The sequence below is a fragment of the Pollicipes pollicipes genome, unplaced genomic scaffold, assembly GCF_011947565.3.
Source record: "Pollicipes pollicipes isolate AB1234 unplaced genomic scaffold, Ppol_2.1 Scaffold_7253;HRSCAF=8739_pilon_pilon_pilon, whole genome shotgun sequence".
In the NCBI taxonomy this organism is placed as follows: Eukaryota; Metazoa; Arthropoda; class Thecostraca; order Pollicipedomorpha; family Pollicipedidae; genus Pollicipes; species Pollicipes pollicipes.
Genome location: NW_023597048.1, coordinates 140,509 through 267,946, shown reverse-complemented (window position 1 = coordinate 267,946; position 127,438 = coordinate 140,509). Strand labels below are relative to the sequence as shown.

General features: G+C 51.0%; 1 protein-coding gene and 23 non-coding genes across 24 annotated transcripts; 15 read left to right on the top strand and 9 right to left on the bottom strand.

Moving 5' to 3' along the window:
• Nucleotides 1-938: 938 nt before the first annotated feature.
• On the bottom strand, nt 939-1,025 carry TRNAY-GUA (transfer RNA tyrosine (anticodon GUA)). Its single transcript is given in 2 exon segments — nt 939-974; nt 989-1,025. It is a non-coding gene; the product is annotated as a tRNA-Tyr (tRNA).
• A 1,835-nt stretch (nt 1,026-2,860) lies between these two features.
• On the bottom strand, nt 2,861-2,948 carry TRNAY-GUA (transfer RNA tyrosine (anticodon GUA)). Its single transcript is given in 2 exon segments — nt 2,861-2,896; nt 2,912-2,948. It is a non-coding gene; the product is annotated as a tRNA-Tyr (tRNA).
• A 2,828-nt stretch (nt 2,949-5,776) lies between these two features.
• On the bottom strand, nt 5,777-5,864 carry TRNAY-GUA (transfer RNA tyrosine (anticodon GUA)). Its single transcript is given in 2 exon segments — nt 5,777-5,812; nt 5,828-5,864. It is a non-coding gene; the product is annotated as a tRNA-Tyr (tRNA).
• A 6,960-nt stretch (nt 5,865-12,824) lies between these two features.
• TRNAY-GUA (transfer RNA tyrosine (anticodon GUA)) lies at nt 12,825-12,910 on the bottom strand. Its single transcript is given in 2 exon segments — nt 12,825-12,860; nt 12,874-12,910. It is a non-coding gene; the product is annotated as a tRNA-Tyr (tRNA).
• Nucleotides 12,911-15,256: 2,346 nt separating this feature from the next.
• On the top strand, nt 15,257-15,344 carry TRNAY-GUA (transfer RNA tyrosine (anticodon GUA)). Its single transcript is given in 2 exon segments — nt 15,257-15,293; nt 15,309-15,344. It is a non-coding gene; the product is annotated as a tRNA-Tyr (tRNA).
• A 3,789-nt stretch (nt 15,345-19,133) lies between these two features.
• Nucleotides 19,134-19,219, bottom strand: TRNAY-GUA (transfer RNA tyrosine (anticodon GUA)). The gene is given in 2 exon segments: nt 19,134-19,169; nt 19,183-19,219. It is a non-coding gene; the product is annotated as a tRNA-Tyr (tRNA).
• A 1,055-nt stretch (nt 19,220-20,274) lies between these two features.
• Nucleotides 20,275-20,360, bottom strand: TRNAS-AGA (transfer RNA serine (anticodon AGA)). Its single transcript is given in 2 exon segments — nt 20,275-20,310; nt 20,324-20,360. It is a non-coding gene; the product is annotated as a tRNA-Ser (tRNA).
• Nucleotides 20,361-36,085: 15,725 nt separating this feature from the next.
• Nucleotides 36,086-36,173, bottom strand: TRNAY-GUA (transfer RNA tyrosine (anticodon GUA)). The gene is given in 2 exon segments: nt 36,086-36,121; nt 36,137-36,173. It is a non-coding gene; the product is annotated as a tRNA-Tyr (tRNA).
• A 5,074-nt stretch (nt 36,174-41,247) lies between these two features.
• Nucleotides 41,248-41,335, top strand: TRNAY-GUA (transfer RNA tyrosine (anticodon GUA)). Its single transcript is given in 2 exon segments — nt 41,248-41,284; nt 41,300-41,335. It is a non-coding gene; the product is annotated as a tRNA-Tyr (tRNA).
• A 4,001-nt stretch (nt 41,336-45,336) lies between these two features.
• On the top strand, nt 45,337-45,424 carry TRNAY-GUA (transfer RNA tyrosine (anticodon GUA)). Its single transcript is given in 2 exon segments — nt 45,337-45,373; nt 45,389-45,424. It is a non-coding gene; the product is annotated as a tRNA-Tyr (tRNA).
• Nucleotides 45,425-51,351: 5,927 nt separating this feature from the next.
• Nucleotides 51,352-51,438, bottom strand: TRNAY-GUA (transfer RNA tyrosine (anticodon GUA)). Its single transcript is given in 2 exon segments — nt 51,352-51,387; nt 51,402-51,438. It is a non-coding gene; the product is annotated as a tRNA-Tyr (tRNA).
• Nucleotides 51,439-51,783: 345 nt separating this feature from the next.
• On the top strand, nt 51,784-51,871 carry TRNAY-GUA (transfer RNA tyrosine (anticodon GUA)). Its single transcript is given in 2 exon segments — nt 51,784-51,820; nt 51,836-51,871. It is a non-coding gene; the product is annotated as a tRNA-Tyr (tRNA).
• Nucleotides 51,872-53,865: 1,994 nt separating this feature from the next.
• On the top strand, nt 53,866-53,953 carry TRNAY-GUA (transfer RNA tyrosine (anticodon GUA)). Its single transcript is given in 2 exon segments — nt 53,866-53,902; nt 53,918-53,953. It is a non-coding gene; the product is annotated as a tRNA-Tyr (tRNA).
• Nucleotides 53,954-56,682: 2,729 nt separating this feature from the next.
• TRNAY-GUA (transfer RNA tyrosine (anticodon GUA)) lies at nt 56,683-56,770 on the top strand. The gene is given in 2 exon segments: nt 56,683-56,719; nt 56,735-56,770. It is a non-coding gene; the product is annotated as a tRNA-Tyr (tRNA).
• Nucleotides 56,771-58,280: 1,510 nt separating this feature from the next.
• On the top strand, nt 58,281-58,368 carry TRNAY-GUA (transfer RNA tyrosine (anticodon GUA)). The gene is given in 2 exon segments: nt 58,281-58,317; nt 58,333-58,368. It is a non-coding gene; the product is annotated as a tRNA-Tyr (tRNA).
• A 1,092-nt stretch (nt 58,369-59,460) lies between these two features.
• TRNAY-GUA (transfer RNA tyrosine (anticodon GUA)) lies at nt 59,461-59,548 on the top strand. The gene is given in 2 exon segments: nt 59,461-59,497; nt 59,513-59,548. It is a non-coding gene; the product is annotated as a tRNA-Tyr (tRNA).
• Nucleotides 59,549-60,987: 1,439 nt separating this feature from the next.
• On the top strand, nt 60,988-61,075 carry TRNAY-GUA (transfer RNA tyrosine (anticodon GUA)). The gene is given in 2 exon segments: nt 60,988-61,024; nt 61,040-61,075. It is a non-coding gene; the product is annotated as a tRNA-Tyr (tRNA).
• A 2,867-nt stretch (nt 61,076-63,942) lies between these two features.
• TRNAY-GUA (transfer RNA tyrosine (anticodon GUA)) lies at nt 63,943-64,030 on the top strand. Its single transcript is given in 2 exon segments — nt 63,943-63,979; nt 63,995-64,030. It is a non-coding gene; the product is annotated as a tRNA-Tyr (tRNA).
• A 1,951-nt stretch (nt 64,031-65,981) lies between these two features.
• TRNAY-GUA (transfer RNA tyrosine (anticodon GUA)) lies at nt 65,982-66,069 on the top strand. The gene is given in 2 exon segments: nt 65,982-66,018; nt 66,034-66,069. It is a non-coding gene; the product is annotated as a tRNA-Tyr (tRNA).
• Nucleotides 66,070-67,148: 1,079 nt separating this feature from the next.
• Nucleotides 67,149-67,236, top strand: TRNAY-GUA (transfer RNA tyrosine (anticodon GUA)). Its single transcript is given in 2 exon segments — nt 67,149-67,185; nt 67,201-67,236. It is a non-coding gene; the product is annotated as a tRNA-Tyr (tRNA).
• Nucleotides 67,237-70,618: 3,382 nt separating this feature from the next.
• Nucleotides 70,619-70,706, top strand: TRNAY-GUA (transfer RNA tyrosine (anticodon GUA)). Its single transcript is given in 2 exon segments — nt 70,619-70,655; nt 70,671-70,706. It is a non-coding gene; the product is annotated as a tRNA-Tyr (tRNA).
• Nucleotides 70,707-71,525: 819 nt separating this feature from the next.
• On the top strand, nt 71,526-71,613 carry TRNAY-GUA (transfer RNA tyrosine (anticodon GUA)). Its single transcript is given in 2 exon segments — nt 71,526-71,562; nt 71,578-71,613. It is a non-coding gene; the product is annotated as a tRNA-Tyr (tRNA).
• A 1,088-nt stretch (nt 71,614-72,701) lies between these two features.
• Nucleotides 72,702-72,789, top strand: TRNAY-GUA (transfer RNA tyrosine (anticodon GUA)). Its single transcript is given in 2 exon segments — nt 72,702-72,738; nt 72,754-72,789. It is a non-coding gene; the product is annotated as a tRNA-Tyr (tRNA).
• Nucleotides 72,790-77,768: 4,979 nt separating this feature from the next.
• Nucleotides 77,769-85,122, bottom strand: LOC119110916 (cleft lip and palate transmembrane protein 1 homolog). Its single transcript, XM_037234791.1, has 7 exons — nt 85,013-85,122; nt 81,860-82,095; nt 81,435-81,522; nt 79,929-80,087; nt 79,333-79,460; nt 78,179-78,602; nt 77,769-77,801 (listed from the first exon to the last, which is right to left on the bottom strand). The coding sequence occupies exons 2-7, from the start codon at nt 82,030-82,032 to the stop codon at nt 77,769-77,771; spliced, it is 1,005 nt and encodes a 334-aa protein (XP_037090686.1). The 5' UTR covers nt 82,033-82,095; nt 85,013-85,122.
• Between the last annotated feature and the right edge of the window lie 42,316 nt (nt 85,123-127,438).

Genomic DNA, 127,438 nt, shown 5'->3' with positions numbered 1-127,438 from the left:
CTGTCGCCCCCCGGCCGCTGTGTCGCCTCTGTGGGCTACATCCTGCGCCGGGCCGACCGGACAAATGCCCGCTGCCGCCCCCGTCGGCTCATCCTGCGCCAGGGTGACCCCGGCACCCCCCGGCCCTGGCCGGCTGGCCTCGGTCACGTGATGCCGGCCGCAGTAGGCTGGTGTAATTGGCCGACAGAGCCGGACGACGTGGCGAGACTGCGAGTTGACAGGAAGCTTCAGTCGGCGGGACCGAGCGGGGACGTGGTGCTGAGCCGGTGCGACGGGAAACTTAGCCGTGGTGGGCGCGCAGGTGCCCCAGCTATCACCAGCCCTTTACGTGCGCACCAGCGGGCCAGCAACAAGACAACAGCATCAGGAGACAGCATGGCACAGGTACGAAATGGCAGGGCATCGAAGAGGCACCACGGAGAAGCATAAGCCAGGAGATGCGGCCTGACCACCTGCCCTGCGTCTCCAAACGCACTTCGCAGAAGGCTCAGTCCACCGCAATTTACTGTCTTGGAAGCTCATCTGGATCAGTGGTACAGTGTAGAGGTATCGCACAGGCATCGATAGGCTGCAGGTTCAAATCCCGTCTGTGTGACGTTTTGAGACGATGTACATGCATCTACACGATGGGCCCTAGTGCCTTTTTTGAAAAGCGGTGGCGAAGGCTATGCAGGGGCACAAGCAAAACACTCGGCCAAATTCAGCTAAATGAATCATGCAGCCAAATAAATCATGCGAGCAGTTCTTTCTGGAGTAGAATTAGTGAAATGTCCTCCGGGCCGGATTTGAACCAGCGACCTATGGATACTTGTGCTTTCCTCTACAGTCCGCCGCTCTACCAACTGAGTATAATGTCCTCCGGGCCGGATTTGAACCACCGAACTATGGATACCTGTGCTTTCCTCTACAGTCCACCGTTCTACCAACTGAGTAAAATGTCCTCCGGGCCGGATTTGAACCAGCGACCTATGGATACCTGTGCTTTCCTCTACAGTCCACCGCTCTACCAACTGAGCTACCAGAGGCTGGCAGTACCTGCACGCTGCCTGAATCCAGGGTGACCGATTTGTCCCGCCCTCCATCTAGCGGGTTCCTTACATGGGCACGGGCCATTTACATCTCGGCGGCGGGCACTCCCCCATGTGACAACCACGTGTGTCAATTACTCGCTAAAGGTCGGCAATACAGCCAATCACCCGCTCGGGGTCTACTGAGGCAGTCAATCACACATCATCGGTCGGCTGGGGGCAGTCGATCACCCGTCAGACTAAGGATGGGGACACCCCACGCTAACCTCCCGTCGACGCACGACCGGGAGACGGAGGTATTATTGTCCAGTCAGGGACCGCTCAGCCACATCACCGGTCAGCCGGCGGACAAAAGCGCTCCACCAAATGATACCGACTTGGACCGACAGCACGAGACGGTCGTTGGCACAAAATTCGTGGCAATCCAGGTTGTCAGGTGACCTGCACCCCTGAGGTGGAACGCTTTCTGAACTAGTCACTTGCCCTCCAAGCGGTTTCCATTAAATGTGATAGGAAAATCGAGGTCACGATGCCGGCGCTACGATCACGATACATCTCGTGTCAGCCCATAGACGCTATCGCGATCTCAACGCACAAACGGACCACGCAGCCATCGTTGCATGAGAACGACATGTACTCAAACGTCCTCCGGGCCCGGATGTTGAACCAGCGACCCTATGGATGCCTGTGCTTTCCTCTACAGTCCACCGCTCTACCAACTGAGCTACCAGAGGCTGGCAATGTGCGCAGGCCGCCTCAACGCGGCCAGGGCAGCCGGCTGGCCCCGCCCTTCATCCGGCGGTTCCCTTTCACGCCGCCATTCGGCGGAGGTCACCCGTCCGGTGAGGGCCACGCCCGGGAAGCCAATCATCCATACGGGGTCGGCGGAGGAAAACTAGTCAACCGTCGGAGGGCGGCTGGGGACAGTCAGATGTCCCTCACGGGAGCGGGGACATCACCACCCAGCGAGGAGCACCACCGCCGTCGCTGGACGGTCAGCCGTCGTCGCCGTTCATCGGCGAATCAGACAGCCCAGAACCCGCTTCACCACGCATCATTACTGTGGTGTAGCTGTCCCACCCTGGGGTGCGAGAGAGCATGCAACTATGGCCAGGTGGGCTCGAGTGAAGGAGAGCGGGTCCAAACCCTGCATGCAAAAGGGCGCGTGGATTCGCACTGCAACATACGTCCGTGCTTTCATCTGCGGTCCACCGCTCTGCGAGAGACTAGGAGTACACGTTCAACGCCCCAATGCTGCCTGAGCTGTATCCCGTTTTGAGATGCAAGGGGTTCGCATCTGATGGCCTTAAAATTGCATTAACTGCACATGCCAGTGCGCTCAACAAAATTGCTTCCACGCGTGGCTGTGTGCTATGTAATGGACGCATCATGCAACTGCACGCTTTACATTCGCTAAAAAGAATGGCACCAAGCCCAGCCATAAGACGCCGGCTACAGAAAGGCTGAATGCATGACCCCCTGCTGGTTGGCACGGCAAGCCAGCGGCCAGGCGCAGGGATTGCGACCTCCGGCGGCTCAACACGGACAGCAGGTAACTGAGCAGGTGCAGGCATCCGTGGGCCGCTGCTTCAAATTCAACTTCGAGGGCATTTGGAGCGTTGACGAAATACTTGACAATGTGGCCAAACGACAGAAAGTCTCACGTGTTCGAGGTTTAACATCGGGATGCGAACACTTAAGTTGTCTCTCAGCACGAGGAACAGCTTCAAACTCTAGAGCTTAGAACAACAATGGCGTCGGTAATTCACGGCACAATCCGTCCACAGATGACTCAGTTTCTTTGAGGTGGCAGAGAAACGCGGATTAAAACGTCCTCCGGGCCGGATTTGAACCAGCGACCTATGGATGCCTGTGCTTTCCCTCTACAGTCCACCGCTCTACCAACTGAGCTACCAGAGGCTGGCATTGTACGCAAGTTGCCTGAAAACGGCCGGCGCGCCCGGGAGGCCCCGCCCTCCAGTCGGTGATACACTTTCACTTCTCACGCAGCGGCCACTCTCAGTTTGTGGCAGCGAGTGCGCCGGCCGGGGACCCCGTCCCCGTCACCGTCCCTCGCCAGTCAGCAGCTGAACACTGGACGCATATCCGGCTAGCCGGACGCTCTCGCCGCACCATCTCCTGACGAGCATTTGTGCTGGAGGGACGACAGTGGGCACGCAGACACAGTGCGAGGGGTGTTGGGGCAGTCCACCGCTCTACCAGCTGAGCTACCAGACGCTGGCAGCAGCTCAATGCAGGCAGCCGGTCAATGGCCCACCGGTCCCACACAGTGTGTCTGCGTGTGTGTGTGGGAGGGGGGGGGGGGAGGCCATACCGCTGTATACCACTACATTGCCCGCGGCCGACGCTCGACACGGAATGGCAAAACACCGAGCCAAAGTTCCCGCCCACAACCCTTGACTAATGCAGGATCTCAGTATTTCCACAGGAAAGAAGTACATCGCTCAAATGCACGTTGTTACGCAAAAATAAACTACAGGAGACCATCGACCGCAGCGTGCCAGGCACAGCTGCAGGGTTGCTTTCCTGTACTGTCGTACACGCTCCAGCTCCGAGACGGACGCCAGGACTTGAATGGGGTCAAATGAGAAGTGGTGAGATGCTGGCATTTCTGCTGAGTGGAGTTTCTACAGATAAATGACTACATGCGGCCAGCCTTTGTGCAGATCAACGTCGATTTCCATCGAAGCACACACAGCCACCGGTCGAGATGGCCAGCGACCATCAACGACATCATCGATCTTCACACACATGCGCTCTCCGCCTACAGTCCACCGTTCGATCAGCTGGGCCACCAAACGGCCAACGGCAGGCAAGAACACAAGACCGCTCACCCTGAGCTTTCAGACATAGACATTCAATGGGTGGGATCGAGTGATAGCTTTCCGAATGCTTTTCTTGCTTGTACCCCGTACCACCAGGATCCAGACGCTCGAGGTAGCGCACTCCTAACGTCTCCGAAGCTGGCACCACGTGTGTGCACCGATGCAGTGTCGAATCCATGAGCGCCGCAGCGCGGCGACTGCATTTTGGCACAGCGCAGCATCGGCCGGATCGACTGCGGCTTACCCCTCAGCCCAACCTCGTCGTGGTGGTGATTTGGTTTTTAAGGGCGCGTCGGCATCGGGGCCATTTTGCGCCCACTCGATGACGGTTATCTACCTTTGCGACGACGCGACAAGTATGTTGTCGACTAATAACAGGTAGTATCACTGGCGTACTTACACTGAGGGGTGAGTGAAAATAACGTCAGAGTCAATGTGCGCTAAAAATGCGAGTATATCTCCAAGTTCACCACATGGGTCTCGACCGCTTAACCGATGAAGGGGCACTGATGGAAAAAATCGTCGTCTCTCCGTCTCAAGGCGCCGGCATGAGACGAGGACATGTTCAAGAGACAACATCCCTACTAGTCAAGTAAAAAGAGTGTGTTGCATATGTATGACCCAACCGAAGCCTACATAGGGCGACTTCCTGGAAGCGGCTTCGGCGATGGGAGGCTTCCCAATCACCCAGTTGGGGCCTGATTTCCCTGAAAGCGTGGAGATGTTGGTCGAACATGTGCTGCCACGTATTACGGACGTATTTGGAAATGACTGACTTCAGATCTCGAGCGGGTACATAAACTGGTATTGGGTTTCTCTCACACGCTGCAGCTTTCGCTGCGGCGTCGGCTTTTTCATTTCCCATCATTCCTATGTGGTTGGGGATCCACATAAATGTGATACGGCAGGAAGTGTTGTCCAGCCATTCCAGTTCCTCCCAAATTGAGCGCGTCAAAAATGAGTGGTCATGCGACATCGCCGTCGGGTCTAATGATAAAAGTGCACTACGTGAGTCAGTCAAAATGACTACATCCCTTTCAGGACGACAAGCAACATACTGAAGCGCTGCTAAAATAGCAAACGGGTCTGAGGAAAAAACTGACATGTGCTGCGAGAGGCATAGACCTACGGTATGGTCACCGCACCGCATATGCGCAACCCGTTCCTGTTGAACCCTTGGACCCATCGGTAAATATTTGTAATGAGTTCGCGTATTGAGATCGGTTCCAACGAATCGGTACCTCGTCTTGAAGCGTGTGGATGCAGTTGCATGCTGTTCGCAGTTGCTCCCGCACGGGATCAGCCGGCCACCAGAGTCGGTTCGGCCTCCATCAATCAATGACCGCTGCGCAACGAGCCAATCAGCCAGAGACAAATGCCATCCCGACAAGGAAGCAACGGCCCGACATACAGGCTCACATCGCACTGCACCGGGATGCACAATGTCACGCCAGTTTATATTGATGGGTCAAACGGGTGAACATGGCAGCCTCAGCTCCGCCCAGTTTGAAATACGGCGCATTCGCTACGGTCATTTCAATCGGACTGCCTGGACTTGCTGCTGCCCTATCCACAAACCGATCCTAGAACCCTGACAGGTGACCAAAGGGTGGACCCCTAGAGCAATGCCTGCTACCAAATGGAAGTGTCTTGGCGAATAAAAGTGAACTGCCCACTGCTAGGTAGACCTCTCGGGTCACGTTCTGGCATTGGATACTTTAATCCAGCCTCTGGTAGCTTAGTTGGCAGAGCGGTGGGCTGTAGAAAGAACAGGCATCCATAGGGCGCTAGTTCCGATTCGGCCCGGAGGACGTTTTGGACTGATGCAGAGTGCGACCTCCAAAAAACTCCACGCGCGACTTGCGGCTCGCGTCCAGGGTATTAACAGACAAATGTAAAACGTCCTCCGGGCCGGATTTGAACCAGCGACCTATGGATGCCTGTGCTTTCCCCCTACAGTCCACCGCTCTACCAACTGAGCTACCAGAGGATGGCATGGACCACCCGATGTCAACACGCGGCCCGAGAAACAACCTCACTAGACGGAGGGTTTTACTTTGAGAATATGAGAACCCCCCCCCCCCCCCGTCCACATCTGAGCCCTCCGCGCGACGGCAGTTGTGACACGGTGGCCACCTCTGCACTTAACTTCGCTACCAAGGTGCTCTCACCACGGCCACTTGCTTCCGGCTACCCGGGTTTTGGCTACGCATAGACTTCGATTCACCGTCGAGCCGAGTCCAGTCGTCAGTCAGGATAGCCAGCAAGGCACAATGCCACCACCGATCTTCAGATGCCTTTGCTCTCTGTCTACAGCATCCTGCTCTATGACCTGGGCTACCAAACGGCGGGCAAGTAAAATGAAATGGACATTCATCTCAATTTTCAACATTCGGATAACCACAGACTACGCCGAATGATCACCTTGTCGATGCTGTAGCTGCCAATAATTGATACCGTCAGTATGTGGCGGCTTGTGTACGAACGCGCCGCGTGTTTCCGCAACCGGTGCCAAGAATGTTCACCAGTACAGTATAACACACACCGAGAACTTCACTGGGGAGACTGCATCTCGGCACAGCAGAGCAACCACCTTTAAACGGCGGCTCATACTACTGCCCGCATCTGCCTTTCAGTCATGTGTACGCTCGCGGGCTGTTGGCAATGCTTGGTGTGGTCTGACATGGGACCGAAGGCGTCAGATATAGGTACATATGTTTTAAAACAGTAAGTTCCCTCGTCACTTTCATCGTCAAGGCAGTTCGATAGGCTTTCATCTGTCGTCGCTACCACGGTGTAAACATTATGACCATTTACTTCGGGCCGACCCCCGACTGGTGCCTATCAAATGGACCCGACGAGGCGTTGCCTGACGACAATGATTTACGATTTTAGGGACCTTGGACATCAAAGGTCGTATTCCACCCCAAAAAGCGGGCGATACAGGGAAACACCCCGAGGAGGCAGCCTGAACAGACGGAATGCTTGAAGGCCCTTTTGGAGTACCACCTTGGTGAGTGGGTGAGACGATACGCGCCCAATGTCGTTCCTCTCCATGTGGTTGGCTTCAAAACAGACTTCGGAGTACCTTGGATAAAAACGCTATGCAGGAGTGCATGCTGACTGCCCCTGGCAGAAACTCCGATGTACGGTATGTCGCTTGCGTCCAGGGCACGAAGAATACGAATGCAAAACGTCCTCCGGGCCGGATTTGAACCAGCGACCTATGGATGCCTGTGCTTTCCCTCTACAGTCCACCGCTCTACCAACTGAGCTACCAGAGGCTGATACGGACAACCCGGTGCCAAAACGCGGCCCGAGCGGCAGCCTCACCACACGCAGGGTTTTACTTTCACACGCCGAGGCCACTCCCACTCGATGGCAGACCGCCTCAGGGGCCTCAGCCGCCGGTCCCTAGTGGAGTCCTTTGACGTCAATGTCCGGATGGCCCGAGCAAATGACTGAATTAAAGGGACTGTTCCATACGCATACGAGGTTTTAAACTGAAATAGCCAACCCGAATACTGAATTAAAGGGATTGTTCCATATGCATACGAGGTTTTAAACTGAAATAGCTAACCCGAATACATCTCGGTGCTGTTCACAATCCTGTCCTTCTAAAGACGTGTCACTCTAATTTTTTAGCTCAGCTATTTGTTAGCAAAACGTATATCGAGGGGAGTATTTCAAGTCAACATGGCATTCATGTCATAACAACGTCTTTCAAATCCACCCATTCTATAAGCGATGAGGCGATCAAGGCCACGAAAAAAACAGTTGTCGAGGCGTTCATATCTGGCGTTCGTGGGCGTGATTTCCAGACGCACACAGATAGGGTGATCCATGTCAGTCCGTCAATTAGCTCTCAATGTTGCGCAATGTATGATGACGTGGTTAAGCCACGACGCATCTAGGGCATTGAGGACTACATTTACTAAACCGAGAACTATTCCGTCTACAGCAGTTCTTTCGCTTAAAAAGTATGCTAATAGTTATCAGTGAGCATATTTCATCATATCTGATGCTCGCTTTAATATCAAATGTGAAACGTTTCCTTTCAAGGTGCAACGCCATAGTAAAACAAAACGGAACTGTGTCGCTGGCGTCACTTCCAACGTCAAGCGAAAGGCCGCATAGGGCAGAGAAGCGGCCCCCCCCCCCCCCCCTGTCGCATCTCAGCCTAACACGCGACTCTCAGCTGTGGCAGGTGGCCACTTGTAAACCAAGCCTCATTGCCAAGGCCACTTGCTTCGGGCTACCTTGGCTTCCAGCTAGCCCCAAGAACCTCCGACTCCTCACTGATGATCAATGGTTGGACCCCATGAGGCAGTGTCTACTACCGAATAGGGGTGATGTCTACTACCGAACAAGGAACAGGGAAATTGAGTATCTAGGCCTCTGGTAGCTCAGTTGGCAGAGCGGTGGACTGTAGAGGGAAAGCACAGGCATCCATAGGTCGCTGGTTCAAATCCGGCCCGGAGGACGTTTTGAACTGACGCGGCGTTTGATGTTGCTGACAGTGTGTTCCATTTTATGTTATCCTTGCGCCATGAATCTTGGCCACAGCTGTAACGTCCAATAACATATGCTGGGATGACTCAACCCCACCTCTCACGGACTCCCCGCGCTTCGGAAGTAGGCGGCGCGACAAACTGAATAGTAGAGGGGTTGCATCGGGAAGTACAGATGAGATCCTCATAATCTCCATCTTGAAAAACTGCGCCAATGAGTGAAGGAGACGTCGCGTCGATACATTGTTGTTCGCACCCGATGGAGGATGACAGCGTCCGTTGCAGATGGCCGCCCGGCCCCACCCAGTCGGTTGACCCCCAACCTATACCACTTTACTGCCTGCAGTCAGCGGCCGAAGCTCGACACGACGTGAACAAGTGCAGATGAAATAGCTTGACCAACAACCTTGGCCATCGTAATGACTCAACATGTCCAAAAGACAGGATTATGCATCCGAAATGCACATTTTCAGGCATTGACGAGGCAGAGAGAATAGCGCCAATATCGGCTGTTGTCATATCCGGCGCCAAGTGACCCCACTGCGTCTTCCATATGTAACAGCCAGGACATGGCTACCAGCACCCATACGACGTGCGTCTATTGTGTGGGGGTCGGAAGAAACATGACTCGATACGCAGCTTCCTTCGAGTAGGGAAAGACTCGAAGACTAGACTAAAGACTAAAGACTAAAGAAAGTACTTATCGTTGAACCACGTCCCGTCATCAGCCGGGATGGCCAGCAAACATTAGGTACATCACGGGTCTGAAAATGTAAGTGCTCTCCGATAGCTTATCAAAAACGTTCTATGTCTCCGCAACTGGTACCACGGATGTTCACCGGCGCAGTAGTACGCATCCCGCACTTCCAAGCGAAGACTGCATCTCGGCACAGCAGAGGAACAGCACGTGGACTGCGGCTTATTCTCTCGCCCATATCAGTCTTTCAGCCATGTGTTCACAAGTGAGCGGGTCACCATGTTAAGGTTGGTCTGGCATACGATCAGGAGGGGCTGGACGTCTGATATACATGCGTTCAAACGGGGCAAGTTGTCTCATTAATGTTCTAATAAGAACAGGTCGATATCCTACGCCGTTGCAGTGAGTTACCCATCGTACAAGAGCTGCCTGGTAAATTTAGCAGCTAGAAATAAACTACTACCGACCAAACGACAGGGAACTGCTAACTTTCTTCCATTTTAAGAAGGGCATCAGCAGTAGACCTTCATAGCACGACGAAACAGGCCAGTACTTCTTGTCGTAACGATGACGTGGCTTAACCAAGTTAGTCTCAAGTTTGGCAAGCCGCATTTCTGACACAAACGATCCACTTAACTCATCCCATTCGGTCAATAAGAGTGACCCACAGTGGTCTTGGCCAATTCTCTATAGAGCCAAAGACGACAGCGATGAAAGGGGCCAGTGACTTCGCAGCACATCGCAGGTGTGTGCTGCGTGTGTTTCAGCAGCGTCATCCCGTCTTGCAGATACGGTGAGCCCCGGCAAAGGCCGAGGTTCGTGGTCCGGTAATTTGGGCTACGGTTGCTCACAGCGTGTCGAACATCTGCCGCTGTCTGCGGGCAGCGAGGTGGTATGGGGTTGGGGCCACCCCCAGTGGGTCGCGCCGGGCGAATGTCTGCAATAGACGCTGTCACCCTCTGTAGCTCAGATGGTAGAGCGGTGGACTGTAGAGGAAAAGTGCAGGCATCCATAGGTCGCTGGTTCAAATCCGGCCCGGAGGACATTTTAAGACATTTAACTTGTCGCACCCGTTATCATAGATACCAGCACAAGCGTGTTAGCATGTGCAGCACCACGGGACACTGTACTGTCTGAGGTAAACCACATCTTGGCTTACAATAATCGGGTGTGAAGAACAACGGAACAGCGTAAGATGTTCCTCAACTTACCGGCGCAGTATTTCAAGAAAGATCTTACGAGCATATGGTCTCTTAAATTGGCCGCTTTAACCCATGCTCGCCTGTACTACTGCATTTGTGGCCCGCCGTCGTCTTCCGAACCACGCGGCGTTCGCGAGAGGTCGGCTCTGGCCGCCCCAACCTAGGCTATTGGTCAGGTGACAGCTTCGGTCAGGATTCAAGGCGCACGAATAACATCGAAATGGACATATCTGTCCAAAACTACCTACACCGGGTCAGTTCAAAACGTCCTCCGGGCCGGATTTGAACCAGCGACCTATGGATGCCCGTGCTTTCCCTCTACAGTCCACCGCTCTACCAACTGAGCTACCAGAGGCCGACGGCGTTCGACAGGCAGCCCGCCTGTGCCCGCCTGGTCCCACCCACCGGGTGTGATACACTTCACATTACTCTTCCCCACAAGAAGCGGCCGACGCTAAACAAGGGATTCGGGGATTCGACACGTGCAGCCGAGGTCTCCCGACCAAAGAACCTGGCCACCGCACTCTTTGACTGCGGATCGACGATGTGGATTTACCATCGTTGTGCGTCCCGTCCTCAGCCGATATAGCTCATGGGCATTTCCGGCATCTTCGATCTCAGGGGCCATTGCTTTCAGTTCCCGGTATCCTGCTCTATCAACTAAGCTTCAAGACTGCCGACGACAGTGAAAGGCACGACATAGCCGCGCACACACAATTGTCAAAATGCAACAGTTGTGAGCTTTGCCGCCGTATTATTCCTAATAAAACCTGTTACCAGCACGGAATGTCCCATGAAAGAACCAGTCGCATGTCGCCGCAGCTGGTCCGACCGAGATACTGATCGGTAGAAAATCACACCTTCGGAGACTGCATCTCGGCACAGCAGACTATCCGCACCATTATTTCCGGCTCATTACATCCGGTAACATTCGATTGGCAATCCCATTTGTGCGCACGTGGGCTCTTCATAGTAGCAAGAGTGGTCTGACATGGGATCGAATTGAGATGGACATAGAAAAGGTGGTGGGAAGAGATCGAATGTGCCGTCACGAGCTTGTCTGCCCATTTCAGCCACTCGCGGGTCGATCATCAGTGTAACACCGTCGCCTCTTCTCCAGCTACATATACTTTCATGTGAATTTATTTCATTTCAACCAACACGCCTCACGCTACCCGGACTGGCTGCTTGGGCTAGCTTCTCGGACTGAGGAAACACGCCAGATCGATATGTTGTTCAGCAAATGTGGCTATTTGAAGAAAAATCATTATTCGGCGTCCCCTGTACAGCAGCATCCTGGCACGGCATGCGCAAAATACACCTAGCATTGGTAGTGTGATACGCCTACCGTCAAGGAGATCCAAGGGCTAAATATCCTCCGGGCCGGATTTGAACCAGCGACCTATGGATGCCTGTACTCTTCCTCTACAGTCCACCGCTCTACCAGCTGAGCTACCAGAGGCTGACAGTACCCGCATAGACAGGTCTGCTGCTGCTGCTGCTGCTACCGGCCCACCGGTTCCACCAACTGGGTGCTGCCCCCACCTTACGCCACCACTCCACTGCCCGTAGCCGCCAGCAGTCGCTAAGTGATATTACGACGCGAAAGCGAAATTCCCTTAGCCAGTGCAATGACTCAGCGTGTCCACAGGAACGGAAGGCCATGCTAAAATGCACAATTTCACGTGAAGACCACGTGGCGGAGCGCAAGCTAATACGTTGCTTTCCACGGGCCACATCGAATTTACTCCGCAGGTATTCCACTGCGAGTATCGCACAAGCCCCCACCACAGCACGGAAACATGCACACGAGAGGCGCGCGTCTCTGATATTTCCCACGGGATGTTACCAGCAAAACGGCCACCCTTTCACGACCCCACCAGCCACCGACGTCTGACTGATCAACGGCGGATGGACCCACGCGGTGGTGCCTCCAGCCAGGTGGGAGTAGCCTCAGCGTGTATCAGTGGACTACCCGCTGCTAATGAGGCCGCTCAGGTCATATTCTAACGCTAAGTGGTCCGCGTCAGCGTCTGGTAGCTCATTTGGTAGGTCGGTGGACAGTGCAGGGAAGCCACAGACATCCATAACTCGCTGGCTCAAATCCGACCCGGAGGGTGTTTTGGATTGATGGGGGTGTCACCATTTCGAATGGCGACCTTTATTCGATACTGTTTGTCTGCCGCTAATACTGACAACGCCGTCCAATCACATCTCTCGGAGTGGCCCAAGCCGAACCATCTGCGAACGCTCCATCCTCGGAAGCCAGCCGGGCGCATAGGAATGGCTGGGAGAGGGAAGCAGCCAGACAATGGCCGACAAACATGCATAATGTCTTGCAGGGTCCTTGCTGAAACACTTCAATGGTGAGTGCCGCTGAGATATTGCACCACAAAGCTGTTCTAAAATCATACCCATCGTTTCCAAAACAGAATTCAGTATATCTTGGTCAGCAACGCCACGTCGCCACGAATACTATCCACACCTGACACATCAGACGAGGGAAGTGGTCAGCAACCAGGAGATACCAGGTTAAAACGTCCTCCGGGCCGGATTTGAACCAGCGACCTATGGATGCCCGTGTTTCCTCTACAGTCCACCGCTCTACCAACTGAGCTACCAGAGGGTGAAAGCACACATTGCAGACAGCCGCTGGCCCACCCACTGGGGGTGGACCTCCACTCCACACCACTTCACTACCCAGTCAGCGGTCGACGCACGAGGTGATCTGAAAAAGCGCAGCCAGAACTAACCCATCAAGACTTTGACCATTCGAAGGGCTCCATAACGTCTCCGAAAGAAAGGATGACGTCACGAAAATGCATACTTTCAGGCAGAGACGAAGCCAATGAAAGACATCATTATCCCTACTAATGACGCCAGGACCCCATTTACTCCATCGCACGTCTTGCACGTGTAACAACCGAGACATGCAAACAAGCACGAATATGGCGTACGTCCATTGTATTCAGGTCGGAAGGAAAATGACTCTACATACGACCGAAATGCACGTGACTGGAGGTAGTGAGGTGGTGTGGAGTTGCCCCCTCCCCCTCCCCAGTGGGTGGGGCCGAGTGAATGTCTGCAATAGACGTTGTCACCCTCTGGTAGCTCAGCTGGTAGAGCGGTGGACTGTAGAGGAAAAGTGCAGGCATCCATAGGTCGCTGGTTCAAATCCGGCCCGGAGGACAGTTTCAGGCATTTAAACTTGTTGAGCCCGTTACCCTGGACGATAGCACAAGTGAGTTATCGCGTGCAGCGCTACGGAACGCCATACTATCCGCAGTCAGCGTCGACGCTCAAGATGCTGTGCAGCCAAGGTTGGTCCGGGCCGAGGGAAACCATCCATTCTGGCTCAAGATAATCGGGTGTGAGAAACAACGGACGGAGTGGCATATCTTTCACTCACCGGCGCAGTATTTCAAAAAAGATATTACAAGCATTTCGTCTCTTAAGATGGGCGGCTTTATCCTATGCTCGCCTGTACCACTGCTTTCTTGCCCGCCGCCATCTTCCGCACCACGCGGCGTCCACGAGAGGCCGGCTCTGGCCACCCCAAGCACAGGCTATTGGTCGGATGACAGTTTCGGTCAGGATTCAAGGGCACACGAATGACATGCAAGTGGGCACATCTGTCCAACACGGCCTACGCCGCTCAGTTCAAAACGTCCTCCGGGCCGGATTTGAACCAGCGACCTATGGATACCTGTGTTTTTCCTCTACAGTCCACCGCTCTACCAACTGAGCTACCAGAGGATGACGTAAAGCACTCAATGTCATAACGCGGCCTAAATGGCCTGACAAACAGCGGGCGGTTCACACAGAAAGGCCGAGGCCGCTCCCACGTGGTTGAAGACACCGCCTCATCGGGCCCACCAGTTCGCCATCACTCAAGTGTGTGTGTGTGGGGGGGGGGGGGGGGGGGGGCTAGTGGAAACAGCAAAAGTCCGGCATGCCCACAGCAAGTGGCTTGTGATGAACACACCCTTGCCAGTGAGGCTAGGTGTAGAGGTGAAGGCTGCGTCACGTCTGAACGTCACGTTGAGGATTCCAATATACAATGAAGCTCTCTTCGACATACCCAGTCGATCGCTTCCCACCGGGTGACCCGAGCCACCAATACAGCAGTGATTGGAAGTGGGTACTGCAAGGTAGTCCACTATCAACTGTCTTTTCCCACAGTGGCTCGCGCTTCTTTGTCTGGCAGCTATTGCCTGCTAAACTCCTCTGGTAGATAACCATTTGGTGCAGACTGTACTGGCGAGGCGATGCACTGAGCTGCGGGGAGGCCGACGGCGCTAGACACGGAGACACGCGGCCAGGCTGTGGGTCCGCCCGGTCCCACCCACTGGGCAAGGAGGGGGGGGTCATTAGCACCACTCTATCGTTCGCAGTCAACGGGCCGACGCGACCGCATATAACCACACACTCAAACGAAATTCCATTCCCATCCCGATCAAAGATCTTAACCTCAAGCCATCCCAAGGACTCAGCGTGGTCATAGCGCGAAAAATGTCGCTGAAATGCGCGACTTCCGTTGAGCACCGACAGGAAAAAAGACACAGGGAAGACATCATTGTCCGCTGGCTGCCAAGTGCGAGCCTCGTGGCAATTTTACCTGAAGTCTGCACATGCCGCACCCACACATGGACACGCGAACTCGACAGCAGGGGTCCTCTCACACGGGTTTGGAATAGACAATGGCTTGACATGCATCCAGCGTTTGACCCGCGGCTACACAAAGTAGATCTATCGCCCGAAGCGTGTCCCGTCATCCGCCGAAATAGCTAGCGTGGATCGATTAAATCATCCATTTTCAGAAGCCTGTGTCCTCAGTCTGGCAACCAGGGGTGAACACCACGAGAAAGTGCCTTACACTACGTGGAAGTGACCTCAGTGTAGATAAAAGGACCGCCCGCTGCTAGTAAGACCACTCGGACCTCGTTTCTGGCATTGAGGTGGTCTGCATCAGCCTCTGGTAGCTCAGTTGGTAGAGCGGTGGACTGTAGAGGAAAGGCACGGGCATCCATAGGTCGCTGGTTCAAATCCGGCCCGGAGGACGTTTTGGACATATGCAGGTGTGAGTCGTTTGTGACAATAATCTTGATTTGACGTTTGTCCAGGTTGAATCCTGACCATGGCTGTCCTATGCAGAATTTCTTCGGTATACCCTTCAAGGCCGGCACTACATCACAGGACACGTCGACCACCCTAGGTTACAAGCTCAGGGCGAGGCCTGTGGCACGTTATGGGGTACGGAGGAAAACAAGCTAAAACGTTCTCCGGGCCGGAATTGAACGAGCGACCTAAAGATACCTGTAGCCTTTCCTCCCCACAGTACACCGCTCCACCACCTGAGCCACCAGAGGCTAGCGGTGTTCGATACAACAGACAATCGGTCAGCGGCCGCCCGATTACATCCAGAACGTTTGGTAAAAAGTCAACGTTAGCATGTCGTCTTTATATTTCAGTGAGGTTGCAATAGTTCTCACCGAAGTATTCCCGTCAAAGGGGGCTCTCACTGGCGCTGTGATCAAAGGATGCGATTAAAACGTTGGATAAACCACAGTTTAACCCACGCAGGGTCGGTCGGAAAAGCATCCGCCGCAGTGCCAAACGAACTACTATAGGCGGGACACAGAGAGTTCATCTGGAGACCGGCCTTGTTTCTATCACTTGAGGGTGGCCCGGCCCCACTTAACATCACTCCACAGCCCACCCGCAGGCAGCCGGCGATGTCACACACCACATGTCAACACGCGCAACATGAAGTATGCCGAGCCAAGACCTTGAGCAGTACTGGGACTTAACGTGTTCAAAACGACATGTATGCAGCAGCGCGTTCACGATTCAACGTCAACAAACACTGAAAATGCACGGTTTTCGGAAGCGTGCAATACCCAAGAGACCTGCATCTCGGCACAGCAGAGCATCCTCCCCATAACTGTGGTTCATTCTCTGTCCCGCGCCTGCCTTTTAATCACATGCGCACGCGTGAACAGCCCACTTTGTTTGATGCGGTCTCACACGGGATCGGATTATATGCATGATATACAGGCATTTACGCATGGTAACTTCTCTCGGTATTTTCCTGGAAGCCGGCCGATGTCCCTGGTTTTTCTAGTGAGTTCATAGTTGAGTCGTTAACTAAAAGTACCGCCTTTTGATCTCAACCGAATTTCATTCCTGTCTTACTTCAATCCACCACGAACGATATACGAACGCAAATCTTCAGCATTACGCGGGAGTAGAGGCTGCGGTATTCTGTTTGCTTTCTGGCAGTGATGTTCACTTTTTTGTAATTCGTGCGCCTGGCCACAGCTGTCACGCATCCAATAACTTGTGCTTAGACGGACCGAGTCGAACTCCCGAGGGCGTTACGTGCATAGGGCGACTACTGACGCACTGTTCTTCACGAATGGTCATTTACCTTCGCCAGTACAACCATGGCACCACCCCTGCTAACCATACCTGACCCTGCAGGTGTAGCCTGAAGGTCGCGTCCAACCCAATGTTTAATGTGCTCCGGGCCAGATTTGAACCAGCGACCTATGGATGCCTGTGCTTTCCCTCTACAGTCCACCGCTCTACCAACTGAGCTACCAGAGGCTGGGCGGCGTTAGACAGGCAGCCGGCCTGCACCCGCCTGGTCCCACTCACCGGGGGTGATGCACTTCACATTACTCTTCCTCTAACAAAAAGTGGCCGACGCTAAACAAGGGATTCAGGGGGTTCGACACGTGCCGCCGAGGTCTCCCGACCAAAAAACCTGGCCACCGCAGGGACACAGCGTAGTCGCGGGACAGAATTATGCCGCTGCAATGTACGCTTTTCGGCTAATATATGGAACATAAGGCCGCGCATACTCGCCACTTGGGTACGCCCGGCCCCGCAGCCGATCCGCTGCAAGTATTGCAATGTCACCATCCGGAACAGAGGGCCAGCACTCGAGCGAGGTTCTTCCGATGCGTGCCGTTACAGCACAGACATAACTCGACCTTCAGTCATCCTTTGACTGCGGATCGACGATGTGGATTTACCATCGTTGAGCGTCCCGTCCCCAGTCAAGACACCGCATGCACATTTCCGGCATCTTCGATCTTCAGAGGCCATCGCTTTCAGTTCCCAGTATCCTGCTCTATCAACTAAGCTTCAAGACTGCCGATGACAGTGAAAAGCGCGGCAGAGCCGCGCACACACAATCGTCAAAATGCCACATTTGTGAACTTTGCCGGCGTCTTATTCCTAACAAAACCTGTCGCCGGCACAGAATGTCCCATGAAAGAACCAGTCGCATGTCTCCGCAGCTAGTCCGACCGATACTGACCGGTACAAAAATCACACCCGTCGGAGACTGCATCTCGGCACAGCAGACTATCCGCACCATTATTTCCGGCTCATTACATCCGGCACATTCGATTGTCAATCCCATTTGTGCGCACGCGGGCTCTTCATAGTAGCAAGAGTGGTCTGACATGGGATCGAATTGAGATGGAACATATAAAAGGTGGTGGGAAGAGATCGAATGTGCCGTCACGAGCTTGTCTGCCCATTTCAGCCACTCGCGGGTCGATCATCAGTGTAACACCGTCGCCTCTTCTCCATCTACATATTCTTTCAATGTGCATTTATTTCATTTCAACCACACGCCTCACGCTACCCGGACTGGCTGCTGAACTAGCTACTCGTACTGAGGAAACACGCCAGATCGATATGTTGTTCAGCGAATGTGGCTATTTGAAGAAAAATCATTATTCGGGCGCGCCCTGTAGAGCAGCATCCTGGCACGGCACGTGCTTAATACACCTGACACTGATAGTGTGATACGCCAACCGTCAAGGAGGTCTAAGGGCTAAGATCCTCCGGGCCGGATTTGAACCAGCGACCTATGGATGCCTGTACTCTTCCTCTACAGTCCATCGCTCTACCACCTGAGCTACCAGAGGCCGACAGTATCCACATAGACAGACGGTCTGCTTACCGGCCCACCGGTTCCACCAAATGGGCCGGTAAGTTGAATTACGGCCCAGTTGGTGGAAAAATAACAACTGCCCCCACCCTTACGCCACCACTCCACCGCCCGTAGCCGCCGGCAGTCGCTAAGCGATGTCAAAACGCGAAAGCGAAATTTCCTTGGCCAGTGCAATAACTCAGTATGTTCAAAGGAACGGAGTGCGATAAAAAATGCACCTTTTTCACGTTAAGACCACGCGGCGGAGGGCAAGTTTATACGTTGCTTTCCACGGACCACATCGTACTTCCTTCGCGGCTATTCCACTGCAAGTATGGCACAAGCCCGCACCACGGCACAGAAACACGCACACGAAAGGTGCACGTCTCCGATATTTCCGAGGGATGTTACTAGAAAGACGGCCAGCCTTTCACGACCCCACCAGCCATCGACGTCTGACTGATCAACAACGGGTGGATCCACGCGGTGATGCCTCCCGCCAAGTGGGAGTAGTCTCAGCGTATGAAAGTGGACTGCCCGCTGCTAATGAGGGCCGCCCAGGCCATATTCTACCGTTCAGTGTGTGACCCAAGCCGATCTGACGCGAAACCTGGGAAGCCGGCCGGGCGCCTAGGAATGGCTGGAAGAGGGAAGCAACCGGGCAATGGCCGACAAAATGTGCATAACGCCTTGCAGAGTCCTTGCTGAAACACTTCAATGGTGAGTGCCGCTGAGATATTGCACCACAAAAGCTGTTCTAAAATCATGCCCTCGTTTCCAAAACAGAATTCAGTATATCTTGGTCAGCAACGCCACGTCGCCACGAATACTATCCACACCTGACACGTCAGACGAGGGAAGTAGCCAGCAACCAGAAGGAGATACACAGGTTAAAACGTCCTCCGGGCCGGATTTGAACCAGCGACCTATGGATGCCCGTGTTTCCTCTACAGTCCACCGCTCTACCAACTGAGCTACCAGAGGGTGAAAGCACCCGTTGCAGACAGCCGCTGGCCCCACCCACTGAGGGTGGACCTCCACTCCACGCCACTTCACTGTCCGCAGTCAGCGGTCGACGCACGAGGTGATCTGAAAAAGCGCAGCCAGAACTAACCCAAGAACTTTGACCATTCGAAGGGCTCCATAACGTCTCCGAAAGAAAGGATGACGCCACCGATATGCATACTTTCAGGCAAGACGAAGCAAAGGAAGACATCATTATCCCTACTAATCATGCCGGGGTCCCATTTACTCCATCGCGCGTCTTGCACATGTAACAACCAAGACATGGAAACCCGTACGAATGCGGCGTACGTCTCTTGTATGCAGGTCGGAAGGAAAATGACTCGACATACGACCGAAATGCACGTGACTGGAGGTAGCGAAGTGGTGTGGAGATGCCCCCCCCCCCCCCCTCCCCCCAGTGGACGGGGCCGAGTGAATGTCTGCAATAGACGCTGTCACCCTCTGGTAGCTCAGTTGGTAGAGCGGTGGACTGTAGAGGAGAGGCGCAGGCATCCATACGTCGCTGGTTCAGATCCGGCCCGGAGGACATTTTAAGCCCTTAATTTGTTTAACCCGTTACCCTGGACGATAGCAGAAGTGAGTAAGCATGTGCAGCGCTACGGAACGCCATACTATCCGCAGTCAGTGGCCGACGCTCGAGATGCTGTGCAAAACCGCAGCCAGCCAGGGCTGGTACTGTCCGAAGGAAGCCATACACTCTGGCTCAAAATAATCGGGTGTAAGGAACAACAGAAAGGAGTCGTTCACTCACCAGCGCAGTATTTAAAAAAAACAACATATTATCAGCATTTCGCGCCTTAAGTTGCCGGCTTTAACCTATGCCCGCCTGCACTACTGCTTTCTTGGCCCGTCGCCATCCTCCGAGGCACGTGGCATTTGCGAGAGGTCGGCCCCAGCAGCACTACCATAGGCTTTTAGTCGGGTGACAGCTTCGGTCAGGATTCAAGGCACACGAATGACAAGCAAATGGGCATATCTGTCCAACACGGCCTACGCTGCGTCAGTTCAAAACGTCCTCCGGGCCGGATTTGAACCAGCGACCTATGGATACCTGTGCTTTTCCTCTAGTCCACCGCTCTACCAACTGAGCTACCAGAGGATGGCGTAAAGCACTCAACGTCAAAACGCGGCCCGAACGGCTTGACTAACAGCGGGCGGTTCACATCTTAAGGCCGAGGCCGCTCCCACGTGGTGGAAGACACCGCCTCATCAGGCCCGCCAGTTCGCCATCAGTCAAGAGCATGTGTGTGTGTGTGGCTCTACCGCTCTACCGCCATATGGGGCCCACCAGTTTGCCATCAGTCAAGAGTATGTGTGTGTGTGTGGCTCTACCGCCCACCGCTCTACCAACTGAGCTACCAGATGCCGACAGTATCCACATAGACAGACGGTCTGTTCACCGGCTCGCCGGTCCCACCAACCTGGGGCCGCTCTCACTTCACCCCACCACTCAACAGCCTGCAGCAACCGACAGTCGTTCAGCGATGTCAACACGCGAAGGCGAAATTCCCTTGGCCAATGCAAGGACTGCGTGTCCACAGGAACGGAGTGCGATGTTTAAATGTAAAATTTCACGTGAAGACCACGTGGCGGAGGGCAAGTTAATCGTTGCTTTCCACGGGCCGCAGCGAAGTTACTCCGCAGCTATTCCGCTGCAAGTCTCGCACAAGCCCCCACCACGCCACGGAAACATGCCCTCGAAGGGACTGGCCTCTTTATGATATTGCCGCGGGGAAATTAGAACTTTCACGACCAGCCTTTCACACAACTCTATCAGCCGCCAGCTCCTGACTGATCAACAACGGGTGGAGCCACGCGGTGGTGCGTTCTGGCGAGTGCGAAACGCCGCAGCGTATAGAAGTAGGACTGCCCGCTGCTAATGAGGCTGCTCAGACCAAATGCTAACAAAGGGTGGTTCATGTCAGCCTCTGGTAGTTCAGATGGAAGAGCGGTGGACTGTAGAGGGAAAGCACAGGCATCCATAGGTCGCTGGTTCAAATATGGCCCGGAGGATGTTCTGGACCCACGCGGTGTAAAATATCCCATGTGCACCATGTGTGAATGTTGACCTTAATTCCGTGTCCTGTCCTGTCGTTAATACTGACAGCAATAATGACATTTGTCGAAATGATCCAAGCCGATATGCTGCGAACGTTCCATCCTTCGGAAGCCACCGGCGCGGCTAGAAAGGGCTGGGAGACGGAAACAGCCAGCCAGGGCCGGCAAAATAGACATGATGCCTGCAAGACCTGTACTGAAACACTTTATTGGTAAGTGCTGATAAGCTGTTGCGGGCCACTGCTTTTCTCAAATCATAAGTTCCTACACATAATTCAGTATATCTTTGTCAGCAACGCCACGTCACCGCGGATACTATCCACACCTAACACTCCAGAGGAGGAGAGTGGCAAGTACCCAGGGAAAGGGTATCAACAAGTTAAAACCTCCTCCGGGCCGGGTTTGAACCAGCGACCTATGGATACCTGTGTTTCCTCTACAGTCCACCGCTCTACCAACTGAACTACCAGAGGGTGAAACAGTATTCTGCAGACAGCCGCCGGGCCCCACCCACTGGAGGTGGACCCCCACTTCATACCACTTCACTGACCGCAGTCAGCGGCCGACGCTTGAGATGATGTGAAAAACCGCAGTCAAAACTATCCGACCGAGAACTTTGACCATTCGAAGGGCTCGATAACGTCTCCGAACGAAAGGATGACGTCACCGAAATGAGCGTTTTCGGGCCAAGACGAAGCACAGAATGATATCATTATCCCTGCTAATCACGCCCGGCCCCAAGTTAATTCATCGCACATCTTGCACATTTAACAGACAAGACATGGAAACCAGCACCCGTACGGCACTCGCCTCTTGAGTGTGTATCGGAAAAAATGACTCGACATACAGCCAGCTTTTGATTACGAATAGGCAAGGTGGATTTACTGCCCAACCACGTCCAGTCGTCAGTCGGGATGACCAACACGTCCGAATGCCGTTTCCGATCTTCAGATGCCTTTGCTCCTTGTCTACAACATCCTGCACTATCAACTGTGTTACCAAACGTCGGACAAGGAAAATCCCATGGGCAATCCCCCTTATTTTTCAACACTGCGCCTTCATGAATCAGGGTGAATAATCGCCTTCCTGATGCCATGACTGCCAATACCCGATAACACCAGTATGTGGCAGGACGTGAAGAACGCGCCACGTGTCTCCGTAACTGGTACCACGAACAGTGACAGATGCAGTACAGCACCCACAACAACTTCACTGGGCAAACTGCATCTCGGCACAGCAGAGCAACCACCCTTAAAGGGAATGCCCCACACCTGAGGATATTTAAGCAAGCAACATGCCTGATGAAAAACACTCCCTTATGACATTTGGTATACTCTTCAGTGGAAAAGACTGCTCGAGATATGACAAGTTCTATGTTAGTTAATACGCTCCTGATTGCGTCAATGTTTGATTGCGTCATCGTACCCTGCATCACACTCATTACGAGGCAAGTGGCGGCCAATATATTTGGAAATCGTGCTCACGAGCGCCAGAGCCAGAGATAAACGACTCGAAGAGTGTAGTCCCATTGGCCTTGGTCGCTGCATGGAGATACGAAATGACACATTTTAAATGATGTTACTATGACATTATGGATGTCTGGATGGCCTTGAAATAGTCGGCACAAAATAGCTAAAATAATTTCTGGGACGTGTAGCTCAGAGACTAAACGGGTTGAAGTTTAAGAACGTCAGGGTTGTAAACTACACCGAACGATTTTCCAGATGTTTATTTCATTTCAAAACCCCATACAAATGTGGAGCACACCCATTGAACGGTGGCTCCCCCCCCCCCCCCCCGTCCACATCTGTATTTGAGCCATGTGTACGCCGGCGGGCTGTTCGAAATGTTTGCTACGGTGCGACATCGGACCGGATATGTATTACATAGGTACATCTGTTTACCAACGGTAAGCTTCCTCGCGAATGTCCTGTCCAGGCCGGTCGAAATGCGTCCAGCGTCCAATAACTGACACCACCAGCATGTGGAAGCTCGTGGTAGAACGCGCCACATGTATCCACAACTGGTAACACATGCGCTCACCGAATCAGCATGGTGCAACTGAAAACATCACTCAGGAGACTGCATCTTGGCACGGCAATGCAACCGCCCTTTAACGGCGGCTAATACTCCCGCTCAAATAGTCCTTTCAGTCATGTGAACGCTCGCGGGCTGTTCGCAATGTTTGGTGTGGTCTGACGTGGGATGGTGCATGGTATAGATATATAAATGCATATATATATATATATATATATATATATATATATATATATATATATATATATGCGTGTGTCTATAGCTCCCTCCCCACTTTCTTGCCAAGACCAGTCGATAAGCGTTCAACCATTGCCGCCACCAACATGCATTTATCACGATCACTTAACCTCAGCCCGTCTGACAAAAGGTTTGATGGGCAGCATGTAGCCCACGCTCAGGGCAAAGGCAAGAATGCAAAACGTCCTCCGGGACGGACTTGAACCAGCGACCTATGGATACCTGTGCTTCTCCTCTACAGTCCACCGCTCTACCAACTGAGCTACCAGAGGCTGACGTAGGCCACCCGATGTCAGAACGCGGCCCGAGCGGTGGCCTCACTAGCATCGCTGTTTCACTTTCACACGCCGAGGCCATTCCCAGTCGATGGCAGTCCACTTCATGGGTCCGACTCGTGCAAATGACTGAGATAAGTATACCATAATAGTCACACTGAGGTTAACGATGTCGGTGGTGTCACTTCTGAAAGCCAAGCGAAATACTGAAAATGCGTAGGAAAGTTCCCTCCGCCCATATCTCAGATTTCCACGCGACGTCCAACTTTGACAAGATAACCAACTCTGCACCTAGCTCCACTACCTAGGTGCATTTATTACGGTCCCTTGCTTCGGACTAGCCGAACTTCTGGCTTCTCGCACCAAACCACTACTCCTCACTGGTGCCCAAAGGGTACAACTCGTGAGGCGTACCTGCAACCGAGTGAGGGACCTCGGCGCGTACAAGTGAACCGGAAACTGCTAAGCTGATCGCTCGGGCCTCGTTTTCACATTGAGTGGTTCACGTCAGCCTCCGGTAGCTCACTTGGTGGAACGGTAGACTGTAGAGTGAAGAAGAGTGCTATTGGCCTACGATCTTGGCCATAGAACAAATGGCCTATGGTCTATTGAGGTCAAGGTCATATATGGTCAAGGGCGAAATTTTAGGTGAAATGATAAAATGTATGTTGCAATTAATTATTTCTAGCGGGCTGATGGCGGATTAGCATTGTAGCAGAGCGGGCTTTTGCGGGCTGGATCACAAGCTAAGCAGCACAAGCTAGGCTGCGGCCTAATTTTTTGGAGCAAGTTGCGTCTCGAGTACAGTTGTTTACCAGCGGCGAGCTTCCTCGTCAATTTCCTTGTGAAAACCGGTCGACATGCTATTGTCGGTACTAATAAGCATTCATCACGTTCACTGGCCTCCGGCTACGCCAACATGACGCTTCGCTCACGAGCTTCGACTGCCGATTGGTGCCCAATGGATGGTCCCCAAGAGGCGTTGCCAGCAACCGAATCGGGGTAGCCTGGGCATGTAAGAGTAACGCGGAAATGCCTTATCAAACCGCTTGGGCCTCGTTCTGGCATTGATTGCCACATGTCAGCCTCTGGTAGCTCAGTTGGTACAGCGGTGGATTGTAGAGGGAATGCACAGGCATCCATAGGTCGCTGGTTCAAATCCGGCCCGGAGGACGTTTTTAAATGACGTGGCGTTTGCCCCTACTGACACAAGTGCTCATTTTCATGGGCACCTGTGCCAGTGCAACGTCATGAGTCAAATCAGTCATGAGCACCAGACGCGCAATGGTTAACGCGACGGAGTTAATCATTGCGCGTCAGGGAAACCAGAGGTAGGGGGTTCGATTCCCCGCGGTGCCCACTCTTCCTGCCAGGGTGAGAGGCCGGCGACGCCATATAGGTTCAGCAGCCGAGTGCGTCGTAAAGCCCCAATGACACACACGTGTCATTCGGGCGTCGTAAATCCCGAATCCTGAAACCTGTGCTGGGGCGTCCCGAGACGGCCTTTCGCAAACTTTCCGTGTCATGGACGACGGCAGCGCGCCAAGAGGTGGGTGGTAGACGGAAGCGGCCCTAAGCAGACAGCCTGAGCAGACAAGATGCTTGCAAAACCCTTTTTGAGGCACCGCTTTGGTGAAAAGGTGAGATGCTATGCACCCAATGTCCTGCCTCATGCGTATGGTTGGTTTCAAAATAGAACTTGGCGCACCTTGGAAAGCAGCACTTTTCAGGATTACATGTTGGCCCACCTGGCAGAAAATCCGATGCGCGGTGTGTGACTGAAGTCCAGAGTGAGGAGATCCACAAGTTAAAAACGTCCTCCGGGCCGGATTTGAACCAGCGACCTATGGATGCCTGTGTGTTTCCTCTACAGTCCACCGCTCTACCAACTGAGCTACCAGAGGATGGAGCCCGTTGCAGAAAACAGTCCGGCCCCGCCCAGTGGGGAGGAGGGGGGGAGGGGAGGGGTGGGGGCGGGAACGGACCTCTTTCACAACCACTGCACTGTCCGCAGTCACCGGCCGACGCAACCGCCAACAACAACCGTGGCTGAAATTGCAGAACGAGTTTGATTTACCGTCGAGCCGCGTTCCGTCGTCAGTCGAGCTATCCAGAAAGCATAAATGCCACTACCGATCTTCAAATGCCTATGCTCCCTGTCTACAGCATTCTGCTCTAGAAACTGGTTACAAAACGGCTGACGAAGAACATCACATCGACACTAACCTGAAACTTCAACACTAAGGCACGCATGGACTAGGATGAATCATCGCCTTTCCAATGCTACGACTGCCACTAACTGATGCCACCAGCATGTGGTAGGTCGTGGAAGGACACGCCACATGTTCCGCAACCAGTAACAGACATGTTCAACGACTCAGTATAATACAACCGAAAGCTTCACTGGGGAGACTGCATCTCAGCACAGCAGAGCAACCGCCCTTAAACGGCGGCTCATATTCCCGCTCACATATGCCTTTCGGCGATGCGTGCGCTGGCGGGCTGTTCCCAATGCTTGGTTTGGTCTCACATGGGATGGGAGATGCATGATTTAGGTACATATGTTTATAGCTCCTTCGTTAATTTCCTTGTCAAGACCGGTCGATATTCGTTCAGCTATTCTTGCTACCAAAGCGCATTAATCACGGGCATTTACTTCGGGCTACCTGACAAAAGCTTTGATGGGCAGCATGTAGCTCACGTCCAGGGTAAGGAAAAGATGCAAAACGTCCTCCGGGCCGGATTTGAACCAGCGACCTATGGATGCCTGTGCTTTCCCTCTACAGTCCACCGCTCTACCAACTGAGCTAACCAGAGGTTGATGCCCGCCCACAAGTGTCAGAACGCGGCCCAAGCCGTGGCCTCACTAGCATCGCTGTTTCACTTTCACACACCGAGGCCACTCCCACTCAATGGCAGTCCGCCTCATGGGTCTGACCCGTGCAAATGACTGAAATACGTATACCAAAAAGTCAAACTAGCATCAACGATGTCGGTGGTGTCACTTCTAAAAACCAAGTGAAATAGTAAAATGTGTAGGAAAGCTCCCTCTCCCCATCTCTCAGATTTCCACGTGACGTCCAATTGTGACACGGTAGCTACCTCTACACCTGGCTTCGCTACCTAGGTGCATTCACTACGGCCCCTTGCTTCGGGCTACTCGGACTTGCGGCTACCCCCACCAGCCCCCGACTCCTCAGTCGTGACCAGTGGGCGCGGCGCGTAAAAGTGAACCAGAAACTGCTAGTCTGGTCGCTCGGCCCTCGTTTTCACATTGATTGAGCAGCTTCAGCCTCTAGTAGCTTACGTGGTGGAACGGTTGACCGTAGAGGGAAGGCCCAGGCATCCATAGGTCGCTGGTTCAAATCCGGCCGGGACGATGTTTTGACTGATACAGTGTGTGCCATTTAGAATGATCCCTTTTTCGATATTGTTTGTCTGTCCTTAATCTTAACGACGGCTGTTTTATGGCATTTGTCGAGGTGACCCGACCCCACCTGCCGCGAACGTTCCATCCTTCGCAAGCCGGCGGCGCGCTTGCGAGGGGGGTGGTAGTGGGAAAAAAAACAACATGGAGCTGACGGAACAGAAATGATAAGCGCAAAATCCCCGCTAAAAACACTTCATTGGTGAGCGCTGCCGAGCTGTTGCCGCCTCATGCTGTTCCCAAATCACACGCCTGTCTCCAAAACATAATTCAATGCATCTTGGTAAACAACAACACGTCACCGGGAATACTAACCACACCCGACACTCCAGGTGAGGGGATTGGATGACATCCAGGAGAAGAGATACACAAGATAAAACGTCCTCCGGGCCGGATTTGAACCAGCGACCTATGGATGCCCACGCTCTTCCTCTACAGTCCACCGCTCTAACCAACTGAGCTACCAGAGGATAAAAACGTCCGTTGCAGACAGCTGAACGGCCCCGTCCAATCGGGGCGCCCCCACCCCCTCCCCTCCACACTACTTCCTTGCCCGCAGTCAGCGGGCAAGGAAGTAGCTTGCTTGCCCTCCACACTACTTCCTTGCCCGCACGGCCCAGACTTGGTGGGCTTTTGCGGGTCAAAAATGTTCGCAGGCAAATAAATGTATTTGTTGCTATTCCTTTGGTTTTAAAATCCCCCAAAACCAGCGTGCGCTGCCAGACACAGAAAAATCATGAAACAATTCTTTCCTTTTGGCAGCAAGAGTACCAAAGACAGAAAACCATGGCAGATCTAACACACCAGTAAAAGAGGTTACACATATTGAACAGCTTTAGGAAAACATTTCACTACAACAAAACAAGACTAACACCCAAATTTTGAAAGCTATGACCTGATTCCATCGAGCAGCAGTAAGGGGGCTCGTTAAATTAAATACAGCTATACATTGCTCTTGGCTGTTGTGAGGGTGTGGTACACTCAGCCTCTTTTGAGTTACACAAATACCATACCTCACAAATCACAATCAGCATCCATAATTAGCGAAATGCGTGGGGAAACTGCCAGCCTTTCATTGTCCTAGCCTCACTCACTTGCCAATACAGGCAGGCACTTACTGGCGTATCAAACGCGCAACAATCATGGAAACTAAAGAAGTGGTAGCATAGCTTGTTCCTCTTTGTCTGCGGAACGTGCAATTCGCGACCTCGACTACAGAGGACTTTCACAGTACGGTTTTTTCCTTACGACGATTGTTACTTCTCAACATTCTTTTTTTAACAACGGCTTTCGTTCCGTCTCATTTGCCCATTTTTCCAATATTGTGTCTGCATGCAGTTCCGCGGGGAAAAAGTCACCTCAACATATGACGTCCATAAGGCATTCCATGACTATCGAAAGTTATTGTCTGCAGGCTTTCTGTACTGTAAAAAGCGTTGATTGTCTTCACAGAAGTTTGTCTGCCCCATACATCCATATGTTACGGTTTTATGGCATAGCTAAATGTGCATGCTGCCACTGGAGGGCCAAATATTCGCCGATAAAAACGTTCTTGTCATCTCTTTTCCACGTGCCTATCAGGCAGCGTAAGACACACTACACGGCGATGGTTCTGGGCAGAAACATGGATGGTAGGAAGAGAGAAAGTGGATCATTTCAAAGCTACCATGCGGTTTTTATGTGGTATGGTTGTACGATGCATGCAGGTAAGGACAGTAAACGCCATATAAGAGACTGACTCTGCATCTCCAATAAGATATTTCACATTCGTGGCAATTGTGACGCAGTAGATAATAACTGAGCTTATGTGGCATGTATATTGTGACGAAATACAACTTCCCATGCCTTGAAAAATATAGTAATTTTAGTGCATAACTATCAGTAGATGCATGCTTTTTTGGAAGAAATGGCCTATGATCTATTGAGATGAGGTAAAAGGGTCAAATCTTAGGTGAAATGACAAAATGCATGTTGCAATTAATTACCTCTGGCGGGCTGATGTCAGATTAGCATCGTAGCAAAGCGGGCTTTTGCGGCCTCGATCACAAGCTAGGCAGCACAAGCTAGGCTGCGGCCTAATTTTTTGGAGCAAGTTGCGTCTCGAGTACAGTTGTTTACCAGCGGCGAGCTTCCTCGTCAATTTCCTTGTGAAAACCGGTCGACATGCTATTGTCGGTACCAGTAAGCATTCATCACGTTCATTTGCTTCGGTCCATGCCAACATGACGCTTCGCTCACGAGCTTTGACTGCTGATTGGTGCCCAATGGGTGGTCCGCATGATGCGTTGCCAGCAACCGAATCGGGGTAGCCTGAGCGTCTAAGAGTAAGGTGGAAATCCCTTATCGAACCGCTTGGGCCTCGTTCTGGCATTAATTGCCGCATGACAGCCTCTGGTAGCTCAGTTGGTAGAGCGGTGGACTGTAGAGGGAGAGCACAGGCATCCATAGTCGCTGGTTCAAATCCGGCCCGGAGGACGTTTTCAAATGACGCGGCGTTTGCCGCTACTGACACAAGTGCTCATTTTCATGAGTACCTGTGCCAGTGCAACATCATGAGTCAATCTGTCAATGGGCACCAGACGCGCAATGGTTTACGCGTCTGCGTTAACCATTGCGCGTCTGGGAAACCAGAGGTACAGGGTTCGATTCCCCGCGGTGCCCGCCCTTTCTACCATGGTGAGAGGCAGGCGACGCCACACGGCCTCAGCAGCTGAGTGCGTCGTGAAGCCCCAATGACACACACATATCATTCGGGCGTCCTAAATCCCGAATCCTGAAACCTGTGCTGGGGCGTCCCAAGACGGCCTTCCGCAAACTTTCCGCGTCATGGAAGACGGCAGCGCGCCAAGAAGTGGGTGGTAGACGGAAGCGGCCCGAAGGAGGCAGCCTGAGCAGACAAGATGCTTGCAAAACCCTTTTGAGGCACCACTTGGTGAAAAGGTGAGATGCTGTGCACCCATAGTCCTTCCTCATGCATGTGGTTGGTTCAAAATAGAACTCGGCGAACCTCGGAAAGCCAGCACCATTCAGGACTGCATGTTGGCCTCACCTGCAGAAACTCCGACTGCGCGGTATGTGACTGGAGTCCAGAGTGAGGAGATCCACAGTTGAAAACGTCCTCCGGGCCGGATTTGAACCACGCGACATATGGATGCCTGTTGTTTCCTCTACAGTCCACCGCTCTACCAACTGAGCTACCAGAGGATGGAGTCCGTTCGCAGATAACCGTCCGGCCCCGCCCAGTGAGGGGGAGGGGGGGGGGGGAGGGACGGACCTCTTTCACACCACTGCACTGTCCCGCAGCTCACCGGCCGACGCAACCGCCAACAACAACCGCGGCTGAAATTACCGGATCCAAAATTTGACCATCACAAAGGTCTACAATTTTCATAAAGTAGGATTACGTTGCCGAAATGCACATATTCAGGCCTACATCAAGCCCACGATGACACCATTATCCACATCGTCACACCAAGCGAGCAATTAACCCCGGGTACGTCTTGCACATGCAATAGCCTAGACATGAAAACCGGCACATATACTGTGATCGTCTCTTGCGTGCGGGTAGGAAGAAAAATGACTCGATACACGGCCAACCTTTGACTACCAATAGACGAGGTCGATTTACGGTCGAGACGCGTCCCGTCGTCAGTCGGGCTAGCCAGGAAGCATTAATGCCACTACGGATCTTCAGATGCCTATGCCCCCTGTCCACAGAATCCTGCTCTAGAAACTGGGCTACAGAACGGCTGACGAGGAACATCACATCTACACTAACCTGAATTTTCAACACTAGGGCATACATGGACTAGGCTGAATCATCGCCTTGCCAATGCTACGACTGCCACTTAACTGATGCCGCCAGCATGTGATAGCTCGTGGAAGGACACGCTACATGTCTCCTCAACTAGTAACAAACATATTCAACGACTCAGTACAGTACAACCGAAAACTTCACTGGGGGAGACTGCATCTCAGCACAGCAGAGCAACCGCCCTTAAACGGCGGCTCATAATCCTGCTCACATATGCCTTTCGGCGATGTGTGCGCTCGCGGGCTGTTCCCAACGCTTGGTTTGGTCTCACATGGGATGGGAGATGCATGATTTAGGTACATATGTTTATAGCTCCTTCGTTAATTTTTCTTGTCAAGACCGGTCAATGTTCGTTTAGCTATTCTTGCCACCAAAGCACATTAATCATGGGCATTTACTTCGGGCTACCTGACAAAAGCTTTGATGGGCAGCATGTAGCTCACGTCCAGGGTAAGGAAAAGATTGCAAAACGTCCTCCGGGCCGGATTTGAACCAGCGACCTATGGATGCCTGTGCTTTCCCTCTACAGTCCACCGCTCTACCAACTGAGCTACCAGAGGTTGATACCGACCACAAGTGTCAGAACGCGGCCCGAGCCGTGGCCTCACTAGCATCGCTGTTTCACTTTCACACACCGAGGTCCACTCCAACTCAATGGCAGTCCGCCTCATGGGTCTGACCCGTGCCAATGACTGAAAATATATATACCAAAAAAGTCAAACTAACATTAACGATGTCGGTGGTGTCACTTCTGAAAGCCAAGCGAAATAGTAAAAATGTGTAGGAACGCTCCCTCTCCCCATTCTCTCAGATTCCCACGTGACGTCCAATTGTGACACGGTAGCTACGCCCTCGTTTTCACATTGATTGAACAGCTTCAGCCTCTAGTAGCTTTGTTGGTGGAGCGGTTGTCTGTAGAGGGAAGGCCCAGGCATCCATAGGTCGCTGGTTCAAATCCGGCAAGGACGATGTTTTGACTGATGCAGTGTGTACCATTTAGAATGATCCCCTTTTTCGATATTGTTTGTCTGTCCTCAATCTTAACTACGGCTATTTTATGGCATTTGTCGAGGTGACCCGACCCCACCTGCCGCGAACGTTCCATCCTTCGCAAGCCGACGGCGCGCTTGCAAGGGGGTGGCAGAGAGAAAGAAACAACATGGAGCTGATGGAACAGAAATGATACGCGCAAAATCCCCGCTAAAACACTTCATTGGTGAGCGCTGCTGAGCTGTTGCCGTCTCAGGCTGTTCCCAAATCACACGCTTGTCTCCAAAACATAATTCAGTGCATCTTGGTAAGCAACAACACGTCACCGAGAATACTAACCACACCCGACACTCCAGGTGAGGGGATTGGCTGGCATCCAGGAGAAGAGATACATAAGATAAAACGTCCTCCGGGCCGGATTTGAACCAGCGACCTATGGATGCCTATGCTTTCCCTCTACAGTCCACCGCTCTACCAACTGAGCTACCAGAGGATAAAAGCTCACGTTGCAGACAGCTGAACGGCACGCCCAATCGGGGCGCCCCACCCCTCCCCTCCACACTATTTCCTTGTCCGCAGTCAGCAGTCGTCGATCGAAGAGTCAATAACTGCAGACGAAATTGTCCGACCAAGAACCGTGATCATTCGAAAGCTCCACAACGTCTCAACAAGGAAGTATTATGCCGCTGACATGCATATTTGCAGACTTACACGAAGCAGAGCATAACACCAGTATCGGCTGTTGTCACTATCAGGCGCCCCAGTTCCGCTACTGCACGTCTTGCAGATGTAACAGCTAGGCCACGGAAACCAGCACCCATACGATGTTCGTCTCTTGTGTGGAGGCCGGATGAAACATCACTCGATATGAGGCCACCCTTTGATTCGAATAGAAATGGCCGAGATATGGTCGAACGACGTCCCATCGCCAGTCGATATGGCCAGTAATCATGAACCATACAATGGATCTCTCAATGTATGTTCTCCTCCGAACTGGACTACGAAACGGCAGACAAGAAGTGCCACCTGGACACTAACCCTGAATTTTCAGTACGAGACATCCGTTAAACTAGGCTGCATCACCATCTTGCCAATGCAATGACTGCCAATAACTGACACAACCAGCATGTGACAGCTCGTGAAAGAATGCGGACACATATCTCCGAAACTGACCCCCAGAATGTTCACCGGTGCAGTATAGCAAACCACGAGAACTTCACTGGGGAGACTGCATCTCGGCACAGCAGAGCAACCTACCCTTAAACGGCGGCCCATACCACTGCTCACATAAGCCTTTCACCCATGTGTTCGCTCGCGGGACGTTTGTAATGTTTCGTATGGTCTCACATGGCATCGGAGATGTATGATATAGGTGCATATTAGAAACCCAACCTTTCAGCCCTCTAGCCCGCAAATTTCTGGCCCGCAAGAACCCAGGGTTTTTTGGCTGGGTCATGGGCGAGACTTGGCGGGCTTTTGCGGGGCAAAAATGTTTCTAGGCAAAGGAATGTATTTGTTGCTATTCCTTCCGTTTTAAAATCACCCAAAACCAGCGTGCGCTGCCAAACACAGAAAAATCATGAAACAATTATTTTTTTGTTTTGCAGCAAGAGTACCAGTGACAGAAAACCCAAGGCAGATATAACACACCCGTACAAGAGGTTGCACATATGGAACAGCTTTAAGGAAATATTTCACTACGAAAAAAAGAATAGCATCCAAATTTTCAAAACTGTGGCCTGATTTCTTCGAGCAGCAGTAAGGTGGCTCCTTAAATTAAATACAGCTATACACTGCTCTCGGCTGTTGTGAGGGTGTGGTATACTCAGCCTCTCTTGGGTTACATAAACACCATACCTCACAAATCACTATCAGCATCCATAATTAGCGAAATGCGTGGGGAAATGTGAGCCTTTCATTGCCGTAGCATCACTGACTTGTCCATACAGCCAGCAGTTACTGGCGTATCAAACGCGCAACAATGGTCGAAACTAAAAAGTGGTAGCATAGCATGTCCTCTATGTCTGCGGAAAATGCGCTTCACGACCCCCGACTACAGAGGACTTCCACAGTACGGCTCTCCCTTACTGTGATTGTGACTTTTTCTCAACATCTTTTTTCACAACGGCTTTCGTTCCGTTCAATTTGCCCGTTTTTCCAAATTGAATCTGCATGCAGTTCTGCAGGGAAAAATCATCTCGACATATGACGTCCATGAGGCATTCCATGACTATCAAAAGTTATGTTTGCAGGCTTCCTATTACTGTAAAAAGCGTTCTTGGAAATTATCTTTACAAGTTTTGATTGTCTTCACAGAAGTTTGTCTGCCCCATACATCCATATGTTACGGTTTTATGGCATAGCTAAATGTGCATGATACCACTGGAGGGCGAAATATTCGCCGATAAAAACGTTCTTGTCATCCTTTTCTTCCACGTGCCTATCAGGCAGCGTAAGACACGCTACACGGCGATGGTTCTGGGCGGAAACATGGATGGTAGTAAGAGAGAAAGTGGATCATTTCAAAGCTACCATGCGGTGTTTATGTGGTATGGTTGTACGATGCATGCAGGTAAGGACAGTAAACACCATATAAGAGGCTGACTCTGCTTCTTCAATAAGATATTTCACATTCGTGGCAATTGTGACGCAGTAGATAATAACTGAGCTTATGTGGCATGTATATGTGACGAAATACAACTTCCCATGCCTTGAAAAATCCAGTATTTTTAGTGCACAGCTATCAGCTGATGCATGCTTTTTTGGAAGAAATAGCCTATGATCTATGGAGATGAGGTAGAAGGGTAAAATCTTAAAATGAAATGATAAAATGCATGCTGCCAATTAAATACTACTAGCGGGCTGATGGCGGATTAGCATTGTAGCAGAGCGGGCTTTTGCGGGCTGGATCACAAGCTAGGCAGCACAAGCTAGATTGCGGCCTAATTTTTTGGAGCAAGTTGCGTCTCGAGTACAGTTGTTTACTAGCGGTGAGCTTCCTCGTCAATTTCCTTGTGAAGACCGGTCGACATGCTATTGTCGGTATCACTAAGCATTCATCACGCTCATTTGCTTCGGGCCACGCCAACATGACGCTTCGCTCACGAGCTTCGACTGCCGATTGGTGCCCAATGAGTGGTCTCCATGAGGCCTTGCCAGCAACCGAATCGGGACAGCCTGGGTATGTGGGAGTAAAAGCGGAAATCCCTTATCGAACCGCTTGGGCCTCGTTCTGGCATTAATTGCCGCATGACAGCCTCGGTAGCTCAGTTGGTAGAGCGGTGGACTGTAGAGGGAAAGCACAGGCATCCATATGTCGCTGGTTCAAATCCGGCCCGGAGGACGATTTTAAATCAGGCGGGGTTTGTCGCTACTGACACAAGTGCTCATTTTCATAAGGACCTTTGCGAGTGCAACGTTATGAGTCAAATCAGTCATGAGCATCAGATGCGCAATGATTAACGCGTCTGCGTTAACCATTGCTCGTTTGGGAAACCAGAGAACGGGGTTCGATTCCCCGCGGAGCCCGCCCTTCCTCCCAGGGTGAGAGGCAGGCGACGCCACACAGCCTCAGCAGCTGAGTGCGTCGTGAAGCCCCAATGACAAACACATGTCATTCGGGCGTCCTAAATCCCGAATCCTGAAACCTGTGCTGGGGCGTCCGGAGACGGTCTTCCACAAACTTTCCGTGTCATGGAAGACGGCAGCGCGCCAAGAAGCAGGTGGTAGACGGAAGCGGCCCGAAGCAGGCAGCCTGAGCAGACAAGATGCTTGAAAATCCCTTCTTGAGGCACCGCTTTGGTGAAAAGGTGAGATGCTGTGCACCCAATGTCCTTCGTCATGCGTGTGGCTGGTATCAAAATAGAAGCTGGGCGCACCTTGGAAAGCAGCACCATTCAGGACTGCCTGTTGGCCCACCTGGCAGAAAACTCCGACGCGCGGTATGTGACTGAAGTCCAGAGTGAGGAGATCCACAAGTTAAAACGTCCTCCGGGCCGGATTCGAACCAGCGACCTATGGATGCCTGTTCGCTTCCTCTACAGTCCACCGCTCTACCAACTGAGCTACCAGAGGATGGAGTCCGTTGCAGATAACCGTCCGGCCCCGCCCAGTGAGGGGGGGGGGGGACGGACCTCTTTCACACCACTGCACTGTCTGCAGTCACCGGCCGACGCAACCGCCAACAACAACCGCGGCCGAAATTACCGGATACAAAACTTTGACAATCACAAAGGTCTACAATTTTCCACAAAGCACGATTAAGTTGCCGAAATGCACATATTCAGGCCTACATCGAGCCCACGATGACACCATTATCCACCATCGTCACACCTGGAGCGCAATTAACCCCCGGTACGTCTTGCACATGCAGTAGCCTGGACATGGAAACCAGCATACATAATGTGTTCGTCTCTTGCGTGCGGGTAGGAAGAAAAATGACTCGACACGCGGCCAACCTTTGACTACCAATAGACGAGTTCGATTTACCGTCGAGCCGCGTCCCGTCGTCAATCGGGCTAGCCAGGAAGCATTAATTCCACTAACGATCTTCAGATGCCTATAACTCTCTGTCTACAGCGTCCTGCTCTAGCAAACTGGGCTACAAAACGGCTGACAAAGAACATCACTTCGACACTAACCTGAATTTTCAACACTAAGGCACGCATGGAGTAGGCTGAATCATCGCCTTGTCAATGCCACGACTGCAACTAACTGATGCCACCAGCATGTGGAAGCTCGTGGAAGGAGGCGCCACATGTCTCCGCAACTGGTAACAGACATGTTCAACGACTCAGTATAGTACGACCGAGAACTTCACAGGGGGAGACTGCATCTCGGCACAGCAGAGCAACCGCCCTTAAACGGCGGCTCATAATCCTGCTCACAGTACGCCTTTGTCATGTGTGTGCTCGCGGGCTGTTCGCAATGCTTGGTGAGGTCTCACATGGGATCGGAGGTGCCTAATTTAGGTACATGTGCTAATAGCTCCTTCGTGAATTTCCTTGTCAAGACCGGTCGATATCCGTTCAGCTATTCTTGCTACCGAAGCGCATAAAATCACGGACATTTACTTCGGGCTACCTGATAAAACTTGATGGGCAGCATGTAGCTCACGTCAAGGGTAAGGACAAGATTGGAAAACGTCCTCCGGGCCGGATTTGAACCAGCGACCTATGGATGCCTGTGCTTTCCCTCTACAGTCCACCGCTCTACCAACTGAGCTACCAGAGGCTGATGTGGCCCAACCGGTGTCAGAACGCGGCCCGAGCCGTGGCCTCACTAGCATCGCTGTTTCTCTTTCACACACCGAGGCCACTCCCACTCAATGGCAGTCAGCCTCATGGTCTGACCCGTGCAAGATGACTGAAATACGTATACCAAAAAAGTCAAACTAACATTAACGATGTCGGTGGTGTCACTTCTGAAAGCCAAGCGAGATAGTAAAAATGTGTAAGAAGGCTCCCTCTCCCTCATCTCTCAGATTTCCACGTGACGTCCAATTGTGAAACGGTAGCTACCTCTACACATAGTTTCACTACTTAGGTGCGTTCACTACGGCCCCCTGCTTCGGACAACTCGGACTTGCGGCTACCCCCACCAGCCCCCCCCCGACTCCTCACTGGTGACCAATGGGCGGACCCCATGACGCGGTGTCTGCTACCGAGTGAGGGTGGCCTCGGCGCGTACAAGTGAACCAGAAACTGATAGTCTGGTCATTGGGCCCCCGTTTTCACATTGATTGAGCAGCTTCAGTCTCTAGTAGCTTAGGTGGTGGAGCGGTTGACCGTAAAGGGAAGATCCAGGCATCCACAGGTACGCTGGTTCAAATCCGGCCAGGACGATGTTTTGTACTGATGCAGTGTGTACCATTTAGAATGATCCCCTTTATTCGACATTGTTCGTCTGCCCTTAATCTTAACTACGGCTGTTTTATGGCATTTGTCGAGGTGACCCTACCCCCCTACCCTAGCCCCGCGAACGTTCCATCCTTCGCAAGCCGGCGGCACCCTTGCAAGGGGGTGGCAGAGGGAAAGAAACGACATGGAGCTGATGGAACAGAAATGATACGTGCAAAATCCTCGCTGAAACACTTCATTGGTGAGCGCTGCTGAGCTGTTGCCGCCTCATGCTGTTCCCAACTCACACGCTTGTCTCCAAAACATAATTCAGTGCCTCTTGGTAAGCAACGACACGTCACCGGGAATACTAACCGCACCCGACGCTCCAGGTGAGGGGGTTGGTTGGCATCCAGGAAAAGAGATACACAAGATAAAACGTCCTCCGGGCCGGATTTGAACCAGCGACCTATGGATGCCTATGCTTTCCCTCTACAGTCCACCGCTCTACCAACTGAGCTACCAGAGGATAAAAGCGTCCGTTGCAGATAGCTGAACGGCCCCGCCCAATCGGGGCGCCCCCACCCCCTCCCCTCCACACTTCTTCCTTGTCCGCAGTCAGCGGCCGTCGCTCGAAGTGTCAACAATTGCAGACGAAATTGTCCGACCAAGAACTGTGATCATTCGAAAGCTCCACAACGTCTCAACAAGAAAGTATTATGCCGCCGAAATACACATTTGCAGACTGACACGTAGCAGAGCACAACACCATTATCGGCTGCTGTCACATCCAGCGCCCCAGTTACACTACTGCATGTGTTGCACATGTAATGGCTAATCCACGGAAACCAGCACCCATACGATGTTCTGTCTCTTGTGTGGAGGCCGGACGAAAATTCAATCGGTTTGCGGCTACCCTTTGATTCGAATAGACAAGACCGATATATGGTCAAACGACGTCCCATCGTCAGTCGAGATGGCCAGCAAGCATGAACCATACAATGGATCTCTTAATGTATGTTCTCTCCCAACCGAACTACGAAACGGCAGACACGAAGTGTCACTTGGACACTCACCCTGAATTTTCATTACGAGACATTCGTTAAACTAGGCAGCATATCGTCTTGCCAATGCTATGACCGCCAATAACTGACATAACCAGCATGCAACAGTTCGTGAAAGAATGCGCCACATGTCTCCGCGGCCGGTCCCCAGAATGTTCCCCGGTACAGTATAGCACACCCGAGAACTTCACTGGGGAGACTGCATCTCGCCACAGCACAGCAACCACCATTAAGCGGCGGCTAATACTACCGCTCACATATGCCTTCCACCCGTGTGTTCGCTCGCGGGCCGTTTGCAATGTTTTGTGTGGTCTCACATGGCATCGGAGATGTATGATATACGTGCATATTAGAGACCCAATCTTTCAGTCCTCTAGCCCGCAAATTTCTGGCCCGCAAGAGCCCGCGGGTTTTTGGCTGGGTCATGGGCCAGACTTGGCGGGCTTTTGCGGGTCAAAAGTGTTTGCAGGCAAAGGAATGTATTTGTTGTCATTCCTTCAGTTTTAAAAGCATCCAAAACCAGCGTGCGCTGCCAAACACAGAAAGATCATGAAACAATTCTTTATTTTTTTGCAGCAAGAGTACCAGTGACAGAAACCCATGGCAGATATAACACACCAGTAAAAGAGGCTGCATATATTGTACAGTTTAAGGAAACATTTCACTACAACAAATCAAGAACACTCAAATTTTCAAAACTATGGCCTGACTTCATCGAGCAGCAGCAAGGTGGCTCCTTAAATTAAATACAGCTATGCATTGCTCTTGGCTGTTGTTGTGAGGGTGTGGTACACTCAGCCTCCATTGAGTTACACCAACACCATACCTCACATATCACAATCAGCATCCATAATTTTCGAAATGCGGGGGTAACTGTGAGTCTTTCATTGTCCTAGCTTCACTTACTTGTCCATACAGTCAGCACCTACTGGCGTATCAAACGCGCAACAATCGTCGAAACTAAAAAAAAATGGTAGCATAACTTGTTCCTCTACGTCTGTGGAAGGTGCACTCCGTGACCTCGACTACCGAGGACTTCCGCAGTGCGGTTTTCCGTTACTGCGATCATTACTATTTCTCAACATTTTTTTTTCACAACGGGTTTCGTTCAGTCTGATTTGTCCATGTTTTCCAACATTGTATCTGCATGCAGTTTTGCGGGTAAAAAATCACCTCAACATGTGACGTTCAAGAGGCATTCCATAAGTATCGAAAGTTATTGTCTGCAGGCTTTCTATACCGTAAAAAGCATTCCTGGAAATTATCTTTAAAAATTGTGATTGTCTTCATAGAAGTTTGTCTGCCCATTACATCCATATAATACGGTTTTATGCCAGAGCTAAATGTGCATGATGCCACTGGAGGGGCAAATATTCGCCGACAAAATGTTCTTGCCATCCTTTCTTCCACGTGCCTGTCAGGCAGCGTAAGACAAACTACACGGCGATGGTTCTGGGCAAAAACATGGATGGTAGTAAGAGAGAAAAGTGGATCATTTCAAAGCTACCATGCGGCTTTTATGTGGTATGGTTGCACGATGAATCCAGTTAAGGCCAGTAAACAACACTTAAGAGGCTGACTCGTTTCTCCAATGAGAGATTTCACATTCGTGGCAACTGTGACGCAGTCGAACAATAACTGAGCTCATGTGGCATGTGGCATGTATATTATGATGAAATGACACTTTCCATGCCTTGAAGCATCTAGTATTTTTTACTCTTTTTAGTGCACAGCTATCAGTTGACTCATGCGTTTTTGGAAGAAATAGCCTATGGTCTATTGAGATGAAGTAGAAGGCTGAAATCTTAAGGTGAAATGATAAAATCCATGTTGCGATTAATTACTTCTAGCGGGCTGATGGCGAATTAGCATTGTAGCAGAGTGGGCTTTTGCGGGCTGGATCACAAGCTAGGCAGCACAAGCTAGATTGCGGCCTGATATTTTGGAGCAAGACGCGTCTTGAGTACAGTTGTTTGCTAGCGGTGAGCTTCCTCGTCAACTTCCTTGTGAAAACCGGTCGATATGCTATTGTCGGTATCACTAAGCATTCATCAGGTTCATTTGCTTCGGGCCATGCCAGCATGACGCTTCGCCCACGAGCTTCGACTGCCAATTGGTGCCCAATGGGCGGTCCGCGTGATGCGCTGCCAGCAACCGAATCGGGGCAGCCTGGGCGTCTAAAAGTCAGGCGGAAATCCCTTATCGAACCGCTTGGGCCTCGTTCTGGCATTAATTGTCACATGCCAGCCTCTGGTAGCTCAGTTGGTAGAGCGGTGGACTGTAGTGGAAAAGCACAGGCATCCATAGGTCGCTGGTTCAAATCCGGCCCGGAGGACGTTTTCAAATGACGCGGCGTTTGCCGCTACTGACACAAGTGCTCAATTTCATGAGCACCTGTGCGAGTGCAACGTCATGAGTCAAATCAGTCATGAGCACCAGACGCACAAGGGTTAACGCGTCTGCGTTAACCATTGCGCGTCCGGGAAACCAGAGGTACAGGGTTCGATTCCCCGCGGTGCCCACTCTTCCTGCCAGGGTGAGAGGCACGCGACGCCATATAGCCTCAGCAGCTGAGTGCGTCGTAAAGCCACAATGACACACACATGCCATTCGGGCGTCCTAAATCCCGAATCCTGAAACATGTGCTGGCGCGTCCAGAGACGGCCTTCCGCAAACTTTCCATGTCATGGAAGACGGCAGCGCGCCAGGAAGCGGATGGTAGAGGGAAGCGCTCCGAAGAAGGCAGCCTAAGCAGACAAGATGCTTGCAAAACCCTTTTTGACGCACCGCTTTGGTGAAAAGGTGAGATGTTGTGCACCCAATGTCCTTCCTCACGCGTGTGGTTGGTATCAAAATAGAACTTGGCGCACCTTGGAAAGCACCACCATTCAGGATTGCATGTTGGCCCACCTGGCAGAAACTCCGATGCGCGGTATGTGACGGGAGTCCAGAGTGAGGAGATCCACAAGTTAAAACGTCCTCCGGTCCGGATTTGAACCAGCGACCTATGGATGCCTGTGCGCTTCCTCTACAGTCCACCACTCTACCAACTGAGCTACCAGAGGATGGAGTCCGTTGCAGATAACCGTCCGGCCCCGCCCAGTGAGGGGGGGGGGGACGGACCTCTTTCACACCATTGCACTGTCCGCAGTCACCGCCCGACGCAACCGCCAACAACAACCGCGGCCGAAATTACCGGATACAAAACTTTGACGATCACAAAGGTCTACAATTTTCCATAAAGCAGGATGAAGTTGCTGAAATGCACATATTCAGGCCTACATCAAGCCCACGATGACAGCATTATCCACCGTCATCACACCAAGCGAGCAATTAACCCCCGGTACGTCTTGCACATGCAATAGCCTAGACATGGAAACAGGAACACATACTGTGATCGTCTCTTGCGTGCGGGTCGGAAGAAAAATGACTCGATACGCGGCCCACCTTTGACTACCAATAGACGAGTTCGATTTACCGTCGAGCCGCGTCCCGTTGTCAGTCGGGCTAGCCAAGAAGCATTAATGCCACTACCGATCTTCAGATGCCTATGCCCCCTGTCTACAGCATCCTGCTCTAGAAACTGGCCTACAGAACGGCTGACGAGGAATATCACATCGACCCTAACCCGAATTTTCAACACTAAGGCATACATGGACTACGCTGAATCATCGCCTTCCCAATGCCACGACTGCCAATAACTGATGCCACCAGCATGTGGTAGCTCGTGGAAGGAGGCGCCACATGTCTCTGCAACTGGTAACAGACATGTTCAACGACTCAGTATAGTACAACCGAGAACTTCACAGGGGGAGACTGCATCTCGGCATAGCAGAGCAACCGCCCCTAAACGGCGGCTAATACTCCTGCTCACATATGCCTTTCGGCGATGTGTGCGCTCGCGGACTGTTCGCAATGCTTGGTGAGGTCTCAGATGGGATCGGAGATGCATGATTCAGGTACATATGTTTGTAGCTCCTGTGTTGATTTCCTTGTCAAGACCAGTCGATATTCGTTCAGCTATTCTTGCTACCAAAGCACATTAATCACGGACATTTACTTCGGGCTACCTGACAAAAGGTTTGATGGCTAGCATGTAGCTCACGTCCAGGGTATGGACAAGATTGCAAAACGTCCTCCGGGCCGGATTTGAACCAGCGACCTATGGATGCCTGTGCTTTCCCTCTACAGTCCACCGCTCTACCAACTGAGCTACCAGAGGCTGATACCGCCCACAAGTGTCAGAACGCGGCCCAAGCCGTGGCCTCACTAGCATCGCTGTTTCACTTTCACACGCCGAGGCCACTCCCACTCAATCGCAGTCCGCCTCATGGGTCTGACCCGTGAAAATCACTGAATAAGTATACCATAAAAGTCAAACCAACATTAAAAATGTCGGTGGTGTCACTTCTGAAAGCCAAGCGAAATAGTAAAAATGTGTAGCAAAGCCCCCTCTCCCCATCTCTCGGATTTCCACGTGACGTCTAATTGTGACACGGTAGCTACGCCCTCGTTTTCACATTGATTGAACAGCTTCAGCCTCTAGTAGCTTAGGTGGCGGAGCGGTTGACCGTAGAGGGAAGGCACAGGCATCCATCACTGCCTGTGCCTTCGCTGGTTCAAATCCAGCCAGGACGATGTTTTGGCTGATGCAGTGTTTACCATTTAGAATGATCCCCTTTTTCGACATTGTTTGTCTGTCCTTAATCTTACTACGGCTATTTTATGGCGTTCGTCGAGGTGCCCCGACCCCACCTGCCGCGAACGTTCCATCCTTCGCAAGCCGGCGGCGCGCTTGCAAGGGGGTGGCAGAGAGAAAGAAACAACATGGAGCTGACGGTACAGAAATGATACGTGCAAAATCCTCGCTGACACACTTCATTGGTACGCGCTGCTGAGCTGTTCCCGTCTCATGCTGTTCCCAAATCACACGCTTGTCTCCAAAACATAAGTCAGTGCATCTTGGTAAGCAACAACACGTCACCGGGAATACTAACCACACCCGACACTCCAGGTGAGCGGACTGCCTGGCATCAAGGAAAAGAGAAACACAAGATAACATGTCCTCCGGGCCGGATTTGAACCAGCGACCTATGGATGCCTATGCTTTCCCTCTACAGTCCACCGCTCTACCAACTGAGCTACCAGAGGATAAAAGCTCACGTTGCAGACAGCTGGACGGCCCCGCCCAATCGGGGCGCCCCCACCCCTCCCCTCCACACTTCTTCCTTGCCCGCAGTCAGCGGCCGTCCATCGAAGAGTCAACAACTGCTGGCGAAATTGTTCGACCAAGAACCGTGATCATTCGAAAGCTCCACAACGTCTCAACAAGACAGTATTATGCCGCTGACATGCATATTTGCAGACTACACGAAGCAGAGCATAACACCATTGTCGGCTGTTGTCAAATGCAGCGCCCTCTTTAGCTACTGCACGTCTGGCACATGTAACACCTGAGCCACGGAAACCAGCACCCATACGATGTTCGTCTCTTGTGTGGAGGCCGGACGAAAAATCACTCGATGTGCGGCCACCCTTTGATTTGAATAGACAAGACCGATATATGGTCGAACGACGTCTCATCGTCAGTCGAGATGGCTAGTAAGCAGGAACCATACAATGGATCTCTCAATGTGTGTTCTCTCCGAACCGGACACACGGCAGACAAGTGTCACTTGGACACTAACGCTGAATTTTCAGTGCGAGACATTCGTTAAACTAGGCTGCATCATCGTCTTGCCAACACTATGACTGCCAATAACTGACATAACCAGCATGCAACAGTTCGTGAAAGAATGCGCCACATGTCTCCGCAACTGGCCCGCAGAATGTTCGCCGGTGCAGTATCGCACCACCGAGGACTTCACTGGGGAGACTGGATCTCCGCACAGCACAGCAACCACCCTTAAACCGCGGCTAATACTACTGCTCACATATACCTTTCGCCCATGCATTCGCTCGCGCGCTGTTTGCAACGTTTAGTGTGGTCTCACATGGCATCGGAGATGTATGATATACGTGCATATTAGGGACCCAACCTTTCAGCCCTCTAGCCCGCAAATTCCTGGCCCGCAAGAACCCGCGGGTTTTTGGCTGGGCCATGGGCCAGACTTGGCGGGCTTTTGCGGGTCAAAAATGTTTGCAGGCAAGGGAATGTCTTTGTTGCTATTCCTTTGGTTTTAAAATCACCCAAACCCGGCGTGCGCTGCCAAACACAGACAAATCGAAACAATTCATTTCTTGCAGCAAGAGTACCTGTGACAGAAGACCTATGGCAGATGTAACACACCAGTAAAAGAGGTTGGCCTCGTTCTGGCATTCTTTGCCGCATGTCAGCCTCTGGTAGCTCAGTTGGTAGAGCGGTGGACTGTAGAGGGAAAGCACAGGCATCCATAGGTCGCTGGTTCAAATCCGGCCCGGAGGACGTTTTCCAATCTTATCCTTGCCCTGGACGCGAGCTACAAGCTGCCCATCAAAGCTTTTATCAGGCAGCCCGAAGTAAATGTCCGTGATTAATGCGTTTTGGTAGCAAGAATAACTGAACGAACATCGACTGGTCTTGACAAGGAAATTAACGGAGGAGCTACAAACATATGTACTTAAATCATGCACCTATCATCCCATGCGAGACCACACCAAACATTGCCACACCCAGACCACAGAGACCACACCCGCGAGCGCACCCGTCGCCGAAAGGCATACGTGAGCAGGAATATTAGCCGCCGTTTAAGGGCGGATACTCTGATGTGCCGAGTTGCAGTCTCCCCCAGTGAAGTTTTCGCTTGTACTTTACAGAGTTGCTGAACATGTCTGTTACCGGTTGCGGGACATGTGGCGTGTCCTTCCACGAGCTACCACATGCTGGTGGCATCAGTTAGTGGCAGTCGCAGCATTGGCAAGGCGGTGATTCAGCCTAGTCTATGCGTGCCTTAGTGTTGAAGATTCAGGTTAGTGTCGATGTGATGTTCTTCGTCAGCCGTTTTGTAGCCCAGTTTCTAGAGCAGGATGCTGTAGACAGGGAGCATAAGCATCTGAAGATCGGTAGTGGCATTACTGCTTCCTGGCTAGCCCGACTGACAACGGGACGCGGCGGCAAATCGAACTTGTCTGTTGGTAATCAAAGGTAGGCCGCGTATCGAGTCATTTTTCTTTCTACCCGCATGCAGCATGTGTCATGTCCAGGCTATTGCATGTGCAGGACGTACCGGAGGTTAATTACGCGCCTGATGTGACAATGGTGGATAAAGGCGTCATGCTGGGCTTTATCTAGGCTTGAAAATGTGAATTTCGGCAGCATAATCCTGTTTTATTGAAAACTGCGGACCTTTGCGATAGTCTTGTGAAAACTTTTTTATCAGGTAATTTTAGCCGCGGTTGTTGTTGACGGTTGCGTCGGCCGGTAGCTGTGGGCAGTGAAGTGGTGTGAAGGAGGTCCGTCCCCCCCCCCCCCCCACCGCCCCACTGGGCGGGGCCGGGCGGTTAACTGCAACGGACCCCACCCTCTGGTAGCTCAGTTGGTAGAGCGGTGGACTGTAGAGGAAACAGGCATCCATAGGCCGGTGGTTCAAATCCGGCCCGGAGGACGTTTTGAACAGACTAAGCGTCCACTGTTTGGACACAGATACTCATTTCAATGTCATTCGTGCGCTGTGAGCCCTGAACAAAGTTGTCATCAGACCAATAACCAGCGTTGGGGCAGACCAAGCCCGCCTCTCGCGAACTTCCCGTGTTTCGGAAGCCGAGGGGGCGCCCAAGAAGTGGGCGATACAGCAAATGAGCCCGGAGGAGCTAGCCTGAACAGAAACGATAATTGCAAAGCCCCTTTTGAAGCACCACATTGGTGAGCGCTGATAAGACGATGCGCACTCAATGCTGCTCCTCATCCCTGAGGTGGTTTCAAAACTGACTTCGGTACGCCTTGAAAGGCAGCATTAAGCAGGAGCACATGTTGACCGCCCCTGGCAGAAACCTCGATGTGCGGCACGTGACTCACATCCAGGGCAAGAACAAAAATGTGAAACGTCCTCCAGGCCGGATTTGAACCAGCGACCTATGGATGCCTGTGCTTTCCCTCTACAGTCCACCGCTCTACCATCTGAGCTACCTGAGGCTGACATGGGCAACCCGATGTCAGAACGAGGTCCGAACAGTGGCCTCACTAGATGCAGGGTTTCACTTCCAGACGTCGAGCCCACTCCCACTTGATGGCAGACACTGTTCCATGAGTGCCACCCGTTGGTCACCAGTCGGGAGCCGGAGATCGTTGAAGTTAGTGTCCGGATGGCCCGAAACAAATGGCTGAAATGGGTAACCCATAATAGTAAACCCCAGCGGAACGGAACCGGTAGTGCCAGTTATAAACGTCAAGCGAGAGGCTGAAAGGTACTGATAAGCGTCCCCCACATCGATTTCCTTCGGGCTACCCGGACTTGTGCTACCCCCTTGAGCCCCTGGCTTCCCACTACTGACCAATGGGTAGAACCCGTGCGGTGGTGTCTGTCATCGAGTGGGGGTGGCCTCGGCGCGTACAAGGGCACCGGAAACTGCTACTGAGCGTGTCCGGGCCTCGTTCTGACAATGAGTGGCCCACGTCAGCCTCCGGTAGCTCAGTAAGTGGAGTGTGGACTGTAGAGGAAAGACACAAGCATCCATAGGTCTCTGGTTCAAATTCGGGAAAGAGGATGTTTTGTACTGATGCGGTGTGTTTCGTTTCGAATGATCTCCTTTATTCGATATTGTTTGTCTTTACTCTTAGCTAAGGCTATTTTACGGCGCTTGCACAGGCGACCCGAGCCGACCTGCTGCCAACGTCCCATCCTTCGTAAGCCGGCGGCGCGTCTATAAGGGGATGCTTAAGGGAAAGAACCAACATGGGGGTGACGGAACAGACATAGTACGTGCAAAATCCTTGCTGAACCACGTGATTGGTAAGTGATGCTGAGACGCTGCAGCCCCACGCTATTCCCAAATCGTATGAAAACATAATTCAGTGCATCTTGGTAAGCAACACCACGTCGCCGCGAATACTAACTACATCTGATCCCCACGTGCGGAGATTGGCTAGCATCCAGGGGAAGGAGACATACAAGGGAAACCCTCGCCTGGAGAGTCAGGCGTGGTAGGCATGTGCGATGCCACAGTAGTCCTGACTCTCCTAGGTACGTCGAATCTTTGTGTTAGAAAGGATGGTGTGTGGAGAGCAACGCACCGACGCGACGTCTCCTTCTCCCACTATTGCAGTACTTCAAGAAAGAGATTATGAGGATCTCGTCTTTATTTTTTTTCCTTTGCAACCCCTGCACTATTCCTCTCTTGGCGCGCCGCCGACTTCCGAATCGCAGGGAGTCCGTGAGAGGTTCCGTTGGGCCATCCTAGCATAGGTTATTGGGCTGTTACCGCTGTGGCTCAGATTTACGGCGCAAGGATGACAAAATGGAACACTTTGTCGGCAATATCAAACGCCGCGTCAGTTCAAAACGTCCTCCGGGCCGGATTTGAACCAGCGACCTATGGATACCCGTGTGTTTCCTCTACAGTCCACCGCTCTACCAACTGAGCTACCAGAGGATAAAAGCGTCCGTTACAGACAGCTGGCCGGCCCCACCTAATCCGGGCGTCTTCCCCCCGCCCCCCACCCCATCCCCTCCACACTACTTCCTTGTCCGCAGTCAGCGCCCGTCACCCGACCAGTCAACAAGTGCAGACGACATTCCAGGCTAAGAATCGTGATCATTCAAAGGCTCCACCACGCCTCCAAAAAAGGAATATGCCGCCGAAATGCACATTTTCAGACACAAACGAAGCACAGAATAACACTTATCGGTTGTTGTCACACCCGGTGCGTAGTCAAGCCACTGCACGTGTTGTACATGCAACAGGCAGGACATGGAAACTAGCGCCCATACGACGTTCGTCTCTTGCGTGGGCGTCGGAAGGAAAATGGCTCGATATACGGCCAACCTTTGAATACGAACAGACAAAGTGGATTTACTGTCCTGCTGCGTCCAGTCGTCAGTCGAGATGGCCAGTAAGCATGAACCATACAATTGGTCTTCAAATGCATGCTCTCTCCGAACTGGACTACGACACGGCCAACAAGGAGTCACCTGGCCACTAACCCTAAACTTTCAGCACAAGGCATTCGCTTAACTAGGCTAAATGACCGCCTTGTCGATGCTATGACTGGCAATAATTGACACCACCAGCATGTGGTAGCCAGTGGAAGAACGCGCCACATGTCTCCGCAGCTGGTGCCATGACTGTTCACCAGTGGAGTAACGCACCACCGAAAACTTCATTGGGGAGACTGCATCTCAGCACAGCAGAGCAACCGCCCTTAAACAGCGGCTCATACTGCTGCTCACATATGCCTTTCAGCCATGTGTACGCCAGTTGGTACAGCGGTGGACTGTAGAGGAAAAGCATAGGCATCCATAGGCCGCTGGTTCAAATCCGGCCCGGAGGGCGTTTAGAACTGACGCGGCGTTTGCCGTTTCTGACTCAAGTGCTCACTCTAACGTCATTCGTGGACCGTTAATTCTGACCGCAGCCGTCACCCGCCAATGACCTGTGTTTGGGCGTCCTGAGACGGCCTCTCGCAACCTTTCCGTGTAACGGAAGACAGCGCCGCGCCAAGACGTGGTTGGTGGAGGGAGGCGGCCTGAACAAGGCGGCCTGAACAGACATGGTGCTGGAAAAAAACTTTTTGAAGCACCGCTTTGGTAAGTGGCTGAGACGTTGCGCACCCGACGTCGTTCCTCATCCGTGTGGTTAGTTTCAAAACAGATTTCAATGCACCATGGGAAGCAGCATTGTGCAGGATTGCATGTTGACCGCCCATGGCAAAAACTCTGATGCGCGGTATGTGACCCGAGTCTAGAGTAAGGAGACCAACCGGGTAAAACGTCCTCCGAGCCGGATTTGAACCAGCGACCTATGGATGCCTGTGTGTTTCCTCTACATTCCACCGCTCTACCAGCTGAGCTACCAGAGGGCGGAATTGTCCGTTGCCGACAGTCGCGCGGCCCCGCCCATGGGGAGCCCTTCACACCACTTCACTGTCAGCAGTCAGCGGCCGACGCAACCGCCAACAAACGCAGCCAAAATCACCGCACAAAAAAATTGATTATCAAGGGCTTAACCTCTCCATCCCGGGATTATACCGCCGAAATGCACATTTTCAGGCAACGACAAAGCACAGGATGACACCATTAGCCACTGCTGTCAGCCGGCGCGCAATTAACCCACTGCACGTTGTGTACATGTAGCAGCCACGACATGGAAACCAGCAATCATACTGTTTGTTTGTCTCACGTGTGTGGGTCGGAAGAATAATGACTGGATACGCGGCCCACCACTGACTACCAATAGACGAGTTCGATGCATCGTCAACCGCGTCCCGTCGTCAGTCACGATAGGCAGCCAGTATTAATGCCAGTTCCGATTTTCAGATGCCTATGCTCTCTGTCTACAGTATCCTGCTCTAGCAACTGGGCTACCAAATAGATGGCAATCACATCGACAATAACCCGAGCTTTAAACACCTACAAATCGATGGGCCAGGCTGCATGACCGCCTTGTCGATGCTATGGCTGGCAACAATTGACACCGCCAGCATGTGGCAGCTCGTGAAAGAAAGCGCCACACGTCTCCGCAGTTGGTACCACGAATGTTCACCGGTGCAGCCGAGCACACCACGAAAACTTCACTGCGGAGACTGCATCTCGGCACAGCAAGCCAACCGCCCTTAAACGGCGGCTAACACTCCTTATATATATGCCTTTCAGGCATGTGCATCCTCGCGGGCTGTTCGCAGTGTCTGGTGTGGCCTCACATGGGATGGGAGATGTAAGGTACAGGTGCATATGTTCAACACCCCCTCGTTAATTTCCAAGTCGAAACCCGTCGATATATGCGTCCAGCTATTGCCGCTAGCAAAGTGTATCTATTCCTACCATTTACATCGAGCTACCCGGATACGGCAATAGAGACGAGAACGACAGCAAAAAAATATGCTCGCCGTAGTGCTAACATCTTGTCTGAATTACTCACTAAAACTCTTGACATCCCTTGATCTCATACAGTTTTGAAATACGCAATATATCTATAAGTTATATACGGAAGTGCTTTTGGCTGCGCACAACGCCGTTACACCCTAGATACAGCTTAGGCTTCGACCACGTGATTCGGAGCTGAGGGTCGTTTGGTTTTCACTTCGCGTTTACACAACACGAATTCCCTGACTTCGGTTCAGACTTCGCCCGTACATGTTTCGAAGCCCCGTCTTGGGATTCGGGTTCGTGTCTTCGCCAGAGCGACACCATACATTTACGTCAACATCAAGCAGAAAAGTCCTCCGGGCCGGATTTGAACCAGCGACCTATGGATGCCTGCGCTTTCCTCTACAGTCCACCGCTCTACCAACTGAGCTACCAGAGGCTGACATGGACCACCCGATGTCAAAACGCGGCCCGAACGGCGGCCTCACCACACGCAGGGTTTTACTTTCACACGCCGAGGCCACTCCCACTCGATGGCAGACACTGTGAGGCCGGCCAATATGTTAATGTCGCGACCAATGCGCATTCATCACGAACATCTGTTTCAGATACACCAACATGAGGCTTCTCCCACGAGTTCCGAGCGCCAACTGGTGTCTAATGGGTGAGCACCATGAGGCGTCGCCATCAACCGAGTGGGACTAGCCTCAGCGGGTAGAAATAAACCAAAAATCGTTCATCAGACCGCTCGGGCCTCAATCTGACATTGAGTGGCCCACATTATCCTCTGGTAGCTCAGTTGGTAGAGCGGTGGACTGTAGAGGAAGAGCGCAGACATCCATAGGTCGCTGGTTCAAATCCGGCCCGGAGGACGTTTTGGGCAGATGCAGAGCGCATCGTTGCGGGAAATAATGTTCCTTTGAGGTACTTACCAACCTTGAATCATAGCCATGACAGTTGACTGTGCCCTTGTTTCCCGTCGGGGAGGGACAAACCAACCTCTCGCAGATTATCCGTCCTCCCGCTGTTCGAAAGCCGGGGGCGTACCTAGAATGGGTCCCACAGAGGGATAACCGGCGTGGTGCGAACAGAACAATGTGTTTCAAAAACGTTCATTTCACATAAACGCTTTTCTTCAAACGTGACTGTCACAGAAAGAAAAATAATACGACGCGCCTCGGAGAGTAGCGTCATTCCACCACCACGCGCTCAAGCCACACCTGTACTGCAGGTCCATATGCCATGGCGCAAAGCACGTCAACCTTGCCTGGGAACGGTCTCAAGGCGCGGGTTGTGGCTCATGTCCAACGTAAGGAGATCAATAATCTAAAACGTCCTCCAGGCCGGATTTGAATAAGCGAACTATGGATGCCTGTACCTTTCCTCTTCAGTCCACCGCTGTGACAACTGAGCTACCGGAAGCTAACAGCGTTCGATAAAGACAGCCGGCCGGCGGCCGACCGATCTCAAACCACGTGCTCAAATCTTACAATACTGGACGAAGTAAACGTCAGCCCGCTGCCTTCAGCTGGCATCTAACTACCTTGCAGCATCCACTCCACTCCCAGCTGTGCTGGTGCTTCAGGCACCAGGTCAGGTCAATCCTACCGAGTGGGAGTGGCCTTGCGATGTAAAATAAACTTCTAGTGAGGGCGTTCGGGCCGCGTTTTGACACTGAATGGCCTGTATCAGCCTATGGTAGCTCAGTTGGTAGAGCGGAGGACTGTAGAGGAAAAGCACAGGCATCCATAGGTCGCTGGTTCAAATCCGGCCCGGAGGACGTTTTGATTTGAGGAAGCGGGCATCGTTTTACTCTGATGTTAACCCCATGTCGCTGCCATTGAATCACACACACGGCTCCGGTACATCCAGTGGCATTTGCCAAGGCGGCCAAGCCTAGGTCGCGCAGACCCCTCATTCTCGCACTGCTGGGAAACCAGGGACACGCTTAGGAGGTGGTACCAAGAGACACCATTCAACGGGTTAACATCACATTAAATATGCTTGCACAGCCTTTTGAAACCACTCTGGCGAGTGCTGGGGACACGTTACGCAAATGCCATTCAGGAATGTCTATTTTTCACACCCAAATCATTCGGCGTGCCGTGGATAACAGACCCGCGGCGCCGCACACGCTTGCCACACCGACACTCAGTGCGCGGCGTGCTGTTATCGTCTAAGACATGGAGGTCATGAACTAAAACCTCCTCCGGGCCGGATTTGAACCAGCGACCTATGGATGCCTGTGCTTTCCCTCTACAGTCCACCGCTCTACCAACTGAGCTACCAGAGGCTGATGTGGACAACCCGATGCCAAAACACGGCCCGAACGGCGGCCTCACCACACGCAAGGTTTTACTTTCACACGCCGAAGCCACTCCCAGTCGATGGCAGACCGCCTCATGGGTCCCACCCATTGGTCACTAGTCGGGAATCGGAGACCGTTGATGCTAGTTGCAAGTCCGAACGGCCCCAAACAAATGGCTAAAACACGTACCCCATAATGGTCAAAACTAAGCGGACCGGGATCGGTGGTGTTACCTGCAAACATCAAGCGAAAGGCTGAAATGGTTGGGAAACCCACCCGCCACATCTTATCCTTCCACGCAAAGATCAATTGTGACACGGTCGCCACGTTCATACCTAGCTCCATAACCAACGTGCATTCATTAGGTCACTCCCATCGGGCTACTCGGGCTTGCGGATTCTCCCACGGGATCCTGACCCCTCATTGTTCACCAATGAGTGAACCTGATGAAGCGGTGCCTGCCACAGAGCGGGGGAGGGTCTCTGCGTGTAAAAATAGACCGGAAACTGCCAGTGGGACCGTTCGGGCCGCGTTTCGGCACCGGGTGGTCCATGTCAGCCTCTGGTAGCTCAGTTGGTAGAGCGGTGGACTGTAGAGGGAGAGCACAGGCATCCATAGGTCGCTGGTTCAAATCCGGCCCGGAGGACGTTTTGGATAAGCAGCGTGAATCGTTTGCGTGCGACGATTGTGCTCATTGGGTGCAATATGGCCACCCTTAATCTTAGCTGCGGCAGGTAAACATCACTGAATTCAATGCATTGGAGACAGCGGCGGCTTTACGAAGGGTAAGCCACAGCCGTTTTTTCCATCTCTGGTGTCAATATGCATTTACCTTTAGCTTGTTGATCGCCCAGTATTGGACGTGAGCCACGGCACATCTGCAGCTTGCGGCCAGGCATGGTAAACATCCGCCGCGCCATGGAGGAGTAATATCGGGTCATTATGCGTGTGTCATCTGGATTGTCAGGTATGGTTTGAATGTGCAACGCGACGATGCTGCTCTCCAGGGCGCGGCGAGCGTATGTATGTGTGTGTGTATATGTATGTGTGTGCGTGCGTGCGTGCGTGCGTGCGTGCGTGCGTGCGTGCGTGCGTGCGTGCGTGTATGTGTGTATGTATGTGTGTGTGTATGTATATATATATATATATATATATATATATATATATATGTATGTATGTATGTGTGTATGTGTGTGTGTATTGTGTGCGTATGTATGTATGTATGTGTGCGTATGTATGCATGTATGTGTATGTACGTAGGTATGTATGTATAAATGCACGTATGTATGTATGCAAATAAAAAAATGACTTCATGAACGAACGAACGAACGAACGAGAGAACCACGCTGGTAAGCCCTCTGTGCGACCACTTCTTAGTTAGGTTCCCGGCTTCCTGACAGCGCGATCTCGGAAAGCCTGTCAGAGGCCGATTTCGGCCGCCCTGCCAGTCAACTAGATGCCAAATTGCCGTGGCTAGAGCTTAGACAGACACACAACGTCAAATGAACGTACAATATTGTCAGCAACGATGCACAATGCATCTGTCCCAAACGTACTCCGGGCCGGACTTGAACCAGCGAGCTATGGACGCCTGTGCTCTCCCTCTACAGTCCACCGCTCCACCAACTGAGATACCAGATGCTCATGTACACCTCTCAATGTAAACACCGAACACAAAGCCGCCCGAACACCCTCACTAGATGTTACCGGTATCCCGTCACCCCCATTACACCATACCAGTTGTTTATGCCATGGCAACCTTGGCTGGGAACGGTCTCAAGGCGCGGGTTGTAGCTCATGTCCAACGTAAGGAGATCAACAATCTAAAACGTCCTCCAGGCCGGATTTGAATAAGCGACCTATGGATGCCTGTACCTTTCCTCTTCAGTCCACCGCTGTGACAACTGAGCTACCGGAAGCAAACAGCGTACGATAAACACAGCCGGCCGGCGGCCGACCGATCTCAAACCACGTGCTCAAATCTTACAATACTGGACGAAGTAAACGTCAGCCCGCTGCCTTCAGCTGGCATCTAACTACCTTGCAGCATCCACTCCACTCCCAGCTGTGCTGGTGCTTCAGGCACCAGGTCAGGTCAATCCTACCGAGTGGGAGTGGCCTTGCGATGTAAAATAAACTTCTAGTGAGGGCGTTCGGGCCGCGTTTTGACACTGAATGGCCTGTATCAGCCTATGGTAGCTCAGTTGGTAGAGCGGTGGACTGTAGAGGGAAAGCACAGGCATCCAAAGGTCGCTGGTTCAAATCCGGCCCGGAGGACGTTTTGATTTGAAGAAGCGCGCATCGTTTTACTCCGATGTTAACCCCATGTCGCTGCCATTGAATCACACACACGGCTCCGGTACATCCAGTGGCATTTGCCGAGGCGGCCAAGCCTAGGTCGCGCAGACCCCTCATTCTCGCACTGCTGGGAAACCAGGGACACGCTTAGGAGGTGGTACCAAGAGACACCATTCAACGGGTTAACATCACATTAAATATGCTTGCACAGCCTTTTGAAACCACTCTGGCGAGTGCTGGGGACACGTTACGCAAATGTCATTCAGGAATGTCCATTTTTCACACCCAAATCATTCGGCGTGCCGTGGATAACAGACCTGCGGCGCCGCACACGCTTACCACACTTTACGCTCCGTGCGCGGCGTGCTGTTATCGTCTAAGACATGGAGGTCATGAACTAAAACCTCCTCCGGGCCGGATTTGAACCAGCGACCTATGGATGCCTGTGCTTTCCCTCTACAGTCCACCGCTCTACCAACTGAGCTACCAGAGGCTGATATGGACCGCCCGATGCCAAAACACGGCCCGAACGGCGGCCTCACCACACGCAAGGTTTTACTTTCACACGCCGAAGCCACTCCCAGTCGATGGCAGACCGCCTCATGGGTCCCACCCGTTGGTCACTAGTCGGGAAGCGGAGACCGTTGATGTTAGCTGCAAGCCCAAATGGTCCCAAACAAATGGCTAAAACACGTACCCTATAATAGCCAAAACTACGCGGACCGAGGTTGGTGGTGTTACCTGCAAACATCAACGAAAGGCTGGAATGCGTTAGGAACCACCTCCCCCCCCCCCCCGCCACATCTCATCCTTCCACGCAACGTTTAATTGTGACATGGTCGCCACGTTTATACGTAGCTCCAAAACCAACGTGCATTCATTAGGTTACTCCCATCGGGCTACCCGGGCTTGCGGATTCTCCCACGGGATCCTGACCCCTCATTGTTCACCAATGAGTGAACCTGATGAAGCGGTGCCTGCCACAGAGCGGGGGAGGGTCTCTGCGTGTAAAAATAGACCGGAAACTGCCAGTGGGACCGTTCGGGCCGCGTTTTGGCACCGGGTGGTCCATGTCAGCCTCTGGTAGCTCAGTTGGTAGAGCGGTGGACTGTAGAGGGAGAGCACAGGCATCCATAGGTCGCTGGTTCAAATCCGGCCCGGAGGACGTTTTGGATAAGCAGCGTGAATCGTTTGCGTGCGACGATTGTGCTCATTGGGTGCAATATGGCCACCCTTAATCTTAGCTGCGGCAGGTAAACATCGCTGAATTCAATGCATTGGAGACAGCGGCGGCTTTACGAAGGGTAGGCCACAGCCGTTTTTTCCATCTCTGGTGTCAATATGCATTTACCTTTAGCTTGCTGATCGCCCAGTATTGGACGTGAGCCACGGCACATCTGCAGCTTGCGGCCAGGCATGGTAAACATCCGCCGCGCCATGGAGGAGTAATATCGGGTCATTATGCGTGTGTCATCTGGATTGTCAGGTATGGTTTGAATGTGCAACGCGACGATGCTGCTCTCCAGGGCGCGGCGAGCGTATGTATGTGTGTGTGTATATGTATGTGTGTGCGTGCGTGCGTGCGTGCGTGCGTGCGTGCGTGTATGTATGTGTGTATGTATGTATGTGTGCATGTATGTGTGTGTATGTATATATGTATGTATGCATGTATGTATGTATGTATGTATGTGTGTGTATGTGTGCGTGTGTATTGTGTGCGTATGTATGGATGTATGTGTATGTACGTACGTATGTATGTATAAATGCACGTATGTACGTATGCAAATACAAAAAATGACTTCATGAACGAACGAACGAACGAACGAGAGAACCACGCTGGTAAGCCCTCTGTGTTACCACTTCTTAGTTAGGTTCCCGGCTTCCTAACAGCGCGATCTCGGAAAGCCTGTCAGAGGCCGATTTGGGCCGCCCTGCCAGCCAACTAGATGCTAAATTGTCGTGGCTAGAGCTTAGACAGACACACAACGTCAAATGAACGTTATTGTCAGCAACGATGCACAATGCATCTGTCCAAAACGTACTCCGGGCCGGACTTGAACCAGCGAGCTATGGACGCCTGTGCTCTCCCTCTACAGCCCACCGCTCCACCAACTGAGATACCAGATGCTCATGTACACCTTTCAATGTAAACACCGAACACAAAGCCGCCCGAACACCCTCACTAGATGTTACCGGTGTCCCGTCACCCCCATTACACCATACCAGTTGTTTATGCCATGGCAACCTTGCCTGGGAACGGTCTCAAGGCGCGGGTTGTAGCTCATGTCCAACGTAAGGAGATCAACAACCTAAAACGTTCTCCAGGCCGGATTTGAATAAGCAACCTATGGATGCCCGCACCTTTCCTCTTCAGCCCACTGCTGTAACAACTGAGCTACCGGAAGCTAACAGCGTACGATAAAGACAGCCGGCCGGCGGCCGACCGATCTCAAACCACGTGCTCAAATCTTACAATACTGGACGAAGTAAACGTCAGCCCGCTGCCTTCAGCTGGCATCTAAATACCTTGCAGCATCCACTCCACTCCCAGCTGTGCTGGTGCTTCAGGCACCAGGTCAGGTCAATCCTACCGAGTGGGAGTGGCCTTGCCGTGTAAAATGAACTTCTAGTGAAGGCGTTCGGACCGCGTTTTGACACTGAATGGCCTGTATCAGCCTCTGGTAGCTCAGTTGGTAGAGCGGTGGACTGTAGAGGAAAGGCACAGGCATCCATAGGTCGCTGGTTCAAATCCGGCCCGGAGGACGTTTTGATTTGTAGCGATCGAAACGGGGATCGTTTTACTCTGAAGTTAATCCCATATTGGTACCATTGAATCACAGACACGGCTCCGGTATATCCAGTGGCATTTGCCAAGGCGGCCAAGCCTAGGTCGCGCAGACCCCTCATTCTCGCACTGCTGGGAAACCAGGGACACGCTTAGGAGGTGGTACCGAGAGAAACTAATCAACGTGTTAACATCATATTAAATATGCTTGCCCAACCTTTTGAAACCACTCTGGCGAGTGCTGGGGACACCTTACGCAAATGGCATTCACGAATGTCTATTTTTCACAACCAAATCATTCGGCGTACCTTGGACAGCAGACCCGCGGCGTCGCACACGCTTGCCACACCGACACTCCGTGCGCGGCGTGCTGTTATCGTCTAAGACAAGGAGGTCATAAACTAAAACGTCCTCCGGGCCGGATTTGAACCAGCGACCTATGGATGCCTGCGCCCTTCCTCTACAGTCCACCGCTCTACCAACTGAGCTACCAGAGGCTGATATGGACAACCCGATGTCAAAACGCGGCCCGAGCGGCGGCCTCCCTAGAAGCCGGGTTTTACTTTCACACGCCGAAGCCACTCCCAGTCGATGGCAGACCGCCTCATGGGTCCCACCCATTGGTCACTAGTCGGGAATCGGAGACCGTTGATGCTAGTTGCAAGTCCGAACGGCCCCAAACAAATGGCTAAAACACGTACCCCATAATGGTCAAAACTAAGCGGACCGGGATCGGTGGTGTTACCTGCAAACATCAAGCGAAAGGCTGAAATGGTTGGGAAACCCACCCGCCACATCTTATCCTTCCACGCAAAGATCAATTGTGACACGGTCGCCACGTTCATACCTAGCTCCATAACCAACGTGCATTCATTAGGTCACTCCCATCGGGCTACTCGGGCTTGCGGATTCTCCCACGGGATCCTGACCCCTCATTGTTCACCAATGAGTGAACCTGATGAAGCGGTGCCTGCCACAGAGCGGGGGAGGGTCTCTGCGTGTAAAAATAGACCGGAAACTGCCAGTGGGACCGTTCGGGCCGCGTTTTGGCACCGGGTGGTCCATGTCAGCCTCTGGTAGCTCAGTTGGTAGAGCGGTGGACTGTAGAGGAAGGGCGCAGGCATCCATAGGTCGCTGGTTCAAATCCGGCCCGGAGGACGTTTTGAATAGGCAGCGTGCATCGTTTGAGACGATTATGCTCATTGGATGCATATGTCTACCATAAATCTTAGCTGCGGCAGGCAAGCATCTAGTTGCCTGTAGGGTAGGCCCAAATCGACATCTGGAAGACGCTGTCAGTCATCAGGGAGCGTACCTAAGGAGACGCCGCGTAGAGGGATGTATACCAGTGTGGAGCTGGGCAATGTGTGTGAAAAAAATCAAAACAGGACTGTTCTTCAGGCGTGATTGTCACGAAAAACATGGAGTAATATCGGGTCATTATGCGTGCGTCATCTGGATTGTCAGGCATGGTTTGAATGTGCAACGCGACGATGCTGCTCTCCAGGGGGCGGCAAGCGTATGTATGTGTGTGTGTGTGTATATGTTTGTGTGTGTGTGTGTGTGTGTGTGTGTGTGTGTGTGGTGTGTGTGTGTGTGTGTGTGTGTGTGTGTGTGTGTGTGTGCGCGTGCGTGCGTGCGTGCGTGCGTGCGTGCGTGCGTGCGTGCGTGCGTGCGTGCGTGCGTGCGTGCGTGCGTGCGTGTATATATGTATGTGTGTATGTATGTATTATGTGTGTGTATTGTGTGCGTATGTATGTATGTATGTGTGCGCGCGTACGTGCGTGTATATATGTAGGTGTGTATGTATGTATTATGTGTGTGTATTGTGTGCGTATGTATGTATGTATGCGTATGTATGCATGTATGTGTGTGTGTGTACGTATGTATGTATGCATATATAAATGCACGTATGTATGTATGTAAATATAAAAAATGACTTAATGAACGAACGAACGAACGAACGAACGAACGAACGAACGAACGAACGAACGAACGAACGAACGAACGAACGAACGAACCACGCTGGTAAGCCCTCTGTGCGACCACTTCTTAGTTAGGTTCCCGGCTTCCTAACAGCGCGATCTCGGAAAGCCTGTCAGAGGCCGATTTGGGCCGCCCTGCCAGCCAACTAGATGCTAAATTGTCGTGGCTAGAGCTTAGACAGACACACAACGTCAAATGAACGTTATTGTCAGCAACGATGCACAATGCATCTGTCCAAAACGTACTCCGGGCCGGACTTGAACCAGCGAGCTATGGAGCGTGTTACCTGCAAACATCAAGCGAAAGGCTGAAATGGTTGGGAAACCCACCCGCCACATCTTATCCTTCCACGCAAAGATCAATTGTGACACGGTCGCCACGTTCATACCTAGCTCCATAACCAACGTGCATTCATTAGGTCACTCCCATCGGGCTACTCGGGCTTGCGGATTCTCCCACGGGATCCTGACCCCTCATTGTTCACCAATGAGTGAACCTGATGAAGCGGTGCCTGCCACAGAGCGGGGGAGGGTCTCTGCGTGTAAAAATAGACCGGAAACTGCCAGTGGGACCGTTCGGGCCGCGTTTTGGCACCGGGTGGTCCATGTCAGCCTCTGGTAGCTCAGTTGGTAGAGCGGTGGACTGTAGAGGGAAAGCACAGGCATCCATAGGTCGCTGGTTCAAATCCGGCCCGGAGGACGTTTTGAATAGGCAGCGTGCATCGTTTGAGACGATTATGCTCATTGGATGCATATGTCTACCATAAATCTTAGCTGCGGCAGGCAAGCATCTAGTTGCCTGTAGGGTAGGCCCAAATCGACATCTGGAAGACGCTGTCAGTCATCAGGGAGCGTACCTAAGGAGACGCCGCGTAGAGGGATGTATACCAGTGTGGAGCTGGGCAATGTGTGTGAAAAAAATCAAAACAGGACTGTTCTTCAGGCGTGATTGTCACGAAAAACATGGAGTAATATCGGGTCATTATGCGTGCGTCATCTGGATTGTCAGGCATGGTTTGAATGTGCAACGCGACGATGCTGCTCTCCAGGGGGCGGCAAGCGTATGTATGTGTGTGTGTGTGTATATGTTTGTGTGTGTGTGTGTGTGTGTGTGTGTGTGTGTGTGTGTGTGTGTGTGTGTGTGTGTGTGTGTGTGTGTGTGTGTGTGTGTGTGCGCGTGCGTGCGTGCGTGCGTGCGTGCGTGCGTGCGTGCGTGCGTGCGTGCGTGCGTGCGTGCGTGCGTGCGTGTATATATGTATGTGTGTATGTATGTATTATGTGTGTGTATTGTGTGCGTATGTATGTATGTATGTGTGCGCGCGTACGTGCGTGTATATATGTAGGTGTGTATGTATGTATTATGTGTGTGTATTGTGTGCGTATGTATGTATGTATGCGTATGTATGCATGTATGTGTGTGTGTGTACGTATGTATGTATGCATATATAAATGCACGTATGTATGTATGTAAATATAAAAAATGACTTAATGAACGAACGAACGAACGAACGAACGAACGAACGAACGAACGAACGAACGAACGAACGAACGAACGAACGAACCACGCTGGTAAGCCCTCTGTGCGACCACTTCTTAGTTAGGTTCCCGGCTTCCTAACAGCGCGATCTCGGAAAGCCTGTCAGAGGCCGATTTGGGCCGCCCTGCCAGCCAACTAGATGCTAAATTGTCGTGGCTAGAGCTTAGACAGACACACAACGTCAAATGAACGTTATTGTCAGCAACGATGCACAATGCATCTGTCCAAAACGTACTCCGGGCCGGACTTGAACCAGCGAGCTATGGACGCCTGTGCTCTCCCTCTACAGTCCACCGCTCCACCAACTGAGATACCAGATGCCCATGTACACCTTTCAATGTAAATACTGAACACAAAGCCGCCCGAACACCCTCACTAGATGTTACCGGTATCCCGTCACCCCCATTACACCATACCAGTTGTTTATGCCATGGCAACCTTGCCTCGGAACAGTCTCAAGGCGCGGGTTGTAGCTCATGTCCAACGAAAGGAGATCAACAACCTAAAACGTTCTCCAGGCCAGATTTGAATAAACGACCTATGGATGCCTGTACCTTTCCTCTTCAGTCCACCGCTGTGACAACTGAGCTACCGGAAGCTAACAGCGTTCGATAAAGACAGCCGGCCGGCGGCCGACCGATCTGAAACCACGTGCTCAAATCTTACAATGTTGGACGAAGTAAACGTCAGCCCCGCTGCCTTCAGCTGGCATCTAACTACCTTGCAGCACCTACTCCACTCCCAGCTGTGCTGGTGCTTCAGGCACCAGGCCACGTCAATCCTACCGAGTGGGAGTGGCCTTGCCGTGTAAAATGAACTTCTAGTGGGGGCGTTCGGGCCGCGTTTTGACACTGAATGGCCTGTACCAGCCTCTGGTAGCTCGGTTGGTAGAGCGGTGGACTGTAGAGGAAAAGCACAGGCATCCATGGTCGCTGGTTCAGATCCGGCCCGGAGGACGTTTTGATTTGAGGAAGTGGGCATCGTTTCACTCTGATGTTAATCCTATGTTTGTGTCATTGAATCACAGTCCTGGCTCTGGTACATTCAGTGGCATTCGCCAAGGTGGCCAAGCCGACCTCGCGCAGACCCCACATTCTCGCACTGCTGGGAAACCAGGGACACGCTTAGGAGGTGGTACCGAGAGAAACCACCAACGGGTTAACATCATATTAAATATGACTGCACAGCCTTTTGAAACCACTCTGGCGAGTGCTGGGGACACGTTACGCAAATGCCATTCAGGAATGTCTGTTTTTCACAACCAAATCATTCGGCGTACCTTGGACAGCAGACTCGCGGCGCCGCACACGCTTACCACACTTTACGCTCCGTCCGCGGCGTGCTGTTATCGTCTAAGACATGGAGGTCATAAACTAAAACGTCCTCCGGGCCGGATTTGAACCAGCGACCTATGGATGCCTGCGCCCTTCCTCTACAGTCCACCGCTCTACCAACTGAGCTACCAGAGGCTAATATAAACCACCCGATGCCAAAATGCGGCTCGAGCAGCGGCCTCACCACACGCAAGGTTTTACTTTCACACGCCGAAGCCACTCCCAGTCGATGGCAGAGCGCCTCATGGGTCCCACCCGTTGGCCACTAGTCAGGAATCGGAGACCGTTGATGCTAGTTGCAAGTCCGAATGGCTAAACTATGTACCCCGTAACAGTCAAAACTAAGCAGGCCGGGGTCGGTGGTGTTATCTGCAAACATCAAGCGAAAGGCTGAAATGTGCTACGAAAACCCACCCGCCACATCTCATCCTTCCACGCAACGTTCAATTGTGACGTAGTCGCCACGTTTATACCTAGCTCCATAACCAACGTGCATTCATTAGGTCACTCCCATCGGGCTACTCGGGCTTGCGGATTCTCCCACGGGATCCTGACCCCTCATTGTTCACCAATGAGTGAACCTGATGAAGCGGTGCCTGCCACAGAGCGGGGGAGGGTCTCTGCGTGTAAAAATAGACCGGAAACTGCCAGTGGGACCGTTCGGGCCGCGTTTTGGCACCGGGTGGTCCATGTCAGCCTCTGGTAGCTCAGTTGGTAGAGCGGTGGACTGTAGAGGGAGGGCGCAGGCATCCATAGGTCGCTGGTTCAAATCCGGCCCGGAGGACGTTTTGAATAGGCAGCGTGCATCGTTTGAGACGATTATGCTCATTGGATGCATATGTCTACCATAAATCTTAGCTGCGGCAGGCAAGCATCTAGTTGCCTGTAGGGTAGGCCCAAATCGACATCTGGAAGACGCTGTCAGTCATCAGGGAGCGTACCTAAGGAGACGCCGCATAGAGGGATGTATACCAGTGTGGTGCTGAGCAATGTGTTTGAAAACAATGAAAACAGGACTGTTCTTCAGGTGTGACTGTCACGAAAAGCAAAAAAGTAATTCGACGCCCTTGCAGAGCAGTGTCATTCCGCCATCTCACCCACTACCCACACCCCTCAGTTCAGGCCAGTACACCATGGCACGGCGCTTGCTAACCTTGCATGGGAACGAGCGTAAGGCGAAGATTGTGACCCACGCCCAACGTAAGGAGATCAATGCCGGCAGACGACGCCGATTTTGAGAAGTCGAGCCGCAACTGCTGTGACAAATCACCATGCAAAAGCGGAGCCAATTGAAGTTTCCATGGAGATGAAGCCTGAGCCATAGCTCGAGGAAAATACAAGAATAATAAGAGTCGAAGCTGAATTCAATGTATTGGAGACAGCGGCGGCTTTACGAAGGGTAAGCCACAGCCCTTTGTTTCCATCTCTGGTGTCAATATGCATTTACCTATAGCTTGTTGATTGCCTAGTACTGGACGTGAGCCACGGCACATCTGGAGATTGCTGCCAGGCATGGCAAGCATCCGCCGCGCCACGGTGGAGCAATATCGGGTCATCATGCGTGTGTCATCTGGATTGTCCGGTGTGGTTTGGATGTGCAACGCGACGATGCTGCTCTCCAGGGCGCGGCACGCGTATGTATGTGTGTGTGTATATGTATGTATGTATGTATGTATGTATGTATGTATGTATGTATGTATGTATGTATGTATTATGTATGTATGTATGTATGTATGTATGCATGTATGTATGTATGTATGTAAATATAAAAAATGACTTAATGAACGAACAAACGAACGAACGAACGAACAAACGAACGAACGAACGAACGAACGAACGAACGAACGAACGAACGAACGAACGAACGAACGAACGGACGAACGAGAGAACCACGCTGGTAAACCCTCTGTGCGACCACTTCTTAGTTAGGTTCCCGGCTTCCTAACAGCGCGATCTCGGAAAGCCTGTCAGAGGCCGATTTGGGCCGCCCTGCCAGCCAAATAGATGCTAAATTGCCGTGGCTAGAGCTTAGAGACAGACACACAACGTCAAATGAACGTTATTGTCAGCAACGATGCACGATGCATCTGTCCAAAACGTACTCCGGGCCGGACTTGAACCAGCGAGCTATGGACGCCTGTGCTCTCCCTCTACAGTCCACCGCTCCACCAACTGAGATACCAGATGCTCATGTACACCTTTCAATGTAAACACCGAACACAAAGCCGCCCGAACATCCTCACTAGATGCTACCGGTATCCCGTCACCCCCATTACACCATACCAGTTGTTTATGCCATGGCAACCTTGCCTGGGAACGGTCTCAAGGCGCGGGTTGTAGCTCATGTCCAACGTGAGGAGATCAACAACCTAAAACGTTCTCCAGGCCGGATTTGAATAAGCAACCTATGGATGCCCGCACCTTTCCTCTTCAGCCCACCGCTGTAACAACTGAGCTACCGGAAGCCAACAGCGTTCGATAAAGACAGCCGGCCGGCGGCCGACCGATCTGAAACCACGTGCTCAAATCTTACAATGTTGGACGAAGTAAACGTCAGCCCGCTGCCTTCAGCTGGCATCTAACTACCTTGCAGCACCCACTCCACTCCCAGCTGTGCTGGTGCTTCAGGCACCAGGTCAGGTCAATCCTACCGAGTGGGAGTGGCCTTGCCGTGTAAAATGAACTTCTAGTGAGGGCGTTCGGGCCGCGTTTTGACGCTGAGTGGCCTGTATCAGCCTCTGGTAGCTCAGTTGGTAGAGCGGTGGACTGTAGAGGAAAAGCACAGGCATCCATAGGTCGCTGGTTCAAATCCGGCCCGGAGGACGTTTTGGTTTGAGGAAGCGGGGAACGTTTTACTCTGATGTTAACCCCATGTCGCTGCCATTGAATCACACACACGGCTCCGGTACATCCAGTGGCATTTGCCAAGGCGGCCAAGCCTTGGTCGCGCAGACCCCTCATTCTCGCACTGCTGGGAACCAAGGACACGCTTAGGAGGTGGTACCGAGAAAAACCATTCAACTGGTTAACATCACATTAAATATGTTTGCACAGACTTTTGAAACCACTCTGGCGAGTGCTGGGGACACGTTACGCAAATGCCATTCAGGAATGTCTATTTTTCACACCCAAATCATTCGGCGTACCTTGGACAGCAGATCCGCGGCGCCGCACACGCTTGCCACACCGACACTCCGTGCGCGGCGTGCTGTTATCGTCTAAGACAAGGAGGTCATAAACTAAAACGTCCTCCGGGCCGGATTTGAACCAGCGACCTATGGATGCCTGCGCCCTTCCTCTACAGTCCACCGCTCTACCAACTGAGCTACCAGAGGCTGGCATGGACCACCCGGCGCCAAAACGCGGCCCGAGCGGCGGCCTCAACACCCGCGAGGTTTTACTTTCACACGCCGAAGCCACTCCCAGTCGATGGCAGAATGTCTCATGGGTCCCACCCGTTGGTCACTAGTCAGGAATCGGAGACCGTTGATGCTAGTTGCAAGTCCGAATGGCTAAAATATGTACCCCGTAACAGTCAAAACTAAGCGGACCGGGGTCGGTGGTGTTACCTGCAAACATCAAGCGAAAGGCTGAAATGTGCTACGAAACCCCCACCCGCCACATCTCATCCTTCCACGCAACGTTCAATTGTGACACAGTCGCCACGTTTGTACCTACCTCCATAACCAACGCGCATTCATTAGGTCACTCCCATTGGGCTACCCGGGCTTGCGGATTCTCCCACGGGATCTTGACCCCTCATTGTTCAGCAATGAGCGAACCTTATGAGGCGGTGTCTGCCACAGAGGAGGGGGGGGGAGGGTCTCTGCGTGTAAAAACAGACCGGAAACTGCCAGCGGGGCCGTTCGGGCCGCGTTTTGGCACCGGGTGGTCCATGTCAGCCTCTGGTAGCTCAGTTGGTAGAGCGGTGGACTGTAGAGGCAAAGCACAGGCATCCATAGGTCGCTGGTTCAAATCCGGCCCGGAGGATGTTTTGGATAGGCATCGTTTGCGACGATTATGCAATATGTCCACCCTTAATCTTAGCTACGGCAGGTACGCATCTAGTTGCCTGTAGGGTAGACCCAAATCGACCACTGGAAGGACTTCCGTCATCGCGCAGTCAGTCATCAGGGAGCGTACCTAAGGAGGCGTCGCGTAGAGGGATGTATACCAGTGTGAAGCTGAGCGATGTGTTTGGAAACAATGAAAACAGCACTGTTCTTCAGGCGTCACGAGAAGCAAAAAAGGAAGTTGACGCCCTTGGAGAGCAGTGTCATTCCGCCATCTCACCCACTACCCACACCCCTCACTTCAGGTCAGTACACCATGGCACGGCGCTTGCTAACCTTGCATGGGAACGAGCGTAAGGCGAGGATTGTGACCCACGCCCAACGTAAGGAGATCAATGCCGGCAGATGACGCCGATTTTGAGAAGTCGAGCCGCAACTGTTGCGACAAATCACCATGCAAAAGCGGAGCCAATTGAAGTTTCCATGAAGATGAAGCCTGAGCCATAGCTCGAGGAAAATACCAGAGGGATAGGAGTCGAAGCTGAATTCAATGCATTGCAGACAACGGCGGCTTTACGAAGGGTAAGCGGCAGCCGGTTTTTTCCATCTCTGGTGTCAATATAGATTTACCTTTAGCTTGTTGATCGCCCAGTATTGGACGTGAGCCACGGCACATCTGCAGCTTGCGGCCAGGCATGGTGAACATCCGCCGCGCCATGGTGGAGTAATATCGGATCAATGTGTCATCTGCGTGCGTGTGTCATCTGGATTGTCAGGTATGGTTTGAATGTGCAACGCGACGATGCTGCTCTCCAGGGTGCGGCGAGCGTATATATGTGTGCATGTATGTATGCATGTATGTATGTATTTATGTGTTATGTATTATGCATGCATGTATGTATGTATGTATGTATGTGTGCATGTATGTATGTATGTATGTATGTATGTATGTACGTATGCATGCATGTATGTATGTAAAAACCGGGCGGCAAACCTCAGGACCAATAAAAAACTGACGACAACCGGATAACTTACTGTCTAAGCACGTGTGTACATGCCAACCCAGAAGACGAGAACGACACTCGAAAAAATAGGTTCTCCGCACTGTTAACATCTTGTCTGAATCACTAACCAAAACTCTTGACATTCCCTGATCTCATAGTTTTATAATACACAATATATATATATATATATATATATATATATATATATATATATATGTACGGAAGTGTCTTTGGCCGCGCACAACGCCGTTACACCCTAGACACAGCTTAGGCTTCGGCCACGTGATTCGGAGCTGATGGTGGTTTGGCTTTCACCTCGCCTTTACACAGCATGAATTCCCTGACTTCGGCTCACACTTCGCCCGTACATGTTTCGAAGCCCCGTCTTGGGATTCGGATTCGTGTCTTTGCCGGAGCGACACCATACATTTACATCGACACCAAGACCAAAGGTCCTCCGGGCCGGATTTGAACCAGCGACCTATGGATGCCTGCGCTCTTCCTCTACAGTCCACCGCTCTACCAACTGAGCTACCAGATGCTGACAGCACTAAGTACAGACTGTCGGAGGGACGGCCAGTGGGTTCGGGCGGGGTGGGGTTGGGTGGAGTAGGGTGCGGTGAGGCTGAGGGTAATCTCAAGGTGGAGTAACCACACTTTCCCCGTCTCAGTCGCGCAGTGAGCGACTGACGTTCGTACAGGAACATTGTACCTCAGTCAGGACACTTGTTCTCCTGCCTGTCCTGGCACGAAAACAGCGTGCCAGCGGCCGTATTCGGTGGAGGACCGGCGGGGACAAATACTGAGGTGCGCTGCTTCGACACCGGGTCAGGAGAAACCGTGTCTGGTACTGGAGCCAGGCGGAAGAGCTTGCGGTGACTCCTGAGGGGGGCAGCATCCGACCGTCGGCTAAATGAGGGCCACGCATGGAAACCCATCACAGAACATCCTAGGTCGGGGTAGTCGGAACATCTAATTCAGGGCACCTGTTCCTCTTTTGTCGCCTGTCGCCTGTCGCTTGGCTGCAAGGTCGCACACGCCACTGCTCAAGAGAACATGACTATATATCAGACGCCGACCAGAGCTGTCCTCGGGCGTTGACCAGGCGTTGACCCCCCGGCCATGTGCGCCGGCGGGCTCGGGGCCCGGCGGCGGAACACGAGGTACCGAGCCGGACAAGTCGACTATGGAATTCGTGCCGAGATACACAACAGAATGTGGGGATGGGACGTGGACATTCTGCCACTAGAAATACAGCACGTTGGGATAGCCAAACAACGACTACGCCTGGCATTGCACAGAGTGAGCATAGGACCTGTTTGTTAACACACTGGAATTAAAAAGATGGGATCGAATACAAAATCACCTGTTACATGCCATGTTGACCATCAAATTTTCAAAACTGGGATACGGAGGCGCTCCACCAGTAACTTAGCAGTTATGTATTAAAGTGCAACATCGAATGAACAAAGCAAGTGCACGGATTGTTGCCATAAATTTGCAGGCCATGACCACACGGCTCCAATACATATTCCAGAGTTGACCGACTCCACGCGATCTCAGAAAAGCCGGATAAAACGTCGATTGCAGGTGCATTTGTAATGATTTTGGGGTGGGCGGTCCAAAACACCGGAACTGACCTTGCCGCCTTACCCAGAAATTCAGCCCATGAAGTTTGTGACAGGATTCTATGTCACTCCTTCAACAGGCCAGTAACAACGCTGCTGAAGTAAACCCGCCCACCTACCTACATCGCGAAACGTCCTCCGGGCCGGATTTGAACCAGCGACCTATGGATGCCTGCGCTTTTCCTCTACAGTCCACCGCTCTACCAACTGAGCTACCAGAGGCTGACATGGACCACCCGATGTGAAAACGCGGCCCGAGCGGCGGCCTCACCACACGCAGGGTTTTACTTTCACACGCCGAGGCCACTCCCACTCGATGGCGGACACCGTGAGGCCGGTCAATATGTTAATGTCGCTACCAATGCGCATTCATCACGAACATCCGCTTCAGATACACCAACATGAGGCTTCTCCCACGGGTTCCGAGTGCCATACCATTCTGGTACTTGATGGGTGAGCACCATGAGGCGTTGCCGTCAACCGAGTGGGGGTAGCCTCAGCGGGTAGAAATAAACCAAAAATCTTCATCAGACCGCTCGGGCCTCTATCTGACGTTGAGTGGCCCACATTATCTGTTTGACTCCTGACTCCTCATTGTTCACCAATGAGTGAACCTAATGAGGCGGTGCCTGCCACAAAGGGGGAGGGTCTCTGCATGTAAAAACAGACCGGAAACTGCCAGTGGCGCCGTTCGGGCCGCGTTTTGGCGCCGGGTGGTCCATGTCAGCCTCTGGTAGCTCAGTTGGTAGAGCGGTGGACTGTAGAGGAAAAGCGCAGGCATCCATAGGTCGCTGGTTCAAATCCGGCCCGGAGGACGTTTTGGGCAGATGCAGAGCGCATCGTTGCGGGAAATAATGTTCATTTGAGGTACTTATCAACCTTGAATAACAGCCATGACAATTCACTGTTTGTGTCCTTGTTTCCTGTCGGGGAGGAACAAACCAGCCTCTCGCAGATTATCCGTCCTCCCGCTGTTCGAAAGCCGGGGGCGTACCTAGAATGGGTCCCACAGAGGGATAACCAGCGTGGTGCGAACAGAACAGTGTTTAAAAACGTTTATTTCACATAAGCGCTTTTCTTCAAACGTGGCTGTCACAAAGAAAAATAATCCGACCCGCCTTGGAGAGTAGCGCCATTCCACCACCATGTGCTCAAGCCACACCTGTACTGCAGGTCCATGTGCCATGGCGCAGAGCATGTGAACCTTGCCTGGGAACGGTCTCAAGGCGCGGGTTGTGGCTCATGTCTAACGTAAGGAGATCAACAACCTAAAACGTTCTCCAGGCCGGATTTGGACAAGCAACCTATGGATGCCTGTACCTCTCCTCTTCAGCCCACCGCTGTAACAACTGAGCTACCGGAAGCTAACAGCGTTCGATAAAGACAGCCGGCCGGCGGCCGACCGATCTGAAACCACGTGCTCAAATCTTACAATACTGGACGAAGTAAACGTCAGCCCGCTGCCTTCAGCTGGCATCTAACTACCTTGCAGCGCCTACTCCACCCCCAGCTGTGCTGGTGCTTCAGGTATCAGGTCAGGTCAATCCTACCGAGTGGTAGTGGCCTTGCCGTGTAAAATAAACTTCTAGTGAGGGCGTTCGGGCCGCGTTTTGACACTGAATGGCCTGTACCAGCCTCTGGTAGCTCAGTTGGTAGAGCGGTGGACTGTAGAGGAAAAGCACAGGCATCCATAGGTCGCTGGTTCAAATCCGGCCCGGAGGACGTTTTGATTTGAGGAAGCGGGCATCGTTTTACTCTGATGTTAACCCCATGTCGCTGCCATTGAATCGCACACACGGCTCCGGTACATCCAGTGGCATTTGCCAAGGCGGCCAAGCCTAGGTCGCGCAGACCCCTCATTCTCGCACTGCTGGGAAACCAGGGACACGCTTAGGATGTGGTACGAGAGAAACCATTCAACGGGTTAACATCACATTAAACATGCTTGCACAGCCTTTTGAAACCACTCTGGCGAGTGCTGGGGACACGTTACGCAATTGCCATTCAGGAATGTCTATTTTTCACACCCAAATCATTCGGCGCGCCGTGGATGGCAGACCTGCGGCGCCGCACACACTTACCACACCTTACGCTCCGTGCGCGGCGTGCTGTTATCGTCTAGGACAAGGTCATAAACTAAAACCTCCTCCGGGCCGGATTTGAACCAGCGACCTATGGATGCCTGTGCTTTTCCTCTACAGTCCACCGCTCTACCAACTGAGCTACCAGAGGCTGACATGGACAACCCGGCGTCAAAACGCGGCCCGAGCGGCGGCCTCACCACACGCAAGGTTTTACTTTCACACGCCGAAGCCACTCCCGGTCGATGGCAGACCGCCTCAAGGGTCCCACCCGTTGGTCACTAGTCGGGAATCGGAGACCGTTGATGTTAGTTGCAAGCCCAAATGGTCCCAAACAAATGGCTAAAACACGTACCCTATAATAGCCAAAACTAAGCGGACCGAGGTCGGTGGTGTTACCTGCAAACATCAAGCGAAAGGCTGAAATGTTAGGAAACCCCACCCGCCACATCTCATCCTTCCACGCAACGTTCAATTGTGACACAGTCGCCACGTTTGTACCTACCTCCATAACCAACGCGCATTCATTAGGTCACTCCCATTGGGCTACCCGGGCTTGCGGATTCTCCCACGGGATCTTGACCCCTCATTGTTCAGCAATGAGCGAACCTTATGAGGCGGTGTCTGCCACAGAGGAGGGGGGGGGAGGGTCTCTGCGTGTAAAAACAGACCGGAAACTGCCAGCGGGGCCGTTCGGGCCGCGTTTTGGCACCGGGTGGTCCATGTCAGCCTCTGGTAGCTCAGTTGGTAGAGCGGTGGACTGTAGAGGGAAAGCACAGGCATCCATAGGTCGCTGGTTCAAATCCGGCCCGGAGGATGTTTTGGATAGGCATCGTTTGCGACGATTATGCAATATGTCCACCCTTAATCTTAGCTACGGCAGGTACGCATCTGGTTGCCTGTAGGGTAGGCCCAAATCGACCACTGTGTTTGAGCTGAGCAATGAGTTTGGAAAAAATGAAAACAGCACTGTTCTTCAGGCGTGATTGTCACGAAAAGCAAAAAAGGAATTTGACGCCCTTGGAGAGCAGTGTCATTCCGTCATCTCACCCACTACCCACATCCCTCACTTCAGGTCAGTACACCATGGCACGGCGCTTGCTAACCTTGCATGGGAACGAGCGCAAGGCGAGGATTGTGACTCATGCCCAACGTAAGGAGATCAATGCCGGCAGGCGACGCCGATTTTGAGAAGTCGAGCCGCAACTGCTGTGACAAATCACCATGCAAAGCGGAGCCAATTGAAGTTTCCATGGAGATTAAGCCTGAGCCATAGCTCAAGGAAAACACCAGAGGGATAGGAGTCGAAGCTGAATTCAATGCATTGGGGACAACGGCGGCTTTACGAAGGGTAAGCCACAGCCGTTTTTTTCCGTCTCTGGTGTCAATATAGATTTACATTAGCTCGTTGATCGCCTAGTACTGGACGTGAGCCACGGCACATCTGGAGTTTGCGGCCAGGCATGGTGAGCATCCGCCGCGCCATGGCGGAATAATACCGGGTCATTATGCGTGTGTCATATGGATTGTCAGGTATGGTTTCAATGTGCGATGCCACGATACTGCTCTCCAGGGTGCGACAAGTGTATGTATGTGTGTGTGTGTGTGTGTGTGTGTGTGTGGTGTGTGTGTGTGTGTGTGTGTGTGTGTGTGTGTGTGTGTGTGGTGTGTGTGTGTGTGTGTGTGTGTGTGTGTGTGTGTGTGTGTGTGTGTGTGTGTGTGTGTGTGTGTATGTATGCATGTATGTATGTATGTATGTATGTATGTATGTATGTATGTATGTATATATATATATATATATATATATATATATATATATATATTATATATATGCATGTGTGTATGCATGTGTGTATGCATGTATGTATATATGTATGCATATATGTATGTATTTGTGTATGCATGTATGTGTCTATGTATGTATGTATGTATGTATGTATGTATGTATGTGCGTATGTATGTATGTGTGTATGTATGTATGTAAGTGTGTATACATGTGCGTGTATGTATGCATGTATGTATGTATGCATGTATGTATGTGTCTATGTATGTATCTATGTATGTATTATGCATGCATGTATGTATGTATGTATGCAAACACCAGGCGGCAAACCTCAGGACCAATAAAAAACTGACGACAACCGGATAACTTACTGTCTAAGCCCGTGTATGCATGCTAGCACAGAAGACGAGAACGACGGTCGAAAAAATATGTTCTCCGTACTGCCAACATGTTGTCCGAATCACCAACCAAAACTCTTGACTTCCCCTGATCTCGTAGAGTTTTATAATACGTAATACATCTATAAGTTATGTACAAAAGTGCTTTTGGCTGCGCACAACGGCGTTACACCTTAGACACAGCTTAGGCTTCGGCCACGTGATTCGCAGCTGATGGTGGTTTGGCTTTCACCTCGCCTTTACACAGCATGAATTCCCTGACTTCGGCTCACACTTCGCCCGTGCATGCTTCGAAGCCCCGTCTTGGGATTCGGATTCGTGTCTTCGCCAGAGCGACACCATACATTTACATCGACACCAAGACGAAAAGTCCTCCGGGCCGGATTTGAACCAGCGACCTATGGATGCCTGCGCTCTTCCTCTACAGTCCACCGCTCTACCAACTGAGCTACCAGAGGCTGACAGCACTAGGTACAGACTGTCGGAGGGACGGCCAGTGGGTCCCGGCGGGGTGGGGTTGGGTGGAGTAGGGTGCGGTGAGGCCGAGGGTAACCTGGAGGTCGGGTAACCCCCACCTTCCCCGTCTCAGTCGCGTAGCCAGCGGCTGAGATTCGTACAGGAACATTGTACCTCAGTCAGGACACTTGTTTTCCTGCCCCTCCTGGCAGGAGAACAACGTGCCAGCGGCCGTATTCGGTGGAGGACCGGCGGGGACAAATACTGAGGTGCACTGCTTCGACACCAGGTCGGAAGAAACCGTGTCTGGTACTGGAGCCAGGCGGAAGAGCTTGTGCTGAGCCCTGAGGGGGGGGGGGGGGGGCGGTATCCGACCGGCGGCTAAATAAGGGTCACGCACGGAAACCGTCACAGAACATCTTAGGTCGGGGTGGTCGAAACATCTAATTCATGGCACCTGTTCCTCTTTTGTCGCCTGTCGTCTGTCGCTTGCCTCCAAGGTCGCACACGCCACTGTTCAAGAGAACATGACTATATATCAGACGCCGACCAGAGCTGTCCTCGGGCGTTGACCAGCCGTTGACCTCCCAGCCATGTGCGCCGGCGGGCTCGGGGCCCGGCGGCGGAACACAAGGTACCGGGCCGGACAAGTCGACTGTGGAATTTGTGCCGAGATACACGACAGAATGTGGGGATTGGAGGTGAAAATTCTGCCACTAGATATGCAACATGTTGGGCAAGCCAAACAATGACTACGCCTGGCATCACAGAGCGTGAGCATAGGACCTGTTTGTTAACGCACTGGAATTAAAAGGCTGGGATCGAATACAAAATCCCCTGTCACATGACATGTTGGTCGGCAAATTTTCACAACTGGGACGCTCCACCAGTCACTTAGCAGTTATATATTAAAGTGCATCATCGAATGAACAAAGCAAGTGCACAGATTGTTGCCATAAATTTGCAGGCCACGACCACACGGCTCCAATACATATTGCGGAGTTGACCGACCAGAGGCGATCTAAAACAAAGGCGGACAAAACGTCGATTTCTGGTGTTTTTTTACGATTTTAAGGTGAGCGGTCCAAGAGATGGGGATTGGCCCTCCCGCCATACCCAGAAATTCGACCCATGAACTTTGTAACAGGATCCCCATGCCACTGGTTCAAATAGAACAGTCACAACGTATCTACATCACAAAACGTCCTCCGGGCCGGATTTGAACCAGCGACCTATGGATGTCTGCCTCATTCCACTACAGTCCACCGCTCTACCAACTGAGCTACCAGAGGGCCCGAGCCTCCTGGCATTCGTCGGGCGTTGGACCGGTGCACCAGGAGGCGACTTAACCCTCTGATACCTGAAGGTCACAATCGGCATGTTACGTTGTGGCAACTTCCAGGTGTCCCTATACAGTACAGTCATACCTGCAGCCGGTCACAGTTGCGTGACGTGACGCCTGATATTATTATCAATGTAGCATGCATCAAAGTCCATGAAAGTGTAACGTGGTGGAAGAAGAGAGTAAAGTAGCGAGTGCGGTGCACGATACCCCTGTTAACAGAGCGCATGACACCGCACACCGGCAGGCCCATTTGCGATTGTCACGCATGTCACGCACGTCAGGCATGCACGCATGACTGGCAAGTCAACAACCGGAAAACGACCACTCACGCCAACGTTCCATTATCTGTTCAGGTGTCGTCCCCGGGCCGAGACGCGAGGGATCAAAGACCCAAAGCCACCAAGGTCCATTGGGTCCGGAACCGGTGCTGACTCATCGTCACCAGTCATCCCCTCGTTCTTCCCACCGTCGCCACCCGGCCTGAACAAACCGCCGCTCCTCCTCACGCTGCACTCGTTCCAAGGACGACAGACGTAGCACCCTCCTCTCCCGCGCCAGACCGCGCCGTGCGCAGTCGGAACTGCACGTCGGCGCCGGGGAGCAAAACGCTGGCGACGCTGACTCGCCGGGCCGGTAGGCGCCTGGTGGCCGGGCCATTCTCCAGGACGCTGTCACATTGTGCCAAGTCACCCCGACCGATCAGCCGCGGAGCTCGGCCGTCATCGGCCGGCGGGGCGCGCGCGCGCCTCCTCCGCCAGCCGAGCGTGGGCCGCGCTGCCCAGGGCGGCGCGTCAGGCTAGGCCGCGCCGCCCGCCGGCGCCAGTGCGCGCTCAGCATGGCTGCCGCTAGGAGCTCGCAGCAGCGGCGGCGGACGAGGCCCGGCGGCCGTGTCTCCGTCCTGGCCGTCGCCGCCGTGCTGCTCGCCGGGGCCGACGCGCGGCTCGTTACCACCGGCCGGCCGGTCGCATCGGCATCGACGACCGACACCAGCGTCATCTATCGGACGGTGACGAGTGTGCGCTGCGCGCCGCCGTCGGCAGGGGCGGCCCGGCCCGACATGCGGACGGCACGAGTGCTCGGCGGCGTGAGTGGCCGCAGCAAGGTGCCGGTACTGGTGACCGAGCCAGGCGCGGCCGCTTTCATCACGCGCACCCTGGCGCCGGGCTTCTCGGTCACTTATCGGCCGCGGCCGTCCGTCACATACACCCGGCTCTTCCAGACCGAGGCGCCCGGCGGCACGACGACGCGAACTGCCGGCGCCGACGTCTCAACCAGAGCTCCAGTCAGGGAAGCGGAGGTGTCGAGGCAGCAGCCGCACAGCTTCTACCTGCCGCCACTACGCGGCAGCACTCCCGGCGGTGACACGACGAAGGCGAGCACCGCAGAACACGCGCTTAGTTTACCGCCACCGCCGCCACGCGGCAGCACTGCCAACGGCGACCCAACGAAGGCGAGTGTCATAGGACAAGCGGTACTCCGCTTGCCGTCGCCGCCACCGCGCAGCACCACTGTCCACGGCGGCTCGACGAAGACAAGCGCCGCTGGACAACCGGCACTCAATTCACCGTCATCGCCGCAATGCGACAGCACGACCCGTGGTCCGCGTCCGCAACCACCGCTTGTGGTCGCAAGCGGATACAACCGGCCACCGCTGAGCTTCCTACGGCCGCCAACAGGTGACGGCACGGTCAGCAGTCGACCACCGGCAGCGAGCGCCGACCTAACGCCGCCGTTCAGTTTTCCCCCTCCGCCACTACGAGGCAGCCCTGTTGACGGCTGGCCGACAGCCGTAAACATGGTCCCAATAACGCCCCTCAGTTTCCTTCCGCCGCCACCACGCGGTGGCGCTGTCGAAGGACGACCGGCGGCCGTGAACATGGTCCCAATAATGCCCCTCAGTTTCCTTCCGTCGCCACCACGCGGTGGCGCTGTGAAAGAACGACCGACGGCCGTGCACTTTGTCCCAATATCGCCGCTCGGCTTCCCCACGCCGTCAGTTCGCGAAGGAACAGCCGACGGCCGACCGACGATTGTGGGCATGGTTGGTATGTCGCCGCTAGGTTTCTTTCCCCCTGCTCTCCCTCCTGCCGGCCGCTACGCGTCAGCACCGTCGGCGGGTGGCCGATAACGGCCGAACCGCGTTGCACTGCCTCCGCCGAGGTTCCTCACGTCACCGCCAGGCGGCAACAGTGTCGCCGGCGGGCCACGGGCCGGGCGGAGCGGCCGGCTCCGGCTTTGACCCCTTCGAGAACGACGTCGATCCCTTCGAAGACGACGGTTTCCTGTTGTGAGCGTCGAAAACCGCGGCCCTGGCCTCCGCCAGCTCGTACGCCGAAGACGCCGCTGCGCCGAATGAGTCCACCGTCCAGCCCTGTGTTGGACCGTCCGCAACAACCAACTTCCGTCGCGCCGCGATGTCGCGGTCGGTGTGAAGCCGGTCATCCATCGTGGCCGCCCGCGAGCTAGCGACTGAGACAAGTTCGCTCTCCTTCCGCCCCGACCGCCGTCCCTTCAGCGGACCGGCTCCGCCCGCGCGGGAGGCGTGAACGGCACCACGGAGGTGGCCACCTACCTTGAGGTCCTCCTCGGAAATCTCCGAACTGCCCGTCAGCAGGTTCTGCGTCCGCCGGTACACCTTGCGTTTGAACCTGCCGCAGCGGATAACATGGCGGTTAGCTCGAACGCCAGACGCATCGCTCGGGCGCGGAATCCGAGACTTGCGAACAAGAAGTCGTGGATGCCTGCTACTGGTTGCGGCTGGTTCCTCGTCCGCCTACAACTGGCACGTGATGACGGTGCTGATCGTTATTACTGTCACGTGTGCAAGTAGGACTGAAATAATCCAGACCAATTCGTGCGCACGCCAGTGAAAAAAATCAGCTGACATGGTCATAGCTGGATTCAAACAACACAACTCGAAAGGTCATGCTACAGGGTACAAGAGCGTGACATGCATGAACTTCGGGCATGACATGTCGTGGAATGTAAAAATAAATAACGTTTGTTTTTCCTTTCCTTGAATAAATGTGTGACTCTTATATTATTTTTTGCATAAATGTTATGTAAGCCAAAACGCAAAACCACGAATATTGTGCTGCTAACCCTATAGTTGCTTTCATAAAAATTCGAGACGAGTCTCGTCTAGAGCATGGCAACGGAGTTATTGATAACTAGAATCCGATCACAACTTTAAGAAAACCCAATGCACCATTTTCCACATGAAGCCTACACATGGAATACGGATACTGCAAAGTGGGCCGCTATTTGCCATGTGATGACGGAGTGCCGCAGAAGGACCCTCTGCACAGATTACTGGGTTACACCCGTCTTCAGTAAGCGCGCCCACCAAACAGCGCACGTGAGTGGTCAGTGACTGACTTGTTAAGCCGCTTGGTGCCGGAGATGGTCTCCTGGCGCGAGTACAGCCGGCCTGTGGACGGGTCCGGCGAGCGACCCTCGCGCACCACGAACACGTGCAGGTATACCGAGCCGTTGTTGAGCACCGCCTAGTGGGCAGACGGCACGTGTGAGACGACTACGGTCGCGCGTGCAGGCTACAGCGCAAACCTATATCGGGGATGAAGAGCTGTCCAGACCGCGTTACAGTGTAGGGTTGGTGAAAGAGCGCGCACTAAGGACAGCTGTACTGACGTTGCCTAATTAGCAATTGTAGACGCATTATGTAACTGCCAATTAGGACGCAAATAGATAGCAGACGAAAAGCTGCGAAAACTGCAGCTGCGGTATGGGTGGACGAGGGAACTCAATACGAACACTTGTTCAGTCCACCTGCGCGCATTTCGGCAATGTGAAACAGTGCAGCAGTGCGCCCACTCTTGCGTGTTGAGAACTTGGTGACCACCCCCAGCCGTCAGCGACATACTAGCGGCGCCACCCACCCACTAGCGGCACCCGGCCAGCCCCCGCCGCAGTGGGCACAGCGCGCCCGGCCCGGCCCGCGGCGGTCGCGCTACCTCCGAAGGCCGGTAGATGAGCTTGTGGGAGAAGATGCCGTTGCCGTCGGGCCCGCTCGTCCAGTCGCCGTACTGTAGTCCGAGCTGGCGCCAGGCCAGCTGCTCCGGCCGGCTGAAGTCTGGTCCGTCGGCGGACTCGCTCACATACACGTACAGGTCCTGCCGGACACGCAGCGTTACACCCGTGCACACGTGTGTCAGGCGGGGAGCCACGGGCGGACGCGTACAGATCCTGCCGGGACACGCAGCGTTACACCCGCAAACACGTGTGTCAGGCGGGTAGCCACGGGCGGACACGTACAGGTCCTGCCGGACACGCAGCGTTAAACCCGCACACACGTGTGTCAGGCGGGTAGCCACGGGCGGACACGTGCGAGGCCTGCCGGGTCGTGCAGACAGACACACACGGAGACGCGTCACGCATCGGAGCCAGGGAGGCCGCAGTATTCACGAACGCGTGCAAATCTAGCCGACAACGGACGTATGGGGCAACACCAGCCAAGCATGTGCACAGGTACCGCCGAGCACCACTGGCGGACATCCCCGCGTGTGCGAGACAGGAACGCCGCACCAGCACGCGTCGCGACCAGACGACAGACAACTGTGACCAGGAGAGGTGTCCCGGTGGAAGTACGGTAACACCCACGCCCTTTCGTGAAACATCACACATCTCCGAGCGCAGAGTGGCCATAGTAAGCACGGGGGTGCGCCCGTGCGTCAGGCTTAACCGTGAATTCGGGGGCCATTGAGTCCTCGGGTAAGGATTCTCGGCAGCCCTTCCAGGTCATGGGCCTGCGAGCGGGCGCACCAGCGCACTGCTCGTGGCCGCCTCTGCCGCCGATCTCGTCCCCCTCCGTGCGCAGGCACGCCCCGAGATGGAAATGGGAGCCGACGGGCCGGCCGCCGACCGCCCACGCACCATGCCCGCCAGCACCGCGGAGTGGGCCGTCACCAGATCACGCAGATGTGAAGTAAATGGACGCTCTTCAAGCCGGCTGGCATCGGCCAACACACACACACGCACGCACGCACGTGCGCACGCACGCACGCACGCCCCCCCCCCCCCCATACACACACGTGATATCCAGCACCTACAGTCAGGAAAAGGGAGCGCACAGATTGCTTCGGCACATGACGTCTTGCGCACGCGATGAACCTGTAGTTCTACCGTCTCGATGCATCGTCGTTTGATCCGGTCTCCAAAACCGGCACCACGGATCCGTGAACTGCCAGCAGCCGCTCTGCGGTCATCGGAGGCAATGCGAAATGCAAAGGCCACGTGCGTTTACGCCGCGGTCATCAGCGCGGGCCGCGGTGTGTCAAGTCTATCAAAAAACTCCGACTCTCATTGAAACCACCGTGGTTTCAGTATTTCAAGTCTCTCAAATTGTGGCCTCCGTGGTTTCCGTTCAAAACCCACCCCCTAATAGCTGACTGGTGCCGCCCGCGGCGCGCTGCATTCATGCCGTGGAGCAATACAAGAGGTCTTCAGAACACGGCACTCACCATGAACGTTCCATTTTCGAACATGTTGGTGGCGTACACGGGCGCCTGCGGCTTTCCACCGCCCGGCCCGGCCTGCGGGGTGGGGCGCCTGCAACACCAGTCAGTGCTTGGAGACCAGACCACCAGAGAGAACGGCTAGGAGACCAGCCTTTAAGATGGTAGTGATGCATGTCAGTTCATTTAATAATAAAAAAACTGGAAAACTTTACAGTACTACTGTCATAAAAAAACGCACATTTCATGATGGCAGCACAATGAGCAAATGCCCAAAGGACAATGAAGTTGTGGACAAGACAGAAAAGACATGGAGTACAGCTGAATGGACAAATATTCAGAAGTAAAGATATGCCATCACTGTCTGGCCAGATCACAGCCTGGCAAAAAGCACGATTTGGCATTGTATCAGGCCTAGGTATCAGCCACACCTGAACATGGACGATATGAGATAGATGACAAAGGCGCGGAATATGAGGCCCTTGCAGATGGAGAAGAAAGACTGCTGCGCCGGCTGCTGTTGCTGCTGCTGCTGCTGACCGTCGGCCGGCTGGCCGCCGCTGGCCACCGGGCCGCTCTCGGGCGCCGCCACCTCTCCCGGCATGGTCACCGCCACCGAGCTGCGCGGGTCAGGTCAAAGGCTGGCAGCAAGCTCCCAGGGCACTGTCTGAAACACAATGGTGCGTGGCACTCATGCTGAGCAGATGGTGTTTCCACTGGCTGCCCAGTACACACTGCTTCAACACACCAGGCTTTGTTTGTGTTGCACCAATTTCATGTTAACAATTGTTATAATAAAAAGAGAATAATCTTGGGAAACATTAAGGTTCCCATAGCAGTGGGGAGGATGCACAAACTTTGAATACATTTAACATACACTTGTTCTTGTAGGCCAGTCACTCCATGCTACATCGAGTTGGGATATCAAACAGGATCATGTGTTTCAATGCCATGAAATCACAGACTGGAGGCAGTTACATTCTTGAGAATGTTAAGAGAGTGGCTGCAGTAATTGTCTATCAATCACTAGCAATAACATTTGAGGATTCAGGGCGCCAAAGGCCTTTGTGACTGAGATGCATGCATGGATCATACCACACACACTAAGGTTTTTCTCATGACAAACTAGGACCTGGTAACAGTAAATGTCTTGCTGAAATGCTGTGTGCAAATCAGCATCATTGATAAGGATAACAATTAGCAGTTGCTGTGACTGGAAACCTAAACAGTTGGGTGTCTGTCTGCATCATTGGCTGGGACCCTGCATGCACACCACCAGTTATGAGTGAATACTTATCCCTCCAAAGCACACTGATGCTTTATGGCCTGCCAGCATAACAGTTGTTTGATGACCTGATGGCTGCCTGAAGGGCTTATGTCCCTCATAGGTCTCTCAGTGTCTCTTATCTGGTATACATGGTCCAATGTCCTCAGGTTCACCACATCCATATCACACAATGTCATATGGTACATGTCATGCACCATATGACATTGTACATGATATGATATGATATCTGATGCATCAATGTCATGTAAGCTCATTAGATGATGAAAGCAACACATTTTGTCTTTCATTTTAAATCACAAAGATCATGCCTAATGGAAATGACTATTCAACTTTTGCAGCACAATAAATAAAAAGACATGTTTGAATGGTAGGGCATTGTTGAAGTACAGCCTGCTTGGCCATTTAATCCTTTTGATTGCTTTTCCAATTCAACAAAGGTATCTGTAGCTCTGTTAGCAGATGCTCAGGTGGGTGGGAGGGGGGGCAAATTGACTCCCCGAAGGTTTTTCCAGAATGGTTTCTGAATGGCGAGGCATGGCCGCGCCAAATTTTGCACAGCTGTAGACAATTGAATAGTGGATTGCTCCACACAAAAATTTACTTGTACCTTGTAAGGTTGCTGATCTATGGCAGGTCAAAGTCAGGCCATGGTTTCAGCAAAGGGAAGGTCAAGGGAATCCTTCAATCTGATCCAACAACAGAGTGTTAGACAAAGCCATACATCTCTGAGATGCTTTCTTAGGTAACACAACAGTTGAATTAACAGATTACATTGACCTTAGGTCAGGTATGAAGGTCACACCAAGGACAAAGCCAGCATGTTTTGTTACTCTAAGGCTTGCTGTATGGGATAGTTGCTGGTGCTTATTTCTAACTCGTTGATAGCAGGAACTGCATTATACATCTTCCATTGACTTCTAAGGGGTCAGAAAAGGTCACTGACCTAAAATGACCCAGGTCAACATTTTGTTTTAGGAACATACTGCCTAGCATTATCTTTGCCACTTGGTCAAATGCAAAACTCAAAACAATCTTGTATTGTATTCTCATATTATTTTCATCTTGTTGACCTTCAAAGGTCAACCAATGTCACCCACCTTAAATAGGCATGTGAGCTTTGGCTTAGAAATGGTTATCTAGGTTCTGGGGGCAATTTAGAGACAAGCCTGGAACTTGACCTTGTTTGACCTCTTTAGACCAAAAGGGACTTTTTAGACCTCAGAACCTGAAACACTGACCTAAGTGATTTCACATGCAGGTCGACACAGCCTGTAAATTTGGTGTCTCTAGCTTTCTTAGTCCCCAAGATCTCTCGGGGGGGTCAAATTGACCCCCACCCAAGCAAAGGGTATCTAGCCGACTACCCGTGCTCGTGTTAAAGCATTCAAGTTATTCGTCTTTCTGGCTTTGTGGCCATTAAGGTGCCCATATCAGAGAGCACACATGCTAAAGACAACAAAGTCTTGAGTGCTTAGTGACAAATGGTATTAAGAAAAAGCCATTGCAATTCATCATGCAAAACCAAGGATAAGTACAGTGGTGTTATTTTATCAACACAATGCATTTCAATCAGCAATGTTTTGCCCCAGATACTAAAGTGCCTGGTCCAGTGCTTAAAACAATCTTTTAGCTATACTTAGGAAGACCTCTCTATGGGCAACTATTTTGGGGAATTCTTAGCCTTTGCAACATAACATGTCATGGGATGGCACCAACATGGAGGGAAAAGGAGTGGAGGGGGTGGGGCAACACTGTAAAATGATGCTGACATTTCCAAGGGGAAAATATCTATTTGTCCCCTTGATATTTCAGGAGACCGCATCATGCTAACAGGAGGCCTCAGATGATTGAGGCACATTTTCCATAAAATCAAAAAAGGAGGGCTGATAAGGCACACAAGATATCACCTGTCCCATAGGTCAGGCTGTACCTGATGTAAAGTACACCATAGCTGTCTTGAGCAGCAGCTACAGTGTTCCAAAAATTGTAATGCATGCATGTTAAAAATCCAAGACCTCTGAACTATGGCATATGTTTAAGCACCTATTTCATGGCATTGCCAATGTCTATAAAATTGTGGTGCTTAGAAAATTCTTGAAGTGAATCAAGTGCAAGAAAAACCTCCCAAAACGATCTTTACATGAGAGCATGCCAAATATGTCTACCAAAGCTTGACCCGGCCTGAGTTTGGTGCACGCAAGCATGAAGTTCGGCGTGCACATGTCACATAGGAGTCTGGCGCAGTATATTAATTTTTGCAGACTTGTCTGTAGGTCCTAGATGGCAAACATCATACCTTTTATGACCACACAAGTCTCCAGGTGATCAAAAGGAAGCCCTAGCAGATGAAAAAGGGGCAAATAGGAGTGACACCACGCCGGTAAAACGCTACTTCAGCACTCGTGTACCACCGACGGAAGGAAGATCTACGATGGACGCAAGGTTTATGTACTGTCTTTCTAAATAAAACCTGTAAGGCATCAGCTGACATTGTGACGTCACTGAAAACGATTTTGAATCGATTCAACGCCGAGGCTCCCATGGATTGCCGACGCGTGTGCTGTCACTGTGCATCAGTTTTTTCCGGCTCTTTTTTGGGTGGACTAATGGCCATATGGCATGAGCCGACGGTATGGCATCACTGATATTCGACTAGCTGTGTGAGGTCACTGGTTATAAGTTTTTGCGGGTTCTTTAGGGCCGACCGAAGGCCAAGGCCGCGTTCGATCGGTCGTCAGCACATTTGTTAGCACCAATCACAGCCCAGTATTCGCCCTGCGTCACGTCAAGTGACCATAGTCATATGGTCTGTGACGTCATGCGCCGGCTGGCGATAATGCCAGGACCGCGTTCGATCTGTCATCACATTTGTCAGCTGGAATGCGTGACGTTATGCATGCGCACGGTGCATTCGATGCATGGGCTAACGGACAAGTTTTTTTTTTTACTTTACTTTTCCTTCTTCCTTTACCTTTTACTTCACACCACACACTAACTCTGGCTTACCGCCGACACACTACGTAGAAAGTGGTGTTTGGAAGTGTGGCTTCTGCTACCGTATTACCATCATCTATCCCATCCGTATGTTGGGTGCTTCTTCCCACTTCCAATTCATTTCGATTTCTTGCCTCTCATTTGAAGTGTTTACTTGTAATGCTGTTAATTTGCTAGACAACGTAACCACACACCACATCAGTCACTGTCACTCGCCTCTTCATGGCTGCTCTTGGCATTTCAGTTCCCTCCTCATTTATCTCACGTCGCATTCCCCAGAATAAGAGGCAAGTGTCCTCATCCCACCTAACGATGAGGTGGGATGAGGGCATTCGCCAACGCAATAGTTTAAAGAATCCCTCTGGTGGGCAATTCAAATTTCCTAAAGCTTTAGTTTTGAACAGGGTTCAAAATCCATGGACATCACAATATCTGTGCCTTTCACCCTTGCAAAATTATCGATCTGCCTGTTCCACGAGGGAGCACCAAAAAAAGCTTCATTACCGGGCATCTTGGCTTTTATTTTCCAGAAGCACATACTTCCTGAAGCACCACAAAGCAGGGGCGGGTCCAGGGGGAGGGGCCATGGGGTCAGTCCTCTTCCCCCTGGACGCAAGGAGGTTTGGATACTCTGAAGGATGCCAAATGTCATCGCAAAGGGGCAACAATGCCTTCATTTCGGAATCACGTGACCTATACTTTTATGAGACACCAAATTGTGGGGCACCACGACGTCCGTGCCGTGGCCTCGACGAAACCCTGCGTCGGCCCATGCGGTTAGGGAGCACCAAATCCGTCATTTCGCGGCAACATGCCCTTTATTTTCAAGAAGCACCCAATTGCTGAGAGTACCAGAAAGGGTCCTAAAACCATTTATTCTGAAATAGGCATTAATTCTAGGGGCATAACTATGTGGAGCTTTTCGCCCTCATAAAATAATGGATTCGACCTTTGGGCAAGGAGGCACAAGAACCATCCTTTGAGGGTGTCATAATCTTGATTGCCAATGGGTGCTAAATAAAAGCGGGTCATTTGCAAAGCCCAAAGCCATAGATTTTAAGGAGCACCAAAGTCCAGCGGCATTACAATCGGTGTGGCGTTCACTTCGGAAAAATTCCGAATCGGACTGTTCAGGGAACAGGCACCCTGTTTAAGGAAACAGGCACCAACATCCTCCGTTGTTATTGGGGCTTTAGGACAAGTCATCACAATGCGTCTCCATTGACGAAATCCTGCGTCGGACCATTCGGCCAAGAGACACCTTTCTTTCGGGCCACTACGACATTTATTTCCTTGAGACACCAAATGCAAGTGGGCGATTGAAGAATAATTGAAGGAGGTTCAAAACTTCCCTTTTAAGGTGCACCGGAATACAGGTGCCCACAAATGCCTGCCTCACACTGTTGAAATCCTGGTTCGGCTCCTTCGGTGAAAAGGCAGCAAGAACCTTGACTGTGGGCATCATAACATTTATTTCTACCAGCACCCAATTCCGATTGCAACACCACAATCAGCCCAAATATTCATGTTAAAGGGATGCAAGATTCAAGGGGCACTTAAAATGGTCCCTAAAGCTTTATTTTCATGGGGAACTGAAGTAAGCACACCCCCACCTCTCTCCTAGGTTCCAAGAGTCACATGGGTTCCGAATGTCCTATTTCGGCCCCTTTGGGCCGAAGATCAAGAGTCTGATTAAGGAGTCCGAAGGACAGGCCGGAGGCCGTATGGACGGATCGCAGCCCAAAGGCCGGGCCCTAAAATGGAAGAGTAGCTCTAGCACTGATCGGAGACGCGTGCGACTGTGTCCCTATTTGAAGGAACTGACTGAGAACAGCCATATCGAACAGTCCGTTCCCTGCTATTCTGGGGCCTAGGGGTTATTTCCTGAGCAGAGACTATGCCAAGATCTATAAATGCCACTTAGAAGGCATCCTACATTCGTCTGGACACCTGAAACAATGAAAGACCCACATTGTTGGTCAGTGACCACAGTTCCTAGCAGGAGACCATGTGTCGGCAATGAGCCCCAGGTCGGCCGGGAGCACATTTGCTGAATAGGGACGATGAAAGGGACGTATGCCAAAGGACCTATTGTGCTGGTCTGGACCCTCCTGACAATGAAAGGATTCACAAGAAATGACAAAAGGGGGTTCTCATGCATAATGCGACGGTGGAGAGACATGTGCTAGCCAGGGACACCAGAAGCGGACGAGGGATTCTGTGCACAATTTCAACCAGTGACCGATGAGGCGAATTAGTGTCTCGATACCAGTTATTGGACTTACTGTACCAGTAAGAGTCTGTTTGCATCAGGGGGGGCCCCTGCGCCGATCCGTTGCTGGATGTCCCAGTTAGAGGGCCAGCCGCATCGAGGAGGGGACCGGTTGTGGTGCATCCTTCTGAAGGTCTCCGTAGGGTCCTGGGTGCTATCACTAGACTTAAAGCCGCTGGGGACCCCAGGAAGGGACGTAATGCCTTTCAGCTGCTGACCAGAACGTTTTACCAATGCAATTTAGTTGGTTTACCAGTCGATTCTCTGAACTGATTCAGCAGTTGCAGCATGACGTGCAAGGGAGATTACGCCAATGCGCCATACCATTGCGCCTTCCAGTAATCCCTCCGGACTATCAATCTAAAAATCGCACTAGCGAAACATCCGGCAAAGGGACACCTTTTACACGCATACCCGTTAACTTAAGGCGTTGGAAAGTAACAATTTCGAAACGTGGTCATTTCCACCAGTCTGTTGACCGCTGTCAGGTGTTGCTGCAAGGTTCCGTATGCTACAGTGGCATAACAACAGCATTTTTGTTCTGACGTCTCACAGAGCACCTCACGGGAGGGGGGAGGGGGGCACCGAGGAATCACGTGCAGCCCGACCACAAAACTCTCCTCGCGCGCTGAGCGCTTACATAAAACACTGCAATTATATCATCTACACACAAACAATGGAACCCAACATTCTGAATGCATTACTTATTCATGTCCAAAAACCACTTCAAAGGAAATAAATGAATCAAACTATTGAATTATCTCTTTGAAGCAGCATCACGAATACATCCATTAGACAAAGAGCAATGCGCCGATAAATAGCACGGATATTGGGTGACTGTCATGCGGTGTTGCGATTTGCTGTGTTGATTGTGTTATTGAAAGTGTGTGGTGCTATGATGTCTTCCGCACGGCTGAAGAACTGTTTGTTGTCGCCAAGTCAAAACGTCAGTGAGTGCTGACCAGTGAAAAGTTGATGGTTGGTTTGCATGCTCGTGTTTTATGCTCTGACTTAAAGTGTTTAAGGTGCCGAAATGAAATGAGGAGTCAGATATATAGAAGAGTCGGTCACTAGTCATCTACCGTACAAGTTTTGCGAGCTTTGTGTGTCTGTCGTCATAAAAGTAAATGTATATACATATATACACATATATATATATATATATATATATATATGCATATGTATGTATACATCAATATCAAAAGCTCTGTGCGATTCGGGCAAAAGCACCGGCCAGGACCAGCACGACACCATATCGGAGTGATCGGAAGCGGTAAACTTTGCGGTAACTAAATCTCCGCACATGTACCTTGCGAAAATGCTAGAAAACTGGAGAAGGCCTCTTAATTTGTGAGCACCCTAGAGTTCAGGGCTCTATCCACCAAAAATTCTCGTATTCCGGCCGTTGAGTTTTATTCTTATATATGCAGTTTGCATACCGGAGCCCAGCTTACCGCGCACAGCCCTAAAAAACTAGACATGCTTCGTATGCAAATACATGGAGCTTATTCATCTTCGTCGAATCATGGTGGATCCGGTCATTTTAAGACCAAGTATTTTGAAGAAAAATGCCAACATACACTTAAATTGGCTGCTAAATACCATCAAAATCAAGCAAAAGTTTGATTCCTAGCTTACATACGGTTAGCCGGGTAGTTGATGAGGTCAGCTGATGCCTGGGGACTAATACAGGGTTTTTGTTTTGCCTGTTTCAAAGGAAAACAGAATACCCTATCCTTCAAAATATATTAAAACGTAACATACAACTATAATAATCGTCACAAATTCAATAATCAACGGAAATAAGATGCACGACGTCGGCGGCGTGCAAAATTATGTTCCAAATGACAAGAATGACTTCATCGGCGTAATCCACATAGCCGCAAATTCAGTCATCAGTCGGTAAGAAATAAGGCCCCAATGAAAATGATTAAGATTTACGTCCCCGTCAACGGCGTAGGCTCTCCTATGACATGGAAAAAACCCGAGACCAATAAGGATGGCACCTGGGCAATCGAGACTGCCGTGGCAGCCCAACAAAGAGGCTCCAGTGAACAGTGAAGGATTCTCATAACAAGCAAAAAGAACCTAACATCAATATTGTCGGACCCCTGAACTATCGGGAGCACCCTGGTAGGCTAACGTAGAGGGTTCGGCTGGGGTACAGGATCCCCTGAATAAAGGGCAGTAACCGAAGATCAGTGTACATGAATTAACGCCCCTGTGTGATCAAGAGTGCCAGGGCAGGTTAACAGAGAGAGCTTTGATAAGTGAAGGGTCCTCAGCAAAAAAGCTCAAAAAGGAAAAGAGACATAGGTCAGTGAGGAGGGTCGATGAACATCGCGTGCCTCGGAGCGTTACCTTATATGGGGTCCCAGCAACAGCACAGGGTCCTCCAAGCAAATGGAAAGAACTCGATATGAAGAACCCGATACCAATATGGCCTCTGAGCAACCAAGCGTATCCCGGCGTTTGGCGCCACGGCAGCAGCGGAGGGGCGGGAGAGCCTGCTCACCCCGCGGGCGCAGCGATCTCCGCCGAGCCCGCGCCGCCCGCCATGTCTCTGGCCGCGCCGCCGCCCGGCGCGTCTGCGCCCAGTCCGCCGGTGAGCCCCGGAGCGCGGCCGCGCCCAGGCCGTACACGGCCGCCAGGCATCGAGGTAATTTATAGTAACCATGCTTGATTGTACGCATCATGTGATCATCAGTGGAATGCCAGGTTGGCTATGACCTATGTTGACAGAGGAGGGAAATAGCGGCAGGACTCAAAGATGCTTCTGTAATATTATCTAGCGACAGGAATCCAAACTAGCCTGGTTGCCATGGATACTGGACGTTTTGAACACTGGACTTTACTTCTCTGAACTTTGCGACTCTCGGCGTTGCGTCCCTGGACCTTATGAACGTCCCCAATGGGCACGGAACTGGACGCGTTCTGGACGTTATGAACGCTGCATGCTGCGATCGTGGAGGATATGAACGCTGCACGCTACGATCCTGGACGTTTTGATTGCTCCTCTTTTTTTACCAGCCGACTCTCAGTGTCCGAACTAGACAGCATAAAGTACTGAAAAAGATCCAAATGTGGAGATTCATCTGCCCGCAAGGGCGTTTTTTACCTGTCGCGATGTGACTGATAGGACGGCATTCGTATTGCTTTGTGACGAATAGCTGCACAGGGTTTAATTTCTGGTCTTGTTTACCACGTTGGCTGTGCCGTAATTCAGCATCCTTTCCTCAGCGACGAGAGGCATTGACAGTTAAGGGCAAGTTGGTTGGATGATCCGATAAGGTAAAAATTGACCCGTGATTGTTCAAACCGCCTTTTCAAGACACCGAAAAGGCTGTTGACTCACAGAAGCAGTCACAAGTGACCAGCCTTTTTCCCTTTCATAGAAACGTGGTTTTGATGTTGAAGCCTGATGACACTCCTCATGAAGAACAATAGGGAGGTGTTGATAGTTCTGAAATACTAATTTATGTCATTCCGCGCTTGCTCTGATTGAGAATGGCTACCAGTCACATACATGTTCAAATTAGGCGGGTTTCCAAGTTCCGATTCAGTTAAGGGCTCCATCTTTCCCCACTGACTTTGTGGAGAAGTGTGCTAATCTGGGAGTCATCCATATGTTGGGGTACATTACACAACTTTTCACTGCTCCCTAATCTAACTTCAAAAACTATTCCCCAGGTTAAAATCAATTATTTTATCAATGTTTTGATAGCTTTTAAACAATTATTCACAGTTCAACCTGTTCATTTCCACGTTAATACACATTGTTGACCACTCGACCTGCGATCAAATTTTCGTCTTCTGATTTCGATCAAACATATTGATCTGCAATCTACCTTTGCGATGTTCTCAATGTCTGTAGAACCCAAATAAAAATTGTGGCAAGGCTTCTGAGTTCTATCGGTTTAGAAAGAGTCTACTAAACCATTGTAAATTAAGGGCGTTGGTGATTTCATCCATGCGATCGTTAAACGCCTAATTTCTGCAGTTTGTTAGACTTATGCTTCCGCAAGGTTCAAAATGCGAACAGAATTGATCTCACGGTAGCTTCTGGTTTGTGCTCTGGTTACAAGGTAAAAATAACAATAAAACGAAGAGAACTGTGTCCCTTGCTGACAAGTAATATTTTGTCTTGTCTATTATATTTTGTATATATCTATATCTTGTATATTTTGTCTTTTGTCTATTTTGTCGGATATTTTGTCTTTTTTTGGGGGGCTCACCATTTAAAGGGCTGTTGTCAACCCGTGCTCCCTTTTGCAAGGCTCTGGCTACGCCCCTGCCTACTTACAAAAGCAGATGAAGTTGCCTTCGTTGAATGATGGGCAATTTAATGTATGCTGGGCGAATTCATGCCTAAGGCAAGCAGCTTTCCGTAGTTTTTTTTCTGCAGTGGTGTGGTGTAAGGGAAGATCATTCGGAAAAAGACACTGCTGCAGGTGTCCAACATATGTTTTACCATAATTAGTAGTAATGCTGATCCATATATATGCCACAAAGCAGCCATATAATCAGGTCACAGTCAGTCATGCGGGAGACAGCCGGGCCAGGACAGTGGCCGCCGACAGTGGACGGGAGTAGGGCCCAGATAAGGAATATGTGAAAGAAGGGTCTTTACTCTGTGGATTGGTTTTTAGCCAGAATCTTCAGTTTTATGGCTTCTATCACATTGTTTTTGGCAGTTTCAAGCTTTCGAATTTGTTTCCACCTAAAATGCTGCGACAAGTTTTTTCTCTTGAAAGGAACCAGCGAAATGAAAGCGCATGAAGAATCTGTCGCACTATGAACCATCGATTGTCTTTCAAAATTCTTGCTATCCTGTCTTCAGGTCGTTTTTTGGCATCTACCCTGTGGGGTCAGACGCCTCCTCAATGACTAAATTTCTCCTCCTCAGGAAAGACAACACTGAAATGGACGAATACCCTTGGGAAGCTGGATACCCTTATCTACCAAATGGCATAACGAGCTGAATAAGCAAAAATTGTGCGCCAGTGAGGAACAGCTCTAGAAACATACTGGGTGTAGCAAACATTACATTCGAGTAAAGAGCGATAACAATCTCCATCTTTACCCCCCCCCCCCCCTCCCGCTTCCCGGTCATCGGGTTCACTTTCTAGAAAATGTACCTGAAATACGCCCCGAGCTTGGCCCTCCTACTTTTCAAATGTTCCCACTCCTACGGCTGGAATGCGTGACGTCATGCGTGCTGACGGTGCGTTCAATGTGTGTGCTGAAGGGAAAGTTTTTAAACTTAACTGTCCCTTATTCCTTCGCCTTTTACTTCAGACCACACGCTAACCCTGACTCACCGCCGACACACTACGTACAAAGTGGTGTTTGGAAGTGTGGTTTCTGCACCGGTATTACCATCATGTATCCCATCCTCATGTTGAATGCCTCTTCTCATTTCCAATTCATTTCAATTTCTTTCCTTTCATTTCAAGTGTTTACTTATGACGCTATTGATTTGCTGGGCAACGTAACCACACACTACACCAATCACTGTCATTCACCTTTTCATGGCTGCTCTTGGCATTTCAGTCCCCTCCTTATCTATCTCAAGTCACGTTTCCCCCAAAATTAGAGACAAGTGCCCCCACCCCACATAACATACTCGCCAGCACAAAAGTTAAGGAGTTCCCAAAGTAAAACTCCCTCCTCAGTCAGCGATCTTTTTAATCTCGTAGCGCCTTCTCCCCATGCTGACGGGCTGACAAAAATCCTGGCACCATCGTCAGCCAGCGCGTGACGCAACAGGCCACGTGACTTCGTAGTCACGTGACGTGACGTAGGGCGAATACTGGGCTATGCTTGGTGCTGACAAACATACTAACGACAGATCGAACGCGGCCCTTGAGCGCCCCGTCAGCATGTGCGACGTCACGCATTTCAGCTACAATCGTGCTGACGACAGGTCGAGCGGCATCAGCTGACGACATGACGTCACTAGTATTCGACTTGACATCAGATGCAACAGCGTATTTATTCCGGTAAATATGAAATCGGCGCTGGCGGAGATATTCTGCTCCAAAGCTACTATATGAGAGAAGTTTTCTCACTGCTCTGCTAGGTTAGCAAAATACCAAGCGTGAACATCATATGCCACAGCGAGCGTGCGATGAGGTGGCAGCCAAGGTCCCATAATAACAGCACCACAGCGCGTTGGCAGCGTAGTCGTTGGGGTGCTTGAGTCAACTCGAAGGTCAGAAAGCAACGATGTTGAGCGAGGTGAGCGAATTGCATAGACAGTTATAGCAATGCAGTCAGTTATGGTCAGTTTAGTAGCGGTCATAGTCAAACTTCAAATAATTTCAAATGTGCGGCTCTGGTTAGATTACCACCATCGAATCCCCTCGTGCTTGAAGTCTGACATGGAAGGCGTTCGTGCCTATCACGATCAATGATAGTGAGAAACAGTGAAAGAGAGTGAGACAAAGTAGCACGCAGTGATTCCTAAATGACTTTCAAAAACACACTGCACGGACTAGATAAGTGTAGTTTCACCAAACTAGTTCATGGAGGCGAGCTGAACAGTGAGAAAGAACCCCAATTACCACATTATTACGATAACTAATAAGCTTATCTCCGAATTCCACCCACGCTGTTCCCCAAGTTCGGGGCGGGGGAAGGAGAACCTCATGCGTGAGACATTTGCTTTTGTGTTTGAGTGCGTCTAGAACGCACCACAAGGCGTCATAGCACTTGTGATGCTGCTCGGTGCAAATAACGTGATAGGGACGTGTTTCGCAAAGGAGTTGTTGGGGGAACTAAGCAGTACGTTCCTGGTGCAGTTTAGAGTATAATAAGAAGTAGTTTTATGCGTTTTTAGCAAATGTTGATGACGTATGACTCCGCTAATGTAAAAGCATAGGCCCGCCGTGTGTGGTCCGCGGAATCGTTGATTGCCACCCACCACCCGCGCTGGTTGTAGATCGCCGTCGATGTTCCACATTCCTTGGAACATAGGGGTGTTATATGTGCAGTGATGGTGACACTGGCCAGTGCTGGGTGGAAAGGGAGCAGAAGTGGGGGAGTATGAGAGCCGATCTTTATATTGTAATTGGGGTTAATTGGCAAAAAACAAACATCTCATCCCGATTTATTTTGACGCGTTCCCTCTTGCCCATCCTCACTATGTGCTGTGCTGCGCTTTGCTATCCTCTACTTCTTCCTCCTACCTAGCCATGCCATCTTCACTCCTGTCCTTTTTTATCTTGCCTGCTGTTCTATTCCCAAGGTGCCGATAGTGTAGTGGTTACCGCGTCTGCGTTAACCGCTCTGCGTCTGAGAAACTAGAGGCATATGGGTCGATTCCCCGCGGTGCCCAGCCTTCCTGCTGGGGTGAGAGGCAGGCGACGCCATATAGCCTCAGCGGCTGAGTGCGTCGTAAATTTCCATTGAATCATGCTGTTCTATCCCGTCATCTGCCTTGCGCTGTTATCTTCTCCTCTGCCCTGTTCTAGCTTGCTCTCTCTCATCCAACCCCGGACGTTTACCTGCCTCGTTCTGTCCTGATGCCACCTGTCCTCCATCTGCTCTCTTCTGGCTGCCATGTTGTGTCCAGTGATGGCGGAGCCTGTATGGAGGTTGGGAGGATGAAGAACATGACATTTGGCCCCGTTCTCTATGTGTGATCTATTCTCACGTGTGTTATTTCCCCATTTTTCCTGTGGAATGTTTTTTTTTTAAATCTTCCTATTCAGAATGTCATTTTCAGTACTAGTAGTGTCCTTCATTACAACCCTTTCGCTCCAATCATGATTGCCTTCTCGATCTCAGATGCATCATTACGCCATACCTAAGAAAGCCAAATATTTTTTTCACGGAATGTTATCATAAATGTGTTTCGCAATCCAATCCTAATTCAAGTTTCACGCTTTCCGTCTGTTATCTGTTATATTTTGCGGCTACCTGACTCGTTTTTGTCCTATTCCATTTTGCTTATATGTCAACCGCAGCTTCTTCTTTTCGCGTGCCAGTTCTGTGACACACTGTTTCTGTTCTGTTTCTGTTCTGTTTAAAGCGTTTTTATTATGCTTGCCAATTTTGTGCTTACCGCGGTAATTGCCTCGGAATAAAGCCACATTATTTTCTATTGTGGTAACTTGGCGGCACATTTTTGCCAGAGAGGCTGCGCCCATGTCTACCGTAATAAATACGCGGTGCAACAGGCCATATTCCATCTTCATTTTTTCGTACCTGTCCATTGTGGATGACACTGGACGTCACTGAGAATGGTTTGTATCGATTCAACACCAGGACTCGGACGGATCACCTGAGTGTGCCGGAGTGTGATCCGGAGAGATCACTGAATCACCGGTGTGTGTGACGTCACTGGCCATGAGTTTTCAGGGGCTCCTTTGGGCGACTGAGGGCTATAAAGCATTAGCTGCCCATGTGCCGTTACTGGTATTCTGCTAAACTTCAAACGCAACGTGTCATTTTCCATCTTTTCCTTTCGTACCTACCTACTGCGAGTATTCGCATGCTGAACGAAGGCCTAAAGTGGAACCTGGCTTGCTGCACCTGATGTTTAGTCGAATACCTGTGACGTCATGTCGTCAGGGGAAGCTTACGTAGGCATGTATATATATATATATATATATATATATATATATATATGTATATATATATATGCATGTAGACAGACGCATATGTATATACATATGTACATATAATGAAGCATATCAACTACTTAAATGACGTGCAAGACCCTGAACAAAGTGTGATTTTGATTCCACATTCTGGTCGACTTCTTGACTGCTTAAAAGGTTACTTTAAGGGAGTAGTCCATATTTATATGCGGTTTGATCTGAAATAGCCATCTTGAACAACTTTTAGTGCAGTTAACGATCCTTGCCTTCTTATTACATAAGCTCCTCTAGTTTCCGAGCTGCACGCCCGCGAAAATGGTGAGGATATATGAGAAGAGCATTTCAAAGTCACCTCGGCGTTCATTACGCCTTAATAACATTACATAAATCCTGCCATTTCATGAGCCATGCGGCGATCCGAATCAAGAGACATATGATTGTCCAGGCGTTCATATCTGGCGTCCGTGAGCGCGATTTCCAGTTATAACGGCGTCAATTGGGTCTCGATCAATGTTTGGCAAGGCACGAGGACGTAATCAAACTACGACGCACTGAGCAAAATATCTACTAAGCGAAGAATGGTGCTGTCTAGAGCAGTCGTACATTTTAAAAGTATACCAATAGTTATAGGTATGCTTGTTTCATCATGTCTCATGCGTGCTTCAATACCTAAAAAAGTGAAACAACCCCTCGAAGGAACAGACAACATAAGTAATCATTGGTAACACTTTTTCAGTAACACAGACCAGGAACGTCGGATGCTCTTAGGGATCAGTACTTTAACCTCTTCTCACCCTCAACGTATTTCTTCCAGGCAGCTATCCAAACGGCGAAGGACATAATTATTAGTCAACGACGCACCACTCTATGTTTTGTACCAACATATAAACTTGTCAATCGTGCAAGCGCCCCCCGCAACGCAAACTGGACACCATAAGTTCATGCACCAAACAATGGTCGATCACGTGCAGCGTCACCAAACTACACAGGCGCCTCTTGCAGCACAAGCCTACTGAATCATCCTAGCCCCACTTTTGCGAGTCACCAAATGCCTGCAGTTGACAAACCTAAACACTTATGCCTTACACTGCCTAAGGTTTCCCATTTTCACGCGCATGTGACGAACCAAGTTATACAGAATGTCAACCTAGTCCACTCTACCCGTTGACAAATCACATTCCAATAAGCATGCTCAACCACGTTGATACCACCTACAACAAGTCACAATTTGTGTACTGTTTGTAATTAACGACAGACCCAGAACAACCTCGGACGAGATGAGACCCCAAACAGGTCATCTCAAAAACAGGCCAGCCAGACCAATGGCGGGGCGGGCTTCCGAGCACCGGCAGCAGCACAACCACGCACAGTGGACTAAAAACATCCAGGATAGGACGGGACGTGCACAAGCTTATACTCTTTCGAAGACTTGTAAGCAAACAGACTTCTCGATGGACTGAAACGGGCAGAACACTACAAAATGAATCTGAGTCGCCCTTTCCTTCAAACAGGCATTTGGGTTGCAGGTGGCGGCGTGACAAGTTCTGAATGCATGTCGGACACTGATTATCATCGCACTGATCCAACCCATGTGACGCCATATGGGTGTAATAGATGAGGATAACCGCAAAGTCGTAGATAAATGTGATGCCATATGAGCGTAATAGATGAGGATAAGTGCAAAGTCATAAATAAATGTACCTGGTCCTAACTTATAGTGTTATTAGTTGCATAAACATGCCTACGTGGTACAAACAAACAACATCGTACAAACCGCCTCTTGATCTTTTTCACTGGTTCGCCCAGGGGCTTTGATTTGATTTCATCTTGATTTGACGAATTCAGCGTAATGAGATTTACTGGTATTATTTCACCCTGTAGTCACAATCTATGGTAGTAAACATTTCACACGAGCAGTTTTACGTGGCAAAGTACATTCTCTGCAAAGTGTGTATCTCAATTACATCGTGAGATCTTAATGTGACCAGGTACCGCTCCCCCCCCCCCTTACACAAGCGCACCGCATTAAACCGACCGTTCGTTCCAGTGTTGATATTGCACTGTTAATATGCATCTGTTTGTCCGCAGTGGCGAGAGCGAAGCATGCCAACTCAGTGTTTCAAAATACGCTACGGTTGTGGAGTATCGTCTGTATTGAAAATGGCAATGATGCAGACGGCACAGATGAATTGACTATAAGCAAACATAAAAATTGCAGCGTCCTCATGGTAAAGGCTCTGGCGACCACAGGCCTTGCGAAAGTAGTTTTGTCATGCTCCAGTAGTCCGGAAACATGGGGAATGCAGCAGGCCTTCGACTGATCGATAGACCGTTCTTTCAGACTCCACAACTCTATGACTCCCAAGACGCGCAGGGCGCGGCAGTGGTGTTGACCGTGGCAAACACGCATTAAATGGGACAGCTCGGTGGAACAAACGTTCAGTTCAGTTCAGCTCAATGGTGGATCGATCACGCACGGTGCATGAGAGACCATCCTGGACCTGCTACCGAATGGTCACTTCACTGTCCGCAGCGGAACCTGGAGCGCGCCGATGGCGTCCGTCACAAACATCCGATGTGCTGACCGGGCCGAGGCCACGACGGGTGAGTCTCGCCAGATCAGGACTGTGACAGGTGGTGGGGAAAGACGATCATCATCGCGGCACCAGAGCCGTGCCGGGGTCGGAGGACCGTGGAGGGTGCGTCAGGACCGCGAACTCGCTGTTGTTGTCGTCACCCACCGGTCAGGGCTGTGATTGGTGATGATGCTGTGGACTGCGAAGGTGCTGTGTGAGACCCTGGCTCTGCGAAAGATGGCTTGAGATGATGCCCTTGTGTCTGAGTAGGAGCACCGATGATGCTGACTGGAGCTGCAAAACTGAGAGGCAGTCCTAAACGATATCAAGCAGGGTCAGAATCGTCATTGGTAAACTCTTTTTAAAACATGAAACGAGCAATGTTATTTCCAAAAGATGTAAGGGTGGGCCGCGCACGTAATGCTACCGCAACGCGTCAATATTTTCTGCGTCTCTTCATATGTGATGAGCTTAGGAGATTGAATAATTCTTGCATTTAGATATACTCTTTCTTTATACTTTTTGCATTATGCAAGCAAATTAATTCCCCAATTTGAAAGCTTAAATAGCAATATAATGAAAGCTGCTTCACATGGATTGCTGATGTAGCATGATTTTTTTTATACAAATGTGAAATGATTCCGAAATGCAAAATGCGTTGCGGATGAAAACCCCTCTTTAGATGGTTACGCCGCAGCGATGCAATTGAACATTTTCTTCCGTCCGGAGTTATAAAGCAGGGACAAAACCTGTTCCAAAAAATCAACCAATCCATCGACTTGCTTTATTGCACTGGCAATTCGACGATTATAAAAGGTACATACGCCATGAAGATGGCAAGCCCGTATTTTATGTCGCGTTTCAGCTTGCACGGTACTGTTGCTCCGGTCTCAGTTTTTCATGGCACATTTTGCTGCCGGCAGTTTCCCTGACATTATCACACAAAGGCAATAAATTAATTTGCATTTCCGAATATATGTGGACACGTCCGGTCGCCTTTGGGTGGGGTGGCTGCCGACATGGCGCCTTCGGGGGTGGGGTGGGGGGGGAAGGGGGGAGTTTCGAGCCAAATCTCGTGTGGTTTGGGAAGTGCTATGACCTCGATGGGCAAGCCAAACGAGTTCATTCCGCAGTCACCGGCGTAGGAATATCATACGATACCTATGTAGTAATCATAATGGATTACGATGCTTAGGTACCACTGCTCTACCCCATTGACAGCACTAGTCAACGATCATGGTATGCTGTTGGACAGTACACGCATGTACTTTAACAGCGTTGTAAGCTAAAAACTACACGTGGCATATACCTGTCCGGTTCTCCTCGGCCGAAAACCCGTTCAAATGACGCCGTCCGGGGCTGGCGGCTGCTGAAGAGACAGCGCCGACCCGCCGCATGTCGTCGTTGATATCGACCGGTTTTATATTTCATACGAAGCTTTGCCATAGCTTCACGCTAACGCTTATACGACTGGCACCTAATTAGGCCCCGCTGTATTCCACAGACACCTAATTCTAAAATGCACCGAAAATAGGACACGTGCTCGGATGACTATCAAAACAGGCGGGGAAAACATGGTTTTTCGTCAAGCTTATCAAAATAACCAGTACGCTTTAAACTAGCTCTAAAAGATCCTCTTCGAACTTCTACTCCGCCCCGAAGTGCAGTTTGTACGCGACATGTATTGTTAACACGCGCTCGGGTGGGGTCAAATTGACCTCCCGTAGGTTTTCTCGGATGGTTTCCGAACGGCGCGGCATTGCTGTGGAAATTTGAATAGTGAATCGTTCGGTGTTAAAATTTAGATGTACATTGTAAGGTCACTGACCCACGGCAGGTCAAAGTCAGGCCATGGATTTGGCGAAGTCATTTTCCAGGGATTCGTTCAATCTGATGCATCAACAAAGTGTTAAGCAAAGCCTTTTTCTGAGAAACCTTTTTAAGCAACGCAACAATTCAACGAACATACCTTATTGACCTAGGGTCAGATATGGAGGTTAGACCATGGGTAAAACCAGCCTGTTTTATCGCTCTAAGGCTTGCCTTATGGGAATGTTACTGGTGCTTCTTTCAAACTGCTTGATGGCAGGAACCACATTATACATCTTCCATGTACTTCTTAAAAGTCAGGATAGGTCACTGACCTAACATGACCTAGATCACCTTTTTTAGAAGCATAATATCCAACATAAATTTTGTCGCTTATTCAAATGCAAAACACGAAGCAGCCTTGCATGGTTTTGGTCACTGTGACCTTCGAAAGGCCAAACAAGGTCACTGATCTTAAGTGAGCATGGGACCTTTTGCCTAGAACGGGTGTCTAAATTCGGGGACCCTTTGGGCGCCAGCCTGGACCTTTACCTTATTTGACCTTATTTGACCTGAAGGTCATGGTCTAGGATTTTCAAACTTTGACCCAAGGGGTTCACGTGCACGGCAACACACCCTGCGATTTCTGTCTCTAGCTCTCTTAGTTTTGGAGATCTCAAGAAGGGGAATCAAACTGACCCTCTCCCGAGCGAAGGATATCCAACCGGCCACCTGCGCACGTATTAAGACTCGCGCGTAGCGCGTGCGGAGGAAATCACTTGTATCTCGCACGCGCAGTTACTGCCACGTCCGCAAACAGAAAACAGTGTGGAAAGCGTTGCGAGGGCGTCCGGGAAAGGCTATACCAGATATCGCCTAGAATAGAGCATTACTGATGAGCTGCGAACACAATCTAGACTGAAGCCGTTGGTGACACATGTGCGCAGCGATCTCGTAACCGTTGGCAACACACGTGTGCAGCGACCTCGTAAGCTGAGCTCGGCCGGAAACGGTGGATGCAGTGTCTTTCATGTTCTGGTAGTGTTTTTTTTAGAACATAAATTGCTTGTGCCGGCTGAGAGCTGCAGAGCTGCTTGGCAAATCTTCACTTAAACCCGCGTATAAGCTTAATATACAACCACAGGCGAGCAGTGAAGGGAGCTGCCAGTACCACAGCAAAGCTGCATAGTTCGATTACCGTTCGGCTCGCCGTGCCACTGAGACAACTGACTCCGTGGGCGTCAGTTAGTTAAAATGATCCCTCACTCTCGAGCCTTGTTAAGTTCTAAAGGGCAGTGAAAACGCTGTTTTTCCAAACGACCCGAGTTGCCGGTGCATCCTGGGTACGAAAACACCCCTAAAGGCTCTCCAAAATGAAGAATGTCTGCAGAACGGCGCGGATTCCTTAGATATGCGATATTCCATCGGCCGGCATGTCAAATGTTTTTTAGGTGTTACCAAGGGTTTTCCAGAACAACCATGCGGTCCTGTTACAGCTCAAAGGGGAGACGGAGATTTCTAGCCATCCTGCTTTACCTGTTTCAGACCATGGCGGCAAACTGATGACTATTAGCAATCACCCGATAGCTACTTGCTGCATAGTTTCCCAGTCATCTCATACTTAGCTTCTCAGATGGATTGAGGGGTTTATGCGCTCTGGGATGGACCCCTGTAATACCCGTTACATAACTACGGGTCATTCTAACTGCTTCGAGACTGCCATTTTTTGTTGCTGCTTTATTGTATGTAAAACCTGAAATGAGCGTGAAACAATGACAATAACCTGAAAATACATATGGCCTGATATAATGACCAAGACATATGATGGTGTGAAACAATAACAAACCAACATTTAAAGTCAATACAGTACTCACTCTTTGCGGACGCGTCCCTGGCACATCGTAATCTGATCACTTTCTGAGCAGCGCCACAAGAGCGGCCTACTGTCAAACGCCCCGCGGCACCACGAACACCATCACGAGCGCCATCTCTCGCCACCATCTCGCACCATGAGCAGAGCCCTCTATGTTGTGCGCCATCTGTCACTGAAGCGATGTCGCCCCACAACAGCGGCCACATCCCCTGTACCCTGTTTTGGCAGATCACAAACCACACCTGCCGTTGATCGACGGAGCCGGCCTCGAACTTACCACTAAGGCCCGACATGCAAGATGATGTCTTTGATTCTAAAGAGTTTCAAAGCACAAAAAATAAAAGGACAAAGAAAAAACGAATGGAAAAATCGAAAGGAAAAGCTCAACCAAAATTGCCGAAAAGAAAAAAGTCGACTGGATAAAAGCAGGATCGAATAATAAGCCGAGGGACAAAAAGCCCAGAGGAACGAAAGTTGAGAGGGAGTTTTAGGGACGCGTCGACTACAGCGGTAATTTACCCTAAAAGTTGGCAGGGATAAAGTGATACCCGGAAACAGTTCGAAGTGTATTAATCGACACGAGTTAGATTCGATTGCGATAAGAGTAAAGAAACAGCTAGTGAGAAAAAACAGACAGGAAAGTCACCATGACTTGACTCCTGGCATGCAAGGAGATGCTGCCCTTACGCCCTCGGATCCGCGCCTGGCGCCCTTAAATCCAATGCCGCCTCGCCGCCTCGCGTCCCTGGGCCCTCTCATCGGGCCCCGCCCACGCCTGCCCTGGAGATGCTTCCAGTGGCAGCTGGCCCTCGCGCCTTCACGAGCGAACCACGCGCAAGACACCCGAAGGCCACCCGTGCACCGATATCCTATGCGCGCCTTGTTGGTCCCTATCCACGCTCCTGAAAATTCCTTTTCTAGCCATTGGCTAGGACGGTCGCGAGCGACAGAGATGCACACGGCAAGAGGCAGCGCACAGCGGTGCCACGAGTAACAAATCCCGTATGTTATTTGTTATTGTTGGTCCTGGACAGACACGTGCCAGGTTGCTAAAGTTAATTCCTGGCTACGGCGTTTCTCACCTGAAAAACTTGATCCTAGTTCTGGGGAGAGGGGCAGCTTTCATAAATCTCATTCCCTGGTTCCTGGATCACGCTGAGTTTTTAAACACCGCACCCTGGTTCTTGGTCCTTACTTATTCTTTCGCAACGAACAATAAGAGTTTCTGCTTCTGAGTGCCTCCTTTACCAACATCGGAACCTATTTCCCATCGGCTTTCCACAAAGATCAAACCCTGGTTCCTGGTTTGTACCAGTTCTTTCACGAACATCAGGCTCAGGTGCATGGTTTAACCGGTGCATTCACAACGACCAGGCACTGGCTCATGGTTCCCTCTAGTTCTTTATTACGACCAGACTCAGGTTTCTGGTTTACAATGGTTCACAGACTTCACCGGATCCCATATCCTGACACCTAGTGGCTTGTTAGCAAACACCCTCTTGGATTACTTTTCAGTAGTTTTCCGCCAATGAAGGTAAATTGTGGGAAAGAAAAACGATGGATTACATATTTACCCGTGACACTTCCAAACGTAGCGTTCATGATTTTAGTGCACCGTGTGGGTACCCGCTGCTTCCTTGACAGCATTTCCAACTTTATCTGATTTTCACTGTTCCATTGCTTCATAGTGGACATTGCCACTGCTGGATCCCAGCATAATCCCAGGCTGGCTTTGGTTTCTTGCTTATTTCCTGAACGTAATTAACACTATATTTTTTTCTAGCCATCTGAGCCAAACTCGAGGCTGGGTATCGGTTCTTGCTAGATCCCTGTTCATATTCCCAGCTGAATCTTGCAGTGATACCGTGACTCAGCATCAAACTGGATCCTGGCCCCTTCTGGTTTTCTCAGCACAGTCCGATGCTGAGTAATGGTTCTTGATGGATGTTTCTTTTCGTTTCCAACATGTTCCCGGGCTTAAACCGGTTCTGGAACCAGTCATTCGTTCCCCAGAAGAAATTTCAGAAACAAGACATGCATGTCTGCTTGCGTGGCAGAAATGTGACGGCTCACCCATGTCAGTGATCGCTTGTTTTCGATACCGTGAGATGCATATACGTTCATTTGGTACTTTTTGTGCTATTTCACGCATGCGATAGACCACGCTTGTAATCGGTAGGTATTTGAACCAATGACCTTGAGAAAAAACATTTACGGTAGGTTTTTATTTGCACAAGTGTACCACTGCCTTCAAAGCAGGATTCGCCTTGCGGCAGCTGCCAAAAGACGAATCTTTCGGTCTGACTGCCTCCGATTTCTTTTAGTTTAATTCCAGCTCTATCTGTTGTCGTCACTTGGAACTTTTCTGTCAGTTTTTGTCCGCTGATTTTTCCAAACCTAATTTTGATGTCAAGTTCCCTGGCGTATTTTATTCCTGTTGCCTCCTTATCCTTGGACTTTTCCCGATTTGATCCTTAGCCTTGTTGACTTTGAGACCTGTTGACTTTTTCCGTTTGTTTTTCCGCTTCGGCCATCGACTTTTAAAGTATTGGCCTTCGACTATCTCAAACTATCGACTTTTTATCGGTCGCACACTATCGACTTCGACCATCGAGTTTCCTCACTACTAACTTTAACATATGTTGACTATTTTTGTCGTTCCAATTTTCTGTTGTTCTTTTTCTCCTAAACTTTCTCAATTCGGCCTTTTCCCCACATCGTGGCTGGCGGGAGCAGCCGGCCAGTCTGAAAAATCTGCGACAGCGTCGCCCAGACCAGGAATGGCATCACTATAAGCTTGACGGGTCGGAAAGGGCAGCAGACGTCAAGTCGACATCAACGTGATTGGTCTGATCATGCTGCGTGATCAGATGATAACTACTGAGATGGCTTTCGTATCAATAAAGAAACAAAACAACGAAAAACAAAGCACTCAATGCCTTGGATGTTGTCACAACTCCCGAAAAATGTGTCATCATAGGGTCAGATGAGGCATGTCTTAGCATGACGATGTCGGTAAAAGTAGTAACATTGCACCCTGAAGAACCGTTACAAATCCTAGGCAATCACCATTACCTCCATCAAAATTATTGGGGCGCAGCACACCATGCCTCTCCTTTCACTGATTTCAGATGGCGCTGCGGTCGCCCCGCGCCCTCTCGCCGAGCGGGTTGCGTGGCAGCATGTGTCGGTGCCGGCCGCCGCCCGCCCACTGGGCTTGTGGCGCCATCTGCGGCCCGTGGCGATGCTGGTGAGCTGGATGGGCCTGTGGCCGTTGGGGCTGGGCGCACGCGACCAGCTGCCGCACACCAGCGCGCGCGGCCGCCCCGGCCTCGGCAACCTGGCCGTCGCGGCCTGCCATCTGGCGACGCTGGTGTTCATCACTTACCGCGTACTGGCATCGGGGGCTGTGACGGCCAGCTCACGCGACGGCAGCTTCGGCGGCAGCAACACCAGCCAGGTGGTGTTGTCAGCGCTGGGCGTGCTGGGCATCTTGTGCTGGGCGCTGGGGGTGGTGACAGTGCACCAGCGCCAGGGACGGCTGAGGCGGCTGCTGGTCCACTGGCGTCGGCTGGAGGAGACGGGCGGCGCCGCAGGGGCGCGGCCAACCGGCCTGGCCGACTGGCTGGTACCGCCTCTGCTCATCATCTTCTATTGCCTGGGCGCGGTCGTCATGATGACAATGCAAAGCCGACAGGTGGACACTTTAAAAGCTGCCGGCCTTGTCGACTCAATTTTCATATACACCTGGTAAGTAGCCTCAAGCATTGGCGAGCTTAGGTTTCGTGACGATGTGCTGGGCGCACAATAACCCCACCCAAACCAGCTGAACGGGAGTCCACCGTCCGTCTGAGTCGAGCTGAAAATCCCACGCAGCTTGAACAGGACTGACTTGCTTTCATCGTAGGATCACTGCCCGTTTACACACATCTGTGCTTTTTAAGATGGTTGGATAGGAGCGCGTCAGTGAGCTGGGCCGACCCACTCAACACGGTGCCCGTAAGCCTTGTGATAAAACAAAAAGACAATCCCAGACGAGGAATGCCGCGCGTTCAGAAGCACCAGCATTCATCTCGCTCCAAAACTCCACCATGAATGCCTTTTGTTGCCAGCGCTACGCTGTCGTTGCAGGCGGGCGCACATGGCACTGATAACGCAGAGCTCCACCCTGCTGCCGACGGCGCTGGTGTACCAGGGTGCGCGAGAGCTGCGCCACCAGCTACGCTGGCTGCGCAGTCAGCTGCGCCACACGTCCTCGCAGGAGACGGAGGCGCTCTCGCACCTCTGCCGCATCTACAATGACTGCTGGTAAGGCGGCACGTGTGGAGGACGTCAGCTACAGCAGGGGCCGGCGCAGGTGGGCCTGAGGCAGCACGATGAAGAGGGTCACTCATATAACTACCTCTGCACATTTCGTTCCCGAATTTGGGATGCTCTCGCAAGTTTCCCATTTTCCGCACACGTTTTCCGCCACGCACGTAGGGTAGATCGCTGTCTTTAGATGATGTGCTTTGCCCTGATCGCTGCGGTGACAGTACCGACATTCTAATAGCGTGCATGAGTGGCTCTCAACGTCTGCCTGAATCTGAGTGATACATCGCGTAAGGAGCATTCGGAGTTGCTCTGAAGTAATATGGGGAAAAGACTATCCAAGACGAGAGTCAAAGGCACCGCAAGTTCCACACAGCCACAGGGACATTGGTGACCAACCATCACTGAACTATCCACCATGTAAACTATCAGTGAGTGATCAGTGCAACTGCAATCAGTTTCGAGGATGGTACCAGTGACGCAGGAGGCGCAACGCTCAAAGCGTCGCTAACCAGACTATAATAAACAACTCAATCAGAGTTTTTTTTCGAGGTGGCGCTCTGAGCTCCTCTTATTCATGCCGATGCCGACGACTTGAGCCTCTGCGTGTCCGATAATGCCACTGTCATTTAATTTGCGGGTGACACGCAAAGCTTGGTCTGCGGGAAACCGAACTATTTGAAGCAGCCGATCGCCAGGATGGAACGAACACGATAACAATGGCAACGAACATATGGCAATGGTTCTGCCATTTTTATCATCAGCACCACGTGCCAGCAAGTTTCCTACAGCGGCATGAAGCTGAACACAAAGCAAACACACATGTTCGGGATCGGCACTCCAACGATGCTGCGAGATTTGCCGCGATTCACAATGAGCGTCCGTGGTGCAGCAGTCCCTAGCTTTACTTCAGTCAGAGATCTCGGAGTCACCATTGACCGTCACCTTAACTTCTGAGTACATGTCGACACAATGACCCACAAATGCACTGGAACACTAAAGGCGTTGTCTCACGCGCGACATGTCAACCAGAGTGTAACTTTAAGAGCACCGTGGAAGAGTTTGGTGTCGTCCTTAGTTAAATACTGCATGTCTGTACACGGTTCCTGCAGCAATACGCAGGTGCGTCGAGTGCAGCAGACTTCAGATTATGATGCCCGAGTGGTAACAGGCAGGAGACGAAACGACCATACATCGGATACAATGAGAGAACTTGGGGAACTGACTGTCAAACAACTCACAGACCATCAAACCGCGCATGCTGTTTACACTATCATCAGGACGGAGCTGCCTGAGGGCATGCCCGGCACCATCGGGCAGCGTGCAAACCAAAGACACGGACACGACACGGACGTGGAGCATCCCGGGCACTCCGCCAAGCCGCACGGCAGCGGGAAGGCGTCGACTATGCAGTCGAGACGCAGAGGAGTTATAAAGGCATGGGGTCAACCTTCAAGCGCTGGCTTTTCGACGCGACGTGAAACAAGTGACGCTATCGGCACACTCGACCAAACTGTGACTCTTGCGAGGTTGGATTTTGTGCCGTTCCTCTGTTTGTATCATGTGGCGTGTGTTCCCTTGCCAGTGACAGGCTTGCTCTTTTGCTATGGTTCCGGCATGGTTTACTTACCACGACGTGCCATCTCGTGGATGTTATGGCAAATGCAACATCATCGTCATCAATGGTGATAAACAACCGGAACCAGTAGTGCAGAATATGAAGACTGATTGCTCTACGCGGTTACCCCCTCCTGGCTCGCCCGACACACCCGTGCGAAGCGTGACACCGGGCGCCCCTGCCTCTCTGCTTCAGCGAACTGTCCGGGCATCTGACGGCCAGCCTGTCTCCGGCTGTGTTCTTCTCGATCGGCACTCTGAGTACTACGACCACCGTGCTCCTGTATTATCTGCTGTCCTCCTGCCTGCCTGCCGTTTACGATCACCCCAGCAGCAGCAATGTCGCCCTGCTCTTCTCGACCGCCGCCGGCGCCTTCACCTGCCTCTTCAACGTATTCGGCCTGATGAACCAGTGCCAGCTTGCTCAGGACGCGGGTGACGCCGCCCAGACGGCGCTGCGCCACGTCGTAGTGGCGCGCGGTCTGCGCCGTGCGCTCGATGACGTACGCTTCAGCGCGTCTGGGTTTCTGCCGCTCGACAGGGCCACGTTCTTTCGGAACGCCTACGACAGCCTTACCATATGCATAATACTGCTGCAGTTCTATCTGGCCGAGACATCCCCAACGAAGGTAGGGTCAATCCAGCAATGAAATACGACGGCTTTAGTTTTGCTTTAGGTGCCTGGGCAAAGTGAAAGGACCTTAAACAACCCCTCCCTCGCCAGCGCTCATGGACTTATATACTTAATTTGTATGGGCTGGACTTTCGGAATTCAATACGACACACATATTTTGAATCTAATCCACCATGCAATCACCCTTTTGAGATCTCCCAAATCCAGATCTGTCTAACCTGTCATAGAAAACCTTCGCTTTGAAAATCCTGTAATTTGTGTGCGGAGATATCCCTTCAGAGTGGCGAGTGTGTTGGAGTTATCTGGGGGAAAACACATGTACTAGCAGGCACAAAGCACATGTACTGGCACAAAGCGCGCGCTTCATTTGTCAAATTATGAATGGTACCGCACCCGAGGCCCATTTCGGTTCACGTTTATCACGTTTACCATCAATGTGGCTTAGAAAGCGTATCAACACTCTGCAAGCGTATCAATGCTATAAGCTTAATACCCCAAGTATCGCAATGTATCCATTTTATGTCATCGCAACATGAAATTCAAGCATGGCAAACACGTGATGTCGGTAAAGAAGGCTTTCGGGTCCTGTTTTTTTGGTATTATGAGCCCAAAGATCAGATAATAAGTTAACGATCTTCAAATTACCAGGAGGTACTGGATGAGCGATATCATAGAGAAATCATTGGTTGTAATGATCTGATTCAACGTTCTAAGCTGGGTTTATGGTCTCGAGTAAGCGCAGGTGATCATTTGCCCAGCTTTAAACGCTTAGTATTGTCGATTTCACTCGTGGTTGCTGTACTTCATTTAACCAGTACTTCCTGGTATATTGAAAATCAGTAACTCAGCATAAGGACACTGAACTCATCACGGCAAACATATCATATTTCTCATCTTAGCGTCTTAGTCCTGTACCAAATCTATTTGCAGGGGTGGCAAAGTTTTTTCTATCACCGACGAAGTTTGGAATAGTCAGTTTTGTTTCGGGAGTTTCATTTGCACTAAAACACCATTTGCTGGCGTTGCCAAAAGTCCCGGTTGCTAGGACACAGGTTTCATTGCTGAAGTGGCCGGAGTAGCTGGCTTAAGGCTGATAGGAATGTTGGTTTTGCAAGGTTAATTCATCCCTAAAAATTACCCTCGACCGCTTGCTATCATATTTTACACTCTTGCTGATCCACAGACTATGCCATCTTAATTTAAGAATTGCTATGCTGTTGTAGACACGGCTGTGACCTATGCCCATAACTAGAGGGCCGGAAATGTAGAGTTGCAGTTTCATAACTCCTAAAATTCATAGTTCTAAGTCATTACAATGCACGCTTTTAAAAACATCTACCCCTAGATCAAATACCAACAGCTAGAAACCGAACACTGGATGACGTTGTTGCTATGACCGTTGGGACTATTTCATCATATGACGAATTTGTTTACTGTTTTACAACAATTCTGATTTCAGCGCGGCTCGCGGAACAGGTTCGCAACTTTGTAAAGAAGCCTTTCAGCAATGCCCATATCCTAACCGCCACCAGCATTTGTCCACTATGCTGCTATGGGCATATTCACGTCCAGCACACCACATGTCTCAGCTGTGTCACCGATCATAACTGGTAAATGGAAATATTTTAACCTCTGTTCACTTGGCGCAGCCAACATTTTAATCAAATCCCACCACCAGAAAGGTGTCTGGAGTCCGAAGAAATTCCAGGATCCAGTCCGAGGGCACCATTAACATCCTACGGGATCCCACACCCAACCATGGAATGTATGCCGCCCACCATTATAGCTCGCAAGCTGTTCACACCAACCCACTATAATTAATGGACAAGTGTATTAGCATCAGAGAAATGGATCTGTGGATACGCGAAAATTTACCGACAAAATCTGTGAAGAGCTACTCTTCCTACAAACGGTGTGTTGAAAAGGTAAGCAGGATTAGCTCCGCCGAAGCTTGTTGGCAGCACTTTGCCTTCGCGGTACACGTTTCCCATCAGGCTGCATGGTTCCTTTGTTTTAGGTACGATTTTCGGAAAGCTGTACATCGAGCTTCATGTGCCTGATTGTATCAAATCTACGTGATAAAAACAAAAAGGGGCCTTCAGCTACCGGTTTTCAGACTTATGAGTTGAAAGGTATTATGTTGAATTAATGCCTTTAATATACCTGGAGGCATTGGTTAAGCGACGTTATGATGTTAAACAGAAAGTTAATTGACGATATCGTCGTTTAGCCCCTCAACGCCGTTTATCTTTCTATGAAGGGAATGTTTTACGCTTGGAAATATTAAGGCACATGTCAGATATATAAATCAGCTCATTTATAGCTATAGGTATGCTCTTAACTGGACGAACTACTTTATACAACACAATTGACAACACAATTTTTGCACAGGACGCCGGAGACTTCTCGACTTTCGGCCCACGCCGTGCAGCCTATTTCAACCAGTTGGGAACTTGCGTTGCCAAGCGGCGGATAGGTCATGCACTCGAGACCCAGCTAACCGATACTTTACCTTGCACATAACGCAGCTAATTTTTTTGTTTTGCTTCAGAACGATTCGTTGTATCGGCATAACGTACCTTTCATCTGCCAAACAGCTTCCTATAAAGAAGAACGCGGGCAGCTCTCATCTTAATTAGCCCACATTCAGCATCAAAGCAACTGTACCTCAATGCCACAATTGCAGGCTGGCAGATGTGCCGTGGAAATATGAATTCTTCATCGAAATTACGCATTGAAAACAAGTGTCTAATTTGGTACTGAAATGCACTTATCAGAACTTTGTTCTACGTGTCTGTGGAAGATGACCCCTTTTGACCGTTTTGCTTGCGCTGCTAATGAGGGTGATATAACATTAGCCTCTGTTTTGGCAAGTCCGAATTTATTGTCTCACACCAAAAGCCACAAGTTGAGAGTGTGACCTACCTCGCTCGGTTCAGTGAACCAAGCAGGGCCGCCAGCTCAGCCACGCATGCGTGCACCACGCCATAGCCCGACAGCGCGCAGCATAGCCGGAGCCTCGTCCGGAGCAGGGACCACTGCACAGCGGCGCGCACGGCCAGACAGGCCGACAGCGCGGAGTGCGTACGGAGCAGGGACCAGTACAGAGCCGCGTGCACGGCCGGACAGGCCAACAGCGCGGAGCGCGCACGGAGCAGGGACCGCTGCAGAGCCGCGTGCACGGCCAGACAGGCCGACAGCGCGGAGCGCGGCCGGAACCGCGTCCGGAGCAGGGACGGCTACACGGCCGCACGCACAGCCAGACAGGCCGACAGCGCTGAGCGCGTCCGGAGCAGGGACCGCTACACAGCCGCGCACACGGCCAGACGAGCTGAACGCCCAGAGAGCAACCAAGTCGTGGTCTTGCATGGCTCCGCGCCTCGTGAGATTACCACCGTCATTAATACACATTAGGCGGGGCGAGTGACATGTGTCTGCCGCCGTCATGTGCGCGCCGTAGAACACCGGGCTGAGAGATGGGAGTCCATGCGTATACGAACGGCCACTTTAAAGTCGTCTGACGTATTGTGTGCGCTTCATTTATGAGGCACTCTATAACCGACCGTCACCACAGCTGAGCAAACCTGTGACTAACGCGCAAAGAGCGTGAGAAGGCTGGTCGAACATCTCCCACAGGATCTCAATCGTTAGTAATTCGGTAGTGATATGAAAAACATTCCCGTCTACGTTTTCCCTCTCCTCTGCCCTCTTTCCCTCCACTCTCACTGCAGTATTCCTCGGAGCACACCAGCCTACCTGACTGGCAGCGACTGGAGCAGTGATGCACCCGCGCTACGTCAACTGACTGGTTTAAGAGCTTTTGAGCAACGTTTCTTCTTGGATCTGGCCAGGACGGCGTGAGGCTTGCACGCTGGCGGCATTCTGCACACCATCAAATAGTTATTGTGACTATATTTACCCTGATTTAGTGGGGTGCACGGTGTTGTCATATGTGTGCGTACGTGTAGTACCTTTTCGGTCACGATACCTTTGTACTAAATAACGGCGGCAGTCTAAAATAAATATATGTTGAACTGTTTTCTAAGATGATTTCCTCGACTACCGACTGGGGCCAGAACCCCCCGGACGTAAATGGATAATCTGGAAGATGTAACGTTTGTTAATAAAAGAAGGCAACGGAGCTGACTACAAAGAATCCGCTCTCTGGATTTTTAGAGTTTGATAGCTCAAGGCTGTTAGTTTGTGTTATTTTATGCTGATAATCAAAAGCTTTATCGATGCCACACTTTCATCATTATGGTTATCGTACAGAAACACTTTCCAAGAAGACGACCCTGGCCATGGGCAAAAGAAAGCGAAACTGAAGTTAGCGATTTAGCCAGCGATTTTTTTCAGCGACAACTTCCGATTTCCCTGAAAAAGATGGCAGGGTCAATTCTAGCATGAGAACACCAAAAATGACCCTTACTTTGCAATATCATATGACCTTCAAGGCCAAAAGCTGGGTCAAAGGACGGGGAACTCGATATCACCCAAAAATTGCCGGCCGAATTTCAACCTGCAAATGTCAGAAAATTCACTACGGAAAAAACTAGCATCCGTCAAACAGTTCTGACTTCTCGAGGTCACCCTTCAAGGTCAAACGCAAGCTCAAAGGACGGGGATCTCGATATCACCAAAAATTATCGGCCTTTTTTAAACTTTTAAACACCAAAATATTTCCCACAGAAAGAACTAGCGACCGGCAAAAGGTCCTGGCTTCTCAAGGCCACCCTTCAAGGTCAAACGCGGGCTCAAAGGATGAGAAGCACCATATCACCCAAAATTACCGGTCGATTTTTAACTTACAAACCTCAGAATATTCACCACAAAAGGAGTAAAAAGCGTCCGTCAAAAGTATTGACCTCTCAAGGTCACCCTACAAAGGTCGAACGCGGGCTCAAAGGACGAGGAACTCCATATCATCAAGAAATTACTGGCTGATTTTTAACTTACAAACATTGAAATATTTACCACAGAAAAACCCGGCGTCCGTCAAAAGTCCTGACCTCCCAAAGTCACCCTTTAAGGTCAAACGCTGGTTCAGAAAGCGGGAAGCTCGATGCCACCCGAAGATTTCCGGTCGACTTTCAACTTACAAATGTGAGAATATTCACCACAGAAAGAACTAGTTCAAGAGCAAGAACAAGTTGCCATCCTTTGAGCCCGCGTTTGACCTTGAATAGTGACCTTGAAAGATCAGCACTTTTTGACGGACGCTAGTTCCTTCTGTGGTAAATATTCTGATGTTTGTCATTTAAGAATCGGCCGGTAATTTTTGGGTGATATGGAGTTTCCCGCCTTTTAAGCCCGTGTTTGAAGTTGAAGGATGACCTTGAGAGGTCAGCACTATTCGACGCACGCCAGTTATGTCTGTTGTAAATATTCTGATGTTTGTAAGTTAAAAATCGGCCGGTAATTTTTGAGTGATATAGAGTCGTTCCCCGTCTTTTAAGCCCGTGTTTGACCTTGGAGAATGACCCTGAGAGGTCAGGCCTTTTTATGGACGCTCTTTCTGTGGTGAATATGCTGATGTTTGCAAGTTTGAAATCGGCCGGCAACCGTCCCTTAAGCCCGCGTTTGACCTTGAAGGGTGACCTTGAGAGGTCAGGACTTTTTGACGGGCGCCAGTTTCCTCTGTGGCGAATGTTTCAATGCTTGTAAGCTAAAAATCGACCCGTTATTTTTGGGTGATATAGAGGTCCCCGTCTTTTGAGCTCTCGTTTGACCTTAAAAGGTAGCCTTGAGAGATCAGAACTTTTTGACGGACGCCATTTCTTTCTGCGGTGAATATTCTGACATTTGCAAGTCGAAATTCGGCCGGCAATTTTTTGGCGATATCGAGCTCCCCGTCCTTTGACTCAGCTTGTGACCTCGAAGGTCACATGGTATTGCAAAATAAGGGTCATTTTTGGCGTTCTCGTGCTACAATTGACTTTGAGACGTTGAATTCTCCCTCCTGAGATCTTCAAACTCCAGATGTCTTATGAGAAAAACATGCCATTCTGAAAGTCTCATAGGTCACGGAGCATGCGCACCTCATTTTGACTTTGGGCCAAAGGCGAGGTCATCAGAGGTCACGAAATGTCAAAAACGGTCGTTCGGATAGATGCACGCAAAACCTATGTCGACACCTCAAGACAGAGATTGAGGGCACGGAAATCGCCGTTCAGACTGGCGGGAGTCTGTTTCGACCATTTCAGCTCCCCCACAAGGGTCAGATCAGATCAGGTCACCGCTCGAAATCAGTCCACTAGTAGCCGCCAAGAACGATACTTTTCTTCGCAATGTGCATTTGAATAAGTTCATTTCATTAGGTGCAACTGTGGAAGAAAAGGATTCCGGACACAGAAAAATGTAATTTTAGAGGGACCTAGAGGAAATCTGAGGTCAAGTCGGGTGAAATTATAAGCAATTTAACTAAAAAAAGGTGAGTGATAACCGGGTCTATGTCGCCACTATAATGCTTTTCTGTGGTAGGAAATAGTGTATTGTACATCTACAGGTACTCAAGATCGCATAGCTGTGGTCTATCTTATACAAAGTTCCTTAGACGATTGGCAATGTATTTGTAGCAAACCGAGAGCAGCACGTTGGGACATAAAATGAGACGTCGTCAGTTTCACAAACACGATAAGGAGGTGCCTATACCTGTTGCACTCGTTCATATAGCCTCTCTGCTGCTTGCAACAAAGGCTAGTAATCTTGGATGACCTCGTATGACCTTGCATGTGCTCACATATCCTATAGTGACCTGATCTTGCATTGTAATGATATCAAAAATGTTGTCGGTGGATCATTTGACTTCTTTATAAAGAAAATTACCCACCAAATCTGCCTGTTTCGAGCTCGACATGTGTTTTGCAGAAGGTACCGACAGATATAGGCCATGACTTGGGCCAATGTCAAGCGCTCTGTGATGATATGATAGTTGTGCGTGGACGCTGCTTCTCTTTTTCTCATAAGCAAACCTCAAAACAGAAAAGTGAACATTTGCACTATCTGCCTAAAAATAGCAGACATCTCTCTGACTTTAGGTCACTGACATCGCATCTTCCTAAAAGTCTGAAATTAATAAACTGTAGGTATTACCGTATTCTATTACTGTAACAAGTTTAAACAATGGCAAATGACCAACAAAGAGATATGTACGGCCAATTTTTCTACGGCTGAGCTCTTTGACCTGGCCTAGGCCACTGATCTTGATAAATCAAAACTTAAATGTTGCACAAGGAATGTTAAATTGGTAGATGAACAGGTACTAAAAATTTTGTGTTGTTGTGATCATTCATTTTTACATGCACTCGAAAACCGTAAGAGTGAGGTCAACTTTCCCGGTCAGGCGTGAGTTAAAGTTCCTGTCCCCAGTTGTTAACTGTTCCGACGGCCGTAGCCGGACTGGCAGGAGAGCGCGCACGCGTCAGTGGACCGGTCCTATAGTCCTTAATCACGCACGGTGATCGGTGGACAGCTGGGTCGAAGATCAACTGGGTGGCAGTGACAATACGTGGGTGCGTGAGCCAGGTGTCCCTACCCAACGTGTCGGATAGTCGCTCCGAATGGTGCCTGTACAGGATGAGCTTGTTACTTTTGTTTAGGAACAATTTGCCTGCATGCAACAACGGCCACGTGTTACCTATCCTAAGGTAAACGTCACCGCACACTGCGCATGCGTGATACCGTGCGTGCAGTTGGCCCAATCTCTTCGAGAAAAAAAAAATTGTTGTTGAGGGACTTGGGTCCTGAGTTGGAAATTGTAACATATGTCTGCCTTTCATACGGACTGAAGTTTTGGGAGTCGGCTAAAGACTCGCTCACATGTTTTATGATCTGGTTTAGCTCACGACTCATAGCCGGTCCAAATTGTTTTATTCGACTCAATTCAGACTTATTGCTTGCACCGAATCATTTGACCACGACTCACGCAGCTTGCGAAATCAAAGATCCGATTCGGTTCTGGCTTCGCTTCAGTCGTCTCCAGCATCGGAGCCGGGCTGAGGGGTGACGTGATGGCGGGCAGTCTGGGATCCAGCCTCCAATGGCTGTAGCGGCCACGCTTAAACCGCATCCGATCACACTGCCGGAGTTAAGCCGCGCTATCAATGCCATGAACGCGTCAGGTGCGATCGGCATCAACGTTGCCATTCGAGTGTGTTGAAACGTTGTTTCGCTGTTCTCCCACCCCACGTGCTGCGAGTCGTTAACACATCGGTCGCGTCATGCGTGTTCCCACAGGCGTAGAAGGTGACTTCTCTTACGCCGATTTTCAAATCTTGTGATGCAAGCATTCTGTCTAATTTTCGGCCTCTTTCCGTACTTTTGCGACTGTCGAAAGTTGCTGAAAAAGTAATATGTTGTCAATTATCTCGGTACATCACTGATAACAACATCCTATCCAGCCAATAGTATGCCTGCTGCTGCTGCCATTCCACAGAGGACACGGCGCTCGACGCTGTTGACCGGGCACCGCACAATTTAGGCAATGGTGACACATCATCGGTCGCAACAGCTCACTTCAGCAAAGCCTTCGACAGCGTCGAACACAGCATCCCCAACAAGCTGGGGTGGTATGGAACCGATCCCTCGTGGTTCAAGAGCTACTTCACCCAACGGAGTGAGGTAGTCAGAGGTAGTAGTGCCCCCCCCCCCCCCTCACCGCCACGCATGACGTACTACAGGGATCGATTGCCGGGCCGATCCTGTTCAAGCTTTTACCAAACGACATGCACTTCCTGTCCAATTGCCGAGTCTTTATGTCTGCTGACGACACCCAGCAGCTGGACCGAGCGAAGGCAGATGGCCAAAATCTCACTGCTCTCCAGACTCGAATTGAGCATGCTTTGGCGACCAAGGGGAGTTGGCTCCACACTCACTCTCTCAAAATGGGCCCCCAGAAGACCGACTTCCTTCTTATCGAAAGCAGGCAAAATACAAATAGCGCGAAACACTTTCACTCGGCCATCGACAACGCACACATGTCACTCTCTCGCTCGGTCCAGTTGTTCGGTGTCGTCATCGATCCCGTTGTTTCTAGGATTCGCACATCAGTCAAATGATCAAGAAGCACAATGTACTTCTCGTATTTCCCTTTTGCCTGCGGCACCATTGCTCGCCCAACACATTAAAACTGTTGTTCGACACCCACGTATTCCCTTATGTACTGTGTTGTCTTCTGGTACAGAGAGACGCCGCCAAAAGCCAACAATACAGGGTCCAGAAAGTTAAAAATGTTGCCGCCAGGGTTCTGCACAGGGACATAACGTCGGAATAGGATTGGTCCGACACTCCAGGCTCTGGATGGGACCGAATAGGGCGGTTAGTCGAGGTGCGGGACGTCACCGAAGTCCATCAGGCAGAACGGAACGAAACGGAACCCTCACATTGCGCAGAATGCTGCCGCCAGGTGTTCGGTACCACACCTTGTCACTCGCTCCGCCGAAGCAGGATGGCTGGAGCTGCCAAAATACCGGCTGGCGTGCTCACAGAGAGGCTTCTGATACCGAGCGTCGTCCCCATGGAATGGCCTACCTGTGGGGTGACTAAGCACCGCTCACTCTCCGCCTTTCAAGCGTGCTGTGAGGGACGTGAGGAGCTAGATCAGGATTAGAGATCTGGTGATCTTCTGGCTGATGCATATTCACACTTGCATGCCATTTTTGCTTCACATATTTTTAGTCTTTTTAGTCATGCACAATGTGCACGACTAAAAAGACTGCAAACATGTTAAGACTGTACTCAACCTGATAATTGGCAGTCTGCGCCTGCCAAGTGCCTACCAAGTGCATGCGCATGCAGGTAATCACATTTCCACCAGGCAGTACTAGCCACGCCGTTGCCGATGGCATGTTTAACAATTCCGTATATGATTGCAGTTCTTTTAATGACAGTTAGCTATCATAGGCTGTAAATGTACTATGAATTTACTTACCTGAACCTAACAAGCATTACGAATTACGATTACATTACTCACAAACGAGTCCAGCCAAAGTCCACTTCACTCGACCCTCGTCTTCCAGTCAGCAAGGAACTGGACTGAACTGAACTGAACAGGGAGCAATAAAAACGTCCAGGATTGCAGCGTTCAGTACTCATATCACCCTAGATCACATCAGCGTGCATGCCATCCAGCGTGCGTTCAATTCTGTATCCAATGTCGCGTTCATAACATCGAAACGCGCAATATCCAGAGTCATACACCCGGTGTCCATGGAATCCAGCATTCACGGCACTTAGATTAGTTCAGATGTTTGCCGCTAGATGACACTACAGTATTCGACTCCTGCCGCTATTTCCCCCTTTGTAAACAGATGGCTTAGTCAACCTGGCGTTCCACCGATGATCACGTCATAGGTACACTGGAACATAGTTACTGTGAAGCACCCAGAGCGCTTGGAGGCCGTGTCCTGCCTGGGCGCGGTCGAGCCCCGGGGCCCGCCGGCGGACTGAGCGCAGGGGCGCCGGATTTTATCTCTCGGATAGATCGGATAGAAACTCCTTCTCGGATACAGGCCACGTATGTTCTGGTTTCTGTCTATCCGTTATAAATGTACACACACACACACACACACACACACACACACATATATATATATATATATATATATATATATATATATATATATATATATATATATATATGGGGGGGGGCTGCGCGCGTGTGGATAACTACACTCACCACATATCTTTAAGCTCATGTGCGTACCAACGAGGTTAAAGAGCAATCACAATCACATCCACAATCACAGCAATCACACATAGAAACCCGGTAATTTGCATGAGTCTCATATAAACACACTTGTGTGGAGCAGAACGGGTGCATCTGGACCTCTGTTTTGTGAACTGAAAAGTGAAAGATGTGTACAATTTACCATTCTTGGCGTTTTTAATCGTTTGGTGTGTATATTTAGATATTCAGGAGACTTTCAGTGAGCTAGAACTACTCTTGAGCTAGGGAGGGAGTAAAATGTTCCATCGCAAAAAGACAGTACAGGTGTGAAAAATTCAAGTTACGTAAGCTGGAGCTTACGAGTCAGCGAAAGATACTCCGGCAAACGAAGGCGTATATTTTAAGTTGGCATGGATGTAATATAAACATGACAAAGATGCTTTTGTTTTTCGCATCTTAGGTCATAACACTGAAACGGAATGTATTAAAGATTAGTAATTTGGTAGATGTGTGATGAGTACCAAAAACTATGTAACACAAACGTCTTGATGCTTTTCTTTATCTCCCCAGGATTTTTTAAACCAAGAAACAGAGAAAAGGAGTTCGACAACGAAAGCAACACAAAATTCCACAAGCATGAAGCATTCAACCACAAGAAGGTTTGGACTCGCGCGCATCAACACATCACTAAATTACACAAGCAACTGATGTACTTTTAGCTTCTGCTAAAATGAGCTCAGGAAAGACAAATATTATTCCACTGTTTCTTGTCAAACACCTATGGTGACTGCCATGAAAGTAACCTATCAAAGCCTGACCTAAAAAAACATTGCATCATCTCATCCTATCACAGCAGCATTTGTGGTCAATGATTCTGGCAAAATCCCTACTGATACTTACCATACAAGGAACCGATTGAACCAAATTTAGAGTAGTTCATATGTTTAACACCGTCTTAACCTACGTCACCTATTTCTTCACAGCAGCAGTTGTGGTAAAAGCAGGATAGCTTATTTAAGGCCAGTTTCAACTTGTGTTTGGTTCAGTTTATTTGTAACAGCTCGTTGACACTAGACAAAGCTGAACACACACAAATCAAAACCCAGGAGTCATCAGAGATGACAGAGCTATGTAAATCACTTCGAACAACTCTTTCTGATTGCTTCATTTACTCTCCTTCAAGGAACATAGTGAGTATGCCGCACGAAACAATCTTTCTCTTCCAAACATAACATAGCTTATAGATGGCTACAAAACCGGTTTTTCTGGTTGCATTTACAGCTGCAGCAAAGGAATCCATTTATGTTTGGTTATTCATACTCAAAAGGAGAACACTTCTCTAGATAACATAATTTCTCTGTTAGGTGAATATGCCCCTCAATGCGTCATTGCTAAATTACGTCATCTTACCTTGCACAGCAATGTTTGAGAGCCTATCGACGACCGTTATGTCTGAAAATCGTGCTCACGAACGCTAGATATGACGGACTCGATTATTGCATTTTATGGCCTTGATCGCCGCGTAGCTAATGACATGGCAGAATTTGAGTGACGTGATTATGGCGTGATGGATCCCGGGATGACCCAGAAATGGCGTTCACAGAATAGTCTGCACATCTTTGCGGGCGTGTAGCTCAGAAACTAGAGGGGTTTAGGTCTTGAGAAGGGCAGAGATCTAACTGCGCCGAATGATCTTCAGAATCTATGGATCCGTACAATTCACACCAGTGAGAAGACAGCGCTGGAAAAGCCTTTCAAAGGGCGTCAGATCTGTGAATCCTGCGTCGATCAGAACCCCGATCGACCCAGGGGTTCTCATCAACGCAAAGCATATCCGTTATCTACACAGGTGTCAAATGATTGGCACGGAGACTCCAGTCAAACACAACAGACCCTGGCTGAAATGGGACGGAGAGCTCCCGTTCTGTAGTAGAACCCCTGACTGGCAAATGTCTTGTCATGGTCTCATTGCTGACTCGCATCGTAAATGATCATATTCACTTTGATGTCAGAGGTCCCCGACCAATACAAGAGACTCCCTGGGATTCTGGGTCCAGTTCCTGTCCCTGTTCAGTAGATGTTGCCCTGGCCGACTCGAAGCCCCTGCGGACACAGGGCCCTCTGTCAGACACTCTGGGCTCCTGACCAGCCCAGAGGCATCACTGTTTAAGGGTCCCATTCCCCACCAATGCAGCTCGCGGGTCCCAGCCGTGTCCTCGCTTGGGAGATGGGTTCCCAGGGCTCAGATCGACATGGGGCCGACTGTTCGTTGCTGTTGATCTCTGACCGAAAAGAGGCCTGCATTGTCCTAGGGTGTCCCCAAACACTGTAAGAGACTCTCCGACTGACATTTGAGGGCCCATAACATTGCCATAAATTGGTCTGTTCTGCAGACCGGTGTCCTTAACGTGACCTAAAGCCAGCTCCTCGAACCCACCAATCAGGCACTTGATCGGAGACCCCTCTGCGGCCCTCCTCAAACACTGCGCAAGGCCGACTCTGGGTTCCTTGCCACACATGACCGTTGTTATGTACCGTGGTCTCGGGATCGATGCAGGGCCCCTTCATTGTTTCAGGGTCCCCGGCTGGTATCAATCACCGGCCCTGGCCTTATTCCTGCTTGGGACATGCGCCCTGAATTTCAGACTTGACACTTGAGTAATCTGGTGGAGAACCCGTCACGTGCCACAGTCGTTAAGCCTCCACCACAGCGGTGTAGTTTCGCAGAATAGGCCAGGGGGATGAGCGAGAGAAGTCAAAATCATGCTTCAATCATCGACGCAGGGCCGACGTTAAGTGGCTTCAGACGTTTTTGAACGTTTACAGCTGTGAGCGTGCAGAGAGTAAGTTGATGTGCGCGGCTATTGAAGGCTGCCTCGGAAGCCCCCGGCTGGTAGCCTAAAGCGGACCGCAGGCTGCAGCGCAGTACTCTCGCTGGGCATGTTTGACACGGCTGGTGCTGTTTCGGAGGTCGTTGTCGGATGACTGCCGCCAGCCGTTTACTCAGCTGGAGGCGATGAACTAGTTCTGGTGACTGCCCCATCAAATATCCACGTCGAAATCGAGGTCGGCTCATTCCAACGGTTCTTTCGATCATTGCCTGCTAAGACTTTTGTCACACTTTTGTGTGCCAACATTTGACCTTTGTGTTTCAATTTCTGATAAGGCGTCGTATCGTATGGAGGCAAAATAACTTTCGGCTTTTCTTTCGGCTGAAATTTGACTTTCGGCATTCTGTGGATTTTTGCACATAACTGAATGACACCAAAACACTAGACAATAGCACACAGTTATATCAGAGTCCAAAAGGTATATTAATCGCATGAGTAAAATCATGTATTTTGCAAGAGTAAAACAGGGAATACTCAAGTAAACACGGTACGAACGCGGAGCTTTTACAGTGTGACTAGCTCAGTAATCTGCACTTAACTGAACATGACATCGCAGTTTTTTTTGTTCCCTTTACATTTAAAACGAGTGGTAGAAACCTGCTTTAAAATTCATACAATTTTCTTTCGTCAGTGGAGATGTCCTGCTTGTACTGTGGCTCCAGAAGGCTGGGGGCCAAACTCACTGTTGGGGAGGGGGGGGGGGGGGAGGGGAGTGCCGATTCGGACATTGAGGGGGGAGGGGGGGGGCAGTGACCCACTTAAAAGAATCCAAATCGACAAACGTGCATATTTATAATGCAATCGTGACCTGTAAACATGAGAGCTATGCTGTATAGAAATTGTAAGCTTGAATGGTGTACCTGTCATTAACACTCTGTTTACTTAAACCAACCAAGGCCATCACAGACCGGCTATTCAAGATAGTCAGTCAGACCTATAAAACAAACCAGCTTGCGTTGTAACCATACTGTCCCTGATTTCATGGAGTACAACTTGGGCAGAGGGTTCATCTGACAATGCATATAAGTGTGCATTTGCGATTTAATAACCAGGTGGGCAATGGTAACTGGGCCCACATTGCTGTGCTGATGCCCTGCTGCGCCGCGGCCACGTGTTAACACAGCAGTTAACATTGCGACCAGGTGTATCCCGGTCTGTAATCCCAGACGATATATCACTAACGGGAAGTAAATTAGTCTAACGAATGATTTCCTCATCCAGCAGTAATCAACTACTCTAAAGCAATCACTTAACTTCGATATGGCAATAATCTAGCAAAAATCTCGAAGAAACCCTTCACTCATCTTACCGCGGGCGTTGCTGTGAACATAACCGCGAGCTATCGCATTTTCTTTGGCTCTCGGGCAAGCTAAGCATGGGCTTAGGCCATGACATCATAAGGAAGTCGGTAGCTACATCATATAGGAAATTAGCTTACTCCAAGTGGGGAATGGGCTTCCATTCACTTAAGAACGGGACTCAGGTGACTGCGGGCATGCCTCATTTACCGTCGTGCGGATCTCCTTGCGATAAGTCTCGTTCGCTAGGATGAACCTCCGATCTGGTGCTGTGCTCAGGGCTATGGCCGCGTCCAGGCTCCAGGCCGCTGGCTGATAAACGATGTTGAAGATGTCGTAGGGATCGCCTGAGGGATCGCCGCCCAGCAGCGTCCAGCCGCCGGTGATGTATATTTTGATACACGTGAGACGGCGGAACCCCTGACGCTGCTTTTCATAAGCGTGCGTATCAACCTAACGCCACAGGGACGCAATATGTTTTTTGGTCGTTGCTCTTAGCGCGCAGGCGGTGGTGACACGTGATTCATATTTAGACCAGGTTGTCTGCATGCAGGGTTCTATGGTGCAGATGCGTTGATTGACTGTAGGGGAGTGTCCCACATTTGGGGCTTATCAAACAAAAAACATAGTCTAGTGAAACCTCAGGACAAGTTCGTCTAGTAAAAGAACTAGGTAATGCCACTGCCACACGATCACAAAACATACTAAGGATAGCAATATTCATTATTTTCGAGCCCATAACGCTTTGTGACAGCACCACGCTTCTTCCCGCAACCGCGACCACCGTCTTCATGACAATGACCGTGCGCATCTCTGGTGGGAATAAAGGAACGTTTGTGGTTGGTGCAGCGGGCAAGGGCCTGCTGCCGTGAAGCTTGCTGGTTAAAGTTTGAGTCAGTGCGTCACATGGATTATGTGATGCTCCCATTCCTCGACCCACAGTACGTCTCGTAGTGCCTCTGTGATAAGCGCCATGAGGAAGAAATCAAAGCTATAAGTAGAACGTTTCGTTGAATTCGCGGGTAAATCTACATGGTTGCGAATGTGTGGTGTGTTGTAAGAATATAACAGAACACGGCTGGCAAAAGCAAGGTAGGTTAAATGCAATACTTTCATGGTGGTGAGCAGGGAGTCAAGTGAGACTTCTCCGTCGGCTACTTCAAATCGAAATTCCAGGCTACTCAGGGTTTAGAGAAAAGTACAACTGCTGATCAAATCGTAAGCGTCTGGTGTGTCAGTAAGCGAAAAGTACAAAAGAGGTGGGATACTCCCCTAAAGCCGTGCCCACGAGCTTCCGTACTCTGAGGCGTGCTTCCATGCGGGTGTAAAGAGGCCCGCCGTGACCTAAGTGCAGCCTGAAGTGGGGCCTTCGTCTGGCTCGACTGGGTTGGGTCCGTGCTCATCGTCATCTCCTCCCCAATGTCCCCTGGTCTCGTGGCTGACGGGCGCGGCTGGCCCCGTACCTGCCCCAGCCACATCCACCCGCTCTGCAACGGTCCCATCTCCACCCCTTGTGTCGACAGCTGTCAGACCGCCGCCGGAGCTCCACTGAAGGCTGCTGCTCCATCCTCATGTACATGCTCATGAGCACCGATCAGCGCCGGCCCCGCGGGGATGCACGGCGTGGACCGACGAGGAGCCGGCGGCGCTTGACCGCTGGCCTCTCTGGTTCGCCTCGTCACTGGAATCCTCCCTCTCTGCCAGCGTGTTGACGAGACGAATGTGTCATCTACAGCTCAGTCATTAAGTCTTCGCTCGAAGACGTTGTGACACCCCTCCCCCCCCCCCTTCATTGCGAGCGGGTGACCAGTGCAAAATCCATGTAACAAGCGAATTCATTTAACGAATTAATCCATGTGACAAAAAAGCAAAAAACATTTGAGTTAGATCATCTGCAAGCAAAGCGGTCAGGAATTTTTCCATGAAATTTGCACACGGCCAAGGCCCGCTTGCGGCGCGTGACAAAGTCGCGTCAAAATTCTGTGTTTCGCAAAAATGAGCGCATGCTGTGCGAAACACGAACGCAAAACCCCCATAGTTTTAACACGGGTGGCGCCAATGAAGCGATTCCGGCCGACGGCCCGACACGCTTCGTTTTCCGGAGCCGTATCTCGGCAACCAAGGGTCGCAGCGCCATGCAGCTTGCACAGTGCGATAGAGCACGGAATGGGCCATCGTAATGTGGTAAGTTTTTTCCTCCACGTGACACGTGGCACGTACATACGTGTTGACAAGGTGAAATTGGCCATTTTTGACGCGGTTTTACATTAGCAATTTAAAAGTTGTAAACGTCTAACAATTTTAATGTTGACAAGTTACATTTACAATTCCAGCGGCCACATTTTCAGTGGGCATGGCGAGTTTGTCAAACGCACCGTCACGCTGCAAACCACATTGCAAGTTGCAACGGGCCGAGTTTTAAAAACAGGAGCTGAATACAAGCTGCTACCGTCAAAACTATGCGTGATCTAGCGTTGAAAACAGCGTGCCGGCCGATTCGTGTCGGCGGTCGCCGTTGGCGTACAAGCGTGGAGTTTGTTTCCCGACATTCACAATTGATGCGGATGCACTTTCAGTCGCATGAGGAATTTGTGCAATGCACCGTTGCGCTGCAAATTGCGGGACAAATTGGGAAATGCCGGCGCCTAATACAACAGCCGTTACTGTCAAAAGTATTCATAATCTGACGTTGAAAACCACATCGGCGGATTGGTCGACTCATTCTCTATGCCACACGTTTGTTGATCGCATTTCCGCACGTCGCTCGCAAATGAGCCAAGATTAGTGGGTTGCACGGCAGCTTCTTGCGCCGCGACGGAACGGCGCCGCCCGGTGTCTCGGCTGACGCCGAATGTTGCTCCAAGGTTAAACGGCCGTCTAATCACGTGATTGGCTGCCGTAATTCGTTGCCTGCGACCGATTATGCCATCTCGCACTAAAATCTAGACACCGGTGGGGGTTGCAGCGACACAGGAATGACGGTGTACCATGCGAAATGGTGCGGTCACACATATCACGTGGCATGGGCTCAATGGTGGATTTTGCTCTCTTCCACGGGTTTGCGCGTTTTGTGCCACATCTCGGCACCCGTGGCACGAATACACGAGGGATTGGCAATGTAATGCTGTATAATACAACGGCAGTGCTAACATCGTTCAAAAGGATGACAGTTGAT

Bases quoted from the DNA above. Each gene is read 5' to 3' on its own strand.
- LOC119110916 (XM_037234791.1), bottom strand. From the start codon at position 82,032: ATGCCGGGAGAGGTGGCGGCGCCCGAGAGCGGCCCGGTGGCCAGCGGC. The intron at 81,523-81,859 runs GTGTGGCTGATA...CTGGTGTTGCAG, and splicing joins CTCATATCGTCCATGTTCAG to GCGCCCCACCCCGCAGGCCG. The intron at 77,802-78,178 runs GCCGCTCCGCCC...GTCCTTCGACAG, and splicing joins AGGGGTCAAAGCCGGAGCCG to CGCCACCGCGTGGTGGCGGC.